General features: G+C 37.2%; 10 protein-coding genes, 3 long non-coding RNA genes and 1 pseudogene across 27 annotated transcripts; 4 read left to right on the top strand and 10 right to left on the bottom strand.

Moving 5' to 3' along the window:
* Positions 1-5,579: 5,579 nt before the first annotated feature.
* On the bottom strand, positions 5,580-6,380 carry LOC147488463 (protein FAR1-RELATED SEQUENCE 5-like). The gene has a single exon (XM_086574387.1). It carries the CDS (start codon positions 6,378-6,380, stop codon positions 5,580-5,582), a length of 801 nt encoding a protein of 266 aa, XP_086430513.1.
* Positions 6,381-7,500: 1,120 nt separating this feature from the next.
* LOC147488462 (uncharacterized) lies at positions 7,501-11,613 on the bottom strand. Its single transcript, XR_015202143.1, has 6 exons — positions 10,356-11,613; positions 10,176-10,282; positions 9,924-10,061; positions 9,560-9,699; positions 8,536-8,616; positions 7,501-8,328 (listed from the first exon to the last, which is right to left on the bottom strand). It is a non-coding gene; the product is annotated as an uncharacterized LOC147488462 (long non-coding RNA).
* Positions 11,614-13,590: 1,977 nt separating this feature from the next.
* On the bottom strand, positions 13,591-29,598 carry LOC147488461 (vacuolar ATP synthase subunit H family protein). Of its 2 annotated transcripts, none has more exons than XM_086575119.1 (12): positions 29,407-29,598; positions 28,804-28,865; positions 28,142-28,267; positions 27,545-27,647; positions 27,404-27,467; positions 23,076-23,141; positions 22,857-22,974; positions 22,035-22,196; positions 16,676-16,801; positions 16,317-16,442; positions 15,477-15,656; positions 13,591-14,035 (listed from the first exon to the last, which is right to left on the bottom strand). In XM_086575119.1, the coding sequence occupies exons 2-12, from the start codon at positions 28,837-28,839 to the stop codon at positions 13,787-13,789; spliced, it is 1,356 nt and encodes a 451-aa protein (XP_086431245.1). In that variant the 5' UTR covers positions 28,840-28,865; positions 29,407-29,598; the 3' UTR covers positions 13,591-13,786. The 2 variants fall into 2 exon arrangements, with proteins under 2 accessions (XP_086431245.1, XP_086431244.1); XM_086575118.1 differs by lacking the exon at positions 29,407-29,598 and adding an exon at positions 28,974-29,069.
* On the top strand, positions 29,073-35,572 carry LOC147488459 (uncharacterized). Of its 5 annotated transcripts, none has more exons than XM_086575121.1 (2): positions 29,073-29,184; positions 35,062-35,572. In XM_086575121.1, exon 2 carries the CDS (start codon positions 35,081-35,083, stop codon positions 35,336-35,338), a length of 258 nt encoding a protein of 85 aa, XP_086431247.1. In that variant the 5' UTR covers positions 29,073-29,184; positions 35,062-35,080; the 3' UTR covers positions 35,339-35,572. The 5 variants fall into 5 exon arrangements, with proteins under 5 accessions (XP_086431247.1, XP_086431248.1, XP_086431250.1 ...); XM_086575122.1 differs by lacking the exon at positions 29,073-29,184 and adding an exon at positions 31,852-31,959; XM_086575124.1 differs by lacking the exon at positions 29,073-29,184 and adding an exon at positions 32,025-32,584.
* Positions 29,744-31,852, bottom strand: LOC147488460 (uncharacterized; annotated as a pseudogene).
* LOC147488458 (uncharacterized) lies at positions 35,135-38,396 on the bottom strand. The gene is made up of 2 exons (XR_015203238.1): positions 38,284-38,396; positions 35,135-35,954 (listed from the first exon to the last, which is right to left on the bottom strand). It is a non-coding gene; the product is annotated as an uncharacterized LOC147488458 (long non-coding RNA).
* A 21,830-nt stretch (positions 38,397-60,226) lies between these two features.
* On the top strand, positions 60,227-64,897 carry LOC147488457 (uncharacterized). The gene is made up of 5 exons (XM_086570540.1): positions 60,227-60,534; positions 60,607-60,674; positions 60,757-62,682; positions 63,716-63,905; positions 63,996-64,897. Exons 1-5 carry the CDS (start codon positions 60,480-60,482, stop codon positions 64,625-64,627), a joined length of 2,871 nt encoding a protein of 956 aa, XP_086426666.1. The 5' UTR covers positions 60,227-60,479; the 3' UTR covers positions 64,628-64,897.
* A 264-nt stretch (positions 64,898-65,161) lies between these two features.
* LOC147488456 (Tetratricopeptide repeat (TPR)-like superfamily protein) lies at positions 65,162-67,463 on the top strand. The gene has a single exon (XM_086570541.1). It carries the CDS (start codon positions 65,189-65,191, stop codon positions 66,581-66,583), a length of 1,395 nt encoding a protein of 464 aa, XP_086426667.1. The 5' UTR covers positions 65,162-65,188; the 3' UTR covers positions 66,584-67,463.
* Positions 67,464-69,255, top strand: LOC147488455 (dirigent protein 25-like). Its single transcript, XM_086570543.1, has 2 exons — positions 67,464-67,603; positions 67,705-69,255. Exon 2 carries the CDS (start codon positions 68,022-68,024, stop codon positions 69,096-69,098), a length of 1,077 nt encoding a protein of 358 aa, XP_086426669.1. The 5' UTR covers positions 67,464-67,603; positions 67,705-68,021; the 3' UTR covers positions 69,099-69,255.
* A 1,500-nt stretch (positions 69,256-70,755) lies between these two features.
* Positions 70,756-72,590, bottom strand: LOC147488454 (dirigent protein 24-like). The gene has a single exon (XM_086571537.1). It carries the CDS (start codon positions 71,851-71,853, stop codon positions 70,888-70,890), a length of 966 nt encoding a protein of 321 aa, XP_086427663.1. The 5' UTR covers positions 71,854-72,590; the 3' UTR covers positions 70,756-70,887.
* Positions 72,591-94,167: 21,577 nt separating this feature from the next.
* On the bottom strand, positions 94,168-98,678 carry LOC147488453 (uncharacterized). Its single transcript, XR_015200916.1, has 3 exons — positions 98,451-98,678; positions 98,158-98,207; positions 94,168-94,365 (listed from the first exon to the last, which is right to left on the bottom strand). It is a non-coding gene; the product is annotated as an uncharacterized LOC147488453 (long non-coding RNA).
* A 5,762-nt stretch (positions 98,679-104,440) lies between these two features.
* On the bottom strand, positions 104,441-105,088 carry LOC147488452 (uncharacterized). The gene has a single exon (XM_086574386.1). The coding sequence runs from the start codon at positions 105,086-105,088 to the stop codon at positions 104,441-104,443; it is 648 nt and encodes a 215-aa protein (XP_086430512.1).
* A 1,796-nt stretch (positions 105,089-106,884) lies between these two features.
* LOC147488451 (uncharacterized) lies at positions 106,885-107,538 on the bottom strand. The gene has a single exon (XM_086574385.1). It carries the CDS (start codon positions 107,536-107,538, stop codon positions 106,885-106,887), a length of 654 nt encoding a protein of 217 aa, XP_086430511.1.
* Positions 107,539-136,838: 29,300 nt separating this feature from the next.
* Positions 136,839-142,900, bottom strand: LOC147488450 (serine/threonine-protein kinase prp4-like). 10 transcript variants are annotated; one of them, XM_086571593.1, is made up of 13 exons: positions 142,748-142,889; positions 142,284-142,359; positions 142,133-142,216; positions 141,934-141,991; positions 141,744-141,848; positions 140,400-140,472; positions 140,197-140,310; positions 139,935-140,126; positions 138,107-139,010; positions 137,899-138,013; positions 137,606-137,769; positions 137,268-137,304; positions 136,839-137,162 (listed from the first exon to the last, which is right to left on the bottom strand). In XM_086571593.1, the coding sequence occupies exons 9-13, from the start codon at positions 138,257-138,259 to the stop codon at positions 137,113-137,115; spliced, it is 519 nt and encodes a 172-aa protein (XP_086427719.1). In that variant the 5' UTR covers positions 138,260-139,010; positions 139,935-140,126; positions 140,197-140,310; positions 140,400-140,472; positions 141,744-141,848; positions 141,934-141,991; positions 142,133-142,216; positions 142,284-142,359; positions 142,748-142,889; the 3' UTR covers positions 136,839-137,112. The 10 variants fall into 10 exon arrangements, with proteins under 10 accessions (XP_086427719.1, XP_086427716.1, XP_086427717.1 ...); XM_086571590.1 differs by having other exon boundaries at positions 141,744-141,824; XM_086571591.1 differs by lacking the exon at positions 140,400-140,472.
* Positions 142,901-144,179: the final 1,279 nt, after the last annotated feature.

Genomic DNA, 144,179 nt, shown 5'->3' with positions numbered 1-144,179 from the left:
GATTTTACTTTTGTTGGTTCACGGTAGTACATCTTCATTCAGCACATAAGGTTTTGATGTATCACTTTTGGCCAGGATACTTCATTCATTATTTTTACACTCTCTAAGTACTTCAAAAACCACCACTGTGTTCTTGATGGTGTTGGAAAGAGAAGAGTGATGATAATGTATAATGAAATAAGTTTGATGAAGTCATCTTCATCCTGCTTGCCATTCCATGAATTCACCACTTTATAAATAGCATTTACAATCAATTCCTTGGACAAGTTCTTTTCTCTGCCAAAGTGACGAGTCACAAACCCCATTTTATTCAACTCGTCCGCATCTACGTTTGTAGTCACATGACTCCCATTCATTGGCATACCAAACACTCTAGAAACATCTTCAGCTGTTAATTTGACAAACACCTCTCCTAACTTGAATGCTTCTTCCCTTTCATCGTAAGTTTTAATAATATCCACTATGATGCTTTTTTTTTTACCAACATTTGTTTGTCCAACAAATCATCAAAGAACACTCTAAAAATGTGACCAAATGGTGTTCTACCCATTAAATCATTGAAATCAACACCAACTTTTGACTCAAGGAGTTTATTGGCAAGATAAAAAATTAGTAACAAGCTTGAGTGAAAAGGATAAGATTTCATTTCTTTCTTATCTTCATCCACTACCTTCTCTTCCTTCTTGTTCTTGTTATCTTCATCAACTCTCTGAACTACCACTTCCTTCCCTTCCCTCTTCTTAGCTGCTAACTGTATTTCTTGTAGATTATGCATGGAAATAAGTAATAGAATAGAATTTATTCAGATTCAATCATTTAATAGCATTACATTCCTCTAAATAATCCAACCTCAAAAAACTCAAATGTTTATGCTTAAAAATCCATAAATTAACAACAAACTTAAAAATTGTCTTTGACCTTCTCTCCCGGGCATCGCTTTTTGCTCCCCCTCCCTATTGACTCTAAATGCACATTTTCCTCGTTTTTTCTCTTCTTTGCTGTATCAACTGCTTTCATAGGTGTTGCTTTCGTCCTTGATGGTTTTTTACTGTTGGTCGTTTTCTTCTTCATCTTCTGTAGTGGATTTGCAAGCTCTGTACTTTTAGGTTGTTTGAAGTTTGGAGTTTGGAGTTTGGTTCTACCATTTAACTGTTGTCGGAAGTTTGGAGTTTGCTTTTTTTACTGTTGATAGAGAAGAAAGAAAGAGAAAAGAACAAGGCTAAATGGGGTTTGACATTCGAATTGTGGGCTTTAGACCCAAACTCAACTTTAACATACTGAGATATGCCACATAAAGTATCATACTGAGAACCGCTTTCATAATAGTTAACACTGAAATATGTCATATAGAGTATCATATTCCAAATTATACCACATAAAGTGTGATATGAAGACATTTAATCATTTCAAAAGACTCATGGACTGACAAGTTCCAACATCAGTGAACTTCTTCCTGAACTGCAAAATCACAATATCTATCTGATTCCTGAAGCCAAAATAAATACTATTGTAACAATTGCTCTAACTATTACAACAATCACCAAATCTTCTGAGAATCTTAGGAACAACTGCTTCTAACAACAAAAATACTCTACATTGTTCAATTGTAGATCTTTTTCCCTTACATCAAATATCTGTCTTGCAGAAAAACACCAGCCCATCCTCACTACAAAAATTCTCAACATTGAATTTTTCTGGAGTGTTGTACCCAATATCATAACCTGGAACATCACCACTAGGAACATGACCAATAACTTCACCATTAGGAACATCACCACCACTTCTTCATGTAAGTTCAACAAAAAATCAAAATAAAAGAGTTGCGGGAACCATACAATCTAAGTTTACACTATAACGTCATCCCCATCTAAGTTAAACAAGTGTGAAACCAAAACATGTGTCGTACCTTGCTCACCATTGTGTTTATGCGGATGTGGACACCTAGGCTTTGTGTGCTTCATAGATTGGCAGTTGCTACACTTGTACCTTTGAGATCCTGGTGTTCCTTTATCCAATCTCACTAAGGCCACGAAACAAAAAACATTTACTTACTTATAACCCAAAGAAATAAAATGGCATGTGCTCCAAAAGGAAATTTCTAAAACTAAAAGTGAGATGTACATGCATGCATGTTATTATGACTTCCCACACCTTGTAGCAATATATTTTGATGTAGGTAAAAGATAAACGGACACTCTTATCAATGCCAACTGTTATCCACAGGTCTATATGATAAGTGCTCAAAAGTAATGATTTATAACCCCAATTATGTGTATGCTAGTCTCCATTTTATATTTAAATATTCTAATATGATGCAATTTGAGTTTTTACAGGTCAAAGAACCTAAATATGAAATATGGAGGGAAAAGAAGTCAAACAAGTCAAAAAGGAGTCACTGGGAATTACAGCTAAAGGCCTAGGGCAAAAATGTCATATTTGTCTCTATAAGTGCCAAGCCTAATGGGACTCTAAAAGAGGATAATAATTGAGTTAGAACAGTCTTCAATCTGATCTCAAAGCCTTAATTTCGACTTCATAGGAAGATGAGATCAACATGGAAAAGAAGTCAGAGTTTCACAAGAATTAGAAACCGAAAAGTCTGAAGTCTGCGACTTAGGAAATAGCCTGTAGGGCAAAGTGGGCCACGTCCAACTTTGGTCCAACCGAATTTAACTTTTTCAGGATTGCTTCTAGAAAGATTACAGAGAGTTTGACACCAAATAAACATAGGATTAGGATCTCTATCCGCACGAGCATGTAAAGCCCAATATATAAGGCACAAAAACCTCAGTTTACATGATCTAGGAAATTTAGTGTTTGCATCTTAGATCTAGAATTAAGAGAGAAGAAAGTTCATACCTTTTCACCATTAATAGCTATAAAGATTATTCATTTTCATATTGTGTTCATAGCATAGTATGAGGGGCTAATCTCCCTTCTCTTGGGAGGGGAGATGAAGCATGATAGAATTAGTTCTTCTTCTATCATGTTTTAGTTTAAATCCCTCATTGAGTTTCTTCTTATTCGTCCATTGATCTAACACTCCTGTGGAGGTTAGGAGGTCTTAGGGTAATTCAAGATTGTGTAGAGCCAAATACCACAAACCCTAGATTCTTTTCTTCTAGTTTTTAGTGTTCTAGTGTGATGATTGGATTCTTTATGGCACCTCAATTAGTTGTATGGTTAATACCACATGTGGATTTTCCATGGCACCTAGAGTTGTATATTGAATGCCACTTAAAGCACAATTTGGTTAGATAGAAGATATCATTGGAGATTGAAGAAGTATTTGATGGAAAGATAGAAAGCACATTGAAAGCCACATATTATCATCATGGTTATGAGCATAAGGTTTATAGGTATGGTGAGTTTCTATTGGTGATTTATATTAAGCATGATAGATAGATCTATTAGACTAATTCTATGATTTTGGTGGATTCATCTCTCCCAAGATATTCTTTCTCTTGATTCATATTCATATATTTAATTTAGTTTAGTTTATGCATAGTTTACATCTCAAATCAAATTAATTATATATTCATCATTACTTAGCCACATCTTTTACTTGCATCCATTAGAGTAACTTAGATTAGGAATTTCTATTATCATCAACTAGTTATTTAGAGTAGGATTGATACCTTGCTAGCCACTATACTAATCAATATTTAATAGGCTAAGTAAGATTTGCAAAAGATACGTAACACAAACAACGACACAAATAATTACGTGTTGCGAGCTTTTTCAATGGCAAATACGGACATGAATTTTATAACATCAAACTTTCAACTTACACCCTGTATCTCTGTTCAACTCGTCATCTTCCTCACATAGGTCGGCAACTCGAGCAGTGCGTTCAACATAGTTGCGGTTAATACTTGGACCTGTAAAATAGTGAAACACAACGAAAATGTTGCCGAAATAAAGTAGAATCAACAACTAATCAAAAGATACAATTGGAAATATAGACATTACAAAGTTGGGACCATACTAAAGAAAAAATCGCAAAGGTAAATAAAACTTACCTCCGTCCTTCGGATGCAAGAGTGGGCATGTGGGTTTTGTGTGACCTGTCTCACCACAATGGCCACACTTATTCTTATTCGTCTCATTGTGACCTTAAAGTCTGCTAGGATTTTGCGGTCGGCCTTTGGATTTTACATGTGGGGGATCATTAACCGATTGCCGATGTGTGGTTTTAGGCAGAGTAAAAGGCATCTCAAAAGGAACACGTGGGCTACCTTCATAAGCTGGTGAAGTCTCATCGGTTATTGGATTTTCCATTGGACTGTTAGGCATCTTAAAAGGAGCATGTCGACTGCCTTCAGAAGCAGATGGAGTTCGGTTCTTTGTAGAAAAAGAAGCTAAAAAAACTTTGAAAGCTTCAGTGATTTCCACTGTTTGGGAGGCCCACGAACATATCTCCCTACATTTGGTTGTAAGATTACTGAAACGTACAACAGAGGCCGCTCGGTCAGAAAAGTTGGGTTCTCCTAATCGAACAACCGATTTAGCATCCCGTGTCCATCTCCTTAAAAAGCAGCCCTGAGGTATCACACCAACGTCCTCATGTTTGTAAACTGAAATGATATGTCTACATGGAAATCCAGACGACTCAAATAGCCCACATGAACAACTAGCATCCTGCAATACAACATTGTATCTCACAGTCGACTTTTTTTGCCTATTCAAATGGCAACTCATGGTGTACACACGAAAATTGTCACCCACATCTTTTTTACCATCTGTAGTGTACATCACTTCGTCCTTTAATTGCTTCTTAAAACAATCAAAAGCAGCTCCCATATATATAGATGCAGCCTGATTTGCATAATCGTTCAAGTGGGTATGAAGGAATGGTTTGGTTACTTTCGTCATCACCTCTTCCTCATGCTCTCGGTGCCGGATATTTGCAACTACCACTTCCATTTTTCCAAACAGCTCAAACAACTGCATTCTAACTTTCACATGAAGCCGGATTACGGAGTTTATACTCTCACAACGTTGGGTGCTTCTGCAACCGGCAAAGAACTTACCATGGAGATATGATTCTGCCCACATCTCTTTTTTCTTGTATATCATGTTCACCCATTTGTTATTACTGACTTGGAATTTCTTCACGAGTGTTTCCCACCTTTCTTCAAACTCATTGGACGAGCACTTCATAAACATAATAGAGTAGAAATCTTTTGAAAATCCAAAGATGTGGATATTTTTTAGGCAATTTTTCATAATGTACCAACAGCACAAGCGGTGTTTTGAATTTGGGAGAGTAGATCTCATAGTCTCGCGCATCGCCGGGTCACCATCAGTGATCACTGACTTAGGGTATTTGCCATACATCTCACCAACTAAAGATTTCAATACCCACTCATAAGACTCCACACACTCACTCGTCAACAATGCAAAACCAAACACTACTGTTTGTCGATGGTTGTTCACTCTAGCAAACACAACAATCGGCATCATGTACGGGTTGCTCTTGTATGTTGAATCAAACAACAATACATCTCCAAAGCAACTGTAGTCCGCACATGAGGTAGAATCTGCCCAAAACAGTCTAACCAGCTACCCACCCTCATTTAAGTTATAATTGTAATGAAAAAGGGATCTCCCTTCACCTTGTTATCCATGAAAGCCAGGAGTATGTTGGCGTCACCATCAATACATCGATTTCTCCTATCAAGCCCCATATGATTATACAAGTCTTTCTTCAAAAAACCAACACTTAAGAAACCTCCAGTCCTATGTACAAAAACATCCATCACCTTGCATTTACGAATACCAACATCAACTAGGCTCGTAGCAAATTGTAGATCTTCTTCACTTACATTTCTATGTGATCTTAAGAACATCGAGCTCAGATTTGGTACAAGTGCATGTGTGTGATCCCCAATAAAATCCTTCACAACCCACAAATTTGATTCAAAATCATAACCAACTTCAAAGCGGGCTTTACATTTAAACCTACTGATGGCCTTCGACTCTCTGGATTCGATGTCGCATTTTCTGGGTGTCACCCTGTTTAAATTTTGTTCACCAGCAACTGAGCATAGAAATCTCCGCTTAACACGAACACCATCTGTACGCATTCTATAAGTATCTTTATGAACACTTAAACCGACTAACTTTGCATATTGATTGTAAATTGTGAGAGCCTCCTCAGTCGTCTTGAACTGCATAGAATAGAATGTTGCTTTGTCTGCTTCGAAAACTCTACTAGCCTCACACCCGTCACTGTCTCTATCACTGTTCTCATGAATTTCAATATTTTCACCCTCCCCTATAGATGTGACATCCACAAAATCACTATCCTCATACGTAAAGCTATCAAAACATGAATTTCGAAGCCAATCTTCTTCATCATCAGAGAAGTGATTCATCATCGGATTGCTACATGAAACAAGTGCACTTTTAGCGCATATTCACTCGTTTTCTTACTCTACGAAGTAATCACAGTGGTAATAGTAAAAAAAACACACATAAATGTTTGAACAGTATAATGGTCATAACCAAATAACTATGGTGCTCAAACCATATACCACTTTGGAAAATTTTAATGTCAACTTCATTTGATTCAATGTCAACTTCATTTGACATTAAATCATACACCATTCAATTGTGAAATTTTACCTAGACATGAAAAAGAGAAGGAGCCAAAAGAGAAATCAACTAACCTCATACTTATAATTGTTGAAGAACAAAGTACACTACGAGAAATGAAGGCAAGAGTTCTCAAGTTGAACGGATTTTAGTGAGAGGGAAAAGTTTAGTTCACGCCATTCTAAATGTTAGAGGGAGATAAGATGTGTTGTTACTTTCTTACCCTTAACTATTCCTTTTGCTTATAGCATACTCCTATTAAACTACTAGATGTAGCATACGCCTATTAAATTACTAGATATAGCATAATGCTATTAAACTTCTAGATATAGCATACTACGATTAAATTACTATATGTAGCATACTACTACTAAACTACTAGATATAACATATAATTAAGTATCCAACAACAAATAACATTGTAGTCTACTTGCCATTAGATATATCATCCAATCTCATATATCATACTATTTTTATTTTATTTTTATAAGTGAATTCAGTTTATTGAAACCCTCTTATTGAAATATGATCCGACCTCAAATTGGGGCAAATATATAGTAGGAAAATAATTTCCCACAAAAAAATTTGCCAGGAATATATCTAGTGGGAAAATTTTATTCCTCAATTTTATTTTGCCACTACTTGTTTGCACAACTGGCAAATGCTGGCAAATGACATTTGCCAGATTTGCTGGTGCTTGATAACACAAAATTTTCTACCGACAAATAATTTTTAAAATTTATTTTGTATTTAAAATGGTTCATGCTTATTAAAAAGTTAATTCATGTTATTTACAAAGGAGTGTCTTAATTGGAGTAAAGAAATATGAAATGTATCAAAAACACCAACAACAACATTGACAAAAATGTAGAAAACAAAAGTTGAATAGAAAGGATTGACTAGAGCATTACTGCCCACTATCATACGTCTTGATATCTAGGATCGTACTAGTTGTTAACTTGCTATCCATTAATCCGACTTCCTTATTTCTCTTGGAAGGACGTCTTCTGATTACAAAGGAGCTTGTTTGTGGTCAATGAGAAGATGAATAGCAGAAGCATTGAAGTTTTATTTTCACCATTTCTTCTTTTTTTTTAAAAATCATATATAAATTTCGACAATGTAAAATGACTACAATTATCTTCAGAAACCAATGACCCAAGTCCAACTTGTTTTCCGCCAAATTCGAGTTTAGTAGAGCAAGAAGAAAGGCATGACACTCAAACGCCACCCACTCTACTTCACTCTCTGCTCCCTCCTTTCATTTTCCTCACTTCCCCCAACTCTAGAAAATCTTTCCACCTGCACCACACTACACCAGCACACATGAGCAGGCATCACACCACCTGCAGAACACCAAACCAACCCGCACCACACCACCTGCACCACACCACACCTGCACCAGCACACACGAGCAGGCATCACACCACCTGCACCACACCAAACCCCAGCACAGCCACACCACACCACCCCACCTGCACCAGTACATGTGCACACCACACCACTAGCAGCATGCACCACACCTCACCAGCATACACACACACCACTTGCACCACACACACCTACAACACACACATCCCACCAGCACCACCACACAGCAACAAATCTACGGAAGCTTCCTCTTCTGGCCATTTGAGTTATCGATTCCAATGCGACAAATATGAAACGGCAAGTATCACATTTAAAAGTAGCCCCACCGCCTGCACTCTCACATTCTAGGATGTGTACCTATTTTTACAACAAAAAAAATCATGTTAGTCTCAAACTTCAAAAACATGATATATAAGAAATTGGATATAAATGAGCCGAGTTCATAAGTAAAATTTCCACAACCTCAACTCAAGACATAAGCATAAACAAAACATTAATCTAATTCTATTTGGCGTCATTCTAAATGAACATGCAACATAAGCAATAAACAGGTTCACCAAGTACCTAAAGCCTCATGAGGAGATCTGAAATATGTTTCATCTCAAACCGACATGTAGAGCTCTTGGATGCAATTGCTAATTGCTTCTGCTGAACATAAAAGAAAGGACAGAGTAAACTAAACTAATATGAAAAGAATTCATGGGCCAAAGAAGCAAGAACAAGATATGTTAACACAACTGTAGATCTAAAGAAAACATTTTAATCCCCCAACAAGGTCAGTGGCCATCAATTTCTAAGCAAACCCAAGAACCATGCATTTGTCTTTCGCAAAAATAAAACCTATTTAAGACTTTCCAACCACTAATCTTTCAACAAATACATAAGTGGACTGCTTGCAATTTCAAGAACAATTCAACACATATTATGTCATTACGACGCATCACTTGAAAGAGCACTTCTTCATATCTGAAAATACTTTTGTTTTCGCCCTATAAAGATGGCCAAAAGTACCAAGCATACATTGATTTTCTACAAGAACTACTCATACTAGAAAACTAAAATCGAAAAAAAAAAAAATAGCTTCAATTTCAGCTGATTCACTCAATTTACGAACATGAAACCTTGGTGTTGTACTGATGTCCAATCTAATGCCAAAAATCCGAGAGGAAGACAGACCAAACTTGTAAATATGATTCACTACAAATACAAATACTGCCTACTATCTAAAAAATATGGCACAAATATTAAGAGGGTTGGAATTTGGAAGATCAACTCTTAATTGGTGTGCAAAGAACAAACCAAATATCAGTAATGCAATTATTCTCCAGTAACATACACATCACTATGCCATAGATAATTATGCAGAAAAAGAAATAAAAGATGTATCTATGCCATCAACAATGAATTGAACTGTGTGTTTGAACTCCTTAGAGCAATCATAAAGGCGTGGGCACCGTATTATAGTTAAGAAAAACTATGTTGAAACCTTCAAAGTTTTGAAGCAGAACATAGACTGATGAAGCTTTATTTGCATGTTAAAGTGAGTATCCCATTACTATATAGTAAAACTGAAACTGCAATGTCTCACCTTATGGTTTCTAGGGAACCAAGAACAACTTTAGTCATAGCACCAGCTAAGGCTCCAGTGAAAAACTCTCTAACCTCTCTGCTTCTAAAAAATTCTTGCATCCACATACAACAATCTCTATTCTTCAGCTACTAATCAATCTGGTCCACAAGAAGAAAACTGGTATAACCCATTGAAGCAGAAAAGAAAAAAAAAATGAAAAAGGCACAGCATTTTTCAGTTCTATAATCAAGGGTGTGTTTGGATACCCCTTACTATTCCAAATTCCATTCAAGCATCAACATAAAAGATTCTTCTTTTTCCAATGACATCTCTAAAACATTAATCCAAACAAGCACTAAAAATAACGTAAAAAAAAACTCACTTTGGTAGCTTTCCCAACATTGGGTAGTTGAAATTTAAGGTCAGCAGCAATAAATGAAGTATCTTTTTCAAGTTCAAGTTCAAGTTCTTTAGGCACAAGTAATACTCCATAAACATCCCCCATCACACAATAGTTCTTCTTCTGCATTTCCAAACCAAATGCCATTAATAAATAAATAAATAAAACCCAACACTTTGTTTTATATAATGAGGTATAAACAGAAAAGGATGTTGAGGTCACATACAATGGTACCTATGAGAGAGAGACACATAGAGATACCAATTGGTAAGTGCTCTGTTATGAGGCTTACGACCACTATCAATTATCTTCTCTATCTCTCGAGAATACCAATGTAATACCTGCATAGTGCATCCCTAAAGTAAGTCAATTTTCATCGATAATATTTGAGAAAAAATTGTGTGCATAGCTTACCTGGCCATTAACAAATCTGTTAAGCATCAATTTTTGCAGCTGTTTACCGACCGTGCAGTTGAATTGTGTCTCCATCCCAAGCAACCGTTTTGCAATGAAACATATACATTACGTACATCAGTTAATACAATAACATATACATAATTGCCATTGCGAATACATATGACTACTCATTCTTTATAGTCAAATGAACAGTAGGCATCATAAAAGGTTTTCAGATTGACTTACATTTTACATACTTTACATATGCAAACTTGAAAACCCTCCCAACCACTAGCTCCTTTCGGGAATCAAGACATTGAAACGTTGCTGAATATTCTACTGAAAGTAGCTTTTCACCAAGCTTTGTTGTAGTCGGACAGTCGTCAACACATATTACCATAACCACTTTCTGTTTTCCCTCTCTCTCATTCTTTTTGTTCACTTTTTGTGTAAGCCGGCTTTCTCGTCCTTTTCCCACATTATTTTTGTCACACTTAACCTTTGTGTATGTGATGTAGTACTATGACTTTGTTTATCCATGTCTATGAAACGACTCTTAACCTAAAATATAAAGAAATATTTGAGAAGCTAGACATGATAACGTTAGATACCCCAGGAGGCTGTCAAGTTATAATGATCTATCCTCTCAAATTGAAAGTTTTTTTCAATTTGAGAAGATAGATCATTATAACTTGACAGCCACCGGGATAGCCAACTCTATCATAACCTTTTTTTCTTATATGAGGTTCCTATATTTCCATACCTATTAGGTCGTGCTTTGAATATGAATTCAAATAATAGGGAAATGACATAGTGAAACCCTCATACCTTTAGGTTAATTGTTCAGTAATAGAAAAGTTAGAGATAAAAATTGTCATAGTATTTACATCACATAAACGAGTAGAGGTTAATGACACGCCACTAGCAGTACCCAAATCCCCCATGTCATAGGCTCCATCTAGTAGATGATGATTACCGTAACCACTTTCTGTTTTCCCTCTCTCTCTCTCTCTCATTCTTCTTGTTCACTTTTTGTATAGGCCGGCTTTCTCGTCCTTTTCCCACATTATTTTTGTCACACTTAACCTTTGTGTATGTGATGTAGTACTATGACATTGTTTATCTATGTCTATGGAACAACTCTTAACCTAAAATACAAAGAAATATTTGAGAAGCTGGACATAATAGAGTTAGCTACCCCGGGAGGATGTCCGGTTGTAATGATTTTCTCTCGAATTGAAAGTTATTTTCAATTTGAGAAGACATCATTATAACCTTACTACCACCGGGATAGCCAACTCTATCATAACCTTCTTTTCTTATATCAGAAGAGGACGTCTAGTGTGCGCAGGGTGTATGGGTGCGCTGGCAGAAGAGACACTCATCAGGCAGGAGTGAGGGTTTATTGCACCAAAAAGTACTGCAATCAATGTCTCTTATGCCAACACACCCATACACCCTGCACACACTAGACGTCCTTTTCTTATATAATCTCCTCCCAAATTGTGTTGACCACTAAAAGCTCTGGGACTAAAACCCTTAGAATATGGCCTCTAGGTACGTGAAGAAGACAAATCAAGTAAAAGACACCTTTTTCCTTTTTTTAATCCATGAAAGTTAATCTAAAAAAAAATTACATTAATATTTAAGTTGTTAGCCAACAGCTAATTAAACAAGACCAAGACCCCCACCTAAACCCCTAATACAGTCATCCCACCAGGGAAGATCATACCACCCCATGCGACCCCATCAAAATACAGAGACCCCCAAAGACCATCCAAGTTAAGTAAACGACACAAGATTACCTATCATACCACCCATGACAGTTTTATCACCATGCAATCCAAGTTAAAGATATTAGGTATTAGCTTTGTACAGTTAATATATTGAAGAACATGTAGAGTCAACTTAGCTAAAGGACTAACGAAGCAACAACTTATTACCTGAAAAGCATGTGCTAGAAGTAGTTGGGCTACGTCTGCGCTGATCTTTTTGATAATGGCTTTGGTGCTTGTTTCACTTGAACAGGACCTCAAGACATCAGTCAGTGTTGCATCCTCTGTGGACTCGCTTGATCTTTGAGTGTGAATGGATGGCTACAAGGAAAATAAAGAGATTAAGTTCAAGATACTCAAACTCGATATCTTGATCCAGGAATTAAAAAATTTCCCATCAACTACCACTTTAAAATATCACGATTGCTCAAAGTAAGATGCAATACTTATGACATAACACAAAGAATAAACCTAAACTGGCTTTGGTATTCTTAAACACTTGTGCATTGAATGAACTTTTATTTCCCCATAATTATAGCAATAGCAATCAGCTTTTCGATTATTAGTTCTCTCAACACTCATACCCACATCAATATTTGAAATCTACAAGCAATGACATGAGAATCCTGAAATGTATCCTCAAAGATGCCTAGGGTTCTTTCAAGCCACAAGTTCCGACTTCCGACGCAACGCCTGCTATGGATCCTCCACATTACCCTACTGGTTAGGGATAAACTCGGGCTCCTTAACTTGATCATTGTTTTGCATCCATGAGGACTTACTATCAATTTCTGATTAATTAGATTAGTTTGCAGTTCTTACAATATTTTGTACTTCAAAAACTGCAAGCTAATACATTGTAACCAAGGTTGTGAAAACAAAATATAAAGGGGTTTCTCATGGTGATGACTGATGACCCTGGGGCCACATTCAATCCTGAAAAGGTGTGTTACTGTCTACCATTAACCAACCCATGACAATTTTAACAGTCATTTCTCAACCAACCCATGACAATTTTAACAGTCATTTCTCAGGCAATCAGGTGTCACAGTGGAAAAATTTATTAATCGAAAAGCTATTACAATTGGCTAACCTTTTTTAAGTACTTGAGAAAAATTGTCAAATTACTTCCAGTTTTCACTTTGGATTAGAAAAAACCTACAAAATCACGGTTCAAACACAACTCTTTTTTGTCTCTTTTCCGACTTTTTGGTTCCAGACATTAAAGCACAACTCTTTTTTGTTTAGAGAAGAAAGAGCATTTACATTTTTACCCTCACTGTTCACTGTTCCTTTTCTTCAAAACTTAAACACCCGGTCACAAATTTAAAAATGTGTGGTTGGGGGCCCTGCGCACCCTAGCTTTCCGGATCAAATTATCCCTTGTGCTAGCCAAAGTTAATTGGGGTTAATTAAGACGGACTGTAATCTCTTGTCAAATTATGCAAATAAATATAAGGATATAACATTCTGTAATCTCTTGTCAAATTATGCAAATAAATATACATTATTACTTTGATAATACAAAAAGATGACAGTAGCATCAGACAATTCTTCATTATCTGGTCACCTAGAATATCTGAAGATGCTTCTACAAAAACTTAACAACCAACATCTGGGTATCTGACTTAATTAACAGCATGAGAGAACACCACAAAATTATATAATTCAAACTCAGGCCTGCAAGAAGCTTGCATACTTTGCACCAAGAAAAAGCCTTTGAATACAGAGAAGAGCATTCTTTGTAACCTCCACATTCTCGTGATTCATCAACTGCATCACCCGCTCCTTAACCTTAAGATCAGTCGCAATGATTCGCCCAGCAGGATGGTACTGGATGAACTGTGAGAGATCATAGCAAGCAACAGCAAGGACCCTAGGTTCAGTTGAGGTCTCCAGGATGGTGACGAGGACGCGCAAAATCTATTATTGACACCAAAATGAGTATTAATAACAAAAAATTCACACTACTAGTGAGTTTGGATGAACTTATGATAATTACAAAAATGCTAAGCAACCACTGACGGGGGTAGCCGGCATGACAAGGTTTAAGTGGATAACCATGTCTTGAAAATCTCGAAGTAGAATGTTATCTTCGCAACCACAAATTGCTGTATTTTAGAGGGAAATCTCCGTTCTTCTGCACAAAGCTCCTTAACAAACCTCCTACTGTTTGTGGGAGTAATCATCGACAAAGACAGTGATGGTCTACAAAGACAGTGCTAGACAAGGGACAGAACCAGGATTCAACGTGTGGGGGTGCAAGAGTATATGCAACTCAGTAATTGAAATAGGGGGTGCAGTACTTGGAACTTCTGTAAAAATCTTGGGGGTGCAAATCTTTATAGTCTGTTCATTTTTCTAGCAAATTATTAATACATTATGTAACTATTTCAAATCTTTGGGGGCACATACATATGGTTCTAGGAATAAGCAGGTGGTATACATAAAGGGTACTAATAATCTAGTCTCAGTCTACTTTCATATGGATCAATGTCTTTTGTCACTACGACCAACAACTTACATATACAACCTCCACACGGAAAATCCCGCATATTTTCGCAATATCATATCTATGGTACTACATATATCACTGTTATTGGAATTCATTGACATACACATCAACGTCTAAATCATGGGGTAAAAACAAGTCGAGTGATGTTTGGGCTTAATATAAAGATAGCTATGATAAGCTGGTCTTGAGAACTAAACAAATCACATGTAGAAATGGATAAGTAGTTCAGAATTTCAGATCAGCTATTCTGAAACAGGGTATCCATGTGCTCAGCATGTCAAGTAAGACGATTGACACCCTTGTTGTACACCGAGAAACGTACACATGTCAATGTCGCCTGAGGAAATTCTTGGATTAAGGCATCTTGTTGGATGGAGGTATTTGCAGATATTTTCTACATGAAAATTCTATGATTCTAAGCTAAAATATTTGTGTCCAAATATACCCCTTTAATTTTATAGTTTATCAGTAGACTAAAGATAGATATAATTATCCCAACGAGCCTTCAACAACCACGTAAATCTCAAAAGGGAATAAGACCACCTATTTTTTGGGCATCTAGCACGGGTACCAAAATCCAGAAACAACTAAACCTAATTACCTTTTCCTCTCTGGTTGTTGTTGACATCTTGTTGTTGGTTATTATTATTACTATTATTTTTATTATTAAAATTATTAATATGATTTGTTATTATTATTATTTGTTACTATCATTATTATTATTATTATTATCATTATTGTTATGTTCCAATTTTTCCAACATTGGTTTCTAGGATGTTATTGCATGGTTTTATTACAAAGACACTGTAAAAGCATAATAATGTATAATTTCTTTATAAATCAAGTTACCTGGAAATCATTCTCTTCAAAGTTTGAAATATTTTCACGCCAGAAATTTGGGTCTTTATGAATGGGTGACCAGTCAAGATGGCCGAGAAGGACTTCCTGCTTGTATTTATCAAACGAACTCAGTTTCTTGACATTATCTCTCATCACCTCCTCCAATTGATTAAGAGCCTCCAACAGGTCCTGTTGACATATTGCAACAAGGATATTAGCAATCGGGTAGTGAGTATAAATTACACCAAGCAGACTGACATTCGAGGGTATTATTGACTTATTAGTAATAAGCCCAAGCCATGAGTTAGGTGCACATTGATTAGTGGAAAAACTTGATTGAGTTGTGATGAGCACAATAGCACATATGATATGTGCTGTTAGAAAGACACATATGATATGTGCTGTTAGAAAGATGTCAGCCACAGACTCCCTCCCTTTTAATAAGCCAGACATTTCTTTTCTTTTTTTCATATATTCCAGATTCCAGATTACGTCAGCACCCAAAAACTAACTACTGTTAGTTCCGAGGACCACATTAGCCTACCCCAAAACACTCGCACAAAAACACACACAAAAAAAAAAAAAAAAAAAAAGCAAGAGAAGCCGAAGAACCAACACCTGGCTTGCTCTCTCAAAATAAAACAACAGATACCCTTCTGCCGCCAACAACCACCATCCACCCTTCCTGTTTGGCTCGGGCACTCCATATCCGTGCTGATAGGGATACACATTCCCGTGTCAACATAACTTAGAATGACACCCTTCAGCCGCCAACCACAACACCCACCCTTGAAAGCTATAAACGGCTCCAAAAAATAAAACATTAGCTACTAGAAAAGTTCTTCTAACCTCATCAGTCCATGCCTGAGCCTTCAAATTCTGAATAATTTGTGGCAATCCAACGTCCACCATTTGTGCGCCAAATGTCCCTTTGGGAAGCAAGTTCTTTAAGGTTAAGACAACCACCCTCACAACCTGGGAGAATTGATGATTTATTTAGAATTCGAAAGGAAAAAGTCTGTGGATAGAGTGTAAAACATGTGGAGATGCACAAGACAAAAGCTTAGAATGTTTCGCTGAGATTGAGCTTTTTAAAATTTGAGATTAAATTATGCAAAAATAAACATTTAGCAATAAGACTTACAGAGTGCACATGTGTTCTATTCAATATATTTATAAAGTATAATGACTATAGGCCCGCAGCTTACCTTTTCCTTGGTGGAACCCTTAACAACCTCAACTAGCCGTGGAAGGGTCCTAGAAGTAGCAAGGTATTCAATTGCAGGCTCGTAGTATGACAGGAGCCATATACTGAGACATGTTTCATAAAGAAGCTGAAATAAAGAAACATATTAGGTACAATCCATATTAGCATGTAAAAATGGTATTAAGAGAAACAATAAGAATATTAAACTGCATATCCTACGACACCGTCGATTTCACTAACAATTATGGAATTACAAAATGATATTCATTAAGCATAAACTGTGTAGCATATATTTCAGCTAGAAGTAAATAAGAAAGAAACTCAAGAGTCAAAATAAAACTGTAACCCTGAATTTCATCCTCAAATAGCCAAATGACTACCATCAACCTCTTGGATAAGGTTTTCCATAATGGAAAGTGATAATTTTGAACTATGTACCAGTGCAATTTATAATTGCCATAACATAATTACGCTCAAGATCGTGTTCTCCTGATGAGGTTCAAATGTTAAGTAGGCTCAAATGTTAAAAAAAGCCCACTTGAGAATAGTCCAAATAGGCCCAAGAGCTAGTGTACTTAGTGCCCATGCCTCTATCTAACATAATTATATGGGAAGGGATCGGTTTACTCTCCCATTTATATTCACTTTTCTACTCGTGATATAAGTCGTTGCATTCACAGATCTAATGTCTACCAATTTGCTAACATGACAAGCTATAAGCTAACTTATACACCTAAAAGTTAGAAAATACTGCTTGGCTCCAGACAAGCCCTGCCTCTATGTACTACACCAGACAAGAGACAGTGACACCTGGCCCTCCTAAAATGAAACGAAACCCTTTGTTTCTCTCTCTCCGTGCTCTTCTTTCTAGTTCTCTCTCCATGGCCATTAAAAACACAATTTTTCTCTCTACATGGCCGTTACAAACAAGTACCAAAGAAATATGAAGACAACTACACCAAATCAAAATCAAAAAGACTTGCCAGTAATGTTGACAAGGTGAAGGTGAATCAAACGATCTGCTTTTGGAGTTGTTTTCAATTTCATCTTCTTTAATTCAAGTAATGTGAATCTTCTTGCTTAGTAGCAAAATTGAAACAGTATAACTTTCACCAATTTATCTTGTATGGGGATACTAATTGAAAAAGGAAAAAGAAGAAAATAAATGGATAAGGATGGGTATTGGAGATTTCGGGTGAAAACACATGGAGCAGATAATGTGGGTTGGCCATAATAAGGGTGTATTTACAGTGGCAAATAGATGATATATTCTCAAGAAGTGTTTTAGCAAAAAAATTACTGAAGATGAAGTTACAACTTAATTAAATAAAATGAAATATTCTGTTATTAAGGAGATTCTTCGGAAATGGCAAACTCGGGTGTTATTGTGTTAATTGAGAAAAATCAAGGATTTGAGGGAGAAAGGGTTTTGAGAAGAGAGAGAGTATTGCCTTTGTTCAAAAGGGGTGGACTGGTAAAATCTAAAATGCAAGACATGTCGCATCACGGCTTGCTTCAGTTGCTTGAGCAAGCCTAATACTTTACTTTTAATTACGCTGCCACATCAACTAAATTTGGAACATTGGATCTCGAATTTGGACGGTCCATAACATGAGTAGAGAAGTGAGTATAGGCAGGTGAGTAAACCAATCCCTTCCCTAATTATATAGTTATTTGTAAGAGTATATAGTTCCTTTAGGCTATATGGGACTAAAGAAACTTATTTCTCAAACTAAAGCCTTTGTCTATACTTCATATTTTTTTTCCGTGACTTAACATCATTAGCTTTAGCATTTCAACTTGTTTCTCAGCACTTCTTACACCACTTATTAGGTATTCAATTGCATAGTTTTGGTTTGAGTTAAAACCCCCCAACACATATCATTAATTTCACACATCCAAATCAAAACTACACAAATATGTACTCATAAACTCCCATGATCCCATGAATACCCATTCTAAACCTCATGGATTGAGTAAAAATCCCAAAACACATCATTACATTCATAGATCCAAACCAAACTTAACCAATTGATACTCATAAACATCACCTTAACTCCCACGAATACCCAATCTAAACCACTTGAATTGATTAAACGTACAATACATTTCCTTAGATTTATTGACCCAAGCCAAAACTATGCATATGAAATCAATTGAATACCTAATAAGTGGGGTAAGAAGTGTTGAGAAACAAGTTGAAATGCTAACACCAAAACGAACAATAGACAAAAGTTTTACTTTGAGAAATAGCTTTTCTTTAGTCCCACATATCCTAAAGAAACTATATACTCTTACAAATAACTGTATAAATTATAAATATGTTAGCTAGACATGGACTCCAAACTCATTAGCTCTTGGGCTTATTCGGTCTGTCCTCAAGTGGGCTTTTGAACATTTGAGCCTATTGTTTAAAGACATTTACTATTTTGGAACTGAACCGAAACTAACGGTTTGGTATAACCCAGTTTTAATAATGTGCCGGTTCAGTTTCGGCTCAAATTCTTAAGAACCGATCACTTCGGCTCGGTCCATGATTTTGGGTGAAACCGACTCGAACCGAACCGTGGACAGCCCTAGTTTAAGTTATATGATTGATTGGATGTAAATTGATGCTCATGGTTGACGTAGACGAGTCATTAAGATTTTAGGCATAGTTATTAAATTGGCAGTTGCCTCTTATCTCTTTCATTTGGCAAAAATTCTTCAACCTGAAATAGATAAATCGGTTGAAAAAGGAAGATTAGACTGAAATTCAATCCCTTCCTTGCATATTATATCAACAATTCATTTGTATTCTATTGCATCTAAGACATTGAGGACAGTGTTGAGTCTAGGTTTGGGAGGGGGAGAGGGGCAGTAGATAAGGTATATGAGTATTCTAATATTTATTTTCTTTACAGAAAAAATAAAAAATTTGACAATTCATTCTCCCCTGAAAAATTAAATCCAAGCTTGCAAGTCAATACCGAGTCCCTTCTATATGATGAGCATAGTTGTCAAGTCTTGAATCATATCGTGAATCGTTTTTACATCTTAGTGAATTGTGAATTGTTATCATATTTTAGTGAATCGTGACCGTATTGAGTCGTGGTTCGTAAGTTTCAAGAAATTGGTTTTATATAGATAACAAAAATATTAATTTTACATAATATTTCACAACTTGACATGAGTTGAGAAATTTCAAGAACTCTAAGTAATTATTACAAAATAAGTGGTTTGGAACCTTCAAATGGGCCAGCTTTTAACATAACAAGTAGGTCTGATTACATGAGCTAGTGATATAGTATTTAGTTTGGTTTCACAAGATGGGCCATATTCCTTTGTAAAGTCTGCCTTTCAAATAGGCTGTTACTAGTTAAAACTTAACTCCGCCTTTAGATGGACCTTGCAACCTAAGTCTGCCTATAGATGGGCCTTATAACTTAAGTCTGCCCGTATTCCCCAGTTAATAGAAAGCAAAAAAGTGAAACCCAAAAGCCATCGCACCATTTAGTTCTGGAGAATACCATAGAACAAGAAGAGAGAGTCAGAGAATGATAAAAAGGAAATACAGATTAATACTGCAGCAGAGATCAAAGGAACTCAAAGGAAACGATGTAACTTTTGCTTTCTATACAAATCTCTCACTCGGATTTCAGAAGATTCCTTTGTTATTTTGAATCGTCGAATCATGAATATAGTCTGATTCATACGATTCCGGCGATTTAACTTGCAAATGTAGCGATTCCAGAAACCTCCGACTCAATCTAACGATTTAGATCTTTGTGTTTTCGACTCGACTCAGATCTACAATTTTAGCAACGCTGAGTACAAAAATGTTTTCATAATATGAGATCAATCATGAAATTTCAATTTGCAAGGTTGACAAACTATTATGAGCAAATTTCAATTCTTAAAAATCATTATTAAAATCTTGGCCACATGGTACAGCGTTGAATTTTCTGTCAGCACCCCTTACATCTTTAAGAAACCATAATTGGTAGAAATTGAAAGGAAAGGAACTTGAGGGTCTTTGAGCTAAGGGACGAGGAGTTGCATAAGTTGGAGGGGGGGAGTCAAGGATTCAGCATGTGCTAATCCAATCGTTTATGGGAGTAAAATTTGCATGCTTTATGTGTAATTGGGAAGCTTGTAAGATGAGAGCACTTTTGTAATTTATGGAGCTTGAGTGGGGTCGAGTAGCTCCTCGCTACTTTAACATTAGAACCTTGTAATCTTCGTAATACTTATTAATAATTATAGTACCGTTGATCTTGCTTTCTATAACCAAAGTACACATTTACAAAATTGACAACAATCTCACTCTCTATGGAAATGAATCTGAATCAGAAACTAGTCAGGAATCTGTATGAACAAAGTTCAACGGGAGTTGAAACTTTTGGAATTAAACAACAATACAGGTAGAAGCAATAAGATCTTGATGTGATTTGTGTGACCAGATTACCATAATTGGTAGAAATTGAAAGGAAAGGAACTTGAGGGTCTTTGAGCTAAGGGACGAGGAGTTGCATAAGTTGGAGGGGGGGAGTCAAGGATTCAGCATGTGCTAATCCAATCGTTTATGGGAGTAAAATTTGCATGCTTTATGTGTAATTGGGAAGCTTGTAAGATGAGAGCACTTTTGTAATTTATGGAGCTTGAGTAATGAAAGTAGCTCCTCGCTACTTTAACATTAGAACCTTGTAATCTTCGTAATACTTATTAATAATTATAGTACCGTTGATCTTGCTTTCTATAACCAAAGTACACATTTACAAAATTGACAACAATCTCACTCTCTATGGAAATGAATCTGAATCAGAAACTAGTCAGGAATCTGTATGAACAAAGTTCAACGGGAGTTGAAACTTTTGGAATTAAACAACAATACAGGTAGAAGCAATAAGATCTTGATGTGATTTGTGTGACCAGATTGGTCCAGTCTAGGTGTCCATTAATTATGGCGTCATATCTTTACTTTCTATTTTCGTTTTATTTTATTTTACTAGGATTTTGATTTATTTGGAAAGTTTATTATGGTTTTCTTTTGCTTGGAGATTAAGAAACTTATGTGCTAAGGCCACTAAAGCCTCCTTTTTTCAGTAGTTGTATTTGAATCATAAAGAGTTGTTCTTAGTTAGCCTTTTTCATGGCTTTGTTATTAATTAAATTGCTTCCGCATCTATGATTTCTATCAGATCTGTTAATGGAATTTTAACATCATACCTTAAGTATGATGCAACACACTATTGCCTTAGGTTACAAGATATATAAGTTCACCTATATCATAGAGTTCCATTCTTGTTTGCCTTAGTCACCACATTTTGTTTATCAAATTTATAAATCCACAATGAAAGAACTTAGAGTGGAGATATTACCTGGATGGATTGCTGGTTGGACGCCGGTAAAATCAATGGAACAAGCATCTTCACTCCATCTGCTTTAACAAACAGAGATCTGACCTTGGGTTCCTTCAGCAAAGTTGCTAGGCAACTAATAGCTGTTGGAATGCCACGAGTAGGATGAGAAGGTTTATTCAACTGCAAAAACATTGAAAGATACAAGCTAAAAGCTATTATTATGATGATACATCCTGGGTATGATAGGAAGTCGAAACTAAGCTACACAATTAACTGTCATACTGTTAATTCCTACATGAGAAAACTCAAAAACTGGTGTCGCAAGTATAGGTAAAATGCTAAATGTCTTTGTATATTGGCAAATTTTGCCTGGTCGGGGTCTAGTAGGAGATCTTTGTCAATACTTTAGAAGCAAAAAATTCAAGCAACTTTCCAAAGTTCTTAAAAGACATCGTAAGTTTCCAATATTCCAAAAAGAATCTCTGTTTCTTCATTCTTCGTCTCAAATCACATATTTTATTTTATTCTTTTCTTTTGCTAAATCGTAAGCATTTGAGAATTTAATAAGTCAGAATTTAGAAATATCCGTTTCACTGCTTGACATTATCCAAAATAGGCAAAGACAAAAAGGGCACCTGAACCCATTCCCTTCTCTAGTACTTATTGCGTTTTGGAGGCGCTTACTTGTGTCTATAACATGTTAACATGGGAGACTTGTTTAGTTTGTGGTGATAGGTACACAGATATTTTCTAAATACGTGACACGGATGTTACATAGGATGATGACCAATAGTGAATGGCCCAACAAAATATAAGATTATAAGCTATCAACATACTAACCTGAGAACAAATCCACCCAACCAGTCCACTCAGTACATCATCAACAGTTGTGAGTTTGTTATTCGAATGTGAGGCTTCTCCATTCACACTATTTCTATCCTTGGCTTTTGGCCTGGCACTATATTACACCAGAATAATATTTCATAAAGATAACATAAAATGAAATGTAACGGCACTAATGTTAAATTTTTCCAATAAAGAAATTTAATTCCAATGTACCTTACAATTAACGACAATATCTTACAGCTCCTCTCTTGTATGAACCAATTGTCTTTCCACAACAATCTGTAAGTTACCAAGAAAAACATATGTTGAAATGAATCCAAATTCAAAGGGGTACAAGGCATATTATAAGCTCTAAATGGATATGTGGAGGAAAAAATAGAGGAACTAGTGATGAAATAATGAAGAGAATCCAAAGGTAATCATAGGAACTCATCTTCAGATTATCGTTACAAGATGTTTAAAATTGGATTACCAGATTGAAAAGTACAGTAATAAATTCATATTGGGCAAGTAGGTAGGCGATAGATGTCAACAAAGCCCATAAATTGCAATACTCATGCTTAAAAGCTGCCTACCTTTACTTTCAGGAAAACAAAGCCCAAAACTCAATCTTAAAGTAATTGTAGACTCTTTCCTATTGCTTATTTTGTCAGGCACAAATGCACAATATCAACTGTCTCTATGTTAAATCGAAATAAGCAGAATAATTTCTGCTTTCCTTTAGATGCTATTGAAAACTTCCAATTTCTTCCGTTTGATTAACAAACTGATTCTAGTTTAGCATTGCCCCCAGGATAAATATCAAAATACCCTTAATGTGAATAATGAATGATAAAACTATAAAAGTAGTCAAGATTCCAACTAGATTTTTGCCTAAACCATCCCATATGAGGATCAGTGAACCACCACAAATTCCTCTAACATGTCTTGAAGGCTTGATATCATCTTTCCTTACATTCTAAGAACTTGAACCCATACAAGTTAAAAGTGTGGCGCTGCTGTGGAGTTGCAGTCCAGACAATCAAGTTTTCAGCATATACTACCATTCTTTTTTTTTTTTTATCAGTAAATAGATATTTCATTGATATAAACATATAAAATACATAGAATTAGTAGGATGAGATATCTTTACAACGAAAACAACTGAAAGAAAAAACAACATCAAATGTACACAAGAAATAGAACAGAACGTTCTCAAGTCAAAATGTCTTCCCATCTACACACAAAGTGCTCAAAAGGAATGTTACTAGTTTCCTCATGAACTTTGGCCCAGAAGAATCAGAGGCCTTTAATTGACATGATTACTTCCGCCAAAGAAGCCACAACCCCCTCAAAAGTACTTCTATTCCGTTCCATTCATAGGCCCCACAAAACCGCAAAAGGAATCATACTCCATATACGTCTTCCCCTTTGAGATTGCAAATTCGAAGACCACGAGACTAATACACCTTTCACTGATCCTAGACTGACCCATGGACTACCTGACTCCTAAATGAGAAAACACCAAACTCGCCAAGAAAAATGACTCCGAAGGAGGACATGATTCACTGACTCACCATCTTTCAAACACAAATGACAGAAATTAACTAAGGCTTCCTTGAAATGTCTCTTTCTAAGATTATCATTTGTTAAGATTTTACCTAAGGTTGTACACCATACAAAGAAAGTGGCCTTCAAGGAACTTTGGACCCCCAAATAACACGGCTAGGAAACAAGTTCTCTGAAAGCATGAGGTCTGTTATGAGACCTCAAGGCATAATACCAAAATCTGATGGAAAATTTCCCCTTATTATTGATTGACCAAAGACGTTTATCTTTGTCCGGTCTCATAGGTGGGATGGAATCCAGCAGGTCTGTAAGAGTTGCCACACTCACTATATCCCTGTCAGAGAGCCATATCAATTCCCATGTTCCAAGCAGTATTACCATTATCAATCCTCATGAACGAGCGAACTGGCTGATTTTTCAAAACAGACAAAGCATATAATCTCGGGAAAATCCTAAACAAGGGTCTATCGCTGATCCAAACATCCTCCCAAAACCTGAAACTCTCTCCATTTCCTAAGACATATCTAATGTTCTTATGAAACTCATCCCAAACTTTTAAACCCCACACCCATAAGGACTCGTAATAGGGCCACTCCGCCACCAAAGATGGCTCTCCCCAAACCTCGATACAATAATCTTTCTCCAAAGACTATCCCTCTCTTCCCCGAATCTCCACAACCACTTACCTAACAACGCCACATTAAACTCATGTAAGCTCCTGATACCTAGGCCACCATTCCTTTTAGATTGGCACACTAAATTCCAAGCCACAAAATGATATCTATGCCTCTCTTCAGTATCATCCCATAGAAAATCTCTATTGATTGTCTCCATTCTATGTGATATACTGAGAGGCATGTGAAAGAGAGACATAATAAACAGGAAGGCTAGACAACGTGCTCTTGATTAGAATGATCCTATCACCATAAGACAACAAGCGCCCCATCCACCCTGCTAGTTTATTACTAAATCTCTCAATCACATTATCTCAAATGGCTTTAGACCTAGACTTTGCTCCCAAGGGAAGACCCAGGTACCTAGAAGGCAAGGTGCCCACCACAGAATCAACAGAGAAAGAAAGATGATTCAGATTGTCCCTCGGACCAACACCATAAATCGTGCTCTTACCCATGTTAACCTTAAGACCAGACACAACTTCAAAATAACACAAAAGACCCGTAAGAAATCTAAGCTGATCCAAATCGGGCCCTAGAAAAACCACAGTATCATCCACAAACTAGAGATGAGAAACTAAAACCTGCCCTTGACCAACTCTATAACCCCCAACTGATTCTCTTTGTCGATCATCTTACCAAAAACTTCCACGACCTGAAGGAACAGGAGAGGAGATAAGGGATCTCTTTGTCTGATACCTCTAGAGCTCTTGAAAAAACCAGCCGGAGACCCATTAATGAGAATAGAAAAGGAAGTCGACGAGACGCCCCTTCTCACCCAACTCCTCCAACGCACTCCAAAACTCATGTGTTTCAAGATATAATCAAGAAAGTCCCAATTAACATGATCATATGCCTTGGTCAAATCGATCTTGCACACAACCCCAGGAGCTTTTTTCGTAATCCTATCATCAATGGCCTCATTTGCTATCAACACTCCATCCAAAATCTGTCACCCAAACACAAATGCCCCTTGTTCTTGAGCAATCACCCGATACACCACTTTCTTTAGCCGAATAGAAAGAACCTTTAGATATTATCTTATAGGCATTCCCAATAAGATTAATGGGACACAAATCACCAATATTTTCGACGCCTTTCTTTTTAGAGATGAGTTTCACAAAAGTGTTATTAAGACTATAAGCTAAAAAGCTAGTATCATGAAAATATTTTACTATCTCCATAAAGTCAATATGCACCACATCCCAAACTATTCTAAAGAATTCAATGGGAAAGCCATCCGGGCCTGGAGATCTATCACTTTTCAGACTTTCTATAACTTTCCAAACCTCCTCTTGCATGCTATCCTCTAAAGAATCTCTTTCCACATCCGAAATACGAACCACATCAAGATTATCAACAAGCAGTCTAACGGGGTATGGTTCGGTATACAATTTTGAATAATAATCAACAACCTTATCTCTGAGATTCTTTGCTCCGCTCACCTCCTCTTCCTCTATAACCAATCTATCAAAATAATTCTCTCTGTCTAGCTTTGGCACAAAGATGAAAATATTTAGTGTTAGATTGTCCCTCTTTAATCCATCAAACCGGCAACTTGCGTCTCCAAGACATTTCCTCTAGATAGGTAACCTTCTCAAATTTCCCTTTCAACTCCTGACGGATAAACCTATCCTCCCTTGCAAGAATGCCCTCCTCTTCCTTCAAATCTAGAGTTCTTATCTCACTCAAAAACTTTTCTTTTTGCCTTTCAAGCTTGCCAAATTCATTTTTATTCCAATCTTTGATTCTATCTTTCAAGAACCATAACTTTTTGGCGAAACGAATACTCACCCTATCACCAACCTGCTCCACCTCCCACCATTCTCTGATTTTTCCAACTAGCTTAGGGTCCGAGAACCACATAAGCTCAAACCTAAATGGTGTGGGTCTGCCCCTACCCATCTCTTTCACCAAGCGAATAGGATGGTGATCTGAACTCGAACTCGTAACCACAGATTGAATTAAGGCCGGCCATTCCTCTTCCCACTCACTGTTAACTAAAAACCTGTCCAGCTTAGAAAGAGTCGGAACCTCTTTTTTGCTAGACCAAGTGAACCTACCCAGTCAAATATATAAATAAATGTTTTCTATAGTGAGAAAATAATTTGTAAAAGTGATTTTTCTTTACTTCCCCGCCCCCACCCCCCTCCTCCCACACAAAAGAGAGGAGAATTTGAACAGAAAAGAACCCTATCATTGAACAGCAAACATGCACAAGCACGAGAAGAAAAAATAAAACATGACAGAGACTCGGGGAAAAATAACTAAAATCATGAGAAGATCAAACAAAGGAAAAGGCTATGATAAACTACTTACCTCAAGAAAGGTTCATAAATATCTTCATCTATTTCATGAAATAGTCTGGCCCGTTTTGGATTCGCTGACACAGAAAATGATGCATATGTCAAACAACTGCAATTGCATAAGTACCTCTGAAAGATGAAGATTTTCATTTACCTGTGAGCATTTCATCGATAAGAGCAAGAACATATTCGACTGTTTCTTCTTTAAATATATCACGCAAGATCTTAACAAACACACGAACATAGGCCGCACCATCCTGTCACAATTATAGATGCATCGTTATTATTATGACTTATAAAATTAAAATCTAGAACCCCAACTTCCACCCAAATTGGACTAACAGGGTTCAGAATGTGAAGCAGGGTATTCTAATCACTATTGTTCCTCAGATAGTCAGAGGTCAGACAACCAATGAGAGTGTTTGACAAAAATTACATCTCCTTATTAGTCGAGCTAATGAGTAATTCCATATAACAGGTGAATCTGACCGTCAAACACAGTATAGTCCATAGATTCACTCAAACTGTCACTTTGCTATGGAAACACTCAATTCACGCCAATCGGCTACTTATGTTATGGTTATAGAACATTAGCCATGAACAATTCACTTACATAGATGATAAAATTCATTGTCACTTTTTCTTGTGGAATATCATCTCTACAGAGACCCCTAAAAGGTGATGCAGAGAAGTTAAAAGCAAACATGTCCCTGCTAAGAATTAAGAGTGCAAAAATTAAAAAATAACTTACTTCATCAAGCAGTGCTACCCGATAGCTCTCAGACTTATTATCATAACGCCTTAGTAGCTGAAGGCATGTCCCATCAATTAACTTGGTTGACATGTATGTCTCCCATGGGATCTCCCTCTTGAGAACCTGGAAGAATAGGACAATGTGTTGATCAAAATACAGGTGCTGGTTACTAGCTTTTTATCGAACATCATGAATTATATTATGACAAATAAGAATGCGTGTATTCTATTCTTTTAACATTTCTTCACGCTCCGCCTGATAAGCTTCATAAGCATGAGAGTAAAAAAACCGCAGATAATCATATTTGTTGATGTGTTTTCTCATTAGTACGTACAGTAATAAAAATACAAGAAATCACCTTACAGCAAAAGAAACAAATGAACTTGTACAGAGTAAACACAAAATCTAGAGTGCACTTCACTTCCTGACATCAAATTTTTTCTCTGTAATATTGTACATATACTAGGTGTCAAATCTCATTTTTCATATACCTCTCGAATACATCCAAGCTATACATCTTGGTTTCCTAAATGCAATAACGTCAAGTGACCATAATCCTGTTGACCAATTACTAAACTTACATTTTAATTATTTGTGACAATTAACCAAATACTGACAGCTTCTAGATTTAAAAATCCAAGTTTAATAGTAATACGGACCTGCTCCGTCTTTAACTCTGCATTATCCTTAGACATGGATGAACCCTTTTTACCAAATTAACCTGCAACATGAATTCATGTAATCCCAAAACAATATAATAATTTCAATACAAAATACCGGTAAGTGAAATTTCAATCTAAATTATTTCAATTGATAAAAAAAAAAATACCAGATCAAAGAATCCACCGATTGAGAGATAATAATAATTTCCACGTTTACAGATTTAGGAATATTTATATGTTTAATATTTGAAAAAGACAATTCTACCCCTACTAGTATCCTCCGAGGTTAGTTTTAGTAATTTATTTGGTTATTTATATATAAATATAAATACAAGTGTAGAAGAATCTCCAGCACCACTTCACTCTTATTCCAGCTAGGTATGACTCTCTTTTCTGTTTCTCCCAATTTCGAAGGTGTTATTAATAATTTAATTAGTATGATTGTTTAGGGTGACATAAATTTCTTAAGTTCGGGTGTTCTAGACATTTATATGGCAACATATAAGATATTTCTTAAGTTTATATAATCATAAGATAGGATCTTTTAATCACATGCATAATCACTTTTTTCATTTAAATCTCATAAAATTAAACGTGTACCCTTATCGTATACTTAGTGCCAGTTGAATGAGAAGAACTTTAGTGAGGGAAACGGGTTGTGTGTTCTTCTCTCCATTAGCCTATCAACTTGAGTTGTGTGTTTCAAAGGTGTGGAAATCAGTCACCTATTTATACCTAGAGAGAGGACATTAGTTTCCTAATTCAATTAGATCTCCATTATCCATCATCAATGTTGCAAACACGGCGACTCGACTGTAACTCAAAAATATAGAATGCGGAGGCAAACTGGACGCAGAAATTAAATAATATATGTAATTTTATTTTATTTTAATAATTGAACATTATAATTTATAAACTAATTCATATGTATCATAAAATTCATGATTACTCAAAATAAACATCCACAAAATTAAGCAAACATATTAATATAGTATTTAATCAAATTTCTCATAAGTCTTAACTCTCAAGTCTTAACAAAACAAGAACCAAAATAAAATCCACAAGGCCACAAGAAACATAGTAATTACTAATTAGTAAAGAAAGAGCCCTAGAATTCCACGAGACAACATGATCAATTTTTTTCTCCATCTTCCGTTTCCTCTCCAATTTGATTGAGCTCATCTTCAATACTAGTTGTCTCGTTTGTAAAAAGCATTGCCTCCATTTCCGATTCATCCAGTGAAAGGTCGGCTATTTCAAGTACGCCAACACCCTCTAAGCTATCAAATGTATCTCCCCCAAAGTCCCACATAGTAGTCACTCCTTTGTTTTCCTTAGATTTTCTTGATAAGAGGCGAAGATTAGAATGAACAAATACCAAGTCTTCGCCACTTTGTGGTGTTATCTTGTTCCTCTTCAAAAGAGTTTATGAAAGAGTAAGTACTCCAATTCCTCTCACAACATGAAGAGGAACATGGTTGTCCAACTAGTTTTAAGGCTAAGCTTTGGAGCAAGGGTGTAGTAGCGCCATAACTAACCCACCACACATTCAGTTCCATATATCCTCTATTCTCAATAGATTCACCATTTCCAAACTCCTTCAAAGCCTCAGAAAAATAAGCAAACTCCGTATTCACTGTTTTTCGCTCATCTTCATTACGGAAGTATCTTGCAAAACACTTTAATCTCTCGGCATAAATCCCCACGTCTTTGTGTGGTGCAACGCAAGTAGGACACTCATTGAGCCATTTAGCACTATAGTACCTATATGAGTATAGTGTTTTTTATTAGTAAAAAGAACATATATTAAATAACAAATATTGAAATGAGAAGAAATTACTGTACTTGGGATTCAATGAGTGAGCCAAACAGTGAAGCGGTGTGTTGCTTTTGGTCCATCGAGCCACTAGTATCCGGTGGACAACTATATAAAAATCTGAGATCTCGTAATCAAGTTCTTTCTCATGGCTATAGATAGCAATCTTTACCTTCTGTATCATTGAATCCCGCATATCATACACCAAATGAAGACAAGGTTGATCTGTGTCGCCTTTCCTTAGCATCTCATACATCGGCTCAGTGAAGGCAAGTATGTAATCAATATCATCCCACCACAAATCATCTAATATCTTCTCTTTGACAAAAGCAGTTTTACCAACATCATCCTCCCTATAGTTTACCCAATTGGGACTAATCACCATATTCAACAAGCCTTGCTTTATGACTTTAAATCTTCTAAGCATAATAATGCTAGAAGCAAAGCGTGTCTCTGCAACTGAAAGCAACTTTAAATATAAGTACTCATTAAACATAGAGAACCGCATCGAGTGGTTCATAATGAAGTTCTTAACCACCATCACATCTCCAACAACTTTAGTAATCCACTTACACTCCGAATACGTTTCTGAGTTTGCTTCGGTATTCTTTGTTGCACATATGTTTTTTAGCGCAAGATTCAAGCTGCACTACACAAGGAGTCCAAAAAATATGTGGATATACTTCCTCCACTAACAAGCCACTCCACTAACAAGCCAGCACCCCTATACACGGGGGCATTGTCTGTAATCACTTGGACCACATTTAGAAGTCCAATGGATTGAATCATCCCTTTGATCAAGTTAGCTATGAAATGCTTGTCTTTAAATACACCTTGGCAATTGACTGCTTTCAAAAACATCGGACCAATTTCAGAAGCCGCCATGAAGTTGATAATTGGTCTCTTTTGAGCATCCGTCCACCCATCACTAACAACACTGACACCCTTATCATTCCAAGTAGATTTAATATGCTCTACCAACCTCTCAATATTTGCTCTCTCCCTTTGCAGAAGTGTAGTTCTCAATGCATTATACCCGGGAGGAATATAACTCGAAAGATTTTTACTTTGAGCAGTCGCCATAGAAAATGCAAGATAATAGTAAGGATTTTTTGCAAGATTAAATGGTAAACCGCCTAAGTAGACCATCCTCGCAATAACACTAGTTAATTCATCCCGAGTTTTCATATTATAGGCTTTCTCAATAGGTAATTCACATGTTCTCCTCTTTCATTTTGATATAGAAGCCTCAAATACACCCATAGTACTTGCAGTCAAGGCTGAGGAGGAAGAACTTCGAGTTCTACTGGCAGATGGTGGTAACGGAACTTGCTTGGGTAATGAATTCCTTAGCTTTAGCTTATACTCTTCAATGCTCGTTTTCATCTCAGCCAAGTGCTCAGCAGTGACTTTGGTACATGATTTACTTCCACTACCAGTAACTTTCATTAGATGACCCCTCATTCTTGGATACGACCTGACAATTACTACTAAACAAAAATTACATTGGAAATGGACATTGCCTCCTCCTGGAATTTTTTCCAAAACAGTAACATACATCCAAAGAGGAGGTTTTTCTTGTGTACTCATTTTAGTGGAATGGAAACAACTGCCCTTACTAGAAGTCGTAGCGCTAACAGTGCCGACAAGTTAAATAAATTCAAAATTAACAGTATTCCACATGAGAGTAGAGAACCAATTGAGTTAACTCAAAAAATCTGGTTATTAGAACAAAAGGACGATAACTAAATTAAAGCAACAAAAGAACTAACAAAAAAAAAACATACCTAACCTCACCTTTTCTAACCCAACAATTCTGAGCAGCAACCTCAATCTTCAACAAACAGTACTTACAAACGGAATATTCAATCCATCAAAATCTCAAAACAAATATTAATTGGCTTCGTTACTTGTTCACACCATTTCCAATGGAAGAGAGCCAGAGAGAACACTAGAAGCGAGGTGAGAATGAGAATTATAGTTGTAGGTCTTGGGTTTAATTTTTTTCCTTTTTCTTACTTTGTCTTTATTTTTTATTTGTTTTTAAAGTGTTTATATGTGACTCGCATCTTGACATTGGTTTGACCGCGTCCCAAACCCATCCTGACTTGCGTCCAATGTGATTGACTACGTGTTGACCGTGTCAGACAAGCGTCCGAGCAGTGTCCGTCCCCGTGTCCGTGTCCGACGCGGACACAACTCTTTAACATGTCCGTCCGTGTATTAGAGTCCATCATAGTAGGAATTTTTTAATTAAGGAAAGACTTCTATTATTAAACCGCTATTATCAGCAATATCCAATTAAACACATATTCCCTATAGACCATAATCAAAGGTTTCCATTATAATGAATCCTTGTATTTAGAAATTTCCAACAATCTAAGGCTATAAATAATTATGTAGCCATGTAGGACATTGGCCAAGTTAGTTTTAGTATAAGAGCAGGCTATTTCTATGGCCCAAAAGGCCCATGTACTCCACGCAACCCATTTAAAAAATTGTCCACGTGTTTTGCTCAATATGGACCATACGAGAAGGGGTGTGTTTAGTTTTATTATCCTATGTCGGGTATCTAAAGACTTGCATTAAAAGAGATAAGTCATGAGACCTCTCAACTCATTTGCCAATTGGTTTTGAGTTGGATGTCCAAATTTAATACCAAGTGATTGAGAACTGTCGGTTGGAAGGACAAATGCTTATACAAGGGTTTTAGTAGTGTAAACACACAAGAGTTGACTGATAAGTCTATCTTTTGTCCTTTCAAATTTTCATTTGACTAATGCAATTACTTTTTGCTTTGACTATGATTTGTACAAACACTTGATGGAGTTGCGCGTGACTTTTGTTAAGATCATTATTTCCTTGTACCATCAGAGACCTCAACCTGGATGTTTTTCCTTTAACTCGCGGCCTATATATTTGTAAGAAAAAAAAAACCAAATCTCTATTAGTTGTAAAAGACACAATTAGCTGTAAACCTATATTTTCATGTTTGCTGATGTTTTGTTCATTGTACAAAAGTAGAATTAGGGTGTAAGGATTTTCAAAAATGATATACAATCTCCAGCTCCTGGGATTGCACCTGAGACCCGAATACTTTAGTAATGGTATATGAAATATGACACTTTTCTCCTAGCGTGAAATAAGGTGAAGGTGGTATGTCTTCCCAAGTTCACATGGTTACAGCTGGTGACTATGCTAGCTGCTTTCCGTTTCGTCGGTTTTGTTCTACGAGCCACTGCCGTCCCCCCACCTTTTGCTACTGAACAAACATTGCAGAGCAACGCATCTTTCGTTGTATGTTCTCCCACCCCAATTTGTATGATAGATTTCATCAGTTGCAAATGAGTGTTAAATTTGGGACTTCTAACCTTTGACTATACTACATTGGTGAGGGTTCCATTTGGATCATAGTGTGGCTTGAGTTCCACTTGGAGTTTGAGATTTTGGGGTTTGGCGTGGAGTCAGTAGTTCTGCCATTGACTGGCATTTGAGTTTCGTTATGAAGTTAGATTGAATCCCAAAGTTTATGTCAGTTGGTTTTTAATTTTCTTAGCCTTTTCAAAATAAAGCGAAAAAAGAAAATTAAAATGAAGAAAAACCACAACAGTAATATTAGCATCTTGCTAAATCTGTATGTCTTGAATCTGATTTTTTTTTTCTTGTGTGTGTGTGTGTGTAAGTTTTGGCTTCCAGTGTTTGCTTTGGTTTTGGAAATTCAACAGGGCCAATTTCACGAAGGTCAATGATTTTCAGTTTCCTTTGCTTTGTTGCTGGTCATCAATGATTACATTTGCCCTGGCCATTTTTGCAACTTGTTACGTTGAGTTTTGTTTTTATTTTTTATTTTTTCTATTCTAGTGTGAAACTAGGAAAAGAAACATGAGATTGTTTTGTATTAATTAAGTCCATAAGTTGCAGCATCTATGGTCACCAATCCATTTGAAAAGCCAAAAGTAAAGGTTATGCTAAAAGCCTTTGTGAGTCGTACTGTTAGTCAGTTGGCAAAGCATACGACTCAGTGCATGGTATGTGGTCACGGGTTTGATTCTTATTATGAATGTTTTCGTGAGCCAAGTCCTTTATTTTTCTTTCTTTTTTCCTTTTTTTTGTCAGCCAAGTCTTTGTTATAGCAGTGAAATGTGTTATAGCATCTACAATTTTGAAATCAGCTTCTAGCTGGCAAGAAATCAGTTGACATTTGAGTCTTAGACTAATCTAGGATGTTTAGACTTTAGACAAATTTGTTTTGATTCGGCACTGGTGGCATAACATCTTAGTCTCCTCACCCCTTTGCTAAAGGTCAATAATAATAGTTCACTTTGTAAAGCTACAATAACCAAGCAGAGGCTTGAACTCTTGAACTTTCTATTTTTGTTGAAGTGAATAATCTGTTGCCTTATTGGTAGTCATATGTATCTGAATTAGTTTTCCTACAGGCTCTTTCTGTATACGTACATGGAGAATGAAACTAATATTGTTGGCCCTCCTAGATCGCATGTTAAGGCGACATTCTGCCTTAATTCAGAAGTTTATTCTGTCAACGCAAGCAGTGGCACAATATCTGAGCAGCTCGTTTCAGTTAAGGAGGAAAGTGTGTGCATACTCAAGGACTTCATCACCAAACACAATGTTCCCAATGATGTCCCAGATGAACTTGTTGAAGCCTCTGAAGACGATGAAGTGCCCGAGAAGCCTCCGAAGAAGCAAAAGTAACTCAAAATTGTTGACACTCTTTAAGTACTTAAGAAGGTTTGAACTTTGAACTCAATGTGAAATTTAGTTTCCTGTTTGTAGGTAGTAAAGAATGATGATCATTTTTTAAAGTATTCAGTTGCAAACTATCCTCCCCAATGGGTACCGGCTTTCTTGCCTGTAATGTACTGATTCAAAATACAGAGCATTAATGGGTTTAATGTTGGGGCCATGAAAAGGTTCTTATTATTATCATTTGAGGAATCTTAATGCTGGAATACATATGCTTCACTTTGTTTGTCCAGGACCAAATAGCTTATCCATGGTTTTGTACACTTGCAACTATGCTGATGAACTAGCGAAATGGATTAATGGCTGGTTTCTTGGTGGAGATGTTCTTCACTTCTTTGAGTTCTTTCACACTATGGAGTTTCCCCTACAAAACCTAAACTTGGGATTTTCTGAAATTCAAGACTTTAGATGGCAGAATGAGCTGTTTTGGGGAAAAATAGTCACCATGGTGGGAAAGTAGTTTCCGTTGGAAAATTAGCTGCCCTTACCTCATCTAGAAGGTTCCATGAACCAAAACCGTGTATGCGCATTGATGTCAGATTCCCTTATGCTGCTTTTGGTACACCTAGACCAAAACATGAAAATACATAATAAACATTTTGGGGATAAATTCCTTTGCAGAGAGACATTCAGACATCTATAGAACCAACAGCCGATATGGACCAAAATAATTATTTTTTATATTTCAGGATATATCAATATCAACAGCGTAATTACCGAAATTGAATATAAGGAGATAACACTAAAACTAAAAAACCAAAAAAATTTACTGTGCGCAGGAGATAAACGGAGTGGACCCGAACCCAATATATTCAATCAAGGCCACTCATCACAGTAAAAAGTGCTAAATGTGTATTTATTATTATTGCAAATTCTTTAACATTTTGATTAGGTGTGTTTTGTAATTTAACTGTGAGCAACAAACAAAATGGCCCAAGATTCATGGGTAGCTAACGGTGCCTTCTTTAAAGTATTTTAGATATTTCAGGATATATCAATATCGTAATTACATAGAAAACTGCTATTAGGTAAATATGTGTTTGTTCCTTACACACATAGAACATAACATTATCGTGCGATCTTGTATCTACTGGCTGGTCAGAGGGGAAATGTATGTATGTAATTGCAAGGCCCAAAATTTTGATATCGATGAATATATCGGTGTACTCAAAAACCGATATATATCGAATATATCTAATTTTTGATGACCAGTCCAAACCATTTAAAATATCAAAAATATCAGATATATTGGAAATATAATATCAAAAATATCAAAAATATATCGGAAATATATTAGAAATATCGGATTTATATTAAAAAATGGTCAAAAAGTCAATCGATATATATCGTAAATATCGGATATATCGATTTTATCGGTGATATAAAGTTTTATATTGGAAATTTCGATATATATCGGGAAAAAAAAATTCAATATTCGGTGAATATATATTGAAAATATCGATATTGGTGTACCAATTTACCAAAATATATTGGCGATATATCAGATATATCGGTGATATTTTGGGCCTTGTGTAATTGCCCCTGAAGGTGAGATGTATGTGAACTTGTGAAGGGAGGAGTGAAAAATACGGAGGAGAAATGAGTCAAAACGTAACTGGGCATTGTAGGATTTGTAGGTTGTAGGGGACTGTTAAAATAAATGATTCCTTTTGACTGGTGATCGATGTGATGTTTATGGTTTTATAGTGAGTCCGTAAGTCCCGTGACGTTGCAAGTTGCAGCCAACAGCCCAACAACATTCTTGATCAAAATGCCATAAAATTTTACTGATGTGAAGGTAGATACGCCTGATTGCCTAAGAAGAAGACAGACTTGTCTGAGTGGAGAAGATTTAGACATGTCAATCTTAAAATAAGACAACATGCATATCTGTTTCGTTTTGTTCTCTTTTGGTTTTTCTATCTCGTCGTGACTTGGTGTATCCTTTTAGAGACCTCATCCTTAGTAGTGCTGGTCATCGAGCTATCCGAGTCGAGTTTTGCTATATTCGAGTTCGACTCGCACATGTAGAAGCTCAATTCGAACTCGCATTCGAGCTTAATATTGAAGCTCAAGCTCGACTTATCTAGTTCTACTAATAGCTCGAGCTCAGGTTCGAGCTTGAGTTCAATTATGCTCGTTTGAACTCGAACTCGAGCTCAAACTCAAAAAAAATATACATAAAATATTAAAACTAGTATAAATTGTAAATTATAGTTGGATATAAAATATAAAATGACGTATAAATTATAAATTATATGTACGTATGGGTTTATAAAACGAGTAGCTCGCGAACTACTCAAACTCGAGCTCGACTCGAATAACTCATGAGTAGCTCGCAAGCTACTCGAACTCAAACTACTCGCTATCTAGAATGAGCTTTAAATTAAGTTTAAACTCGACTCATACTTTTGTGCGGACGAATTTGAATCGAGCCTTCGACGAGCCGAGCTCGAATTACTCACGAATAGCTGAACTCGATAACCAGCACTAATCCTTGGTGTGTCTAGAGTTCAAGACTCAAATAATATTTACTACAGTTCTACAGTTAACTCGATTTCTTTCGCAACTAATACAATAGAATCTTGAATGGATAAAGAAATTTATTTGAACTAGGTACCCGCGTCAAAAATCTGAACAAACCATACCGCCCCCTGAGACACGCCTAGTTGAAACACAAAGAACCTCAATATACATTTTTAACTTTGTATTAGATTTTGCCTCAATAAAATTTGCTTATAAATCGAAATTTATGGACTTTTATCCATTCTATTATACACTGTTCAATATTTGTAGTCGACAACTCGACACCAATTTTAGTCAAGAGTCGAGACAACTATTAGAAAAACAATAAGGAAATTAACTTAATTACCGAATCTGGTGTGAATATGTACCTCTTTTGCATTGAATAGAAGACGATAAGATTCGCCTGTACTCCTGTAGTAACCTTGTCCAGTTGGTACAAGTGTACTGTGTACAACTGTAGAAGACTAGAAGTTTAGAAAACTGTAGCTTTGTGCTTACGTACCCAACATTCTAACGTTACATGTCTTGTTTTCTTGCAGCATCCATTTAGTGAGGTTGGGTATATTTAGTTTGCCCTGATTTAGGTTGATTTTGCTGTTGGTTGTTTTAATTGGACATTCTTTTTCCTTTTTTTTGTTTTTTCTTTCTATAAAAGTAGTCTGTGACTCTGTGTGATGGCCACTAGCTCTCATTCTAAGGACTCTCATAGCTACTTTTAATTATTAAACTAGATTTTGGACCTGGACATACTTTCAGAATCTATTAAATATTTTGTGTGTTGAAAAAGTTTTACAAAATATCTCACACAAATTTTAGAATCAGAATATATTTTTATTGAAAATAAACCAAAATACGTTAATGAGCAGCGATTATAGTGCATAAGTACTTGGAAACTAAGGGATCAAATTGAGATAGTGTCTTAACTTTGTGGTTTAGGATATTAATCCGTAATTTTCAAATAGAATTATCTTAAACTCAATCTAGCTTGTCTGATATTTTTCTTAGATTTATGGTGATTTAGCGGCAAATTTTTGAATCAGAATATATTTTTATTGAAAATAAACTGAAATACGTTAATGAGCAGCAATTATGGTGCATAAGTACTTGGAAGCTAAGGGATCAAATTGAGATAGTCTCTTCATTTTGTGGTTTAGAATATTAATCCATCCGTAATTTTCAAATGGAATTATCTTAAACTTGATCTAACTTGTATAATAGTTTTATTAGATTTATGGTGATTTAGCGGTAAATCATCACCGCTCGGCTTACGTACTAATGTGTGATTGTTTCCATATCCTCAAATAATACACTACTCCCACTTGAAAAGATTTCTCACATGAACGTGTCCTACGAACGGGTGTCATTATATTAAATTATTAAAAAAAAATATTAGTAACTATGCATAGCTATGAGATATGAAAATTATATTAATTACTCATTTAAATTTCTTGCACCACTTTCTATAAAATGGAAGCATCAAACCTTGATAAAACTCATCGATTTCTTTTTATTGTTAAGTTTAACAATAGAAGTTTGATTGAAGTTTTGTGAGAATGCCCAATGTGGTGAAGATAATATTGAAGCTACTTGAATAGCAAAGCATTCACAATCACAATAAAAGAATTATGATAAACACTACTTAAAATACAAAACTATATTTGTCGAGACATTTATTCCCCCTACATATAATACAAATATGTTTTAAGGTTATTAGTTTAATACATTTGCATCAAGTTTTTGATTTTCCATTAACTATTCTTTGAGGTTAGTTTAATATAGTACATTGCATCCAGTTTCCAATTTCCAATTTCTCATTATTTATTCTTTGAGGTTAGTTAAATGCAGTTACATCAAGTTTCCAAGATTTCCCATTAATTATTATTTAAGGTTAATTCAGTGCAATTACATCCATTTTATGATTTTCCGTTAGTTATTCATTAAGGTTAATTCAGTACAATTGCATCCAGTTTCCGATGTTTCGTTCATTAGTATTTGAGATTAGTTTATTACATTTGCATCCAGATTCCAATCTCCCGTTAATTACTCTTTGAGGTTAGTTCAATACATCTATATCCAGTTTCTGATTTTCTAAGTTAGTTCGATAGTTTACAATTTCTATATAGTTTGCATACATATAAGAGTCTATTTTTATAAACTCACTTTCGTTTTGGGTTCCTAATTACTCAGTGCGATACAGTTACATCCGACTTCCGATTTCCAGTTAACTATTATATTTTTTGAGGTTATTTCAATGCATTTGAATCCAATTTTTTATTTTCCATTAGTTAATTTCTTATTTTAGTTTAATACAGTTGCATCTAGTTTTTGGTTTTCTGTTAATTACTCTTTGAGGTTAGTTCAATATAGTTGCATCCAATTTTTGATTTTATATTAATTGTTTTTTGAGTTAGTTCAATGCATTTGCATCAAGTTTCCGATTTCCCATTAATTATTTTTTTAGATTAGTTCAATGCAGTTACATCAAATTTATAATTTCCTGTTAATTATTCATTTAGGTTAGTTCAGTGCAGTTTCATCCATTTTTCAATGTTTCGATAATTAGTCTTTGAGATTAGTTCATTGCATTTGGATCTAGTTTTCGATTTCCCGTTAATAACTCTTTAAGGTTAGTTCAATACATCTGCATCTAGTTTCAGATTATTTATTCTTTGAGGTTAGTTCGATGCAATTATATCCGGTTCTTGATTTTTCGTTAATTATTTTTTGAGATTATTTCAATGCATTTGCATTTAGTTTCCGATTTCCCACCAATTATTCTATGAAGTTAGTTCAATGAAGTTGCATTCAGTTTTTTATTTTCTGTTAATCATTTTTTGAGTTTAGTTTAATGCATTTGCATCCAGTTTCCGGTTTCCCATTAATTATTATATGAGGTTTGTTTGATGTATTTGCATACTATTTCCGATTTCCCGATAAATATTTTTCAAGGATTTGCATCCAATTTCTAATTTTTCGTTAGTTATTATCTGACGTAAATTTAAAGCAATTGCATCTAGTTTCCGATTTCTAGTTAATTTCTTTTTGAGTTTAGTTTATTGCATTTGCATAAAGTTTCTGATTTCCCGTTAGTTATTCTTTGAGCTCAGTTATGTATTTGAATCTAGTTTTCGATTTCCTTTTAATTATCCAATGTGGTGTGTAATACCAACTTCTATTGATCCATCTGCAGTATCCTTGCAAACATGACATAAAAAGTAAATTATGTTTGATTTACTATGTGAGATTATCCAGTTCCGATTTCCCATTAATTATTCTTTAAATTATGCATGACTCACTATGTGGAATCTTCAAAAATTATCTACGAACGGGTGTTATTATATTAATTATTCTGAAAATATTTGTAGATATGCAGAACTATTATATATTAATATTATATTGATCACTCAACCAAATTTCTTATAATGTGAAAGTCTCACTCTCCTTTTAAAAAAAAAAAAAAACTCACCTTTGATAAAACCCTTCAACTTCATTTTGTTGTTTAATAAAAAAAGTTTGATTGAAGTTTTGTGAGATTGCCTAATAAGGTGAAGTTCATATATATTGAAGTTACTTGAATAGCAAGGAGTTCCCAATCACACGGAAAGAGATAAGATAAACACTATTTTAAATACAAAACTATACTTATCGAGACATTCCCACAACATATAACCCAACTATGTTTTGAGGTTAGTTCAATGCATTTGCATCCAGTTTCTGATTTTCTGTTATTTATATTTTGAGGTTAGTTCAATGCACAGATCGTTGCATCCTGTAACGCCCGTATTTTTAAAATACATATTTAATTATTTATTAATTAATTTAATTATTTATTTTCAAAATTCGGCCGGATTGGACTTCGGGATACGTGGCCCTGGGTTTTGGGCCGAAGTCGTGTTAGGCTTGGGGTTTGGACCCAAGTATATAAACACATTGTTCGGAAAATAGGGTTCGAGAGAATAAAAAATAATGAAAATGGAAATGATTTCGCGTTTGTTTTTCTTCGGTGGGTGGAAATACGATGGTTCGGACTACGGAGGATTCGTCGGGTTTTAATTCAGGTGAGTAGCTATTTTGCTATATCACCGGATTTATCGTTTTCGAATATCGGTATACTGTCTAATGTTTCTGTTTTTTTATACTGTTCATTATATTGTTTTTATTCGACGTCGTGTTCGTCGAGTTGTTAAAACTCTAGTCAAACACTGTTGAACTGTTGAAATCCTGTGTTATTGAGCTGTTAGACTGTCGAAATGGGATAATGAAGTGGTGTGGATATTGGTTTTAGTGAACTGTGGGAACGGTTCCAAACTCGGGAGGGCGTCGTCGCGAGCCCAAGATAAGGGAATGGTCCTGCAGTACTGCCTTATTGTTTCTTTGAACTTTTTTGTTGTGCGTGGGCTGTTTTTGGTTGGGTTGATTGGTTGTTGGCTGGAGGCAGATGGATCGGGGTTGGATTAAGTTGTTGGTGATGGGGGTCGTGTAAGGGTGTGGGGGCGGTAGATGGGAGCTGTCGAAGCTCTGTTAATGGCGGACGAAATGTCAATCTAGTGTGGAGGAAGGGTTAAATGAAATTTATAAGGTAGTCGTGTTGGTTGTCGATGGAAGGGGGTGTGTTGGAGTACGGTGGTTGGGCTGTTGGGAGCCTTGAACAGGCGTCAATGGCGGTCGGGTTGAGTTTTTACAGTATGAGGGAATCGGGTTTTGTGGGTATGAGAAGATGGGGTTTTTCTAGGGGATCAAAACCGAACCATTTCGGTTAGTTTGGAGGGCCGCTGGTGGCTGGTGGTGGAGGAGAGAGCAGCAGGTGAGCTGAGGGAGAGGAGGAAGAAGACCTGTTGGTCGGCTGGGCTTGGACTTGGGCCGAGTTCAGTCTTTGGGCCAAAAAGCTAATTAGTTCATTTGGGCCGAAATGTTTTAAGTTCTTGGGCCCTAGCTTGTTTTGTTTGGGCCCGGATTCTATTTTAAGTTTTGGGCCCGATTTTGGTTGTTTTGTTTGGGCCAGTTTCTTTTGGTTTTGTTTGGGCCCGGATTCTATTTTAAGTTGTTGGGCTCGGTTTAGATTAAGTGGTTGGGCCAAAATCTAACTAGTTTTCTTGGACCAGTTTAATTTAAAGATTTTCAGGCCGAATCCAATTATGTTTCGAGCCAGTTCAGTATAAGTTTTTGGGCCTAAACACTAGTTAGTTATTGGGCCGGATTAATCCGTTGTTTCGGACCAGTTCCATATTAATTTGTGGACCAGTTTAATATAAGGTTTTGGGGCTGGCGGTTGGGTCCGAACCTTTTACCTTGGTCATGAGCCCATGAACATGGACCTTTGGACCTTTGCCTTAACCATGAATGGCCATTTATGACCTGATTGAACATTGAGCACGGAAACGACAGTTTGACTTTGACCATGACATGTTGACTTTGATTTTGACCATGATATGTTGACTTTGACTTTGACCATGATGTGTTGACCATTGACGGTTGACTTTGGTATTGACCATTGACGGTTGACTTTGACCTTTGACCGATTGACTATGAAATATTGACTTTTCCAGAGTTTTCACCTATTTGATTTGTATGGACAAATATAGTAATAAAATATTATCGATATTATATAACTTGGTTGGTCATTATCTAATTAAGATTTGACGTTGATATTGTGACATTATATAATATGTTGGGATATATGTATATATATAATGCAATATGTTTGGGATAAATAAATGTATAAACACTCCATTATTATATATATGTGAGATCTTCTTATGAGGTAGTATATGATTGGTGAATATTTGCCTACGGATTGTGGCTTAGTGCAATAATATATTGTACGTGAAAGAATGAAAATGGTTATGAGGTATATTTGACACATTTCTAAATATTGTGGCTTAGTGCAATAATGTATTTGACATGCATTGATATAGTGAACGCGTTTATGAGTCATAAAATGTATGACACCTAAATAAATTACGTAACGAAAATCGCAGAACCCCGACTACCACAACTCATGTGATCCGCCTGTGTGGTATTTGATATATAAGATGTTGTATATATATGAGATGTTGATTGACCCATGGGTTGGGCAATCAGAAGCGAATAGTGCTTAATATATAAGATGTTGATATATAAGATGTTGTATATATATGAGATGTTGATTGACCCATGTGTTGGGCAATCATAGCCGAATAGTGGCTTGATATATAAGATGTTGATATATAAGATGTGATATATAAGATGTTGTATATATATAAGATGTTGATTGACCCATGTGTTGGGCAATCGTAGCCGAATAGTGGCTTGATTATTCCGTTCGCAAATATTGGAACGAGACGCGCGATATTTTATGCCGAATAGGGGCATTACTTATATAATTGCTTCCGTGTGAGGATTTACGGTGTCTTGACATCCATTTCGAGGTGGTTATTCGATGGAGTGGTTCATTATATAAGGGGAGGCATGTGGATGTACATGTTGGCATTGGGTAGCGATTGTGGTAGTAGCTAGGAAACTAGGTAAGACATAGATCTGACGTGAATTTTAGGGACACGCAAGGAAAGCCTTAAATAATCTAATTATGGTAATATGTTTGGTTGGTTATATGTTTAGTTAGAACCTAAAAAGGCTCGATGGAGGAACTACATGCCTTATTTATGATGCATTATAGTATGTTGTATTAGTTGTTGAAAGTTAAAGGCCTCGGTGGAGGAACTAAGCTGCCGTATGGATTATGTATATATTTGTATAGGTATATGTTGTTTTTAGAGCTACTCACACCAAGCATTTTTATAATCTTTGGCCCGATTTGCATGTTTCTTTATCGGGTGTGTTCATTCAATGAACATAGTTGATAAGTTTTGATGAGGTTTAGTGTTGAAGAAGAGTGGTTCTTTGCTTGTGGTTTTGCGTTATCGTTGCATCTCTCGGATTTGTTTTGTTTTCCCGAGGTGATATAGAATTTCGGTCTAGACAATGATAATGTATTTTCATTTGTAAATTTTATTAAAGAGTTATTGAAATGAGAGTTGTAACCTAATCTTATTTGTGAATCTTTGTCATGAAGAAGACTTTTGTTTAAGTTAAAAATTTTATTGGTTTTATTATCGCAGATATTTAAACTGTTTATGGGTTTTGGGAGTTGAGAGTCGTCACACACCTCGGAGATCGAAGAGTCGGAAACAAATAATGTTTTTCCGAATTCTGTCGAAATTCGGGGTGTGACACATCCAATTTCCAATTCTCGTCATTTATTTTTTGAGATCAGTTCAATGCAGTTGCATCCAGTTTCTGATTTCTCGTTAATTATTCTTTTCGGTTAGTTCAATACATTTGCATCCAATTTCCAATTTCCTATTAATTGTTCTTTGAGGTCAGTTCAATGCATTTGCACATAGTTTCTGATTTCCCGTTAATTATTCTATGAGATTAGTTTAATGCATCTGCTTCCAGTTTCCGATTTCTCGTTTATTATTTGATAAAGTTGTATTTGCATCTAGTTTCCAATTTCTTGTTAATTATTGTTTAAGGTTAGTTCAATGAATTTGCATCCAGTTTCTGATTTCCCGTTAATTATTTCTTGAGATTAGTTAAATACATTTGCATCAAGTTTATTTTTTGAGATTAGTTCAGTGTAGTTGCATCCGGTTTCCAATTTTCTGTTAATTATTTTTTAAGATTAGTTCCACGCATTTGCATCATGTTCCCAATTTATAATTATTTTTTCTTTGAGGTTAGTTTAATGCAGTTGCATTCAGTTTCCGATTTCCCGTTAATTTAATCTTTGAGGGTTAGCTCAATGCATTTGCATCCAATTTCCGATTTTCCGACAATTATTTTTTTATGTTAGTTTGATGTATTTGCATCCAAATTTTGATTTTCCGTTAATTATTCTTTAAAGTTAGTTTAATGCAGTTGTATCCATATTCCAGTTTTCTATTAATTACTTTTTAGGATTAGTTTAATGTTTGTATTTGCATCCAGTTTCTGATTTTCCGTTAAATATTATTTGAGGTTAGTTCGATGTATTTGCATCCAGTTTTCGGCTCCCCATTAATTGTTTTTTGACGTTAATTTCATTCAGTATTATATATTTTTTTAAATATTTGTCATTATTGCTTTGCAGTTATTTTTTTTTTATTTTTTATTATATATTTTGTGATGTTATCTTTTATATAATTGTTTTTAACTATATTTTAAGGCCGTGTTAAGGATATATTCGAAATAAGTCAGTATTTTATCATAGACACTAAAATTGTATGCTTTGTAATAAGGAATTAGTTTATACAAATCACCTATTTTTTTAGCAATATTTTTATTTGATCAAATATATAAGAATTGAAATACTAAAAGTGTTTGATTCGTAATAGGAAATTATCTTTTACAAATCACATATTTTTTAGCAATTTTTTTTATTTGACCAAATATATAAAAATTAGAAATACACTCAAACTCTCCAAAGAGTTTCCATGTACATGAGATTGTAGTCTATTAGAAAAGAATGTCTTTCATATTAGAGTGCCACATAGGAGAGAGAAAATCCTCCATTAGAGGTCTCTGCTTTAGTATATAAATAGTAGATTTTTTTATTTTCGCTACAAATTACCATATAGCATCTCCAATGATAGCAACATTATTTTTTTTCACTAAACACGTACTTACCCATTCATTAAAACTTAAATGAAACAATGTTCAGAGCTTGCATATCATACACTTTGGAAGATGACCCATTAATCCTTGATTATGGCTAGCCCATCTATTAACCCAACTAAACTTACAAAAGACAACTTTAAAGAAATTTTCCTACTATTATAGCATTATTTCTACCTATGGAGGCCTATAGCCTAATGTAAAAGGTTCAGTTAACTAGGCCCAAGAGAAGTCCACGAACCTAGGGAGTACACCACGTGGCACACCTTGGAAAGTACACCACGTAGAAGAACAACGATGGAAGGATAGGTGGAGAGATCAAGGTTTGAGAAAAAACTGCAGAGCAGAGATATAAAATGGGAAGAGAAAAGAGAAAGAGGGAGGTTTTTAGGTCATAGAGACAGAGATTTAGGTCAAAGAAATATAGGTCATAACAATTGGCGTCATCTGACGGGGATCGAAGGTTAGAAGGTCACAGTGGTAGAGAAGAGATTGCACCTCCAAGAAAAAAAGCAAGAGATGAAAATGAGATGGAGATCACAGTGGCGGAGGCAAGAAAGGAGACAAATTGGACCGATGTAATAGAATGTGCGGTAGATCTGACAGTGGGGGAAAAGATGAAGGAGATGGAGGTTGAGTTGGGTCGGTTAAGAGAAGAAAATGAAAGACTTAGAAGAGAAAAGGAATCAACGGTGGTGAGAATAGCGGAAAAAGAGCTGGGTGAGGGGTTAGAAGAGGAAGATTTAGAAGAAGTAGAACTGCTAGCTACAGCTAGTGGCTGAGAAAGAGCCAGATCTACAAGCAGAAGGTGGTGACATGCAGATGGGGTGACCTTGCAGCAAATACAGAGCATGCTAGAGAAAGAAAGAGAAGTTTTACGACCAATACAACAAGAGAACAGAGGAGCAACGAGCCAAATAATAAGTGGACTAAATCATAACCCACTGGCGGCAGCGATAAGGTCAATAGAAGTCCTAAGAAGGTTCACACAACCTCGTTTTGATAGATTTGATGGAAGTCCACCATCTACAGCACTTTTGTCAACAGTTAGCTTTATGGCAAGAAGATAAGTTTGATGGCTTATGGTGTATGCTTTTGCGAGTTTGAAAGAGGGAGCTTCAGATTGATTTTATCAGTTGTCAACTGGAAATATAAAGAGGTTCAGTGATCTGGAAAAGGCATTTGTCACCCAGTATATTCATCAGAAGAGGAGAGCGGTGGACGTGTCCGCGTTGTTCTATCTAAAACAAGATCGAAGAGGGAGAAACGCTAAGGAAATTGGTTTCAAGATTTAATGCAAAGGCAATGAAAGTAGAAAAGTTAGATGAGAAGACCGCGGTGATAGCATTCAGAAATGGAGTTTGTCAAGGAAGTGAGGTTCATATGTCAATTGTTAGAAATGAAGAAAGAATATCCGGTTTGGCAGAGTTGTATCTGAAGCTAGAGAAATACATCAGATGTGAAGATTATGTGCCGCAGACTTCAAAGAAGAACGGAAAAGCAGTTAGCGGTAAAAAGGGAGGATGAGAGAAAAGGTAAAGTGGAATATAAAAACAAAGGGTATACGACGGAGCACCCAAGAGAAAGGGAAATAAGGGAAGAAAGAAACAGAAGGCCATATTAGGATAGAGTTTTCACACGGTTGAATAAACCCCTGGAGAACATTTTCTGAGCGATAAAAAATCGCTAGGATTACATACCATCGCGGAGTTATCCAAAGTAGAGGGCGGATAAGCCCTATTATCATCATCACCAACTACGGAATCACATCACGAACGAATGTTATGCGCTGAAATGGTTGATTCAAAAAATGGTTGATGAAGGTCACTCGAAAGAGTTCATCACAGATGACAGAGAAGTGGGAAGGATGCTCGAAGAGCGTAGAATTCTGAGAACTATCAATGTTATTTACAACGGAGAGATACCGGCGAGGAATGGCCAGAGAGACAAGATAAGGCAAACTACACTGTTGTAACAGGTATGTGAGGTGAACATACTGCCAAGGGCTATACCGCTGAGTATAACTGGGTACAACAACATAACATTCACTGAGGAAGATAGGGATAAGGTCAGTCTGCCCCATGATGACCCTTTGGTGGCAACACTCATAGTAGGTAACTATCTTACCAAGAGAATTTTAATTGATTGTGGCAGCTCAGTAGATTTATTGTTTCGTTCTGCCTTAGATGAAATGCATATAGAGACCACTGCACTGAAACCAACTAGAAATAACTTATTTGGTTTTAATGGAAGTATGACTGAACCTTTAGGTGAAATAAAATTGCTCGTATCTGCAGGACCAGTTACAATTATGACCTCATTCGTAGTAGTGGAGTCTACGTACGTCCCAGTATAATATGATTCTGGGATGCAAATGGATTCATGCAATGAAAGTTGTCCCGTCTACTTACTACCAAGTGGTGAGATTTCCCACGTCATAGGGCACTTATGAGATTAAGGGTGATCATATCAGTCTGCGGCACAGTCAAGTTATTTTGCAACTGTCAAAGATATGGTGAAAGATAGCGGAGGGCAGAAAGGCTAAAAATCCCGAGAAAAAGCATAGCAGTTATAGATAAAGCTCTCCGCGGACTTACCTCATCCACAGAAGGAGTCCAAGACCATGGAGGAGGTAGAAATTATCAACTTGGCGGAAGGGGAGGAAGAAAAACTCACTGGTATAGGATCATCGTTACCATAGATGTGGAAGGAGTTAATAAGGTTTCTGAGTATAAACAAAGATGTGTTCGCTTGGACAGTGGAAGAAACATCCAGAATAGACCCGACGTTTGTTTGTGATTGGTTAAATATGAATAAATATGCAAAGCCGGTGAAGCAGAGCATAGTACAAAATATCAGGATATAGGTATTTATCGATATTCAATTTTGGATATGTATCGTAGATATATCCTCCTCTTTGGGGATATTTGACATTGTTTCACATGCAAATATCAATGTCAAATATCGTGGATATATCCAAAATATCGACAAATATCATGGATATTGTGGATATTTATTGATATATCATGATACATTATTTATATTTATTTGAAATATAATGGTAAATATTAAATAAAATTGTTATATACACAAAATATCGCCAAATATCCCCAAATATCGCAAAATATCCTCAAATATCACAAATATCGAAAGATCGTCAAAATATCACCGATATTTACAGTCGTATATATCTTTAAACATATCGTGATATTTATATATCTTTCTCTGAAATCTGGATAGATATCCCCAAATATCGCGATATATCGGGATATTTTGTACTATGAAGCAGAAACCACGGAGTGTTCGTCTGCAGTATGTGGATAGTATTAAGGAAGAGATAGAGAAATTATTAAGGGCTAGCATTATAAAAGATAACATGTACCCCACTTGGCTCTCGAACATTGTGGTGGCAGTGCCTAAAAAGAATGGGAAGGTACGTATGTGTGTAGACTTCACGGATGTCAATAAAGAATGCCCTAAAGATAGCTATTTGATGCCTAGAGTGAATGATTTAGTGGACAGGACAACAAGATTCAAGATATTTTCCTTTATGGACGCATCCATGGGATATTACCAGGTGGAGATCTATGAACCGGATCAGATGAGGACATGTTTTGTTCGTGGTCAACGGGGGAACATATTGTTATGCGTAGATGCCTTTTGGTTTAAAAAATACAGGGGCAACATTTCAAAGGTTAGAATAGAAGATGTTCACAGGCAAGATAAGGAAGAAAATGGAAATTTACATCGATGATATGGTTGAGAAAAGCAGGACGACAGAGGAAGAACACTTGTAGGGTTTAGAAGAAACTTTTGGGATTTTGAGAAAGCACATAATGAAGTTAAATCCAGAAAAATGTACCTTCGGAGTGTCGTCGGGGAAATTTTTAGGTTATATAGTAACTCAGAGGGGAATTGAGGCCAATCCGGAGGAGATAAGATCATTAGACAAAATGCCTTCGCCGCAAACTATAAAGGACGTGCAAGTTTTAGCTAGAAGGATTACAACACTTAATATATTCATTTCGAAATCTTCTGACAAATGTAAACCTTTGGTCCTCTGTAACCATTCATTGCTCAAGGAAACAATGAATTTTGAATGGATAGACGACTGTGAAAAGGCTTTCCAAGAACTCAAAATATACATGGGCCAAGCTCAAAATCCACAAGAGATCAGTGCAAAACAAGATAAATTAGATAACGCAAAACACGTCCAATCATTCTTTAGTAGAAGCAGAAGCCTCATTATTGGTCGTGGTGTTCGATTGCACGGTATTACGGGGTAAATAGAACCAAAGTCTGAATGACAAGTAAAGCAAAAGGGGAGACATGGCTGGAGTACCAATAAATCCACAAGATATCAGTACAAAACAAGATAAATGAGACATCACAAAACATGTCCAATCATTTTTCAGTAGAAGCAGAAGCCTTAATATTGGGTGTGGTGTTCGAGTGCACTGTATGATTGATCTTGGCAGTGTCAAGCCGGATTGCAACAGAGGTTTCAGGAACAAAAAGGGTTCCAAAGGTGCCCACAACAACATCTGATGGCGCTTGATCGAGAGGGTAAGTGGGAACTTCAGCAGTGAGGGGAGTTTCGCTCGCAGTAGTCTCAGGGGCTTTTTCTAACTTAGCCAATTCCTTTCGAACTTGTTTGGTGACAAGTTTATTCACTCGCTCGTCAAATTTGCGTTGATAATCTTTGCAAAAACAATTCAACCTATCAATAAATTGGCTACTCATTTCAACTTCATTCTCAGTCAGTTGTCTCGATAAGTCCTCGACATGCATAAGATTTCTCCATGGCTTTACGGTCAGCTTTCAAAGCTTTAATTTCGGCTTGAACATCTTCTAGTGTGATACGGAGTCCAGGTCGACCATTAATACCATTGAAAACATGGTGAAAAAAGGTTAGCGAAAGAACATAGAGACGAAATATTGGAAGCAAGAGCCTCTGAACTACATAATCAGGTGAAAATACACAACAGGTGCTAATATTAGAAGAACTAATCCTTTTGGAATGCTACCAGCTTCAATGAGAATAAGCATATAGTAAGATATGGAGCCGCATGACTAATATGCTTGCAAGCAATGTGCCACAAATCCATAGTATAGCCACTCCATGCAATCCTTGCTAGCATGGCAGCATGCACACTATAATTTTGATATTGTCAGGGTTCATATCAAATTTCTAGTTTCATTGATAACTGCTTTTGTCATCACAACATTAATGACGCTAAATTTCTCCAACTTAAAGTAAACATTGGGAGCTCCTTGCTCACGCTTTTGCCAACAAATCGATCTAGCGAGACTTTTGACTCCATTGGAAAAGTATACGAAAACATTGTCATTCTATACACATTCCTGCTCAAGAGTATTAGCAACTTTCTCGATTAATACCATGCTAGCCAAAAATACTATGATGCCTCGAATCTATAATCTATAGGCATTGGGGCTATGTCTAGAAGACGAATACAACAAACAGAAGTGTGAGAAAGAAATTACCCGCTCCAAGCTTTGGAAAAAGGAGTCGCGGTGTGCAGTAAGGGTACCACCGATTGCATAAGAAAAATCAAGGGGCATATGAGCACCATGGAATACATCGGAAGCCACAGAAGGATCCTTTAAAGTAGAGTCTGCAGCGGTAAGGGATTGGCCTTTAACCTTAACGGAAAATAGGGGCTGACCAGGATTTTTTGCAACAAATTGTCCACTACAACGTTCGGCAGTAGCAAAGTTAAGGGGTGGAGCTAGGGTTGGAGCCAAAGGAGAGCCACTTTCGGTTCGGGGTTTTTTGGCAGGACCCTGTGAGACCTGGGCCACTTGGATTTCACTATCAGATGAATCAGAGTTAGAGTCAAGAATCAATTCGGGGGCTGGGGTAAATTTCATCGTATTGATAGCAAGAGGTGGATCTTCTTCCCAATCACAGACATATAACAACTTGGAGTCAATGAGGGGATTATAAGGAGGTGAAGGACCTAGGGAACAGGGGATGGGGTTCTCTTATGAGAGGGAGATGGGGAAGCTTTGGATTTCACCTTAGGGGCAAAGGGCTTGCGGTACAGGGGGTGCTTGTGTTCTTTAATAGTAGACTGTGAAAGGTCCAGAAGGAGGGGGTAACCCGTTTCAAAGTCAAGACCAAGGACTTGGTTTTGTTGCTCCCCAATATTATAGATATCAGCGAGCTGAGAATGGGCGAAATACTCCCTGTATGACTTTTCGAGTCTGTGAACCAGCCTAAAATCAAACATGGAAAGATAAAAAAATAAGCTATCAAATGAAAATAACGAATAATGGCACGAAACTCACCGTGCCTTCGAAATTTAAAGTATCTCAAAGGAACAAAAGGTTGAGCTTCTGCGAACATCCAATTCCCCGACAAATACACCGCGAAGAATTCCCAATTTTTATCAGATTTAAGGAGAGACACTAGAAATGACTTCTTGCCGGGACGATCGCAAAAGTAATGGTACCCAACCTTTTTAGCCTTAGCGGACCTTTTTAGATGATAATTTGTCGCAAGGTCGTGAATTCCTATTTTATCCGAGTGAGTTCAATTGTAATAGTTTAATGCATAAAGGATTCGCCAAAAATTACCGGTTCCCTAGAATAGAGCAATGCGGTAGTAATTGCAAACCTCGCGGTCTAGGTCTGTTAGAGGAACACAGAGACCAACCACAATTTGTCCAACAGTGGCAACTAGTTTGTCTGTGTAGAATGGAGCCAAGTGCGGAAATTGGCTTAGATTGGGAACTAATTCCATATCCACATCTGTTGGGATGTCAAAGGAGAATCTTACAAAATCCAAATTGGGCAATCTAGGGAGGATAGCCGGCCTTTTGACATTTGTTGAGACAAGCGTTGGTCGGGAACGAGAAGAAGAGGGAACCGAATCATTTAGGGGTCTTAAAATTGGTTTACTTGGTCTAGTGGACATCATCAGGATGGGGAGGGTGAACAACTAGAAGTAGAATAAGTTGGGAAACTTAGATCGGTGGATCTAAAATAACCACAACTAAAAAGGGAAAGAATTTATCAAAACAGTAAAGGAAAGAGGGAGAGATAAAAACTGACCTAGAGAATAGAATAGCTACACAAGGGGTCTAAGTGGAGCTCCAAGGTGGCGAGTGATAAGCGAAGGTCAAGGGGGTGCCGGCGCATTAGGAGGGGGAGTAAAAGAGAGATGGGTTTGTCGGCCATGGAAGAAGAAAAATGAGAGTAAAGAAAGGTTTAATGAGAGATTGCTTTTGGTCTTGATATTGCTGATATCGAGGAACTCTTCCTAAAACACAATGGACTGAAGGGTGTAACCATAATGAGTTGCACAGTGGACTAAAGATAGAAAGCGGAGGGTTGAAGGTGGACGAGATTCCAACAATCTAGGGAGAGTGTAAGAATGCAATGGATTGTTTCTTGGCACCGTAAACTAGCCTAGATCCACAATACCAAGAGGGGGCAACTGTTATAACATTATTTCTACCTATGGAGGCCCATAGCCCAATGTAAAGGGTTAAGGTAACTAGGCCCAAGAGAAGTTTGATAAGTGCTCAAAAAGTGCTATTCAACCCTCGATTATGCCTCTTGTTTAGCCATCTTAGTGGACTAATAGTGTTTATAAGTTGTGTTTTAAGATTCTACAGGTGAAAAAGAGAGTTTTGTAGAATATTAGAGAAAATGGGGTAAAACGAAGCAATTCGGAGCATTAAGGATCACATGGGAGGCCCGTGGACAATCATGGAGAAGGCCAAGGAATTGGAGCTGTTAAAGATGCGACTTGGACCTATTTTAAAGTCTATTTGGAAGCCCAAGGCCAAATGATTCGTTGTTTGGACCAAAGCCCAAAAAGAGGATAGAAGGGAGAGGAGAAGAGAAAATCGGCTTATGCGCCCGGGACGATGTATCGATCGCCCGTGACGCATTGATTTGCGTCGGGGACGATAAATCGAGCGCCCCGACGCATTGATTAAGTCCGGGACGCATGAATAATGCATCCGGATGCGAATGAATCGACATCAGTAGCCAATTCCTTCCGGTTTTGAAATTAAGTCGGACTCTGGAAGAAGTCTATTTGTATTAGGAAACAAATGACGGTTTGGAATGCTTCTAGAGCTCATTGTAACCCCTATAAATAGAGGACCTAAGTGCCTCATGTAATGGGCCAATTCACTTATATTCTTGTCTCCTTTAACTTGAGGCGAGAGAGATTAATAATAAAAGATCGGTTTTAACTAGTCGAGTCTTAATAAATTAGTCTTTCTAGTCTTATGTTCTTCAACTCTTCTTCTTCTTGTTCTTCCTTCTTTATGGAAGGCTAATCTTCTCCTTCAAGGGAGAAGATGAAGCCCGCTTAAGGTTTAATGATTCTTCCGGTTCATGGTGTTCTTCAATCGGGTTAGTTCTTTATGTTTTAGTTATTAGTTCCATTGCCCACACCAGGGGATGGAAGTGTAGAATAGGGTTTATGTTTTGCAATATTAATATCATGCTAGTGTTCTTTACTTTTCTTTTAGTAGTATAGTTCTTTAGAGTTAGGGAAGTATTCTTTGTGTTGCCTTAGAAGGGGTAGCTCAGGGAGTGGCTGCCTAGGGGAAGTATTCTTTGTGTTTGCTTTAAGTGGTGATTCATTGAATGGCCGCCCTATTAGGAAGTACTCCTTGATGTTGCTCTTGGTAATACATTGAATGGCTGCCCGAGCTTACATAAAAGGAAAGAAGATATTAATAGCATAAACATAGGAACAACCTTAAGTAGAGTTAATTGTTAACGATGTTTTAGATTCAAGAGGGCATCGACACTCGCATTTCGATTGCCTAATTGTAGTCTACTTGTAAGAACAACCATGAAGCAGAAGGTCATAGATCAAAAGTATTGGTGGATTCTAATCTCTTGAATTCCCTCTCTTATAAATTCTCAATAGTTTAGTTAGTTTATCTTAGTTTAGTATTTAAAATCTCTACAATCATAGTTTTTAATCCCTCAAACCCCTTTCCAAATTCGTCCTTCACATAACATACACTTAAAAGTGGAACGATACCCTACTCATCCTTTACTTATTGAGGGATAATTAGGTTTTGATACGCTTCTATTTGTTCAACGACCATCATACATCTACATCATCCATACACATCTGCACACACAAAAAAGAGGAAGTGTCAAAGTTCACGGACCTAGGGAGTACACCACGTGGCAGACTTTGGGAAGTGCACCACATCGAAGAGGCCTATATATAGTCTAATGTAAAGTGTTCAGATAACTAGGCTCAAGAGAAGTCCACGGACCTAGGGAGTACACCACGTGGTGGACCTTGGGAAGTACACCACGTGGAAGAACAACGATGGAAGGATAGGTGGAGAGATCAAGCTAGGGTTGAGGAGAGACTATGGAGTAGAGATATAAAAGGGGAAGAGAAAAGAGAAAGAGGGAGGTTTTTAGGTCATAGAGACAAATATTTAAGTCTGAGAAATATAGGTCATAACACCTACTGATCAAATCTCTGACACGTTGAAGGTTCCAATCACATTTGGCATTGGTACTGGATAGAGCTTCCATAACTTTTTTACAATCCCCTTTGAAGATATAGTCTGCTCCTCCCAATCTTGTTACCAACTAAACTGCTACCTCTGCTGCCAAGAACTCAGCTTCTATTGGACTCCTAGCTTTGAACCTCTTCTCTACTACTCCTAATGCCAAGCCATCATGGTCCCAGGCAATCGCTCCAACACTTGCCCATCCTGATTCCCTGTCATAGGCAGTATCGAAATTAATACAAGCAGTAAGAGGATTAACAATTGGAAAGATATCATCAAAATTTGATTGGTTCTTATAAGCCTAAGAATTGGATGACGAGGGCAAAATTATAAGTCTTCCACATGAACATTTGAATGTTTGCTGGTATTTTAGTCCTTCATAGCTTCTTTACAACTTGTGTATTAAAACTTGAAGATTGTTCAACCCAATTTTGTTGACAAAGTAGATGTAAGCTGACTTAACATTCATTTTACCATCATTGCTATGCATCCAAATAATATTGTCAGCTCTTACATTTAAATGTCTGATCAAGACCTCTAAAATCAAATTGCTTATGAAATGTGGGAGGTGGTTGGTAATGATATCAACATTTCATCCCTCCCCTCCTTCATTAAACAATTTCTTAACTTTCCAACCTTCCAAATCAGTACTATAGTGCCCCATCTCTTTAATACATTGTGGTTGTCCATTGTAGACAAGCCAAGGATCAGTTAACACATTGGTATCTATACCATTTCCAATAGACTTTAAAAACCCATCTTTGAAGGGGTAGTTGGTTCTATGGACACCTTTACATAACCAAGATGCATATGGAGGTGGCTCCGATCCTCTTTATGATCAAACTAGTTCTTACCATAAATGCTTGAAAACACTCTAGTCCACATATACTGAGGTTTGTTCTTGGCTTTCCATGCCAATTTGGCTAATATAGCCAAGTTCATGTCATGAGCTTTCCTGAAGCCCAACCCACCCCAAGCTTTTAGGGTGCAGATGTAATCCCATGTACCCTATGGTGTGAACACTTTTAGAATCTTTGGCATCATTCCACCATAATAACTCTCTACATACTTTGTCTATCTTGTCACATATAGAAATGAGTAACATGTAAGTAAACATAACATATAGAGGTATGTGTGGCTTGTGCCGCAATTTGAATCATAATTGATCTTCCAGCTAGTGAGAGAACCTTAACCTTGTCCACCAAATAGTAAAAGTCCTTAGTGTTTTTCCTAGAAAGAATTATAGGAACACCAAGATCTACTTTCCTTTTTGTCAAAGATTCTCATCTTCCAAAATCTTTTCAAAATCATATTATGCCTATGGTAAACATTCTTGCTATAAAAATACTTGACTTTTCATAATTGATTTTTTTGCCATAAGCCTCATAATACTCAGCAATAATCTTTTTGAGATGTTCCCCCTTTTTGTAAGTTTGTTTTGGTAAAAATAATCAAGCCATCTGCATAATGTAGATATGGTATTGAAGGATAATTCTTTTTTTATTTTAATGCCATAGATTTCTCCAATGTTTTTAGCTCTGACTATCATTCTAGACAGAGCTTCTGAGACTATAATGAACAGGCAGAGGTAAAACTTCTGAGACTATCATTCTCCCTGCCTTAAGCCTCTGTCAGAGGTAAAACTTTCTAAATGTGTTCCATTTAGGAGCACTTTAAAGAAACAGTTAAGAAACATTGTAAGATAAATGCCCTCTATTTTTCACAGAAGCCAAGTTTGTCAAAGATATTGTCTATGAAAGACCACTCCACTCTATCATATCATATGCCTTTGTCATGTCCATTTTTAAGGCCATCCACCCTTGCTTTTTAGTTTTCATGTTCTTCGTGTTGTAAAAGATTTCACATGCCAAACTAATGTTGTCACCAATGCTCCTCCTTTTAATGAAAGCCCCTTGAAAAGAGGAAACAATTTTATGGGGATGTGACTTCAGCCTAGCTATTTGCCAACAACTTAGAGATACCCTTATAGCTAAAGTTACAAAGGCTTTATATGCCTAAACTTAGCCATATGGTTAGAGTTGCTGATCTAGGGCATAAGAGTGATGAATATTTCATTGATTCACAACTATATGTTTGGAGTGGGATTATCAGATGTAAAATATATTGGAAATATTGATTCTCAGTCTCTCATATGTAAAATATATTCATGTTCCCTCCTTTCCCTCCTTCCTTCTTTTATACACTGTGGAAAGGTGAAAAAAAAATTAGTATTCTCTACCCTCCCCCCTTAATGTAATGAATAGTGGATTTTTGCTTCCAAAGACTTTCTTCCTTCTCAAGCCAATCAAGAAGCTGGGCTTTGAGAAACCTGGTGCTCTTTTGGTTCTCTTTTGAAGGGGTTCTCAATAGAACTCTCTCAAGTTCTCTTTGAGTTTTATTAATATTATGGAAAACATTGCCAACCACAGTATTATTCTAATGAACAAGAGATGCATGAGTGGACTCAAACTTATTTAGCAACATTTTTATGCAATACTTTGGTAGCACGCAAGTAGGGATGTCAATGGATCGGTTTGGGTCGGATTCTAGAAAATCCTAACCTAGAATGATAAGAAAATTTGGAAGCTGAAATCAAAGTAAACCAATAAGAAAATTGAGAACCCGAAACTGAACTGAACCGAACTGATAAGATATATTACAAACCAAAACCGAACCAATCCGAATCGAAAACTATAAAATAAATTAACTCCTAAATTAAATCAATTTTACCACACAATTGATAAACATATATAAAATTAATCATAAATATTACTAAAATGTCATATTATCAGTTTGGGTTAATATTAGTTCGGTGGAAAATAAACTCAAAATTAAACTAATATCTTATCAGTTCGGTTTGGTTTCGAGTTGGTAGAAGACAAATCAAATTATCAAAACCCAAACCATTTTTTTTCGGTTTAATTCGGTTCGATTATGGTGATCGAAACCCATTGACAGCTCTATATACGCAAGTAGCTGCATTGTTTAGCTAAAATTTAGTTTTCACTCGGCACTGCCAATGGTAAACGCAATACCTATAGGCTAGTCGAGCCCCAAATATCAGTAATTAAACAATTCGAAAGACCAGGTACAATGTGCTTTATTGGTTGGTTTAAGTGGCTATCGATCAATTAATAAAAGTCTAGAAGTCAAGATTCACACGAGCAATGCTCCCTTTTTCTTACCATAGAAAATGATTGGTAAGATTGGTGTAGAAGTCAAGGTTTTGTCAAGATAAGTGTAGAAGCTCTTCCTTCTTTTTGGCCAATTTAACGTTAAAGTTCCATTATCTACTGCGGAAGCAAGTGATATTGTGACACTTAGAACCTACATGGCTACATGGTGTATTGTTTGCTTTTTCTCCTTTCTGGGAGGGTTAAGATTCTAATCTTTGTCTAACTTGAGCTATAATTGAGGTAAATTGGTCAATATCGTGATGAACTATTTTTTAACCAAGTTCAAAAGCACCATGAGTCCACCGTCCACGAGCATGCCAATAATTAGATGAAGAAATGCAGTTTACCCTTTATATAATGAATATATCACCTTATTTATTATAGTGTGTGTGTGTTTTCTATTTAATAATTGGATGCATAACATTTCGTGTACGATTACGACCAACTTATAAGAAACAAAGGTCTGCGTCAACTTCACCCATAAACCAATCCATGATTTATGCTTCTCTCTTTAAATTAAAGCTCAAAAACACAATGTCAGTTCCATGGAGACCCGTCGTTATTACTTTTTAACCTGACAAGTTAAAAAACGACATTGGATTCATCGTGTCCAAAAAATGTTCCCTGTATATTATAACAAACAAATTGTTCTATTACATGCCAACTTTTGAATCATTATTCAAATCTCCAATTTCATTTTCCTCTTTATTTGTTTATAAGTCAGAGCAGTCCACTAATTAGATATGTGAAATATTGAAATTGGTTGATCTTCATTATATTGTCCGTGACTCAGTTCATGTGTCCAATTTTTAAAGTTAGTATGGTACCCATAATCATTTGACCGATCAGTTAAAATTCAGGATTACAACAACGTGTCAAATTCCTGAATGGACACGTGAATATAGGGACGGTGGGGACAAATAGACGGGACCAGATATGTAAGACGGGACCAGATATCAGGTTTCAACCTTGTGGTCAGAAATGTATTTGAAAGTTCAAAATCACTCCCTTTCGAGAGCTATAGGAGCCAAGAAATAGTGTCACACAACTGTTTGTACACGAGAAACATTAATGATACTGTCTCTCCCCTATTCACTCATCACTCCCTCAATTTCAAATCTCTCTCTCTTTTATAAAATAAAATTAAAACCCACGCTCTCGAAATCTTGACATTTCAAAAAATCGATATTTAAAATCATTTATTTATGTTTGAAAAAAACAAAAATGGAATTGTCTTCTTTTAAAGTCAGAAGTAATTCTCGTCGGGAAGAAAGAGAGGGTAATTATTATTTTTTAAGCTGTAATGAGTTTTTGAAAAAGGTTTTGACTATTTTTATCGAATTAATTTCAGGAAACGTGCAAGTTCGAAAGCGGGTAGAGCGTTTTGAGATTGTATCTGATACTAGTTCTTGTGATTTAGTAAGTTATTTTGTCTTGTTCATTCTTACATTATGGCTTCTATGTACCAAATTTAAGTCTTATACTGTTTGTTGTTTATTAGATTGGATATAAGTTGAGAAGTAGTGGCCCGATTAAGAAGCTATTAGCTGAAGAAATGGAATCTAGACGGCGTCCGCCAAGTGTTATTGCGAGATTGATGGGTCTTGATGTGTTGCCACCTCAGCAGCCTGTTAAGAAACAACAGAAAAAGTTTTCAGATGATTATGTGAAGAGAAATGCGTCTATAGGGTACCCAAGTAAGAGATCATCGTCTTATTATGATGGGCGGTCATATAGAAAGTGTGATGATGAAGAGCAGCAAGAATTTAAGGATGTCTATGAAGTGCAACAAACACCAGTGTCAGATTTGTTGATTCCAACTGAGAGGTGTAGTGAGTCTAAAAAGATGGAATTTGTACGGCAGAAGTTCATGGATGTCAAACGTCTCTCAACTGATGAGAGGCTTCGGCAATCAAAGGAATTTAATGATGCATTGGATGTTTTGGATTCTAATAAGGACCTTCTACTCAAGTTTCTCCAAGAACCAGATTCATTGTTCACCAAGCATCTCCGTGATTTGCACGATGATCCACCTCCTACTCATTCGGGTCATATAACAGTTCTTCAATCATCAGGCGCACATGGAAAGTTAAGCAGAAAACCAGATAGAAATACAGGAGAAAACAATGCTGCAAATTCTTTTCATAAACATGAACAGAGTGTTGCTAGTCACTCCCACCGTAAAAATGTTTACATTCCTAGCAAAGTTTCAAAACCTCGAGTTCACGAGAGTGACGCCACCTGCCACCTTCCTACGAGGATTGTGGTACTGAAGCCAAACCTCAGAAGGGTTCAGAACACCGTGAGACTGGTTTCGTCACCAAGTTCTTTAGAAGAATATATCTCTGGGCATAAGAAGACTAAAGAGTTTGGTAGTTCTCGGAATTTGGAGTCGTTCGAAGAAGTACGATGTCGAAGAGATTCGTCCTTAGAGTTGGAACATGTGACCCATACAACTCGGAAATCCAGAGAAATTGCCAAGGAAATCACCAGACAGATGCGGCACAGTGTAAGTAGCAGTTCTACGATGGTAACAAGCTCAAGACTGAGGGGGTATGCTGGGGATGAGAGCTCACTGTCAGGAAATGACTCGGTAAATGAGTCTGAGGTGAAGAGACCAACTTCCAGACACTTGTATGACGGCAAAAGCAGATACAGCCCGTCATCATCCTACTCAACCGAGTCATCTGTTTCCAGGGAAGCCAAAAAGCGATTGTCAGAGCGGTGGAAGATGACTCACAGATTTCAAGAAGAGGGGAAAGTTAGTAGGGGGAATACCCTCGGGGAAATGCTCTGTATGCCTGATAAAGAAATAAGGTTGACAAATTTCGATTCCATAGGTAGCTCGGATGATTTCAGTGACAGATTGTCAAGAACTGGTGGTGTTACCAGGTGTAATAGCCCTTTCGGTATTAGTAGTAGGGATGGTTGGAAGGATGAGTGTGCCAGAAGCTTACCCAGGTCCAGATCTCTTCCTGCTTCCTATACTTCATTTAACAGTCCGAAAAGAAGCATCAGGTCAGGATCTCTTGGAAAGGATAAGTGCTCTATGCCAAAAGAAACTGTTAGATGGCGCTCAAATAATTCAAGGAAGGTAGATTCTGAACAAAGAAATGGATTTCTCTCCAAAAGTAACACTGAATCAAGTCGTATGAATTCTCCTTCACCTTTTTCTGCGGGTGGTGAGAGAGGTCATCTCATACAGTATGTGGATCTGAATCCTGATAAACAGAGGTTTGAAGGTGGAGGGAAAAATCACACTGGACAGGATGCTGAGCTGGAACCCATTGAACAGAGGAGAAGTTATGGAAAAATAGATTTGTTTGAATATGAACCCAGCACTTTTGACAGCCCTGATGAAAAGACTACGGTGACTACCAAATCAGTGAACCACGGCGAATCATCTGCTGTTAATTCAAATCCAGAGGTTTGTTTTTCTCTTCATTGTAATGCTTTTTTCCCATTATACAGGAAATAATTACTGTCATGTATTAATCAGGAATTGCTTGCCTTCACCTTTTGTTCTTGTCTAGAATAACTAATATAGTGTATATGCATTGACCAGATAAGTATTTTGTTGATTAACAATGTATTCCTATTCATCATCAATCATAAACATCAAGAATTACGATACTTTTTTTTGCTCTCGTTGATCAGTAAAGGCTACTATTTGATGTTTCCAATATTGGTGAGATGCTTTTCGTGTTCTTTCTAGGTGATAATTATATCCTCAGTGTTGCAGTCATCTTAAAATCAGCTCTTGAACATTTTTTTGGTATAAAAAAGTGCAAGAATATTGCCTATGTGATCATATCTTGTCAATTTTGAACTGATGTTGACTGTTCTTTAGGAGTTTCCTAGAGAACTTATATACGTTAGGACAAGCTCCTGTGGTGAGCAGATAATTGCACCTAAAATAAGTGCCTAATCTCAAGGAGGTGTCCACAATTTAATTTTCTTTTTGGGCTATGTTACATAACACACCATATTTTAAAAATATTCCTTGTCGGACACGACATATTCTATGTGATATACCTCAATTTTTGGTATCTCGCCGTGTCGGACACTTCATTTCTGTGTCAAATACGGACACACGTATCTGTGTCAACGGTAACTTAGTTCTTTAGTTTAATAAACATTGTACTATGTATCTTTTTATTGTCAAATGTTATTCTGAAGTTCTTTAGTGTTGTTTGTTGTGTTTGTTAATATTCATTCTTAAGTTGCTTTCTACATCATTTTTTTTCTTCTTCTTGTATGTCTTGTAATCTTGTAATTGTGTTTTAGACTGTGTTCTGTGGTGTTCTGGTCATTTATCTGTTTTTTTACTCCATTTTAGGTCCTATTTGTGCTATTATCCTGCTGAAAAAGTTAGCTTGGTTTTCTACTTATCTGCTTTCAATTTGTAAAAATTTCCTTATTGTTCACTTCAATTAAATAACTGTACTTTTCCTTCCCAGAATATGCCTATAGGTCCTAGCGGAGAAAGTTCATTTTCGTCACGCTGCACTATAGTGGAAGGGGAATCTCCTGCAAGCTCCAAGGAGGCTGGACAACCTAGTCCTGTTTCTGTCCTAGAACCTCCTTTTGTAGAAGAATTTTCACCATTGGCATCTGATTCCTTTGAGAAAATCAGTGCTGACCTCCATGGTTAGTAATTAGTAAACTAGTTTAGCATTTTGCATTGTGCCATACTTTATCTTCTTGGATATTAACATACTTAGGCATTTTTTGTGCTAGGACTTCGTATGCAACTTCAACTTCTGAAGTTGGAATCATCAGATGCATATTCAGAAGGATCTGAAATGATTGTTTCAAGCGATGAAGACATCAGAGAAGTATCCAGGGGTATTCACGGAGACAATAAAGGATTGGATGTAATGATCAGAGGCAAAGTGAGCAGAGAATACTCCTATGTACTTGACCTGTTAGTTGATTCGGGGTTCCATGATGCGAACCTGAATGTGCTTCTAGAAACATGGTATTCTCCAGAATGTCCCATTGGCCCTTCTGTTTTTGACAAGTTAGAGAAGAAATATGGAGAGCAATTGTTATGGCAGCGATCAGATCGGAGATTGCTCTTTGACAGAATCAACATGGGATTGATGGAGATGCTCCAGCCTCATATGGACCAGCATCTCTGGGTGAGGTTGGGAAGAAAAATCAGGCTTCCATGGAAAGAAGAGTCTCTTGTGGAAGAGTTGTGGACTTTACTGGTTGGACAAGTTAAGGAAGTAGAAAAGGACCCGTTGGAGAAGGCGTTGTTGGCAGAGATGGACTGGTTGGATTTGGGGGATGATGTTGATAATGTAGGCAATGTGATAGAGCGATTATTGTTTGACGAACTAGTAACTGAGGTTGTGAGCTTTTGAATAGCAATTCTCGCTCATTTTGAGAGGGAGATACTTGCACTTAACATGTACTTAGACTTGAGCTGTTCTGAAGTAAAGAAAGTCTCCAATTGAGCCTTTTGAGGTTACAGATCGAATGCAGAGGAGCAAATGGCAGTCTTATGTCTTAGGCCGTAGTTAGAGAATAATTAATCGAATGAGAAGAGCTTTGTAATACAATTTGTAAATGGCAGTCTTAGTGGCTGATGGGAAAAGAAACAAATCAATTGAGGACGAGTTTGTTATACACTAGCCATAGTCTTATGATGCAACTAGTTGTATCGGCCGGAGATGAATGTCTCTTCCATTTCACATTTTCACCAAATCAAGTTGCAATTTTTCTATTTCTGTATTATTAAAAAATCGCCGGTATGATGAGTTTCCAATGCTAGGGTAAAATTCGTAAGATTTCAGTGCCGTTTTACTGAAAAGCTGGCAGATTTCTCGATATGTCACGAAATTCCTAGGCATTTCGGAATATTCTACCACTATAAATACATTCACAGTCCGCCAACTTTTTTCATTTCAAAAAAATTCTTCCCCATGATCATATCAACAGCGAAAAAAGCTCTATCCTCAAAAAACCCAATCAAACAAACTCAAAAACAATTCCACTCATTCAAAACACACCCTTCCTCAAAACCCAAATCTTCAAAACCTCGAAAAAAACCACTTCCAACTCTCAAAACCCCAATTCCATTCATCTCAGAACTCAAAGAAACAGAATCCCCACACGACGCTTTACGCCTTTTTAATGAATACCAAAAGATAGGATACACCCATGACTACCCATCTTACGCTGCTTTAGTTTATAAACTAGCTCGTTTTCGCGACTTTGAAAGTATAGAAAATATTTTAAATTATATTAAAGATAATGATATTAAATGTGGGGAGAATTTATTTATTGGTTTAATTCGACATTATGGGAAAGCTCATTTGTGTGATAAGGCTATTGATTTGTTTAATAGAATGGGGAATTTTAATTGCACGCGTACATTACAGTCTTTTAATTTTTTGCTTAATACTTTAGTTGAGAATAATTGTTTTGAGGATGCGAAAGATGTGTTTGAGAGGGCTGCGAAGATGAGGTTTAGGCTGAATATGGTTTCGTTTAATATAATGATAAAAGGGTATGTTGAGAAGGGAGAATGGGATGAAGCTTGTAGTTTGTTTGAAGAAATGCTTGAGAGAAAAGTACAACCGACCGTTGTGACTTATAATAGTTTGATTGGGTATTTATGTAGAAAAGGGGAGGTTGATAAGGGGATGGAATTGCTTAAGGACATGTCGCGGAAAGGGAAGTTTCCGAATGCTGTTACTTATGCTCTGATAATGGAGGGTCTTTGTTTTTTAGGAAAGTTTAGTGAAGCGAAGAAGATAATGTTTGATATGGAGTATCGAGGGTGTAAACCACGGCTTGTGAATTATGGGGTTTTGATGAGTGATCTTGGGAAAAGAGGGGAAATTGAGGAGGCTAGAGGTTTGTTTGTTGAGATGAAGAAAAGGAGGTTTAAACCGGATGTTGTCACGTACAATATTTTGATAAATTATTTGTGTAAGGAAGGAAGAGTGTCCGATGCGTATAAAGTTTTGGTGGAAATGCAAGTTGAAGGCTGTGAACCGAATTCGGCAACATACAGGATGGTGGTTGATGGGTTATGCGCGGTTGGAGAGTTTGAGAGAGGATTGAAAGTTTTTAATGCAATGTTAACGAGCAGACATTGCCCTCGGCCAGGTACCTTTTGCTGTTTGATAAAGGGACTTTGTGAGAAAGGGAAATTGAGTGAAGCGTGCTTTGTCTTTGAGGAGATGGGGAAGAGGAACATGAGCTTCCATTCAGAGGGCTGGGAAGCTTTGACTGGAGCTGCTTGTGGTGAAGGTAGAGTTGTTAGTGAACTTCTTACGGAGTTAGTCACCACGGGTTCATCAGTTGTATAGTGGCAATGGATTTTGTATGATGGTGTTTTGTACTGGTTTGCAATATTATGATACAATGACTTCATATTTATTTGTTTTAGAAGTGAAATAGCACAGAACTGACAGAAGAGTTCTGGCTGACTGGTCCTTCTAGATATTATGGACCAAAAATAGTGATGATGACAATCTCTGGTAAAAGTCAAGATATGCCAAGAATTTAATCAGTGTGTTGCTAGATTCGGTACCTGGGCCAGACGACAACTTTTGATTGATTAGAAATAAATGGTTTGGCTTTGAAAGTTGAACCTACCATCAAGTCACTTTTGTATCTTCTCCGTTTGGTTGATCAGTTGTTCAATCGTCTACTTAAAACTGTGAGATGAATTGTCAGTTTGCTTGGCAATGCATGAACTTGGCACCCATTTAATCTGAAAAGCGATGTTGTGATCATCATCTGTATGTACTATCTTGTAGACCTCTAGTAGAGCCCAAATGTAGTTAGTCACAAGAGGTGGGGAAGATTGCATAGAAATGATTTGCTAGTGCAGTCCACTGTGGTGCAGGAAAGGAAGGAAGTGTGTGGAAGAAAAATGCTTACTCAGCCTTATCAACACCTTGTATCAGTCACCTGCATAACCAAGGAAAACATGTAACCGTCCCAGATTCTCACATAGAACCATATTGTCAGTTCTATATCCATGAGATTTTTTATTTTATTTTAGGTGACTGTTGTGATGCGGCGGATTTTGTCGCGTAATACTTGAGGAAATGAGGGATCTGTGGGAGATTGTAAATACATGTACTCTAGCTTTAAGATGGCAAGATACATATTATTGTCTTCAACAGACGGGCCCCCTAATAAAGTACGTTGATCTATTGAAATGTATAGTTATATGCTCGACATTTTTCGTCCTAAATAACGTGTAGGAAATTGGTACATATATCTTATTCTCTTTTCACACTGAATTTACCAACTGTGCACTATGATCCACGCTCCTTGCAGGCGTGCATGGTGTACCTGCTACATAGCCTTTAAACAAGGTTAGTTATTATAAGGTTTCATCGGAATTGGTGTACTATTGCATACTAATGTTGGGCATTGACTGTAGCTAACCAACCCATTATTTGTCTACCTGTTTCAGTGTTTTGGAGAAAGAACATGCTGTTGTCATCTACGAATCCTCAATTTGAAAGTAATCCTCTGAAAACAGAAATGTTTAGTTTTCCTTTTTCGAACCAAACACACTACAGATGGAACCAAATGACATACACCAACTCCATCCATTCCAAAATCCAAACTTCTACTCCACAGTTATATTACCAACTCCTAACACAATATTTATAGCACAAAATTCTTCACATCTATTTATAGCACAAAATCCTTACCCCCATTTAGACCAGAAGAAAAACTTCTCGAATCACCATATTCAGTTCAAGTTCTCCTCACAACTCTCTTCAAATGGCAGCACACAAACCCATTTCATCTACACTTAAGACCTTAATCTGTTTGCTTCTGCTAGCCCTCACTATCTCATGTGCAACCTCAGCTCGAATCCTTGATGAAGTACCAACAGCACCATCCGTAGCCTCTGTGGTATCTGATCCTGTTGAAGATGTTGTGATTCCTGTTACTGCACCTACTGTGATTCAACCAAATGTTGTCCCTGGGGTCACCCCAGTCAGCAAACCTATGACTGGTATAGCTCCGGTTGCAACACCTGCTGTCGCCCAACCCATTGCCACCCCAGTCAGCAATCCTGCGACTGTTGTAGCTCCAGTTGCAACGCCTTCTGTAACCCAACCAAGTGCCACCCCAGCTGCAGCTACTACTGGTACCGTGGCTACTGCAGATCCTCACCACACACTATCATTCTTCATGCATGATATTCTTGGAGGATCGAACCCCTCAGCCAAAGCTGTAACAGGAATAGTTACCAACCCAGCGGTCAATGGTCAGCTTCCCTTCTCAAGACCCAATGGAGCTGTCCTCCCAGTGAACAATGGTATTCCCCTTAATAATGGTAACAATGGAATCATCAACAACAACAATCTACCTTTCCTTACTGGACTTGGTGGCAGTACAAACACATTAGTTCAGAACAATGGCAACAACTTCATGAATGGTGGATTTGGACTTCCCTCAGTTAATGGGGCCCAACTTCCAGGAGGAACCACTGTGCAGAAGCTTATGTTTGGAACAATGACTGTGATCGATGATGAGCTGACTGAAGGACACGAGCTTGGATCTGGTCTTGTTGGTAAAGCACAGGGTTTCTACGTTGTAAGCTCTGAGGATGGTAGTAGCCAGACCATGGCTTTTACAGCAATGTTTGAGAGTGGCAGCTATGTTGACAGCATCAGCTTCTTTGGGGTACATCTCACGGCAGTCTCAGAATCTCAGATAGGCATTATGGGAGGTACAGGTAAGTATGTCAATGCCAAGGGATTTGCAACCGTGAAGACTATTCCTTCTACTAACCAGCATGATACTGATGGCGTGGAAACTCTGCTGGAGTTTACAGTCTACCTTGCTTAATGGTGTTATTAGAATGTGATTTTGGATTTCAACCATGTTGGAGATTTATGTGATGAAAAACTCTTCGTGTTCAGTCTTTTTAATGTATTTATGGATTTCAAGCCTTTTACTTCCAAATGAATCAATTCAAGTTATATGATATATAATTGGAACACGATATATGATATATGATATATGGTACATATTTAATTGGAATGTGAAACTGAGAGTGCATAGCTGAAAAGCTACTCCATCTTAAGGGAAAACTAGAACATATTAGGCTTCCCAATGTTGTATCAAAAGTTCAACTTTGACTCTTGATGAAATTATAACTTCTGTCACTACGACAAATTTTTTGAAAAAAAAAGGAGGCACTTGATAAGTTTATGAAACAGACACAAAAAGCAGATAATAATTGAATAATTCCTCTTTGTGAAATGCCTATTCATTAATTGGCAAGATTTCTATCTCAATACAAAGCAGAAAACGAAAATAAATCCTGAGCAATTCAAATGGTCTCAATGGTGCTTGGTGTCGTGAGAAAAAGTACTGTACGTTCAACCACAGAAAAACTCTAACAGGTTTATTGAAAAAGTACTGTACGTTCACTACAGCAAATCATGCCTTTGGATTTGGATGGACTAAATTACTTCAATGCACCATTTTACATGCTTGATGGTTGGTTATGCCACCTTTAGGAGTGGGAAGAAAGAGTGGTCATTCTTCCGACTAAAAGTTGTTTTGGCAATTTTTTGTATTATTCTCTCTCAAGTTTTTTTTTATTAGTTTCTTTTGAGTAAGTTACTTCAGAATAGAATTTGCTTCAGAAATTTGAATGTGCCTTTGTTTATGCAACTTTCGTTTATTTTCTCCCCCAGTATTTTATATGCCTCTTAGCTGGATGGACTATACTGTAATACTGAAGAATTTAGCCTATAGATATATAGGCCATTGTAATAGGTCGAAGAATTATCAAAAAAATAAAAATAAAAAGGTCTAAGAGAATTGAAATTTATTCCAGTAAGGTTATTTACTAGCTAGCTTGTAGATTTAAGATCGAAGTTTCTCTTTGGTAAAAAGATGTTGATCGTCTCCCCTGTTAATCCTGTTACACACACTGTTAAAAAGTTGTTAACTAATTAATTTGAGATTCATCTCTAGAAGCAAAATCAGTTTCCCAAATTGGATCGTTTCGAGCCATTTTTCAAAGTGCTAACAAGAAATGGCATTGCACAGATCCAATGCCTGGAAAAGAAAAAGGATACTTAGGAAACAGATAACAAGAATTCTATATGAGATCCGATAAGGAGAGATCATTCTCTCTAAATTTTGGAGAGATCAAGGCAAATAGCCGTTGGATGAAGAATTTTTTTTTCGAGATCGAGGTTGTTGCATGGCCACAACTGACAAACCACACCAAACCGTATGATCATGTCATCCAACGGCCGATATGAAATGCGTACTAAATTTAGAGAGAATGATCTCTTCTTATTATTTGCCATTCTATATTAAGTTGGCCCTTAGATAAAAAACAAATAACATGATTACATTGTGCTTTAGCCAGCAAGTAAATGTCTAATCATTTTGTGCATGTTATACTTTCTGGTCATTCTTAAGGGTGGATTTGGAATTGTAGTTTTGAACTTCAAAATGAAAAACTATACTGAACACTGAAGTATATTCACAAAAGAGTTCTCCTTCATTCAATAAAAGAAACTTCCAGATACATAAAGCAAATACATTACAACAGCAGCCTTTTGATAAACGAAATCCAACAACATAAACGAAATCACAATAAGCTGGAAACACTCTAGGGAGTGAGGTAGACACTGATTTGAAGGACTGTCTCTACACCATCAGTTGTATGTTGATCATCTTGATGAAGTGTCTCTATTGTAGCGTAGCCTTTGGAATTCTCATACTTTCCAGTTCCTCCCACAATGGCAATGTGAGAAACAGGTGCTGCGGTTCTATGTATGCCAAAGAAACTGATTGTGTCAAACTCATGATCAGCATGATCACCATCGGTACCATGGAGCAACGCGGTAAGTACCATTGTCTGGCTACTACCATCTTGTGAACTTGCTAGATAAAGCCCTTGCACCTTCCCCACTACAGATGAACCTAACTCATGGCCTTCTGTCAATTCGTCGTCAATCACAGTGATGGACCCAAACATAAGCTTCTGAAGGGTAGCCCCTGCTGGAAGTTGTCCCCCTGTAACGAATGGAAGATTGTTCCCGCCATTGACAACGTTGTTGTTCCCACTGTTTTGAATTAAGGTGTTCCGATTGGCGTTGTTTCCAAGTCCTGTGATGAATGGAATGTTGTTGTTGTTGATAATACCATTATTGCCGTTAAGAAGGGGTACTCCACCACTGACTGGGAAAACTCCACCGTTGGGCTTAGAGAATGGGAGTTGACCGTTTACGCCAGAGTTGGCTGCAATCCCAGTCACCATCCTAGTTGAGGGAGTTGATCCACCAACTATGTCATGCATAAAGAATGTTAATGGAGCACTTACGTGATCAGCATTTGCCACTGGGGCACTACCGGCAGCTCCCACAGCAGCAGGACCAGCTGCTGGTGTTACTGCTCCTACAGGTGTAGTCACCAGATTGGGTGCGAGAGGAGCAATGACAGGAGCATTCGGTTCAATGTCAGTGGCTTCGTCAAGAATACGGGATGAGTTGACACATTTAAGGCTGATAGACAACAGGAAGAGGTAGACTGCAACCTTGAGTGTTGTAGAGGTGACTGAAAAACGTTTGGCCATTTGGCTTTGTGGAGAAAGAAACACAGCTAATGAAGAGTAGCAAGAGGAGCTGATTGTTGTGACTTGTGAGTGAGATAGAATGGGAGGATGGATTATATATAGTAGGCTTTCATATATTATTCAAATTGGAGCGGATGAGATAAATGGAGTTGTTGTTAAGTACATCCTTTGTGTGTTTGGTATGGTAGTATTAACCCTTTGTTTACTTCCTACAATTAGCATGAGGGTTGGTTGAATACCAAATTAGATCCTTTATACTCTAATCGGAAAACAACATACATGGAAGTATGGAACAGATGAAAATTATCGGTACGTTCCATCATACATTTTTCTCACTTGGCACTGCACTCAGGCACTTAATACAAGGCAATTCGATATATCTCGGCTTTGTAGTGCCAACATGTCGAAATACACGCACTTGATCCGGATACTTCGAAACTATATTCGTGCACTTGCAATTTGCAAAGTTATTTTTGAATCACATCACTTCCATTAGCATATAGCAAAAAGTTGATACAATTCAGTCTGGACACGATGAAAACTGGACTTAACAAGAGAGCTTACCATGGGACTTGCAGCCGAGATGGAGGAATAGCTGTACCAAAATTCAGGCTATTTTTTTCACTTCGATTTTCAGAGAGGGCAACTTTTCTGCAGACGTCATCGCCAAAACTGGAGTAACCCTCCAGTTGAATTAATCCCAAATTTATGAGGGAAGACCACCTTGGCTACTACATTGGGAAGCTCCTTTCTAGATTTTTTTTAGATATTAGTTGTGAAGTGAGATATGAAATCATGTAAAAGTCGTTTCAATGTACCTAGCTCGATCATGGTTGGACTATGTGTCCAAACCACACAATTTTGTAATCGTTCTTTTTTTTAATATAATTTCTACTTACCAAGCAAAAAAAAAGACATAGGCACTTGCCCATTACAAACTAACTGAATATTAGGCTTTGTTGTATCAGCCAAAAGGTGGGCATGGTGAATCAGCCGTCTAGGACAGAAGACACATTTACAAAAACTGAAAGATTGCTTAAGAGCCATAGTTTCCAGCAAAAGACTCGATAGACTCCAAGAGACATTTGACGACATTCCATTAAACGCATTGATGATAGTCTTGTTGTCGGAGCAAACAACAACCTTGCTAATATTAAACTGAGAGGCCTGTTGCAATCCAAGCCTTAGAGCCTGCATGCAACTCTAAATCCTCGGCTGAATCTGCTGCGACGTGCTTGCTTCCTGCAAGGAGAATTTCACCATTCCAAGAGATTTTAGAATAATAGGAGGCTTAACAGATAAGATAGATCCACAGGCTTGATTAAGGATATGGTTAGTATTTAGTTTCTTATAAGTGGAAACAAAGACAAAATTATTTCTATCTATCCATATAGTATTATAGTGTAAGCTATAGTAGCAAGAATCGTAATGTTATAATTCTATTAAAAACATCATTAATGTTGAAGTTCCTAGGCCAATTACTGAAGTTAAGAGCAAGAGGAGATGCAAACCAGATTCTTTCAAGGCATGAACAACTAAAGAGAGCATGTTCAATTGTTTCAGGTTCGATAGGGGTGACTTCGGATTGGATTAAACTCATTCGGAAATTTTTTCGAATTTTTTCAGAATCTAATATACTAGCCAAATCCGATCCAATTTTTTTTTTTCAAATTCAAAATATATTTTCAATTTCGGAAATTTTGGAATACTTGGTAAATTTTCAGTTTTTCACATATCTCTTTACTTTCAATTATTTTTGGAAAAGAAAATTTGATATCACTAAATTTCAAAATATACCGTAAAACACTTTGGAACTTAAAAAAAACAAGACTTTACATGTAAGGAACTAACAAAAGCCTAATACATGTCAGAGAGGGAGTTAAGTAGCGGCTAGGTTATGTTGTTTGTTTTGTTTTTGGAAGTACAAAAACTAGAAAATGAATAAACGGTCGAGATCTAATCAAGTGGACAGTGGAGATTTATTAGTTTATAAGTACATATTTTCGGAATAAATCGGCAATAATATTGGAACTTTTGGATTGGATATCGGATCGGATCGGATTGGTTTTTAAAGTTATATCGAATCCAATCCAATTTTTTTTTTGGAATTTTCGGAAATCAGAAAATCGGATATTGGACTATGAAAACTACACCCAGAGCCAGACCAATTTTGGGTTGGATTTCAGCAAAATTGGAAATTGGGCAAAAAGAGACACCCCTAGGTTAAGATAAACACCTAGGGCAAACATCTGAATCACAATTGTGCCTATCAAACTAAACTTTTTTAGTTGGCAGAATACCCTTCATGACTTTCCAAACAAACAATTTGATTCTATGGCAACTGCCAGATTAAATTCCAAGCATTTTTTACAAAACTCAAAGAGAAGGCACAACACATTTAGGCAGTTGATTATAAAACCAGTTGTAAGCTGATTGACTTGACTATAAACATACCATATTTTTTTATCCATGTTAGTAGGCCAAGTGAATCTTACTTTTTAAAATCTCATCTTGAATATTCTCAGTAAACATGGATTTTAACTTATCAATATTCCATGAGTGAGATCAGAGACATACCTGATGTTTTGATGCATCAATGGTCGAGGACTAAATGGCCTTTTACAAGGAATGGAGGGAATCCAATTATCCTCCCAAATGTCTATCCCACAATCATTAGTAATGATCTAGCAAGGTATAAAAGAAATCTCATTTCTAATACTAATGATATTTTTCCATCATGAAGATGAAGCTGATTTTGAAGATTTAGCTTTAAGAAAATGTACATTTTAAAAATATTTAGCTTTTATAATTTTTACCCATATAGTGTCAGTCTCAGTAATAAGCTTCCAACAAAGCTTTGCTAGAAGAGCTTTATTTTGAGAAAAAGTGTGTTTAAAGCCTATTCCCCCACCCCACACTTTTTTTTGGCACAACAAACATTCAAATTTAACAGGTGCATTTTGTGATTCCCTTTCTCATTTAAACCCCACCAGAAATTAGAATTTAACATATCTAATTGATAACAAAAAGATTTGTTAAAAAAAAAATAGTTTGCATAGTATAGATAGGAATAGCAAAAGTAACACTTAACTAAAGTACTGCGTCCAGCCATGGAAAGAAACTTGCTATTCCAAGATTTGAACTTATCTAAAACTTTTTTCATGATTCTAGTAGTACTAATAAAACTGGGGACCAAACTAAGGTTAACAGCAAAGATGGGACCAACAATGGGGACCATTAGAGGGCGACCGAGAGTAACATAAGCTAGCCTGTTTCTCGATCTAGTGCTCCCACGAATTACTTTGTTTGGCAATTTTTGATCGGTAAGCTATCTTATCTCTTTGTTTCTGATCCGCTGTTCTTTCCCTGTTTAGGACATGAATAGGTTAAAAAGTCAAGAAATTTTCTTCGATTTCTCGTTTCTATGGCGAGTTCATCAAGTAATATGGCTAGTAGCTCGGGTACTGCCACTCACACTTCTTGGAGTTCTCTTTTCCAAGGATCTAGTGCGGCAACAACTCTTACAACTCTCAAAAGCTTTACACCTATTCTCTCTGATGGTGTTGCTTTGGTCCCATATGACTTGGTATACCAAGGAATCCAGCAATGGGATGATTATCTCGTAGGCTACTTCCTTGATAAGTGATTGTCTTTCCCTTTTGTTAAAGATTTCATGACCAAAACATGGAAGCTAAAGGCTAGCTTTGAGATAACAACAAACAAAGAGCTTTTTTACATAAGCTTTACTAGTAATGAGGATCGGCAAATGGTACTGGAAGCTGGGTCAGTCTTTATTGCAGGAAGGATTTTTGTGCTAAAACCATGGAGTGTGAATATTGAAGCACAGAGAAATAAGCTCACAACACCTCCAGTGTGGGTGAAACTAAATGATCTTCCGAAAGAACTGTGGATATTAGATGGTCTATCATATGTTGCCAGTTTCGTCGGAGGACCTATGTTCATGGATGATGCTATTGCAAAAAGAAAATGACTTTCATTTGCAAGAGTTTGTGTAGAGATCCCTGTGAATCATAAATATAAACCTACAGTTCGTCTCAAAGTGAAAGGGAAAGATGTGGTGGTTGGGGTGGAATATACATGGAAGCCTCTCTCATGTATGAAGTGCAATAAGTTTGGGGATTCTACGACAAAATGTGGCATTAGAAGTACAAGGAGATGGACTCCTCGACAAGGGGAAAGGGATGAAACTAGTGGCATTGCAAATATTGGAGTGCCCAATCCAGTAACAAATGAGACACCGATTACTGACATTGTTCCCTATGTGAATAGGGAACATGTTGAGGTACAAGTTGAGCAACATGAGAATGAGCCACTGCTTTTGAACTCTAGTGAAGCCTATTTAGAGGATGAGTCACATGCTAACATGCACACAATTGCAGGAGTGGCAAGTACAGATGAGAGTCATCGACATAGAGTTTTACCGGTAAGCCAACTGCCGAATAGTAGAGAATGAAATATGTATGAAGGGTTAGTTGCTGGATATGATGAGGACATAGAGGATGATCTCTCAGAGAATAAAATTGAGTTCTTTAGAGATAAAGTAGGCCCAACACTTGTTTCTCCTAAGAGCTCATCAAGGCATGTAGCGTCTTCTGAGGATCAAAATCAATGGACTACTGTGAAGCCAAAAAGAAGCAAAAGAATTCAAGAGTGTGCATCAAGAGAAAAAGAGCCTACACTTGCAATGATGAAGAAGGTAAAGTCGCTATCAAAAAACAAAAAGATGAGACGTCTTGAGGACTACACCAAAGAGTTTTGGGATGATGAAATGGGTATACCTTGGGACTTAATACTTATGTGTGTTGCGCTTGCGAAGGATTCTTCTGCAGCTACGAGAAAGCACAGAATCATCCTAAGGTTGTTAAGGAAATCATGACTAGAAAGTAAGACTACTATCTCTACTTTATTAGCTTCGAATGTAGCATGGTCAGTGTACTATCTTAAGTACGTTAAGGTTGAAGCCTGTAGTTATTGTTGTGTCTTTGTGTACCTCCTTTTAATGACCTAACTTTTAGGGAGGATTTGTAAGGTTTAACTTTTTGCAATATAACAGGTACGGTAGGGATGCTTATTTGGAAAAAATAAAATAAAAATAAAACTAGGTAATTGGCCCGGTCATTGCCGGGCTTGCTACATTAATAGTGGATGATCTTATGATTAAGTACATTGCATAATATATGGTATCACTTTAAGCCTTCAAAAACAACAAAATGACCAAGTTTCAAAGCTAACAAAGTAACAACACAATACAAAACAATGCAATTATCTACCAACTTCAGAAAGAAGAAGAAGAAGAAGAGAAGAAAAAAAATCTTATGCTTTACATTCCTAAAATCAAACAATACCTAAATCAATAAAACATCACTACTATTAAATAAATCATACATAAGCTACAAAGCCAAAAACGAAAACTTGCCAGGAAAAAAAAAAAAAAAAAAAAAAAAAAATTGAACCAAGAAGTTACACTGTTCCTTGCACGGATGAAAATGAGAACAAATAAATACACCCTCACATGGAATCACCTGCTCAAATATATACATGGTAGTGCACTGTTATTACATTGCAAACACATATTTTAACTGTTAAGAAACGAATATAGAACTATAACATTTTATTGGGAACATTTTATCCATATACGTACCTGCTCGAAAAAACTTCATTATAAAAGGAAATAAAAGATGGTTTACTTAAGACGGACTTGCTACATTGATTGATGAAAAATCCCATTAATTTTGACTTGCTTAAGCATCTTATTCATATGTATTGGGCTTTAAAATTATTTGGGCCCGTCAATACTTTTTTGTTGTAAAGCTCATTATTTGATAGTGATTTTCCAACAATTTTACTATATTTTGCATACGGCCAGATTTGCTACATGATTTTTTTTTTCCAGTTATACCGACAATTTGCTCTTTTTCATTTGTACTGATTCCTTTAAGGTGGAATAAGTATATAGAAATTGATCAATTTTTATTTTGGGCATCTCTTGAAAAACCCAAGTCCACTAATCTAATAGGCAAACAACAACTGTTGATGTCAAAACCACTTTCATTTCTCATGCTCCTCGTTTGGTATATAAGGAGATGAATCAAAGGTCAACTGATGGCAGTTAGCTACTAAGACCACATCACCAGGGAGACCATCCTAACAACAAAAAGTCCATTGGGGAGTTTTATCTCTTCATGCAAAGTCACTTTACTGAGCAAAAAATAACAAAGGAATATTGTTATTTTGTTCATAGAAAAACTGAGACATATTTTACGTAAGAGTTCATGCAATCCAATTACGCTTCTAAATAGCCATCCTTACGTTAGACCACTTCTATCAAAGCATTTCCTAAAGTCTCTGTTGCCACGTTCCCCAATTGCATGATTCTCTCTCTCTCTCATGAAATTCCATAAATAGGTGCTACTGTACTGCATTGTCTAATTACTGGAGCTCTATTGATCAGGTAATGGAATAATTCCCTTTCTCATTAAACTTCTTGTACTTATGAAGATATGTATCGTATGTCACGATAGTTGCGCATCCCCTAATCTCCCCATTTCTCTTGTGTTGGTAGGCCTACACAATAGATTCTATATGTTAAAAGTCATCAACAATGTGTGACCAGGAACATCTTTTTAAGGAAAAAAAAAGGAACATGGATAATTTGAACCATTCAGTTTCAGTCATTTAAAAGCTGCAACTAATAGAAGATAAGACACTTTACATACGTACCAAGTGTCCAAGTCCCACTTGACCCTTTTCCAATGGTTGTGGGCAATTTGGTTAGACATACTAAACCTTAAAAAAGAGAGTTCATCAGTGGAAATCACTTTCATTTTTATTCTACATTTTTCACAGTACTTTGCGAAAGAATTTGATCCAACAGTTAAAGGCAGCATGCAAAAACCAATCGTTACATAACATTGTATCCCAATGAGAACAATGATCATCTTCTCCCTTGAAAAACAACATTGTGTTAGACTTAAACCTATGGGTGTTTCTACCATCATAGTAAAGAGCTTGAGCTACATATGACCTGTGGCATCAGTAACCTTCACAATCAACAAATAGACAAACTACAAAACAAATCAAACCTATTCTAAATTTTATAACAAAAAAAGGTATTTTTGAAGTTCAAATTATACGTAAACATAGCGGATTACATGGCACCCTTAAAACCAATACTTACACAAATTGGTTTGGGCAATAATTGCAAGGCAAATGAACAAACATGAGTTTATTATGGTCTAACAACTCTGAAATTTCTTGAATTCCAATATATGTAAATTGACAAAGGGAATCCAATTTTAGAACAAAAACCACACATATAAGGAGTGTGTACAACCTCATTGGCTCATCGTCTTAGGGTCCTATAAACCAATAGTGTACAACCTTGAACTAAATTGAAATCTGACATAAGATACAACTTTGTAATTGACACACATGGTAAGAGGGTAAAGTCACCTTTTAACCAAGAATAACTAAGAAGTGTTGCAAATGATTAAAAGTTAGGGGAAACTTTTTTTGCTAAGTGGTAATTGATTAATAATAAAAGAATAAGAGTTACATGGTACTTAAAAGTAACAACTAATAGAAAGATAACAACAAATGTATGCCTTTCCTAGTGCATGAGAATCTAGTTGACAAATCTGAAGTAAGTAGTATAGTGGTTCTCTAATTTTTTCATGAAAGGAGGTCTGGAATCCCACCATTTACTTTCTCCTTGAAGAAGAGCAGCCCCATGTCTTGCACAACGGTCTGCTCCTAAGTTAGTCTCTCTCCATATTGGAGTGACATTGATCCATGCTGTTTCAGCCTTCATCGTTTGCCACATAGGTTTGAATCTCCAATGTAATGTATTATTCTGGAAAGCTTTAACCACCAAGGAGTCACATTCCACCCAAATATATCTCCAACCCATTTCCAATGCTTTTTTTATGGCTTGCACAACTGCCATTATTTCGGCCAGAAAGTTGGTAGAAATGCCCATGCCACCAGCTGCTGCTCCCAAAAAATCCCCCTTATAATTTCTGAAGACCAAACCCCGTCCTGACCTTCCTGGATTACCCCTCAAGCATCCATCTATGTTGATCTTTAGAATTCCCGGAGGAGGTAAAAGCCAAAAATATTCAAAGATTTTGGGGGATTTGCGAAGTTTGTGCTGAAGATTAAAGCATTTAAGTACCTTGAGATCGTGTACTGAGTTTTCCATGTGGCCTGATGACTTGTGATAGGCTCTTATTGTTGCTCTCCTGATAAAAAAGGTCACTTGTGTGTAGCTTGACTCTTTACTGTCATATAGCACCTTGTTCCTGTTCTTCCAAAGGCTTACCATGGTCATCGGTGTGGTGCGTGCTTTCCACATGTCCAGTATCAGTGAACTGAAGTGCTTACCCTGCTGTTGCACATCATTAAAGGTTTCCAGCTCATTATGTATGTTGAATATTTCCCTTACATATTTCCAAACTCTCTTTGCGAAAGAGCAAAGAAATAAGGCATGAGCCAGAGTTTCATCTTGTTTTCGGCAAATGCAACATCTTGAGGCGAGATGTATCTTTCTTTTCTATAGCTGGTCATCAGTTTGAGCTGCCCCATGTGCAAGCTTCCATGCAATTCCTTGTGTCTTGGGAATGACTTTACTGCTCCAGATGAAAGGACACCATGCTGGCTTTGCAAAATTTTTCCTGATTGCTTCATGTGCCGCTGACACTGTAAATTCTCCTATAGTGGAAGCTATCCAGACTTTTGAATCTTCTTGAGAGCTATCCGGTTGTGGTATTGTGGATATATCAATTCCCAACTGTTGTAGCACTTGCATCATTTTATTCGAGAATTGCCATATATCATCTTGTATATATTCATAGAGTCTAGATTCAAATTTAATGATCTCCTTTCTTTCCTCTTGAAAATACTCGCATATTGGTTTCTGCATCAACCAATTCTCCCTCCAAAGATTAATAGATTCTCCATTCCTAACCACCTAACCATGTAGGGGGGACATTTCGGTAAGAGCCCATTTGATTCATGTCCACACAGTAGAGGTTTTGTAGTTAGACCATCCACAAGCTCTATTTAAATATTTACCCCTCATGAAACGTGACCAATCTCCTTTTTCTGTGAGCAAACACCAAGCTTGCTTCATAAGCATTGAGAGGTTAATATCTTTGAGTCTTATGATCCCTAAGCCTCCTTCCTCTATTGGTTTACATGACTTCCCCCAAGAGACCGTGATTGCCTTCCTTTCCGCTAGATTGCCACTCCATATAAAGTTTCGGATAATGGATTCACATTCCTTTATCACTGAGCTTGGCCATTTGTAAATGGCCATGTAATGAACAGGAATACTATTAAGAACATGTCGTGGCAGCACCACCCTTCCTTGAAATGATAACAACTTGCCAACCCACCCTGAAGCTCTTTTTCTGATCTTATTTACCAGAGGAGTTAAAACCGCTTTAGTTACTTTCCCCATGATGAGTGGTACCCCAAGGTATTTTTCTGCTAGAGTACCTTCATTGATGTTCAAAGACTCTTAAATAAGAGCTTTTCTTCTATTGGTCATAGGACTGAGAAAGAGCTTGTATTTCTCTTTGTTGATGAGCTGCCTTGAGGAATCCTGATACCTGTTAAGAACCTTAACCAGTTGCTTGATACATTTCATGTTAGCATTACTGAATAGGAAAACATCATCGGTAAACATTAAATGTGAAGGGCTACAATATTTCGCATTTACCACCATGTGTAGTAGCTTCCTTTCATGAAGAAAGAGGGGATTGCCCTATTTAAACAATCCTCTGCCAGAGCAAATAACATGGGAAAGAGGGGATTGCCCTGTTTAAGACCTCTTTCTGCTGTAAAGTGACCCTGGGGACCTCCATTGAGCATGATAGACAATAAATTGATTTCAAGTGCTCCTTTAAGCCATTGGATCCATCTCTCGCAGAATCCCAACTAATGGAGTACTGCCCATAAGAATTCCCAGTCCAGAGTGTCAAAGGCTTGCGAGATGTCAATCTTTATGGCAATGCTACCCCCGTGTCTGGGAGTGTGAAGTTCATTGATTAGTTCCGAGGCTAAACCAATGGCTTGTTGTGAGTTCTTGTTTGGTATGAATCCATATTGCTCCTTGCTGATAATCCTTTCTACCAGCGAACTTAATATTGTGTCTAGAATCTTAGTGACCACCTTGTAAATGAAGTTAGAAAGGCATATAGGTCGATATTTATTCACATGATTTGCATTCTTTTCTTTTGGAATTAAAACTATTAAAGTTAGAATTAAATCCAAAAGGCAATCTAGATTTCATGAAAAAATAGCTTATAGCCCTTACTAGATCATGTTCCACTATGTCCCAGCTGTAGGAACCGTTATTTCAGAATGTAAATTTCTACAAACCGTGGAAACCATGTGCAACGGAATTAATGGGGTTCACGATTTTGATTGGAAAACATACCTGTAGATCAGCTGTGATAACTCTGAGAATTCAGAATCAGCAACCTCTTGATCTTCTGTTATATTCCTATGCACAGAGTGGACGTTGTGTGGGCAACGATCTTCCAATCTTTTCTTTCTCTCTTGGCCTCTCTCACTCACAAAGTTTGGAACCGATTTTTAGATCTACTTTTCTTGAGCAAAACCTTGAAAAAAAAATGGCCAGAGAAAGAGGTTTCTATTTATAGGCTACAATAGGGACCATGAGGAGAAATTAGGGTTGGGCCTCCTAACGGGCTTGGACTTCCTATGTTCGCCCAGAACACATGGCCCAAGTCAGTCAACAAATGACTTATTCCACTAAAGGCCATTGTTGCACTACCGCCCTAATCCCAAATTACGTGTTACGTTTATAGGCTCCATATTATATGCTCGTTGATCTCCCCGTGTTTAAGATATTGAATGCCCGTTGATTAAGTCAAGTTACTGACAACTAGATTAATCAACTTCTTATGTCCTTGAGTAGTACCACTCAACCTCATTGTCATGTCGGATCAAATCCACCTGCAGGGTTTACATGACAATCCTTATGAGCTCCTCAAGGGGACATCATTAGCCTGACTTCTTGCGGGACACAGATTCCTTCTATAATCAACAACACACCTTACATACAATGTCATTACCCAATCCATCGAGTTTGTTAATTCACAAATGAATCTCACTCATTGATGATTTAAAGCAATGTACAATGCACGTAAGTGCCCGATATTATATCCGGATTAAGAGGACAAGCATTCATAATAACAGAGGCGTTTGTTCTCTTATATAGTCAGTATAAAGAGAAACAACCTCACTTGGTCCTATTCAATACACACAAAGTGTACTAGTGTAATCTTGTAGTCAAGATAGACTAATACTAGATTATATTACAACCATACCAATGGTTTGCCCAAATCCATTTAGGTTGTGAATGTTTACTTATACTTTATAAGGTACTGATGATATGATCTTCTGTGTGTCACCACACACCATATCATCTACAACATAAAGTATTAGACACATGCATATAACTAATAACATATATAATATGCATAACATTTCCCCATATGATTCTCATTCAAAATATAAAGAATTAGAGTTAATACAAAAATAATGCTTTTAGTATATAACCCTATCACCAGCAGTGATGGAAGAAGAACCCAGTGAAGCCATCTGGCCCTGGAGAGCTATCTACATTAAGATGGAAGACTGCTGATTTGACTTCTTGTGCTGTTGGTAGTGCTGAGAGAGTTATATTGTCTATTTCAGAGATAAGCTGGGGCATTGTGTGAATAAGATCCCAGTCGATGTCATGCTCAACTTTTTAAAATTTTTTTGAGTAATGTTTGACCAGGAAGTCGCCAATATCTTTTTGAGAGTCCATAAGAAGCTCTTCATCATTCCTCATTTTGGTAATCAATGATTTACTTTTGTTGAGATAGGCTTGGGCATGGAAGAATTTGGTACTTCTGTCATTGTCATTATCCCATTTTGATCTTGATTTTTGCCTCCAAAATTTCTGTTCTTGTTCCAGCAAACCCTCCACTTTATTTTCTTGGTCCAACATTTGATTTGTGAAATCCTCAGAAATGTTTCCTTGATCAAAATGTTCCTGCATCTATTCTAGAATTTTTGATTCTTCTTCCACCTTAACTTTGATATTGCCATAGACTTCTTTGTTCCAGATCTTCAGCGTCCCTTTCAGTCTCTTCAACTTTTGCGCCAGGACAAAAATCGAGTGCCCCAGAATAGGAGCTGCCCAACTCTGTTCGACCAATTCTCTAAAGGAAGGGTGAGAGCACCACATGTTAAAGAATTTGAAGGGAATATTCTTGGGCTTCGAAATGTCGATGCTTCTCCCCATTAATGGAGAGTGATGAGAGTATATTATGTTGCAGATTTTGTAATTCCATCCTGGGTATTTGGAGCTCCATAGTACATTACAAAATATTCTATCCAGTTTACCACAATTTTAAATCTCCCCACTTGTTTATTCCACCATGTGTGATGAAATCCATTGCAAGGGACTTCTATCATTTGGGTGTTACTAACACATTCTCGAAAGTCATTCATGGCCACTGCTGATGGTCTGTTACCCCCCTATTTTTTAGTGTAGCTCAAATAAGCATTGAAATCCCCCATTAGGAGCCATGGTAGATTAGAAGTGCTGATGTGTTGTAGTTCCCTCCATAGCTGCCTCCTTTGTATATAAATATAATGGGAATGAATTATTGTAATATGAACACCCTCTACTTCCACTGTGAGTTGTTGCTGTGAGCAGTGCAGGAGGTTAGGAAGAGTGATATTTGCTTTCCAAAAGAGCCATAGATTAGGCTGACCATGACCTAAGTTATGATGAAAGGATGTACTCATGCCTTGTGATTGAAGAAAAGACATAGAAAAATCTTGAGGATTAATCTTCAGTTCCGCACTTCCCAGAATGTCAAGATCCCATTTATTGATCAGCTTCGACAAACGATTATGTGATTTGTCATTCTCGATACCTCTAATATTCCAAAAGATGCACCTCATTGTGAATATTGGAGATTTATTGGATAGGAAGGTTAAACACCTTTAAGTCTCCCTTCTTCTAGTCCTAGACCTTGATTTGAACCTGGTGGATAGGGGAGTTGTTTGATGCAACTTCCACTGTGGTTTATAGCCACTGTTGGTGTTATGGCCTTGTACCTCAAGATTAGCTTGCATTGGACTTTCTGCATTTTGGGCTTGTTCCTCTAGCACCTCTTCCTCTGTCATGTCTGCACATCTGCAATGTATTGAGAAAGCTGGGTCTGGGGGTCTCTCTTCCTCATTAGTGGATTGATGTGCCACTATAAAGTTAAGGATTTTGTCCACTTCTGAGTCTGCTAGTCTTTCCCGGGGAGACTTCTAGAGTCATTATGCTTGAACTACTACTATTGTCGGAGGAGTGAATAGTAGCATTTTGCTCTACTGAGAATAGAGGTATAATATTTTCAGCCCTTTGCAAATCTAAGTTGTCCCCCTGAGGTTCAATGTCTCTAATGATTTCAGTAACCAGAGTTGAGACTTCCCCATTGACTCCTTGCGACTCCTTTTCCTTCACTATTATAGCTTCCTCTTCTTGATTTGGTATTGTTTCTTGTCCTTGTTCATCAATGTTATGAACCTCTTCCACTTACAGACCCTCAAATCTATTTTGAACTTTCGTAAGCTTTGGCTATTATGTAGGTTTCCTCCTCCATTCTCCTTGTTTACTAGTTTCAGCTTGATTTTGTTTCCTGCCCCGATTCCTTCGTGCCTTATGCCCAATCAGTTCCTCATTTGAGGTTAAGTCCACAACCGTCTCTTTTCCTCTGGGTTCTCTTTGTCCTTTTGCATGTCTCATTTTAGTTTCCTGCATTTAGTGACAAGATGCCCTACTATTTTACAATGAGCGCACATCTTAGGTAAATTCCCAACCTCCACAGTTTGCCAGAACTGGACATTCTTTATCCTGACATAAATTTGATCGGGAATAGGTTCCGATAAATCCACGTCCATCAGTATTTTTGCATAATACCCATATTCTCTATTCAAGGTTTTCTCATCAATTTTCATAGGATATCCGACACCTCGAGTGATGGATCGAAGGGACTCGGGTTCCCAATATTCTTGCCCTAGTCTAGGTAGCTATAGTCTAATCCATACAAGAGCATGTGATTATCTTTGGCTGTCTGGATTGAAGTTAGGAGTCCACTGACTGATTCTCATGGGAATTTGATCGAACTCCCAAGAGCCTTTTGACCAGACTTTGTTGAGATCCCCTGAATTTGAAAATCTCAGGAAGATATATCCTTTACTAATAGGTGTGATGAGCCATTCACCTGTTGGGTTCCATATTTGTCTCGCTAGTACCCGAACTCTGTCGAAAGTCACCTTCTGTAAATCTATTCTGCCGACCAAACAATGTTTACAAAATTGTAAACCTTTTTCATAAGCTGGTTCAGGAATGGTGATAGCAGGATACTCGCCCATTTTTTTTGGGGAGAGAAGCTCTTGACATTCCATTGGCTATCGAACATGTTGAGTTGCAGCTTCCACATAAGAGCGTCTAGTTGTATCAACTGTTGGGGTAGCAGCAGTAATGGGCTCGGGAGGGATCACTTGTGATGGGGTCTCCTTGTTTTTGTTAAGCGTCTGTTCAAACTCATATAAATCCATTTTGGTATCTTCCTAACGAACTCTCACTTTCTAGAAGTGGAGGATTTTACCATTAAAGGAAACCAAAAGTGTTGATTGTCTTGAGTGAACTCGTAATGTAGCTCAGTGGAAAATTTTACCAACTGTAGACAGCTAAACAAAAAATAGTCTTTCCCGAACTCACACTCTCAGGCAGTGTAGGATTTCACCGAGAAAAGACCAAAAAGAAATGCAATCGATAAGGAGAAGAGCTTGGTTTCCTTGGCAATCTCAACACTGGTCACAATGGAGTTTTTGCCTGAAATGGAGGGAAATCAAGATGTCGAAAGGATAAGTTCTGTTCACCAACTAAATTTTGCTAAAGGCGGTAAAAAAATGGAGCATTTGATCACCAAATTAGGTTAGGTTATCTCATTCCGTTCACCCCTATTTTGGTCCCCATTGAAACAACTAAGCAAAACTGTTCAGGGAATCTTGTCATGTAAACTTATTATCATGTAAATAGTAAACTGTAAGCAAAACTGTTAGGGCATCTTATCATGTAAACTGTTAGGGGAAACTTATTATCATGTAAATAGTAAATACAATTCAGGGACTATGTTATAATGTGTAACTATGAAAACAAAATACAACAACCATGTTGTCAAACCCCGAATTTCGACAGAATTCGGAAAAACAATATTTGTTCTCGACTCTTCGATTTTCGAGGTGTGATGCACTCTCAACTCCCAAAAATCCATAATCAGTTTAAATACGTGGATAATTAAAAACCAATAAAAATTTAAGACAAAAAAAAGTCCTCTACATTTCCCAAGAACTCACAAATATGATTAAATTACAAATCTCCTTTCAACAACTCTTTAATTATAATTACAACTGAAAATACAAAACAACATTTGTCTCAACTAAAATCAATTACACCTTAAGGGAAAACAAAACATATCCTAAATGCGACGCTAATGCAAACCACAAGCAGCAACCAACCTTCTTCAACATTAAACCTGTCAAGATTTATCAACTATGTTCATTTAATGAACACACCCGATAAGCAAATATGCAAATCGGGTCAGCATTATAAACAATGCTGGTGTGAGTAGCCCTAAAATACAAATCATACTAATACATATATATACCCAATAAATAGGGCAGTTAGTTCCTCCACCGAGGCGCCTTAACATCCAACGAATAATACAATATTCTTAAGTACAATAATTAAGGCAGGTAGTTCCTTCATTGAGGCTCCTTAACTTCCCACTAACCACCCAACAAACCATACGCATAATAAATAAGGCATGTAGTTCCTCCATTGAGGCCCCTTAGCTTCCCAACCATAATACAAAGACATTTAGTTCCTCCACCGAGGCACCTTAGGTTCTAAGTAAACTAAAAACCAGCCAAACATATTCTATACTTACCGTATTTCATGCTCAATTACAGAGTGGGTTGTCTCTGCACAAGTAATTAGTTTGACCCACCTTTATGCAAAACTATATACAATCATATATCTAAAGATATATTATTAACTAACATATTACCATAATTATATTATTTAAGGCTTTCTTTGCGTGTCCCTAAAATCACGTCGTATCTATGTCTTACCTAGTTTCCCTGGCTACCACAATCGCTATCCAACGCCAAACATGTACATCCATATGCCTCCCCTCACATAATGAACCACTCCATGCATAGCTACCCTAAGCGGGATATCGCATACCAGGTAACCCTCACACGAAAGCCATTATGTGAGTACTGCCACTATTCTACATAAAATATCGCGCGTCTCGTTCTAATTTGGCAAACGGAATAATCAAGCCACTATTCGGCTACGCCAGAAGGGTCATTCAGATTCACTAAAATGCCAGAAGGGCCAATCAAATTACTTACGCCAGAAGGGCCATTCAAATTCACTGAAACGCCAGAAAGGCCAATCATATCACATACGCCCATCACAAGGGCCAAATCACATGAGTTGTGATAGCTAGGTTCTAGGATTTTCATTACGTAATTTATTTAGGTGTCATACATTCATGTCTCATAATAATTCTTGTTCTATCTCATGCCAGTATACTTAATTGTACTGCAGCTCAACGTTTCTCGTTATAATAAAATCCACATTATCACGTGCCAATACTATTCATTGCACAATATCCAAGCATCTCTATTCCAAATCTCAAAACTTATTATTTCACATGCCAATCATATATTGTACTACACCATATGGAATATCTCAAGCCTTCATAAATACTACAATTCATTTAAGTAGCAACTCATAATAGTAATTAATCAGGTAATGTATTCGTTCAATACATTTATGTGAACTCCATTTTTTTTTTTTTTGAAAGGCAAGCAGGGTTTTTGAGAGGTCCCTTACCCCTATTTTATTAGAAATAATCATATGTCTTGGTTACATTCTTACATCTTGTTTGCCAGTGGCATCTTCATCTCGGGTACTATCTCTATGTAACTAATGTGGGAATAGTAGCTGCTAATGCATCGGCTAGTCTATTTGTCTCTCTATATACATGGCAAACTGAAAAACATCTAATCTCCCTATCAACTCCCCGGATTTAGATCCATCGGATGCTTTGCCGCCATGGTTGGTTTGTTCTCTCCTCCTTAAGTATGCGAAATCGTTTGTGCGTTAATTCTCCTTAAGCCTTTTTGAAGTGCTAACTCGAGCCCATGGGCCAGGCCCTCTAATTCTATTAAGTCTATCGACTTTTGCTACCTTTATATTTTGTGATGATGACGGTCCCAAGTTAAACGATGACTGGCGCCCAACCTCCATGGTTCCTCCGCACTCACCCATGCTTCAACTGTTTGTGCTTTTACATCCAACGTAATATTCCACGGTGCATGAATCTATTTCTCTCCGGCCCTTCCTCCACTTTCACTTTAATTGATTGTAGCTTGCATCGACATCTCTTACGATCTTACCCACCGGTTGTTGTCTTTGTTTTACTTGTGTGTTCAAGATTCTTCTATTTCTCTCCCCGCCAAATATTTTAAATGAATCCATTAAACATGAGTTTCAATGCATCCTGTTTGTATCCTTTGCCTTTTCTTTGTTTGAATAATCCATGAGATTTCTTCCGGCCAAGTTGTTCCACTTGGTACATTATATCCAAAGATGCACAAGTATGTATTCGCCATATGAGAACAAGCATTCATAAAGCGGATGCTCTTCCGTCTCTCTTTCTTTTAGAACACCGCGTATCATCTTGCACTTTCTTCCACTCCTTCAACTTCACCAACGTCTTTAGACCTTCTTTGAGTGTTAACCACATAAATAAACGCGTGTCGGTATTCTGTTTTGAAACCAAACAATGCTATACCACGATATTGGAACTTTTGTCTCTCGACCGCGATTGAAATGTATCTTTGAGGTTGCTTGTAATGTCCACACAACTCGGTCATCACCCCTACCCACTCTGACTTCTTCTTCCATGTACAACTCCATTCCCCATCAAAGGTACGCATTATTTCCATTTGTGCACAATATAAATAGTATATAAATAACCAAAATATAGGTCCATTCTACCAATGTCAAAATGAAACGACTTTAAAAAGAAAGAACAACTCAAGTCCAAATATCACACATAATTATTCGAGTCCAAATCACAAGTTAAGTCAAACTGATCAACCGTCAAAAGCCCAATACTAAAGTCCATGAATCTAAGTCCGTATGTATTTTAATTATCATAAAAACGTATATATCTAAGTCTTATAAGAATTCCCCTCTTGTTACATGCCAAATTTATATGCTTTACACTCTACTCACGTCAAATCTTAATGAGATAATGACAACCAAATTTATACAAGCTTCCATAGCATTTCAGCATTTGATTTGTCCATACAATTTACAACATAAAATGTAGCACAATTAAACAGTCAAAATTCCACAGTCAAAGCCCAAAACCAAAACCCAAAAGTCTAAATATTTAAAGACCCCATTGGATCTATTTCAATTATATGGATCGACCCAAAACCAAATTAGAAACTGGCTCAAAACACAAATAGGTTGGCCCCAAAGAATTAAACTAAACTGGTTCGAAACTTAAATTAAATTAGTCCGGCCTAACAACAAAATTAACCCAAATTGGCCCAAGGAAACTAATCTAAACTGGCCTAAAACAAAGGATTAATTTCGGCCCAACAACTAACAAAAATAGAACTGGCCCAACCAAAACAAAAGAAACTGGCCCATAGAACTAAACCTAACTGGTCCGGTCCAACAACTAACAAAGGCTTAGGCCCAAGCCCAACCGAATTAGAGTTAGAATAGGTGAGACTGGGAGCACCGGATCCAAATCTCGGTCATCCCTCCACCATACCAGCTCGCATCCGACCACCGCAAATTCTAATCGCCACCCCTCCAAACATAATCGAAAATGATGAGGGGAAAAACCCCCACTATTTTAACAAAATCGAAAACCTCAATACTTGAATTCAAAATTCTTCAACCGAACTAGATCTGGAAATTTCTCGCCGCCATTAACGCTCCTCCGGAGCTTCAGCCGCACCATTACAGCCCACACACACACACACTACAATCAACTATGAACCCATCGATTTTAATCTAGATAAAAGCCCTACAGCTCTAATTAAACCAACCAATCGAGTTTTCCCTAAACTCTCCCTCGACGCCATTGACGCCTTCTTCCACCTGCAACAACACCCACCCAAACACCAATTCAACATACCCAACACTCAATCGACCAAAAATCCACCCTTAATCAACCAACACAACAACAGTATAACCGTTCCAAATAATATACATGAGAAACATTGGTTTGGCTTGCGCCGCCATTACCGACCTCTTTCGAGTTCCAACAGTTCAGTAAAGAATTTCAATAGTTTCAATACAACTAAAAGATATCGAGAGACATAAATAAGTAGAACAAAAACTGATCGGAAGCACTCGACAGTAAAGGTTTTTATTCATAGACGTAAAACTCTAGTTTCGATGAAAAATAAAAATGTAACTACTCACCTAAATTAAAAGTTCCACGAATCCCTCCTAGTCCGAATCATCGCGCTCCAACGCTCTAGCAAATCAAGTTTCCTTATCTCCGCCTCCATTTTATTTTTTTTTTTTTCTCAAAACCCTATTCTTTGGAAAAATATGAATATATACCTAGGTTTGAAACCTAAGCCCAACACAGACTCGGACCCAGAAATCAGGCCCACCTATCCTAAATCCAATCCAACAAATTTAAAATAAAATAAAAAAAATAAATTAATAAATAAATGCATATTACAAATACGGGCGTTACAGTTATACACATCTCAAAAGAATCTCGTCCCGAGATTCGGAAAGAAAGTAAGCTATACGAACAAATAACGTTTGTTATTAACTTAGAACCTACACAAGAATGTACAGATATTAAACTTAAGCAAGATAACGTTGATACTAATTATTTTTAAATAATTCCATAATATATGTCCTCATGCCACTACAAAATCTATTATAGTTTAACTGTCTATATTAAAACAAATTATTACTGTCACTTAAACGCAAGACAAATATATTGTTTCTCATTAGCATGCAGTTTCTTGACACGTAGCAACCTCTACGAAAAATAATATTCTACTTAAACTAATCAATAATATGGGGGTAAGTCTATCCCTGCATAAAATATTATGGAGTTTTTCATTATCATGCATAAAAGAAAATTAGTGTCCTAACACACTTAAAACAAAAGGTCACTCATGTCAATGAAACTATAATAAAAAAATCTCAAATGTATTAATTAAGCGTACTCCTATTTTTTTCTTATTAAACAAACAAATCAAGTTCTCTTATTATCATGGATGACAATCTAAGCAACGGACATACTACGTATTTCAGAAGAAAAAATTGAAATAACAAAATGCATATAATTTGTAGTTTGTTTCATGACTACTCACTATGGTAAACTATGGATCTAAAAGTGTAAGAAAACTTCGACACATTAACACATTTTAATCACACAAGAATAAAATTAATTAGTTGGCAAAAGTTATAGAGAATGGATGGATTACACTAATTATTATGCAAGTGAAATGTCACAGGATAGTAACAACATCAAACAATAAAACTTTATATTTACTTTAGTCATATATGTTCTCAGAATTTTATTTCATTATTTTATTGTGTTTACAAATATTATTTCTTTGTATTATCAAACAAAATATTAAGGAACCCTAACTCAACTTCATGCAACTATAATCCATCAACATGAGAGGAAGATAAACAATCAAACATATACTACTCTTATTTAAGGAAGCAAAAATGAGTCATTTAAAACTATATAAATCATAAACCTGAAAACAACCATCAAATCCTAATTCAGGAATGCAACTGGATCAAATATAACACGTATTCAAAAAAATAATTTTTCATATTCAACTATCAAAATCATATAGACTGAAACAAAACAATTAAGAATAAATACTCAACGTTTATTGTTGTTATTATTTTAAACAGTGAAAAGGTTCAAAAAATTAATCTCCATATACAATGACAATTAAAATAAGACTTGCTACCGTATAACACGAATTTTAAAATTTTTAGGATAATATAAACCCACTTCTAATATATCACCAACAACAAATTATATCGGCATGAACAAAGTTCAATGTATTAATTAAGAATAATTAATCCAATTATGGTTTATGACTACCAATTATCATGACTATTTTAATCAATCATTAATAACACAACACTAAGAAAACAACCTACACATGCCTGTCTTATTGGTGAAACAATATTATCTTCACATACCCACGGTAATAGTTAATCTATATACAATAGTATAAGAGAGCGTGTATACGCAAGTATACACATCTCAAAAGAAATACACATATATTTTATTTTATTTTATTTTTCTATTTCTAACTAATCCTATCTAACAAATTAAGCTCTTATACTTTACAACATTATTCCTCCATTAAAGTATACGAGTGAGGGGAGATAGTTCCTCCAACACCGAGGCAATTAGTTCCTTACTTAGTACGTCACAAAGTCATCAGTTAATGCATCTCATTCAATATAGATTAAAATATATCTTGTTTCTTGAATAAATAACATAATACTCAAATATAAAGTTCACAGACATGTTGTCGTACTTAATCCATACTCCATGTGAAAATGAACACCAACAATAAAACAATATTATAGCAACACACATCATTTTGATCAAATCCATTAATAATTAACATATTACACATATAACCACTCCTCATATGATAAGGAAAAATAAAAGCATTTCATATGCACTCCACAAGAGTAACTAATATAAATATACAAATTACACATACAAACAAATCAAGAAAAATATTGACTCTTTATTTTATTTCTCTTTTTTTTTTTTTTTTTTTTTTTTGTAAAAATAAAACGACTACTGAAAATAGTTTTGAAAATAATACTTCCTAAACACTACCCATAAACCACGATCCGAGAATCACTTAGACTCACCTAAGTCTAAGCTAACCAAATGCTCTGATACCAAACTGTCACACCCTGAATTTCGATAGAATTCGGAAAAACAATATTTGTTCCCGACTCTTCGATTTTCGAGGTGTGATGCACTCTTAACTCCCAAAAACCTATAATCAGTTTAAATACGCTGATAATTAAAAACCAATAAAAATTTAAGATAAACAAAAGTCCTTTTCATTTCCCAAGAACTCACAAATATGATTAAATTATAAATCTCCTTTCAACAACTCTTTAATTATAATTACAACTGAAAATACAAAACAATATTTGTCTCAACTAAAATCTATTACACCTTAAGGGAAAACAAAACATATCCTGAATGCGACGCTAATGCAAACCAAAAGCAACAACCAACCTTCTTCAACATTAAACCTGTCAAGGCTTATCAACTATGTTCATTTAATGAACACACCCGATAAGAAAATATGAAAATCGGGTCAGCATTATAAACAATGCTGGTGTGAGTAGCCCTAAAATACAAATCATACTAATACATATATATACCCAATAAATAAGGTAGTTAGTTCCTCCACCGAGGAACCTTAACATCCAACGAATAATACAATATTCTTAAGTACAGTAATTAAGGCAGGTAGTTCCTCCACTGAGGCGCCTTAACTTCCCACTAACCACCCAACAAACCATACGCATAATAAATAAGGCATGTAGTTCCTCCATTGAGACGCCTTAGCTTCCCAACCATAATACAAAGGCATTTAGTTCCTCCACCGAGGCGCCTTAGGTTCTAACTAAACTAAAAACCAGCCAAACATATTCTATACTTACCGCATTTCATGCTCAATTACAGAGTGGGTCATCTCTGCACAAGTAATTAGTTTGACCCACCCTTCTGTAAAACTATATACAATCATATATCTAAAGATATATTATTAACCAACATATTACCATAATTATATTATTTAAGGCTTTCTTTGCGTGTCCCTAAAATCACGTCGTATCTATGTCTTACCTAGTTTCCCTGGCTACCACAATCGCTACCCAACGCCGAACATGTACATCCACATGCCGCCCCTCACATAATGAATCACTCCATGCATAGCTACCCTAAGCGCGATATCGCATACCAGGTAACCCTCATACGAAAACCATTATATGAGTACTGCCACTATTCGGCATAAAATATTGTGCGTCTCGTTCTAATTTTGCGAACGGAATAATCAAGCCACTATTTGGCTACGCCAGAAGGGCCATTCAGATTCATTGAAACGCCAGAAGGGCCAATCAAATTACTTACGCTAGAAGAGCCATTCAGATTCACTGAAATGCCAGAAGGGCCAATCATATCACATACGCCCATCACAAGTGCCAAATCACATGAGTTGTGGTAGCTAGGTTCTAGGATTTTCGTTACGTAATTTATTTAGGTGTCATACATTCATGTCTCATAATAATTCTTGTTCTATCTCATGCCAGTATACTTAATTGTACTGCAGCTCAACATTTCTCGTTATAATAAAATCCACATTATTACGTGCCAATACTATTCATTGTATGATATCCAAGCATCTTTTTTTCAAATCTCAAAACTTATTATTTCACGTGCCAATCATATATTGCACTATACCATATGGAATATCTCAAGCCTTCATAAATACTACAATTCATTTAAGTAGCAACTCATAATAGTAATCAATCAGGTAATGTATTCGTTCAATACATTTATGTGAACTCCATTCCCCATCAAAGGCACGCATTATTTCCATTTGTGCACAATATAAATAGTATATAAATAACCAAAATATAGGTCCATTCTACCAATGTCAAAATGAAACGACTTTAAAAAGAAAGAACAACTCAAGTCCAAATATCACACATAATTATTCGAGTCCAAATCACAAGTTAAGTCAAACTAATCAACCGTCAAAAGCCCAATACTAAAGTCCATGAATCTAAGTCCATATGTATTTTAATTCTCATAAAAAAGTATATATCTAAGTCTTATAAGAATTCCCCTCCTGTTACATGTCAAATTTATATGCTTCACTCTCTACTCACGTCAAATCTTAATGAGATAATGACAACCAAATTTATACAAGCATCCACAGCATTTTAGTATTTGATTTGTCCATACAATTTACAACATAAAATGTAGCACAATTAAACAGTCAAAAGTCCACAGTCAAAGCCCAAAACCAAAACCCAAAAGTTTAAATATTTAAAGACCCTATTGGATCTATTTCAATTATATGGACTGACCCAAAACCAAATTAGAAACTGGCTCAAAACACAAATGGGTCGCCCCAAAGAATTAAACTAAACTGGTCCGAAACTTAAACTAAACTGGTATGGCTTAAGAACAAAATTAACCCAAATTGGCCCAAGGAAACTAATCTAAACTGGCCCAAAACAAAGGATTAATTTCGGCCCAACAACTAACAAAAATAGAACTGGCCCAACCAAAACAAAAGAAATTGGCCCATAGAACTAAACCTAACTGGTTCGGCCCAACAACTAACAAAGGCTTAGGCCCAAGCCCAACCAAATTAGAGTTAGAATAGGTGAAATTGGGAGCACCGGATCCAAATCTCGATCATCCCCTCCACCAGACCAGCTGGCATCCGGCCACCACAAATTCTAATCGCCACCCCTCCAAATATAATCGAAAATGATGAGGGGAAAAACCCCCACTACTTTAACAAAATCGAAAACCTCAATACTTGAATTCAAAATTCTTCAACCAAACTAGATCTGGAAATTTCTCGCCGCCATTAACGCTCCTCTGGAGCTTCAGCCGCACCATTACAGCCCACACACACACACACTACAATCAACTATGAACCCATCGATTTTAATCTAGATAAAAGCCCTACAGCTCTAATTAAACCAAAAACAACCCAATCGAGTTTTCCCAAAACTCTCCCTCGATGCCATTAACGCTTTCTTCCACCTACAACAACACCCACCCAAACACCAATTCAACATACCCACCACTCAATCGACCAAACATCCACCTTTAATCAACCAACACAACAACAGTATAACTATTCCAAACAATATACAGGACAAACGTTGGTTTGGCTCGTGCCGCCATTACCGACCTCTTCCGAGTTCCAACAGTTCAGTAAAGAATTTCAACAGTTTCAATAAAACTAAAAGATATCGAGAGACATAAATAAGTAGAACAAAAACTGATCGGAAGCACTCGGCAATAAAGGTTTTTATTCATAGATGTAAAACTCTAGTTTCGATGAAAAAGAAAAACGTAACTACTCACCTAAATTAAAAGCTTCACGAATCCCTCCTAGTTCGAATCCTCACGCTCCAACGCTCTAGAAAATCAAGTTTCCTTATCTCCGCTTCCATTTTATTTTATTTTTTTCTCAAAACCCTATTCTGTGGAATAATATGAATATATACCTGGGTTTGAAACCTAAGCCCAACACAGACTCGGGCCCAGAAATTAGGCCCACCTATCCCAAATCCAATCCAACAAATTTAAAATTAAAAAAATAAATAAATTAATAAATAAATACATATTACATATACGGGTGTTACACATGTATTGCACATTATTAGTTAAGAGCCATGGTATGTAGAACAACATGGAGAGAAGGAGAAGAGAAGAGCAAAATGTGTGAGAGAGAAAGCCCCTAGGGCTACATAACAATAACATCTTTGACATTATTAACCTAGAACAACCTACTCAAGGAGACTGATTATTCCACTAAGGCAACAAAAACAATGTAGTTTATAGATCAATAATACAGTAATACACCGGATTGTAGCCATAAGATATAAACACCCCCAAGATCACCTCAACCAAGTAAAAAGCCTATCATGAATCAGACTTTAGCTCAGTTAGATACAAATCAATATTAACACTGGGGAATGAGGTTTCTTTGTATACGAACAGGACCCATGCTTCCATTTTTTCTAAAAAAAAAAATGTGGAAGAACTCGGTATTACTTGGCCATCAGCACAATCCATATAAAATAGTAAAATACAGAAGAGCAACTCTGATTGAGCCTAATATTATTAACACAGTAAGCCACTATTTGATCCAAAATATAAAGATATAATAAAACAGAATCATAATATGCCACCACTAAATTAGTCGTTTTTGCACAATTACTAAAATGTAAAAGTTCCACAATAACTGAGGAATTCAATCGGTCTTACGCCACATTCATCTAGATTGAATAATGATGAAGAAACTAACCTTTCAAGTGCAAATATGGAAAATTTAGGCTTCCTCACAATCGTTAATGCCTGAAATGGATTCAAACATATTCGTATCAAAGAAAAAATTGGTTTCAGGTTGTAGAACTAAAGCACACAACCCAAAACTCTTCAAAAGAAATCAAAAGAATGATAATTGTAGTTGCAAATTTGCAATGCTAACAAAAAAATACTTAAAAAAAGCAAAGAAAAAAAGCAATATTGTTTTATCGTAAACCCACTGCCATTGAATCAATGGAAAATGCATATTAATTTATGTAAATAATTAATTACCTATACCAAATAATAGAGAGGTGCTGTTATGGAATGTGGAATTGGACTCTACCACCTCCCACATCTTTCTCATGTAATTTCACCCAACTCTATGCAAATAAGTGGAGTTGATGTAGTTGTTGGGTACCTGCGGCTACATTGGTTGGATTTTATCATAGAAAGGCAAGAGGGAATGTAGTTGGAGGATGCAGCCGATGGCTACAGTTTCTCCAGTATTAACAATTAATTATCAGCCCTATTGCTTATATAAGAATATTTTTTTATGTGAAAAATATCACATCATTAATAATAAGATATTATGCAATGAGGGGTTGGGGGTTGCATAGGTGACAATTATCCCAAAAAGAAAGAAACTATGAGGGGGGGCATAAACTGTAGTTGCTTTTAAATTGTGTTTAGAAACCATGAAACTTGCTAGAATTCTTGCCTAATTGGATTTAGTTGCTATGAAACTATGGAACTTGCTTATATAAGAATATTTTTTTATGTGAAAAATATCACATCATTAACAATAAGATCTTATGCAATGAGGGGTTGGGGCTGCGTAGGTGACAATTATTCCAAAAAAAAACACTATGAAACTGGGGGGGGGGGCATAGACTGTAGTTACTCTTAAATGGTGTTTAGAAACCATGAAACTTGCTAGAATTATTGTCTAATTGGATTTAGTTGCTATGAAACTATGGAACTTGCTAAATTATAGAGCCTTATCGAGTATCTTAAGTGGCTTTAGTGTTATTAAATAGAATCCTTCACATTTCGGAGACAGTGTTCCATACCATATGTCCGTATACATCTTAAGTTGCACCATTAGAAATGTCTATGTAAATGACTAACTAACCTGTTCATCGACAACTCCAGTTTGATTCTTAGCATCACTTGTGGCCAGAGGCGTCACTGGAGCCAATTATGTCCATCCCATGGCTGTCAGCGTCTTACACAATCTCCTTTTTTTCTCTTTTCTTCCTCTCTCTCTCACTGTTCTCTCCCTCTCTTTCCCCTAGTGGCCCCTTTTTTTCTCCTCATCTTCTCCTTTTTATATTCTCCCCCCTCATCTGGACCGCCCATCTGTCTTGTTATCCTACGACCCTTCTGCCGACCGTATGCCTGCCACATCCGTAGACTAGGGTTCTGCGATCTTGATTCACTGCTCCTCCGTGTCCTTACTTATGTTGCCTCCTATCCCCTGTAATGTGGACTTAGTCCACTCTTTCTACATTGTGCCACTACAAATGCCCCTTCTCGACTCCGCGGTCTCGTTAAGGGATCCGGGGTCGAGAACCCTCATTGTTATTCTCTTTCCACCGCCCTACTCTTTTTTCTTGATTTGCGTGCAAATTGGACTGCAATCATCACGTGCATTTTCAGCCGTCCCTAGTTCCTTTCGCTTCCATGTGTCTCACACTGGCTGGGCTACCCAACTGACTCCTCGAGCTCCACAAACCCCCAGTAATTATATTTTTACTCCTTCCCTATTTAAACCCCCCTCCCTCTCCCTCCTCCTCATTTCGTTTCCTCTTTCCCTTTGCTTTCCACTACTCTCCTCTTCACTCTCTTCCGATCAACCTACGGTTTGCACCCGCTCTATTGGCTTCTTGGCGGTTCTTTCCTCCTTTCGGACCTCTACTCAGGCATAACCACTCTCCTTGCTTCCTTCGGTACGTTTTCTAGGCTTGATTTATTTTTGTTCACACTATATAGTAGGTTCTTTCCATATTCTACGTCTGTCCCTATGTTTTTCTGATGTCGGGCTCTAACTCCGGTGATTCTTCCACTTCCCGTTCACCCCAAGTAGAGTCTCCGCCTCCTATTGCCCCTATAACGGCCCCCTCCACCTCCGGGCGCCCAGTCTCTTTGCTACCTCCACCCTCACGATGCCGCCACCCTAATTTGGACGCAATTAGGGCAGCTTATGGCATCCCAGCCAACATAACTTTAGAACACGTGCCATCCATCACACACTACCCTCACCTGCTTCCCCATCATCCTGGGCACCTTGTGATCACGGTGGGTCAAATTGTTGTCGGTCTACAGCTGCCCCTCACTCTCTTGGATGTCGAGGTGTGCAATCACTTCAACATCCCCCCTTGCCAAGGTATAGAAAACTTTTGGAGGACTATGTATGCCGTGTATGCATATAATAGAACCGGTAAGCCCAAAATCACCAGCCGTGACATCTTCTCCCACTACTTCATCAAGAAAAGTACCAAAGACGTCGGTGTGGGATACCAGTGTTTTTGTGTACGCCCTCAGAAGCTACCCCTCTTGCTCAGTACTACATCCTCAGACAAAGTGTGACACCATTACCCTTTATATGTATCAGGACAATTTCTGTCCGCGGACCTTCCTTCAGATTTAAATCTTAACCATCTCGCCTTCATCACCCGTGGTGAGTATCCTTGTCCTCCCCTTCTTTTTTATTGCATTGTTACCGTTATGCTCTAACTCGATGTTCTTCTCTGTTCTATAGGTTGGCGGCCAGACTCCAAATCCCAACTCTACTCCGGCGTATCTTGTCCCATTTTTCAAAGACTTTGTGATCTCGGACCCGCTCAAGCCAGTCACTTAGGCATCCACCCTACCACCGCCACCCCACTATTGCAAATCCCCAGTCTACAAACTTTCTGTAGCTTCTCAGCTCCCTTTTACCGCCCTCCCCCTCCCAAAGAGCGGAAACCCAGAGCCTCTCCGCCTACCAGAAAAAGATCCCACATTTCGTCCTCCCACCACCATCATCCTCGCACCTCCTCTCAATTCCCTGGATCCTGTGACTCTCCCACACCCTCCACGCCCGAAGACATCCCCTCCTACTGCTCCATTTCCAACTGGGACGACCAATATACCTCTCCCAACTCCCCCACTGATGAAATGGACGTTCGCAAACAAAAGCTTTTTGACAGCGACTCTGAGGATGATGATGTGACAGAAGTTTCCCTAACCGAGGTGAGGGCTCCTGCCGAAATGCCCCCGTCCAAGAGGCAGTGGACATCAACCTCCGAAGGGTCAGTCCCTGTAGTTCTGCAGACCTCTATGTCTGAAGCACCTGCCCCCATCACCTCGTCACATCAACCCGCAGTCTCTTCCCTATGGGCGTGGCAAATAACCGATTCCACCGGCAGCTCCAATTTCTGAATCACCCCCTGCAGAAGACTTCTGCACCATTTTCAACGTGCGCAACCACCGAGTATCCACAGCTGATTCCACCCTAGACAATGCGGCAGTAGCCTTTTCCCTATTCTACAACGCCCATCTACCCAGGGACATCGCCTATGCCGATGGGGGTTCGTTTGATCAGCACCGCACCTCTTTGTATACTAACTGGGAACAGGTATGTTCCTCGCTCTTTTTATTTTTTATATTTTTTCACCTCTCTATTTCTATCTCTAGTTAAGCTTGGACATTTCTTTCATGATCTGCGATCTTCTCAGCGCCAAGAACAAGTTGGCTGCCTTGGAGAAAGAAGTCAATGGCCCTTCTGGTCTAAAGGCTACCTAAGCAGGGCTTCAATCCGATCTAGCCGCTGCCAACTTGGCTAAACTCAAAGCCTAGGACGAACTGCAGTCCACATAATCATCTCATCAGAACTACATGGACACGGTCAACGACCGCCTGAGTCGTCAGCGGGAAATGCTCCTTGAACAACATCAGCTCAACCTATCTGCTTTAGTTCAACAACACCAAGCTGCCATCGACACCCTCAATCAAGAGCAGAAAGATGCTACCGCCACCCTACTTCTGCAACATCAAGATGACATGGCTGTCCTTCATGAATGCTTCAAGCTTCTCGCTGAAAAAGGGTAACCAAGAAGATACAGGAGGAGCTCGCCCAACTCACACAGGAAGGACGGCTTCTACCTGCCATGCCTACCATCCTAGTGGCCACCTCCAGAGAAGATGCCAGGGAAGAGGCGGAGGCCGCCGAGACCCTTCCCCACTCGCTGGTGCGTGAAGAAATCCCCAACCCTGCCGCGGCTATGGAAGAGACCCCTGCCGCAACCTTGGAGAGCATTACTGCCGCGACCACCACTGTACCCTCCGAAGAGGTTCCTGATGCACTAGTTGCTACCAACACTCCCTCTGAGATGCCCTAGACCTACTCTTTTTGTACTTTTTTGTAATAAGTCACTTTTACCCCATCTCGCCACTGATTGCAGTACACTTGTTTTGTTTATATGTTTATATCTGGATATTACTCTCTTGCATATGATGTTTGCTTTTGTCTGGAATGTTAGTTATCTCCTTTTCTCTTGACTTTGCTGCTTGTTTAAATCATACTGTATCTCTGTCTACACTTTTTCCCCCCTTCCTCTGTGATCTAGTCTCTTGGTCTTAATCAAACGTAGCCCTTGTCCTGCCCTCTTCCTTTAGTTTGGGCCATTCAATCAACTATAAGCCGGTCCCTATGCCCCGCGTATTATTAGTATCTCTAATCCACAAAGGGTTCATCCTACTCCGTGGGCTCCCAAGATTCAGTAGGTCGCTTGAGGCAACTTATCTTGCCTGCGACTCCCTCCAACCTCCTATCAGCAAAGCGCTCCTCACCTCCCCTGTCTCTCTTCACGCTTGGATTTCATGCCCCCTGTGTGCTTTACATCTCTCCTCCGTGAATGGCTCATCCCCCTCCGCAGGCTCTACAGTTTCTTTTAGTTCCGTGGGGCAACTCATCTTGCCCCAGGCTCCTCTCTAGCCTTGTATCAGCGAAGAGCTCATCCCCTCCGCTGTCTCTCTCCACACTACAAACCTATGCCCCATGTGTAATTTGCGCCTCTCATCTGCGGAGGGCTCATCCCACTCCGTGGTTCTATAGCTTCCGAAAGTAGGGCAACTCGTCTTGCCCCAGGTCCAATTCGACCTTGCATCAGCGGAGGGTTCATCCCCTCCGCAGCCTCATTGGTATTCCATGTCCCATGTTTATTTTGGATTCTTGCCCTTACAAATGATAATCTCTTCTCAAAAGTGATGTCATATTATATATTTACATAAAACTATAGATTCCAGTCTTAGCTTTTCATTACATTTAAGTGTGAATTTTTTTTCAACATTCTCACGTTCCACGGCTTTTCTATCACTTTGCCTTCCTGCGTCCTCAATTTGTATGTGCCAGCCCCTCCGACATCCACCACCGTATATGGTCCCTCCCAGTTCGGACCCAGCTTTCCATCTTTCTCCTTCTTGGTACTAGGTGTCACTCGGCGGAGCACCAGGTCACCTATTCGGAACTGCCTTGGCTTGACCCTCCTGTTGTACTGTCTTTGCAATCTCTGGTGGTACTCTTCCAGCTTTATACATGCAATGTCTTTTCTCTCCTCTGCTAAATTCAGATCTGCTGCTAGAAATCTCCAGTTTGAGCCCTCCTCCACGGCCTTTGTTCGCGTTGTAGCTGCCACCATCTCTGATGGGATCACGACCTCCACCCCGTAGGCCAATGAGAATGGGGTCTCTTGGGTGGACCCCTGAGGTGTGGTTCGGTAAGCCCATAGTACATGATTCAGCTTGTCGGCCCAAGCCCCTTTCTTATCTTCCAATTTCCTCTTAAGATTGTTCATGATTGTCTTGTTGGATGACTCTGCTTGTCCGTTGCTCTCGGGATTGTAAGGGGACGAGAACCCTTGTCTCACTTTATATGCATGTAAGAACCTGGCCACCTTCGCTCCCGTAAACTGAGTCCCATTGTCTGCTATGATGGTGTATGACAACCCAAACCTGCAGATAATATTCTCCCATAAAAACTTGATGATTTGCACTTCCTTCACTTGTTGCAGGGGCATGGCTTCAATGCATTTTGTGAAATAATCCATGGCCGTGAGCATGAACCTCCTTTTGCCACTGGCCATGGGCAGCGGTCCCACTATATCCATTGGCCACATAGCAAATGGCCATGGACTTAAGACATTATGGAGAGGTTCAGCAGGGGCGAATATCAATTGGGCAAATCTCTGACATTTGTCACATCTCTTAGCAAATTCCACGGTATCCCTTTTCATGTGGGGCTAGAAATACCCCTGTGTCAGTAGTCGATGTGCTGTTGTTCTCCCTGCTGAATGGCTCCCGCAATCCCCCTCATGTAATTTTGTCAACACCTCATGGGATAGTCGCGGACTCAAGCATTTTAATAGTGGTCCATTGAAGTTTTTCCGGTACAGCTCTCCTTCCAGTAGAACGTATCTCCGAGAAGTTTGCTCCCATCTCCTTATTTCCTTCTTATCCGTCACTTCCTTTCCTGCCAAAAAGTCCTTAATTGGCTCCATCCAACCCTCCTTTTCCTCCGCGACCTGACAAATCTCTATCACATCCTCGGTGCTCGGTTTCTCTAACCTTCCCACTCGTATCATTCTTTCTTCCAATTCGGGAATTACGGTTGCTACATACGCCAGGGCATCGGCGTGTCTATTCTCTCCACGACCCAAATGAAGGAAACGGATTTTTGTGAACTTTGCAGATTGTTTACACACCACATCCAAATATCTTGCCATCTTGGGGCATCGTGCGGCGAACCTTCCATTCGCTTGACACACCACTAAGTTTGAATCAGAATATACTGTCAACTCCTTCACTCCCAAATCTTCAGCCATTCTCAATCCTGCTATCACCGCTTCGTACTCTGCTTCATTACTGGACGTCGCGAACCCTAGTTTCATGGTTTACTCTATTCTTCCATTATCAGGTGTAACTAACACGACTCCTATGCCGCTGCATACATCGGTAGCCGATCTATCCACGAATACCCTCCACCTATTCTTCTTATCCCACGAGTCTAGGAGGTTTGGTTCACCCTCCCTTTCTGGTTCCATAACCATTTCTTCTCCCCATGTGGGATCCTCTGCGGGAAACTCTTCCAAAAACTCTGCCATCACCTGTGCCTTTTCTGCGGTCCTTATATGATATTGTATCTCATAGGAACTCAGAATCACTGCCCACTTTAACATTCTACTAGATTTTTCTGTCTTCAGTGCTTGTCTCAGAGGCAAATTCGTTACCACCACCACCACATGCGCTTTAAAGTAGGGTTTTAGCTTCAAGGTTGAGAAAACTAATGCCAAGGCATACCTCTCAATCCTACTGTATCGCGTTTCTGCATCTAACAAAGTCTTGCTCTAAAAATATACCGACTTCTCCATCTTGTCTACCACCCGAACTAGAACTGAGCTGACTGCATACTCCATGGCCCCCAAGTACAAATACAACTTCTCTCCAATCTCAGGCCATGACAGCAAAGGCGCTTTGCCCAAATATTTTTTTCAACTCCTGGAATGCCTCCTCACACTCCGCGGTCCATATGAAATCCAGTGTGCTCCTTAACAGATGGTACAATGGTCTGCATTTATCGGATGACTTGGAAATGAATCTATTCAGTGTCGCGACCCTTCCTACTAACCGTTGTACTTCTTTTACATTCTACGGAGATGGCATCTCTACAAGGGACCTTATCTGTTCAGGATTAGCCTCGATCCCTCTATGTAAAATGATATAACCCAAAAACTTTCCCGTAGTCACCCTGAAAGTACACTTCTCAGGGTTCAGCTTCAAGTTATATTTACGCAGTATCCCAAAGGTCTCTCTCAACCCGTCTATATGTTCCTCTTTCGACATACTTTTCTCTACCATGTCGTCTATATAAATCTCAATTCCCTTCCGAATCTTGCTTTCGAACATTTTCTCCCCCAACCGCTGGAATGTTGCCCCTGTATTTTTCTAACCAAACGGCATCCTCGTATAGCAGTAAGTACCGCCCTCCACCACAAACGATGTCTTCTCCTGATCTGGCCCATACATCGCGACCTGATTATACCCCATCGACGCATCCATGAAAGAAAATATCTTGAATCCGGCCGTCCTGTCCACCAACTCATCTACCCACGACATGGGATAACTGTCCTTCGGGCACTCTAGATTTACATCAGTAAAATCCACGCACATACGTACTTTTCCATTCTTTTTTGGTACCGCGAACTATGTTAGATAACCAGTCTGTGAACTCCACCTCTCGGATTATTCCCGCCCCCTTCAATCTAGCGACCTCTTCCCGGATCCCCTCAGCGTATTTTAGCCTAATGTTGTGCATTTTTTGCCTCACAGGTTTGGCGTCCTCTTTCATATGTAAGTGGTGACATGCGAACTCTGGGTCTAACCCAGTAACATCCTTTATAGTCCAAGCGAAGACATCTTTATTATCTGACAAGAACTGTATCAACTTACCCCTCCATTCCTCAGGCAAACTGGATCCTATCGACGTGGACTTCTCCTCCTCCCCTATCCCAATATTCACCAATTCTATCTCATCGATCGTCTTTGGATCTGCCGATGTCCCCTCCTCTCTCTCCTTGGAGGTGCACTGTAATTGCTATGCCAGCCTCTTCCTAGGGTTGGAAGTCTTTCCTTCCGATCTGTTGATCAACCGCTTCACGGTTCCCCGATGACTGTTCTTGGCAGTCACCTAATCACCGTAAACCTCGTACATGCCGGTAGGGGTGGGGAACCGTATTACCTGATAATATGTTGATGGGACCGCCTTCATCTCGTGAATCCACCGCCTTCCCAAGATTGCACTATATTGCAAAGCCAAATCTATCATCATGAACCGAGTGAAGACTGTCACCGGCCCTATTGTCACGGGCAATAAGAGTTCCCCCATGGGCTCTGTCATACTCCCGTTAAATCCATACAAATTAGTTCGCGAAAGACGCAGCTGCTTAGGATCGACTCCCATTTCCTCCGAAGCACCTCTGACCAACAGATCTACTACACTTCCACAATCAATCAACACCCTTTTCACCATGTAGTTTTCCATTGCCACTGTAATGACCAATGCTTCTTCATGTGGTGAGTCCACTGCCCGTAGGTCCGCGCTGCTAAACACGATTCTATCCTTTTTTGCCGCTGCCACCTCTCTCTGCCATGGTCTATCCATTCTTTCATTAATTTGCTGGATGCTCGCGGTCCGCCGTATCTTGTCTTTATGAGCGTTATGACTCAGAACCTCCCCGCTGTAAATCACATTGATGGTTTCTAGTATTCTTCCTTGTGGCGGAATGCATTCCTCATTCCGGGCGTCTCTCACAAATTCTCCCATCCTCCCTTTCTTCACCATTCTCTGAACCAACCATTTTAGGGCATAATAGTCATTCGTCTCATGATTCCTTATTTGATGATATGCAGAAGGGCTTTTTAGGTATCTCTATTGTCATGCTTCGCGGTCCTTCATACCCCAGCAGATTCTTTATTAAGGGCAAGATCTCACTGAGCGGTTTGTTCAACGGAGTCTGTTCCATCTCGCGGTATGGCTTCCTCTCCCTGTACTCCCTTTGTATGCCTTCCGGCTTCCCTCTGCTTGCGCCTCGTACCCGCGGTATCTCCCACTTTCTTTTTCTGATGCCCCCGCTTTCCGGTGTTCCCATTCCTTCTCCAAAGACAACACCACCTTCCCTGACCTCTTGGAATCCTTCTGCATAGAGTCTTCATATCTTATATACTTTTCCACTCGCAGATACAGCTCGTGTAGCGCCGCGATCTCATTCTTGGCTACGGATTGGTGCACTCTTGTCCCCGGGTGCAAGCCTCTCTCAAAGGCTATCACCGTTGTCCTCTCATCCAGATTTTCAACTTTCAGCGTCTCTGCCTTGAACCGACATAGAAACTCCATAACTGATTCCACGGACCTTTGTCGCACATTGAATAGGACCGCGATGTCCACCACCCGCTTTTTTTGGTGTATGAAGTGATCTATGAATGCCTGCTCCAACTCCTGGAAATTCTTGATGCTCCCCACTGGAAATCTGTAGTACCAATCCGACACCCCTCCTTTAAGGCTAGCCGGGAACATCATACATCGCAGACCATCATACCGAGACTCCTACCAGAGCGGCATCTGTTGCCAAAAATGATGGATGTGATCCGCTGGATCTCCTTTGTCGTCATATCTCTCGAACCTCAGCTGGGCGAACCGCTTTGGAACCTCTAAAGCCCATATGTTATCTGCTAACGGGTTGCAATTCAACCCAACCACCACCTGACTGGCCGTTCCCCCGTGCTCCTTCGTCTGCCGCCGGCTTGCCTCCCTATCATTGTCTATCATTTCTTGGACTTGTTCCATTGTCAATCCTGCCACCGGGTTTTCCATCAGATTCGGTTCGGGCTCCTCCTCGTCTTCAGATCCCTCATTTTTGGACCCCTCGCTTAGCTCTTCCCCGGCCTCTTCCTCCATTTTCTCTCTCTCTCTCTCTCTTTCTCATCGTTTTCCTCTCTCAGCCTCTCAATCTCTTCTCACATTAGGCGCGTTTCTTCCGCCGCTCGCCCTTCTTCCAGTTCTTCCCCCTCCTCAATCACCGCTTCCGGCGTCGACTCTTGAACCATAATCTTCTTTGGCCTACCTGCTGCTCTATTCGGTGCCATTTCTAAGTTGCTTTTCTCTAGTTCCCCACAGACGGCGCCAAATGTATGGACCCTAAATCTCTCTCTTACACAATCTCCTCTTTTTCTCTTTTCTTCCTCTCTCTCTCACTGTTCTCTCCCTCTCTTTCCCCTAGCGGCCCCCTTTTTTCTCCTTATTTTCTTATTTTTATATTCTCCCCCCCTCATCTGGATCGCCCATCTGTCTTGTTATCCTATGACCCTTCTACCGACCGTACGCCTGCCATATCCGTGGACTAGGGTTTCACGGTCTTGATTCGCTGCTCCTCCGTGTCCTTACTTATGTTGCCTCCTATCCCCTGTAACGCGGACTTAGTCCACTCTTTCTACATTGTGCCACTACACGTAGTATACACTTGTTTACTACACACACACACACACACACACACACACACACACACATATATATATATATATATATATACAAAAGATAAATTTGAATCTTAAATATGAGAAGGTCCCATACAATATGAATTCTTGTTAGCTTATATGCAGTAAACTTATACAATGTAAGATACAAATGTTAGGTTTCAGTAAACAAATCCATTCCATACAACTAAGTCCAATATGAAGCTATTTTGCTAAATTGTCGAATTGCGCAAACAATATAACCAATTTTGAAAGTAAATACTTCTAAAATCGTAAGATAATTTGTTGTTTAATGAATTCAAAGGATCGGCATACAATTCAAAAATTAATGTAAGATAATTATACTTAGTTTACAATCATGCTTACCACCAAAAGATAGAGTATTATTGGAATTATTAAAATCCTTACCAATTATTGATGATTTTTCATCTGCTTCTTCAGTACCATGTTTGCACTTGCATGTATCTCGGAAAAGTTGAATGTGAGCTCTCCCATTTGACTATGACAAAAGCTTGAACATAAAGGTCTCATAAGGTTTGCACGAAAAAAACCAGTACTTCCATTGTTAAGCATGGAGACTCGAGGTCACTGAAATGCAATATGAGATAGAAGCTAAAACAAATTCATTGGGATAGTATTTGCACTCATACACTAAAAAATTGTAAACAACGCAATCAAGAAAATGGTGATGGTGCAAATCAAATTACTTAGGGTATTACTTGCAATCATGCAGAGCATAAATGACAATAATGGTATTTAAAAAAATGGTATAAATGGCTTCATATTTGGGGTTTTGGCCAGGTGCCCAGGTCTTTTTTTGTCAAGAATTCGTGCTCAACGTTTCAATCGATTAGTTCTCAGTGCGTTAAGCACCTGCTTAGCCAGTTCATTTATAGCTTGAGCCTGAAATACTCATCACATGTTTTCCTAATGAAGTTAAGCATGTATTTTAGGCAACGTTCTCTATTGGAAAGGACTGGGAACTGTCAAGACTATAAAGTAGATCAAGTAGTGATGATTTGTAAGAGCTCGCCTGTCTATAATAGATGGTATTTTGAGCATTGAAAAACATTACATTTTCGAATATCAAGAAAACTTCATGTTGTAAGTATCCAAATAATGTATCGATTACAGTCCAACTATGCTCCCATAATCACAAATATGGAAATTAACTTACGCTTCACTAATTAGATATCAGAAGATTGGACTATAATAATTGAAGCATACAGTAAAGATCTTGGTCATTTATGTTAATCACGCCAAGTGGGCTACTAAGACATAGATTGTAGAAAATCATATATTTGAAAAGAACAGAAATGATAATGAACAAACCTCAAACTATTCCAGAGATTTGTAAGCTCCTTGCGCATTTTTTTCTTTCATAGTCGTCAGGAAATCTATTGGCTCTTTAATAATCTCATAGTATCCCTCAACCTTCCAAAGCAAGAAATCTACGATAAATATTATTGAACTTTGACATTGAGGAAAAATAAAGTACAAACCTCTACAGGGTCAACCATACAACAAAGATCTCACGTTTATCTTTCCTGAAATTGAGCCCATTAATGTTAACACTTTTAAGTATCTTATGAAATTAGATTTTCAAAACCTACTACGTGCTAAAACTCAAGTTTTCCTTACTGATAAAACATAAAATGAATAGTTTACCTACGAAAGTCTATTGATAATTCTCAAAACGTAAGTAAACTAAAACTAGATTATGTGTCTATATTTATCAAAGTTTCTACTCTCAAATCTATCGAAATAGAGTGGAGTAACAAATTCGTTCCACTCCTAGTTCTCTAGCATGGAATGTTTCCTAGTCTAATTAGTCGGTCTTAAGTCTAATGAGAGTTTTACGAGGGGGAATTATATTACGATGCAATATGAAATTGATTATTTGAATTTAAACTACGAATGCTATGGAAATACGATTGTTTTTGAATCTAGATAAAGGATTAGAGGGGAATTGAATCCACCTTGAATCCAACTTAATAACCTAGTATAGATTCTTGTATCTCGATTCTCACGTTCTTACGGCAAGAATTCGAGTTCTAATCTCTAGTGTTCATGGCATTTCTACCGAATACTAACTAGCATGTGAGGTCGTCCACCTATTCTCATGGCGAATCACGACCTTCTAGATTAGAATAGATTCTACAATGCTTCTACACTATACCACTAAGTTTTCATCAAGGCTTCATCAACCCCTCTAATGGAGGTTTTAGTCTTGAATCATTCCGCAATCATTCCCATATGAATCTAAACTAAACATATTATCAAAATTCTAACTTTACTAATCTAAATTAAACAATAATTGAAATCTAATTAATTAACTAAGAATGAAATAAGAACAAGAATTTAAACTAGATCTATAAATGCAAATGACAAAAATCGAAATTGAATAATAATAACTATTTTATTTATCTAATTAAATGACGAACAATCATTCAAGGAATTAAATAAAAATAAGATATGAAACTAATTAAATTAAACTAATTAAATCTAAGGAAAACTAGATCTAGAATTAATTAATGGAGGCTACTAATCTAATCTTTAATCTAGGTCTAACTATCTACCATTAACAAAGAGTGAAGCTTTGGTTTTTATACATTCAGATCCAAAAATCGTGCATGGGCTTGGAGCCATGTTTTGGGCCAGAGAATCAGGCCCAAAACCCAATTCTTTCAGTCCAAAAAGGCCTCTTCAGCTGCAGTTGGCTTCAACAGACTTTTCGTCTACTTCTACTCTTCTGATTGGGTCAAGGCTTGGACCATTGGAAAGCTCTTTCCGAGCCGGTCGTTTTGACATAAGGTAGGCCCCATTCTGAGGTCTGAGTCCAAAGATACGGCCTTCGGAAGTTCTGCTGACTTGTGTGTTGTTTCTGCCCGCGTCGACTTTTCAGCTTTTGACTGGGCTTTAGAAAGGCTTTATCTTCTTGAATCTTGGCCTTTAATCACGGAACTCCTTAGTAACCGATCTTTGCTCCTTTATCTCGCTAAAGTGTCACATTTCTGAACATAATGGACTTTGAAGCCTGAAATGCATAAAACACGAATCGGTGTTAACTCTTAATTATTACTCACATAATTGGTCTAAAAGTATGATTATTAATGGGTTAAAACTACAGTTTTGGGCTCTTATCAAACCACCCCCAAACAGCATTTTGCTTGTCCTAAAGCAAAGATGAGAAATTAGAATAAGTGACCAAAAATGGAGTTCTATCTACTTACCGTTTTATTTGAAAGTGCGATTGCATTGACCATATCAACAAGGCCTTAAACCACTAGGAATTCCCTAGTGGACGAAGTTATAGTCTCGTGAGAGTTTTCCAGTGAAGGTACTCACAAACTTCATCTATACTACAACGACTAAGAAATAAAACTATTGTTTCCTTATTCATGCTTTAAATTAACTATACCTCTCACTAGCAATGCATATAGAGTAATCAAGTCTAAAACCTAAGCTAATATATGTATAATAATCAATCATCTACTTAATAAACATATATACAATGAGTAATGCTATGAAATGCAGAATGTGAGTCGTTTATGAAACTTTGGAATAAGCGTCCTTAAGTAGGTTCTCACATAAAAGTCAAGACAAAAATCACTCGATTTTTCCACTCAAGTTTTGCTACTCAAAGGTGTGCAGTGGGCATACTTTACCTTACAATCTCAATGACACACAAGGAAGCCGAAGTTGATCAAACACATCCGCCACTTACTATCCCACTAACCTATTCCTAACTGAGCTAGAGGTCTTTATTAGGTGTCAAGGGATTAGGAGATGGTTTAAGAAGGAAGGAAATGGATATTCAAAAGGGACAAGTCTGAGATAATAGAGTCTTCATATTATGTAACTAGAGAAAACCTTTTTATTTACTTTTGCTTCTACACTTTGTTTCCATCCTTAGCCATTTTTTTTTTTCCTTTTCTTTGGCTTTTGACTCCTTTTTTTCTATTTTTTTGGAGTTTTTATTTTATTTCTATTTTTATTTTTCTTTTCTTTGGATGGAAACTTCTTTTCTTTATTTTTTGAAGCAATTAACTAACTTTTGTTTACACAGGTTTTTCTTTTCTTCTTTCTTCCTTATTCTATTCTCAGACTTATCTAAATTGGGTAGGTTGATTTTTTTTTTATTATTTATTATTTATTTATTATTTTGTTTTGTTTTGTAACAGGGTAAAGGATTTGTGGTTTATGAAAGGGCTAATAAAAGGCTCAGTGGGGCGACTAGCGGAAAATATACTTAGATCGGAATTTCTAGCTATATCGATCCAAAAAGGGCCTAAATTCTCTCTTAGGACATGTTATAGTGGTCAAGCAAGTGGATGTGTGATTTCTCTATTCGGAATATACTTCTCCCTTGTGTCATTTCTCAAATGTTTCACTCATATAAAGCTTTAGGCTATATTCTCACAGGATGTGTAGAATAAGTACTCTAGCCTAGATTTCAGAAACTTACTGCCAAACAATCATAGATACTCATGTAATGTATTTATAGATAGATGCAAAGATTATTACCTACATATTAACCTAAGTTTCTAAAAACTATTCTAATGCAAAAGCTACGTGAGACTTCTAGATTATTAAGAGCATAGAGAAAGAAACAATACCAATATTCCTAAGTGTATAGCATAAACTTTTTATTTTTATTTTTATTTTTATTTTTATTTTTTTAAGACAAATAATACGTAATATACAACCTAATATGTGCTTAACATTTACATCGTGTTTCTATACCACCCCCAAACAATTTGGGAGAAGGGGGTTCATGAAACAATTCAATAGCACAATTAAATTATGTAACTAACTAATTTTTATAATTTTTAATATTTTATAAATAAAAGTGCGTAATTTACATCCAAAAAGTGTCTAATTTTTGCAAATATTTCTATCCCACCCCCAAACAATCGAACGCTTTGTCCTCAAAGTGTAAAGATATAAGGAAAGAATTTACCATAGAAACGTGGCAAACATTGGCGCATGCACAATGTAAATATTGTAAAGATGATATGATAATATGAAGCACAATTAAACCGGGTATCGCACTAACTAACACAAACTCTCTTGGAGTAAACATGACAGGCTTAGGGTGGCAACATGATTTGAAATGAATACCAAAATCGCCACCCCAAACAAAATTGGAAAACTCTTTTAAGTTTGAAATTTTTGTTTGGCCTATACTCCAAAAAGTTGGTATTGTACAAAAAACTTGGGTCTTTTAAGGTCGATTCGAGACTTGCTAGATTACTATTTTTATAGCTTTAAACTTTTTTACTTTTTATGAATTAGGTTTAATATAAAAGAAAACAATAAGCAGTAAAGACATAATTCACACCATAGAGAAACATGACTCAAAAACCAAGAAAACATGCAAGAGTGGAAAACGTGAATTATGTGAACCGTGGACTTAGGATCCGGTACTTACAACCACACACTCCATAGGGAGGGCCCGGTTATCTGAATGGTGCATTCACCAATATATGGAAATGAAAGGAAATGCACCAAACACAAAAATTGAGTCGTTTATAGTCAGATACTCGAGACTTTATCTAAATATATGTATGAATATGCAGTTTATCAGATATCAACAACCGAAATAGTTGTGGATCCTTCCATAAATAAATATCACAGAAAACATATCCAAACACAATCAAGCACCAAGATTTCCTACGACGCTTGACCTAGTGGAATGAAAGCTAAGTCGGATAGACCTATAACATAACCGAGCATGCACCTTATGTTTCATCTTTGAACGAGAGGGTGTCCTAGTGAATAAGTGTGGAAAAGTGAATGGTTGTGGAAGATATGGTGGATTGGGATAAGTTTTAGAGAAAAAGCATGGAAAAAATGAGGATGTGGGTTTAGCACAAAACTCATTCATGGTGTAGTTAGGGACTGTCTCAAGTCTGAAAATGAAGGTGTCAAGTGGTTTATCCTTGGGAAGTATTTGTTTACTAGGTGGATTTAAAAATTCATGAAGCACAGGTTTCGAGTGCAAACTCGAGGTTCCTTTGAAAAGGTGGAGGGTGGGGAATATTGGTGATGGAAGGTGAATGATTCTCAGCTAGAGCTCTCAAGTCCATATCATCAGAAATCTTGATATATGCAAGACATTCCTCAATAGGTGGGTCAAAAGGATCATTGGGATAGAGATTGAAAAATTCATCTTCCGTCATAGCATCAAGGGATGAATGGTTGTTTGCAAGGGGGACTCGTGAAGTGGTAAAGAAGCGGTGCAAAAAGAGTTGCGCAGGAATTCTTCTTCGATTTAAATCTCTACTACCGGGGAGTCATTGTTAAAGTCGGTATTTCGAAGGAAAGGAATTTGTTAATCTGTTTCTCCGGAAACATGTTTTGAAGTAATCTTGAGCTAAGCTCTCGATCATGCTAACCTCTCCATTTGTAGATGAATCGGGATATCGCGGTCCTCGTTTTGAAAACATTTACCTCAAAGAAAGATGGCCAAAGGACAAGGACATCGAACCATCATGGCGGTTTATGGCGTGTTGGCAGAGCCAAGAAGGGACGCCCTAAAATGATAGGTACAGAGTCGTTAGTGACTTCGTGTTGAGGATAACGAAGTCTATTTGGGTAGTAAAAATTTTGGACTTTTAAAGACGCGTTTTCAACCACACCCTTAGGATACTTAATAGACCGATCAGCTAATTGTAATGTCATTTTAGTAGGTTGCATCTCCTCTAGACCTATTTGTTTATACAAATAAAACAGGAGTAAGTTAACACTAGCCCCTAGGTCTAGTAGCGCGGTCGTCGTGTGAGAATCTCCTAAGGTGCATTGTACAGTAGGACAACCAGGGTCCTTGTACTTAACAATTCCATTATTTTCGGATAAAGTTGGGAACTGTTCAGTTAAAAAGGCGTCTTTAGGTATGTTGGTCTTACGCCTAGTAGTGCACAACTCCTTAAGAAACTTAGCATGGTTAGGTAGCTTTTTTATATCTTCGAGAAAAGGAAGGTTTATCGTTAGATTTTTAAAAACGTTCCTAATCTCCTCAAAGTTAGTATCCCTGGTTAGTGGCTAATTTCTGAGGGAACGGTGGTTTCGCTCTATATTTAGCGTATGGCTCGACTTGATGTGTAACCTTGGCTTTCTGTTTCTTAGGTTGTGGTTTAACTGGTACCTCTACAAGTGGTAGGTTCTTCAGTTTCTATTTCGTATCTAGTTCGATATCCGGTGTGGAGAATCTTGATGGGGTAACTATAGGCATAGTTACTTTGTTATCAACCACTCTTCCGTAATCGGAGAGTGGTGATGGCATTTAGCTAACCTACGAATGTAGTTTCCGTACTAGTATTACCCGTTTACCTCAAAGGCCGTGTTCTTCGTTCTAGGGTTAGGTATCGCTTGGCACCGAAACACGCCTTTTAGTTGGGCTTTCTCTTGGGCTAACCGTTGGTTTAAATTATTAACGGATTGTAGAATGTGTTGGTTAGATTGAGCCATGGTTTGGAAAAGTTGTTGGCTCACTTGTATGAAGGTGTCAAGACGATCGGTTGTGTGGGTGTAGTAGTCACGGGTGGTGTGGATTGGAACTATCTCGCGTTGATTATTTTATGGGGATTGTGATAGTTATTATTTACCGGAACGATACCTCTATTAGCATTATAATTATTATAACTACATTGACCTTGTGCTTGACTTTGTCGAGGTTGTGCTTGGTTGTTATAATTATTATAATTACCCTGATCCTGTCGTTGTTGTGGTGGAGCTTGGTTATAACTGTGCGTTGGCCTAACATATTGATTATTGTACCCTGTAGGTGTGACTTGTTGGTTATTTCTCTAACCGAAGTTGGGATTTTGTCTCCAAGGATTTTGGGCGTTAGGTTCACTATTAATGGAACAAGAATGTTCATAAGCTATAGGATAGTGGGAGTCGGGATGCTCAGGACTCCAACAGAAACTACATGGATTTGAATTTACATTCATGACGGGGATAAGCTTTTGTTGTATTTAAAATGGCCTCTATATTTTTGTGAGGGATTCAATTAGAGTTTTAAGCTCGGGATCTGATTTAACCTCAAACATCTTGGTAGCCTTAACTATTGAAGAAGAACTAGCGGAGGGGAGTAATCGCCACTACCCCCAATTATTATTACGCTTTAGTCCGATCTTCCAAAAATTTATATGCCCTCGAGGCTCCTTTACTTAGGAAACTACCCCATTCATTATGTCTAGGACTTCTTTATGGTGGTGTAGAAGTCCTTCAAAAAGGCAACCTTTAACTAACATGTCTTTTGCTAGGTGATGGTGTGGACACTCTATAAGGAGATCGGTGAAACGATTCCAAGCCTCGAAAATGATTCATGAGAATTTGGCCGAAAGAAGTGAATCTTGGAAAGCATTTCATCCGTCTTAAGGGGTGGGTAAAAATGTTCCATAAACGGTGAACAAGTTTGGCCCACGAGTCCATTGAGAATTGGGCTTTGGGCAGTTAACCAAGACGCCGCCTTTATCAGCTAAGGTGAAAGGGAATACCCTCAATTTAATTTGTTCCGCACCAACCATAGGATGGTGGAATGTTGTAAGGACTTGTTCAATCCTACGATAAGCCGATAAGGTTTTTCATAGTCTAAACCATGAAAACGGGTAACAAATTAAATATGTTTGGGGAATTCGAAAATCCCCAATCGGGGTGCAAAAGAACGATGCAAGATTTAGGGCTATCGCCAAGGCTTTGTAAACGCGTCGGAGAGAGAGTCTCTCTTTCTTCAGCCATTGTGGTCGAGGTGTGGTTGGTGGGATAGTAGTTAGAGGTGGAGTGATTGGTATACTCGATAGATTTGTTTGTTGACGCTGACGGTTAATTACGCTCGGTGTTTTTCTCCGACTGGACCTTAATCTCATGCAAGTCTAAGTCTAAACACAACAACAATCCAAACAATCTTGATATATTAGTATGAACCTCTAACCGGAGATGTGAGGTATGGAAGAAAGGAATACCGATAAGCGTCCTTGCTTCGCTTTTATGAATAGCGTCTTGTTTTACGTGTTGATTGTAATTAACAAGTTAGAACACTGAAAAACTTAAAAAATCGAAGTTCGAAACAAACCTATAGAAATCCGGAAAATTTTGCTTAGGCGAGATGCGCGCATAGAAGCGTGATCGCGCTCCGTGTTCGATAAGTTGGTCGCGGGTCGCGCTTCGGTATGGCGAAGGTCTGGTCGAAATCGATAAAATCAGAGCGGGTCGCGCTCGTGTTCCAGGCTATAGGGCGCAGGTGCGCTCCAAATAGGCACGGTCGCGCTCAGTGTAATTTTTTGCGGAATTTTTCAATGCTGAAACGGATAACGACATTATGAATCAAACAAGGGTGGGTGGGTTTAATGGGACTTAAAAATGACTAATTATACTATGAAAACAATGCTAAAGTGCAACTAAGATGGCAGCGGCGCCATTTGATAAAACATAAAATGAATAGTTTACCTACGAAAGTCTAATGATAATTCTCAAAACGTAAGTAAACTAAAACTTTCTTATGAGCCTATATTTATCAAAGTTTCTACTATCAAATCTATCGAAATAGAGTGGAGTAACAAATTCGTTCCACTCCTAGTTCTCTAGCATGGAATGTTTCCTAGTCTAATTAGTCAGTCTTAAGTCTAATGAGAGTTTTACGAGGGGGAATTATATTACGATGCAATATGAAATTGATTATTTGAATTTAAACTACGAATGCTATGGAAATACGATTGTTTTTGAATCTAGATAAAGGATTAGAGGGGAATTGAATCCACCTCGAATCCAACTTAATAACCTAGTATAGATTCTTGTATCTCGATTCTCACGTTCTTACGGCAAGAATTCGAGTTCTAATCCCTAGTGTTCATGGCATTTCTACCGAATACTAACTAGCATGTGAGGTCGTCCACCCATTCTCATGGCGAATCACGACCTTCTAGATTAGAATAGATTCTACAATGCTTCTACACTATACCACTAAGTTTTCATCAAGGCTTCATCAACCCCTCTAATGGAGGTTTTAGCCTTGAATCATTCCGCAATCATTCCCATATGAATCTAAACTAAACATATTATCAAAATTCTAACTTTACTAATCTAAATTAAACAATAATTGAAATATAATTAATTAACTAAGAATGAAATAAGAACAAGAATTTAAACTAGATCTATAAATGCAAATGACAAAAATCGAAATTGAATAATAATAACTATTTTATTTATCTAATTAAATGACGAACAATCATTCAAGGAATTAAATAAAAACAAGATATGAAACTAATTAAATTAAACTAATTAAATCTAAGGAAAACTAGATCTAGAATTAATTAATGGAGGCTACTAATCTAATCTTTAATCTAGGTCTAACTATCTACCATTAACAAAGAGTGAAGCTTTGGTTTTTATACATTCAAATCCAAAAATCATGCATGGGCTTGGAGCCATATTTTGGGCCAGAGAATCAAGCCCAAAACCCAATTCTTTCAGTCCAAAAAGGCCTCTTCAGTTGCAGTTGGCTTCAATGAACTTTTCGTCCACTTCTGCTCCTCTGATTGGGTCAAGGCTTGAACCATTGGAAAGCTCTTTCCGAGCCGGTCGTTTTGACATAAGATAGGCCCCATTCCAAGGTCTGAGTCCAAAGATACGGCCTTCGGAAGTTCTGCTAACTTGTGTGCTGTTTCTGCCCGCGTCGACTTTTCAGCTTTTGACCGGGCTTTAGAAAGGCTTTATCTTCTTGAATCTTGGCCTTTAATCAAGGAACTCCTTAGTAACCGACCTTTGCTCTTTTATCTCACTAAAGTGGCACATTTCTGCACATAATGGACTTTGAAGCCTGAAATGCATAAAAACACGTAATCAGTGTTAACTCTTAATTATTACTCACATAATTGGTCTAAAAGTATGATTATTAAGGGGTTAAAACTATAGTTTTGGGCTCTTATCACTTACTCACATGTTTTCGTTGGTATGTTTAGAGTAAGAGTTTCGTTCCAACTTTAAGACAAGAATGATATCACAACTGAAATTTAGCACCTTAGAGAACTAAGTGAGAAAGATTTTTTTTTTGGTATTTTGAAGATTTCTTTTTTCTAACAATTACTTACTACAGAAGTTATCTAAAATTTGCAAGTTGTTTCTTAAATAAATAGAGAGAGAAAGATAAGGAAATGATTAACCTACTCATGTAAGATTAACTACATAGCTTTTTAGGGAATAAAATCACCTCTTCTCTAATCAATCTCAGGTTCATAGACAAACCCGAAACTGATTCGAGTATCAATCCCTAGCAATAGGTACTCATCTCTGAGTACATCTTGCTAGCATGCCGAGTTGTCAAGATATTTCATCTCTGAAATGGCTCTTCAACTCCTGGTTTCATTTCACGCCATCCAGAAAAAGAAAAAAAATCTAGATTCTCCAGAACTCGCGCGCGCGAGTGATCATAGTGTCAATGGGTCGCGTGAGCTAGCTTTTATAAAGTTCCAGGCTCCAAATTTTTTCGATCTCAGTTATTTTGTAACTGGGTGTCAAAGAAAACCTAAGCCTCTAATCAGTGATTCTAGAACTCTAAAATGTGCACTGATCCTCACATGAGCATCATTAACCCTCCCCTTGGGAGGGTTTTAACTCATGATCCTAGGAAATAGATGCAAAGATATGTTGGATGTATGCAGAATTCAAAAAGAAGAAAAAGAAGAAGAATGCAAGAGATGAATTTTTAAGCTATAAGGGAAGAAATTTTATTTAGAAAACTATCTTAGCTTCCATTAACACTATTACACTTAACTTAGAAAAATAACATACATGAACATGGAATGAATGGAGTGAGTCCAAAATCAAATACAAATCAGCCCATTTCAAGCTTTCTCTCCTTTCACCCACGTGAACCAACTCCTACCATTAATCACATTAACTCATATCTTATCTCCAAATCAAAACAAATTGACACCTTGCATTTTTTTACACTATTAGCACCTAAATCTAGTCAAATTAATTAATGTCATGCAAGGTGTCAATTTGTGCCAATAATTTGCACATTTTGTCTTGACTTGCTTGATGACTCATCCAATTTTGTGGGCTCGCAGAGTGGGTCCATATACTGCGTCTAGTGACAGGCCGGTCTTTTGGTATTTTTACAACTTCCTGCATTTGCGTAGAGTTTGTCGCATTGATCGTCTGAGCAGCTCACTTGCTGAAATTAGAGTCCCGGTTAAAGAGATATGAGCTTCGGAAGTCTGATGTTTCTGTGCACGTAATCCCTTTCTGACTTGGAATCGTCCTGTTAGAGTTCCTAGGCTTTAGGCGGGTTTTGTTGAGCTTTGCATGAGCTAACTCGGAAGGCTTGATGTAGACACACTATTCCGTGCTTAAATACTGGCTTTATCCTCATTTTTACGTTGGTTGTGCAAACTTGAAAAAGCATGAAAATACGATTATTTCATGATTATTAAACACATAATTAACCGAAATGTTATGTCTCTACGGGGTTTTATAATACAGTTTTGGGTGCTTATCACACCACCCCCAAACAACACTTTGCTTGTCCTCAAGCAAGGAATAGACATTTAACAAATAAGTGGCCAAAAAATGTGTAATCCTAAGCTAGTTCTCGTTTCCCAGAGTGTGGTTGCATTGACCGTATGTAACAAGGCCTTAAACCACTATGAAATTCCCTAGTGGACGAGTTATAACCTCGTTAGAGTTTTTCAGAGAAGATACTCACAAACTTCATCTATACTACAATGACTCAGTAACAAAAACTTGTTTCCTAAATTAATCTCAGATATCTATACATCTTCTTAGCGGGGAACGAGGATTAATTCTTTTGAAACTCAAGTTAATATGCATACAATAATTAAAACATCTATGTATGAACATGCATATAGTGAATTTTACATGGAAATGTACAAACAGAGCCGTTTTTGGATCCTTTGGAGAGCATCCCTAAATAGGTTCTCACAGGTATGTGTCGAAACACAAATTCACTCTTAATTTTTCCACTCAGATTTTGCTAACTCCTGTGTGCAGTAGCACACGTTTCCTCACATCTCAATGACAAACAGAGGAGCCGAGGTCGATAAATCACATCTACTACTTATTATCACACCATCCTACTCCTAATTGAGCTGGATGTCTTTATTAGGTATTATGGGGGCTTAGGTGGTGGTGTAGAAGAAAATAGAAATGGAAAATAAAAAATGACAAGTATAAGAGAATAAGGTCTTCAAGATATTTACACTAGAGAAATCCTTGTTTTCTTTTCCTGCTTCTATATGAGTTTCCATACTTTACTCTTAAGCTTTTGGAGTTCTAATTAACTTTTTTTTTTCAAAAGTTTAAGAAAAAATAATTCTAACTTTCTTATCTTTTTCTTTCCTGAGGCAAGTAACTGATTTGGGACAAGTCTTTCTCTTTATTTTTCTATATTTCATCCTATTTCTCATACTCATCATTTAGGTAGGTTTATTTTATTTGGGGTTAATAGATGGGTAAGGATTTTTTGGTGAAAGTGAAAAGTTTGATGAAAGGTTCTGTGGGGTGACTAGCGGTAAAATTTGTAACAGGTATGAATTTTTGGCTATGTCGATCCAAAGACGGCCTAAATTCTTGCCTAGGGTTCGGATGGTGATCAAGTAAGTAGACGCGTGATTTTCTCTATTTGGAAAAAATACTCGTCTGTGACATTACTCACATATCACACATATCGAGGCTTTTTGGTTAGATTCTCACAGGATTGATAATTTAAGTAGACTAACCGTGGGTTCTAGAAACTTATTGTTATGTACAATCGATGATACTCAATGCATGAATACTCATGAAAAGATGTAAAAACTATTGCGTATGTATTATCTTAAGTTTCTTAAAAACAAATCCTAATTCGAATGCTAATGTGAGATTTCTAGACGATTTTCATCATAATAAAGGAAACAAGACTTTGTCACTAAGTACATTCACTAAAACGAAACTAGAAATTATATACAATCTATAAGTTGCATAATTTTTGCTACAGGTTTAAAGCACCCCCAAACTGAATAATGCTTAGTCCTCGAAGTATCAATAGATAAAGAAAGAAATTACCTGAGAACCGTGAGCAAAATTAGGGTTGGATTGCTGTAATAGAAAGTTATTATAACATAATATATTATACAGAAATAACAAAGAACAACAATAACATAGGAAAGACCAATATAGACAATTATATATATATACACACACACATTAGCCATCATCAAATTTACCATCTAGTAGGTCTTGATGTTCTTGTGTCATCTCACGTGAAATGCATTTTGATAATAGTAAAAATAATAGTTTTACCTACGAATAAGCGATGAAACTCAAATATAAGTAAAACTAAAACTAAAACTATTTTCTTGCTTATATATCAAAGTTATCTACTCTCGTTTCAATGCAATATGTTTAGAGTAGAGAATTCATTCCACTCCTAGTTTGTTTAGGTGTAACGTTTCCTAATTCGTGTAAGCTAACAAAATCGCGAGAGTAATGGAATTGAAATTAACTACGATGGTAATTCAATTAATCAAGATGCGATAAATGTAATGACAACAACATAATACTAAATTGACAATATGAGGAGGAATTAGGGGAATTTGATTCTACCTTGATTCGACTCAATAAACTAACGAAGAATTTGTTGTAATCCGAATTGAAATGTTTTCGCATAACAATTGGGTCTATCTAATCCCTAATCATTCATGGTAATCTCTACCAACTAACAATCAACATGTGAAGTAATCAAATCCATTCTCATGGAGAACTAATTACTTTCTAGAATGGAATAGATTACTACGACAATTTCTACGCTAATAAAATCAAGTTTTATCAAGGCTTCCTCAAACCACCCCTCTAAGGGAGGTTTTAGCCTTGAATCATTACACTATCATTTTTAACACAAGAACAATAAGAGCAAGTCATTTGATATGAGTAATTTAAACTTGATAATTCTAATTGAACAATAGTCTAAGATTCAAAATGAATTAAAAATGAATTTAAAATTAATTTAGAACTAAAATTATGAATAACTAATTATCAATTTAAGACAAACTAAATCTATGAATCAAATATTGAATTAGAAATAAAATATTGAAATATAACTAAGTATTTTATTCTAAAACTCAAATCTTGTTCTAACAACTAATTAGATTAATCTATATAAACTAATTTAATGCGATAACTAAGTATTTTTTATCATTTACCAAGTAAAAACTAAGCAACTTAAGAGCTAAGCTTTTGTCTCTTGATATAGAAGAGACCAGATCCACAAATTCGTGCATGGGCTGAGGAGCCATGTTTTGGGTCGAAAAAATCGAGCCCAAAACCTTATTACTTTAGTCCACAAAGGGATTTTTAGCTAGATTTGACTTCAACAGCCTTTTTGTCCACTTTTGCTCCTCTGATTGGGTCAATCATTGGACCATTAGAAAGCTCTTTCCGAGCTGGTCATTTTGTCATAAGGTAGGCCCAATTCCGAGGTCAAAGTCCAAAGATACGGCCATCGGAAGTTCAGCTGACTTTTGTGTGCTATTTCTGCCTGCGTTGACTTTGACTTTTCAACTTTGACCGGGCTTAAAAAAGGCTTTTATCTTTAAATCTTGGCCTTTAATCATAGAACTTCTTAGCAACCAACCTTTGCTCCTTTATCTCGCAAAAGGGACGCATTTCTACACATATTCGACTCCAATGCTTGAAATACATAAGAACACGATAACAATACTAACTCTTACTTACTAATCACATAATTGGTCTAAAAGTAATATTGTTAAGGGGTTAAAACTACAGTTTTGTGCTCTTATCAAACCACCCCCAAATAGCATTTTGCTTGTCCTCAAGCAAATATGAAAAATTAGAATAAGTGACCAAAAATGGAGTTCTAACTAATCTCGTTTCGCCGAGTGTGATTGCATTGACCATATGCAACAAGGCTTTAAACCACTAGGAATTCCCTAGTGGACGAGTTATAACCTTGAGAGAGTTTTCCAGTGAAGGTACTAACAAACTTCATCTATACTACAACGACTAAGAAATAAAACTATTGTTTCTTATTTATTCTCAAATATCTATACCTCTCACTAGCAATGAACACCGAATAATCAAGTGGAAACCTAAGCTAATATATGCATAATAATCAATCATCTACGAATAAACATATATACAATGAGCAATACTATGAAATGCACTAACAGGTCCGTTTCTGAAACTTTGGAATAACGTTCTTAAGTAGGTCCTCACATAAAAGTCAAGACAAAAACACTCTGATTTTTCCACTCAAGTTTCGCTACTCCAGTGTGCAGTGGGCACACTTTACCTTACAATCTTAATAACACACAAGGAAGCCGAAGTCGATCAAACACATCTGCCACTTACTATCACACTAACTGAGCTAGAGGTCTTTATGAGGTGTTGCGGGGATTAGGTGATGGTTTAAGAATGAAGGAAATGGATATTCAAAAAGAACCAGTCTGAGATAATAGAGTCTTCATATTATGTAACTAGAGAAAACCATGTTCTTACTTTGATTCTACACTTTGTTTCCATCCTTAGCCATTTGTTTTTCTTTTTCTTTGGCTTTTGACTCATTTGATTTTGTTTTTGGAGTTCTAATTCTTTATATATATATATATATTTGGATGGAAACTTTCTTTTCTTATTTGAAGCAACTAACAAATTCTTGATTTCAAATGTCTTTCTCTTTTCTATTCTTTATCTCTATTCTCAGACTTATTCAAAGAATGAGTAGACTGCTTTTTATTTTTATTTTGTTTTGTAAAAGGGTAAAGGATTTGCAGGTTATGAAAGGCTAAAGAAGGGCTCAGAGGGGCAACTAGAGGAAAATAATTTCATAAGGTTTGAATTTCTGGCTATATCGATCTAAAGAGGGCCTAAATTCTCGTTTAGGATATGGTATAGTGATAAAGCAAGTGGACGTGTGATTTCTCTACCCGGAATTTACTTCTCCCTTATGTCATTTCTCAAATATTTTACTCATATATGGCTTTAGGCTATATTCTCACAGGATTTGTAGAATAAGTACTCTAGCCTAGATATCATAAACTTACTGCCAATATAACATAGATACTCATACAATATATTTATAGAAAGATGCAAAGATTATTACCTACATATTAACCTAAATTTCTAAAAACTATTCTAATGCAAAAGCTAGCGTGAAACTTCTAGATTATTAAGAGTATAGAGAAAGAAACAATACCAATATTCCCAAGTGTATAACATAAATTTTTTGTTTATATTTTTTTTTTGAATTTTTGAATTTTTTACTAGAAAACAAGTGCATATTATACATATCTATATTCTAACAGATACCTTAAATTACGCGTGTTTCTATGCCACCCCCAAACAAAAAATCATGCTTTGTCCTCAAAGTATTGAAATAAAAAGGGTAGAAAAATACTATGGAAACGCGTGAAATTTTGGAACATCTGCAAAACAGAGTTAAAACATACAAATATAGATAAATAAAAACATACACAACTTTATATGAGTTCCACCCGTTACGGGGTTACAAGAAGTAAACTGCTTGGGACATAAGCAGACACGAACAAAAATAAAAACTTACCTTATCTCTAGCGTTTAAACGTCATCATCCTCCTCTTCATAGGAGCGAGGTTCTTTTGCGTCCTGCCAAGCTATGATAACTTGCCAAGCCCTTCGCCATGTATCATCAACCCGTGCTAACTTGTCAAGTGTTACTCGGTCTGATGGGGTGTAAGGAGTAACCAAATGAGGTTTCACTTGCCATCCCGGCCAAGTCATAATTCGAAATGAACGAACAAGCAATTGGTGGGTCTCATGATTTCAACCCGAACCCAATCCGTAAACTGGGTACAAAATTCAAGTAAACAATGGCACATGATGCGGCAAACCAAAACAGGCATAAGAATATACTTATGCCTTATGCTATGGGCTCTCGCTAGACTAGCCACTAAAACTCTGGGAATGTCGTATAAGAAATGTCCCTCGGCTAAAGCAAGGAAAACGTCACCAGCTACATTATTTGCAGAAGTAAACCATCACTCCCCTAAAATATTCATCAGGATAAATAACATGGTGGTGCATACGTTTAGGGACAGGCTACCAAGGGATATGTTATATTGCCTTTGGTCCATTACACGAAACACCCCTCCCCCATAATACTTGTGAAAATAAGCATAGTTTTAGAGGTATGCATTATTAGTCATATAACCCCACATGTTTGTAGGATCAGGCATAAGTATTCTTACAACCAACGCTACCAAAGACTTACTGAATTCCATTGTCGTGTCATTAACTACGACAGAGAATTTTTATTCTCCATCAGGTTGACAAAAGAATTTAGCATTATTATAGAAATATGTAGTATGTTAAGGTGAATACAAGTCGTTAGGACTTACCAGTAGATGCCGCCATCCTAACTGCACAATCCTCTCGCGGAACGATCCTCCATAGGTCTCACTTCCCAACAAGTCTTCGAAAGACTGCTCAGGTATGAATGTAGGAGATGTCATCACAATAAATACTCTCTAAAAATGTTGCAAACAACCCTGGAAAAACTCACAAAAAATCAGAAAATTAAAGTGGCTGTGAAGGTCAGGGCGTGGGGTGCGCTCCTGTCTTGGGCGAGGTCCAGAGAAGAGAGCGTAGGGTGCGCTCTGAATTGGCCTTGGTAGGGCGCAGGGCGCACTCTGGTCTTGCTTGAGTTCCAGAGGCTTCAGCGTAGGGCGTGCTTTGGAATGGTGTGTGTAGGGCGTAGGGCGCACTCCGTGTACTCTGAGCAGGATGAAGTGAAAAACAAAAGGAAAAATTTAGAGGTTCAAGGTGAGAGATGCAAGTGAGGGGTGTGGGTTGTGAGTTTAGAGTGAATCAAGTATATATATGGTTTTAGTTTCTAAAACGAATATCAAAAAGTTGCCAAAAATTTTTAAGGCAATTACCGGAAACAAAATATTCTAAAACCAAAACGGAAACAAGTTAGGTGCATATTCAGAATATAAACCAATAGCTTTTTGGTTAATTTCAAAATAGCAACTTCCTAATTCTATTCATTAAAATTCCATTCTACAACAATATCTAATCTTAGCCACACCCATATCGGCAACATTCCCAACAACTCATATTTCCACGATTTGCAAGATTTAACTGTTAAAATGGTGGACAAGATAAAAACAATGCGAAAAACAATAATACCACCCCCAAACACTTCGGGAAGGTGGGATTCATTCAAAAATCATCACATGCTTAGACAAGAACCAAATTAAATTAAAATAGAAATTCAAATAACAATTAATTACAGAATTCAAATTTAATTACTAAATTTAACAACTCAATATCCAATCTACTAAAAACAATAAAAATAACAAATTTCCTAAACCACTAGCCACGAGATGAAAATGGGCCCGCATCATCGGTCCTTCGGCGACGATGCTCATGCCTTAGAGACTCCTCTGAGGAAGAACCCCCCACGGGTGGCATGCATTCTAGAATTTCCACTCGGAACCGGCGCTGTGCCTCCATAAATGCCCCCATCTCTTCCCAATGCTCATCCTAGCACTGGACATTTGTTTCCACAGTCTTCTGCAGGTTCACATTTTCATCGTGAATGGCAACCTGCCTAGTCTGCAGGTCTTCAAAAATATGGTTCAGAGAACACAAACCACGATGTAGCACTGACATGCGTTCCATATCTGAATTACAATTCTCCAAGGTATTGACATCAAAACATGTCGTGTCCTCATTCTCATCATCTGAATCACCCTCTTCCACAACCCTTTCTCCAGGCAACCTCCAAACCTTCTGAATACAGTCCGCATAAGCAATTACATTTGTATGCAACTTCAACATAGTCCGCTTAGTTCTTGGTTTCTCACCCAAAGACAACATTATCTTCATAGTTAAAGCAGGAAATGGTGCGGTACTTACTCCAACTCCTCTAATCATAGTTAACAAGAAGTCGACGATACAAAAATCATACCTATGTTGTTGTAGTACCCAGAGTATGCGCAAACAGTTCAGACCGATGTCACTGAACTTCTCTTTCCCTATCACATTCTTACCAACCCACTGAGCTACAGCCAGCTGGTTGGTCCTCAACGACGACTGTCAGACGCAATGCGATTTCGGATTGTACTTTCCTTCCAACACAGTGTCTTTCATCAATGCCTCTACCCCCCCCATACTGGGTTTCTTGTACGGTGGCTACAAGCTGGCGTTTTGGCATAATGCCCAGAATATGAGTCATCTCCAAAGCACGCACTTCTCTCCTCACACCATTCGACTTCATAAAAATTTTCCTCCCCTCGATTTCCCGGTTTTTATAAAAATTTAAAACCAAATCCTCTTGGTAAAAATTATCCTCCGTATACCACAACCATTGCCAATCCCTACGTTTCATCTCGTCATCTTAAAACGGTGCGAAATATTCCGTTTTGAAAACTTGTTCCAGAAGGATTTTGCATTTTTGGGCTATTGAGTATTGGAATTCGAAATGTGGGTTTGAATAAGGTGGGGGAGAGGTGTTGAAACTAGATATCAAACTTTGGTTTTGAATGGTCGTTTGATTTAGGCAAAATTTTTGAATTTTTTTTTTGTTTTCGAACTGTTGGAGAGAGAATGAACTGGAGGGGGCGAAATTCGGTGTGGGTGGGTTGTTTTGAGGTGGTTAAAATCGGTGGTGGTGAAAAGCGGTGGTGATTTTCTTTTTCTTTTTTTTTCTAGGTTTTGGTTTGTTAATGGAGGTGGAAGGATGAGGAAGAAGAAGAACACGATGCGTTCTTGGGTTTTACTGTTTACTTGGGCCTAAGCTCAAACAAATTCGGAAATACCCATTTTATCCCTACGCGTGCAAAATTAAAATTGAAATTCCCGACTCGTTACCTATCCGATTTTTGCAAATGAGATATGAAAACGATCAGGAGAGAATTTCCAATCCAATGATCCATAAAACACTCTATTCTAACCATGGTTGACATGTAAAAAGGTGAAAAATGCCTCAAAGTGTGTGAATGACGTAAGTTATGCGAACAAATGAAATCTAAATTCATAGATAATGTCTACACGAATCAAAATACGATTTAACGACATAAGCAACGAAAATGAAAAGTTGAGCAATCAAGGATGGGAAGACCAACATCCCACCCCTAAACAAATTTTATAGAACAGAGTTTAGAAAATTTGTTTTAAACGTGGGCCTTTTAAAGTCAGATTCCCGAGACTTCTAGATTACTATTTTTATGGTTTTGATATTTTTATGAACACAATAAGTAGTAAAGACATAAATCACTTCATAGATAAACATGACTCAAAAACTGAGAAAACATGCGAAAGTGAAAAGCGTGAATTACGTTAAACGTAGACTTAGGGTCCGGTACTTACAGCCACACACTCCATAGGGAGGGCCCGGTTACCTGAATGGTTGATAAAAGTAAAACGATAGTTTTACCTACGAATAAGTAACGAGACTCAAACGTAAGTAAACCTAAAACTGATTTACGCTTAGTTATCAAAGTTTTCTACTCTCGATGCTATTGCAATATAGTTGGAATAGAAGATTCGTTCCATTCTTAGTTCTTTAGAATTCTAAGTTAACTACGATTATCAGTCTATCAAAATCAATGAGAAAGTAACGACAGAAATATACTACGATGGGAAACTACTAATTAATATGTGAATAACGAAATGACGGAATTCAAATACTAACTTGACAATAGAGAATGAATTAGGGGAATTCGATTCCACCTTGATTCAACTTAATCAACTAACAAAGAAATGTCGTAATCCAATTTTCAATGCTTTCGCATAACAAACTGGTATTTCTAATCCCTAGTTATTCATGGAAATCTCTACAAAATAATAACTAGCATGTGAAGCAATAAAACCCATTCTCATGGTGAACTAATTACTTTCTAGAATTGAATAAATTGTCATGACAATTTCTAAGCTAACAAAAATCAAGTTTTCATCAATGCTTTCTCAAACCCTTGTAATGGAGGTTTTAGCCTCGAGTCATTGAACTATCATTTCTATATAAGTTTAAGCAAGACATGATATAAAGATTATAAATTTACTATATTGATCTAACCAAGAATTCAAAACTAAATTAACAACTAAGAAATGATTAATAACTAAACGATCGAAATTAGATCTAAGTGATTTAATAATTAAAACTAGGTTATGAGTAACAATCTAACTTTATTGATCTAATGAAATAAAAGAGTATTGATTCAACAACTGAATTAAAAACAAGTAAATAAAACTAATTAATGGAGTCTAAGCTAATTTATTTTCTAATCTAGGTCTAGCTCCTTAGTCTCCTCCTTTCTTCTTTTCAACAAGCAAAAGAGATCCCTAATTTCGTGCATGGGCCTAGAGCCATATTTTGGGCCGAAAAATAGAGCATAAAACCCAATTTCTTAAGTCTACAGAGGCCTTTTCAGCTGGATTTGATTTCAGAAGCCTTTTCATCCACTTTTGCTCCTCTGATTGGGTCAAGGCTTGGACCATTGGAAAGCTCTTTCCAAGATGGTCGTTTTAACATAAGGTAGGCCCAATTCTGAGGTTGGAGTTCAAAGATACGATCTTCAGAAGTTCTGCTAACTTTTACTTTTCAGCTTTGACCGGGCTTTAAAAAGGCTTTTTCTCCTTGAATTTTGGCCTCTAGTCACAGAATTTCTTAGCAACCAACCCTTGCTCCTTTATCTCGCAAAAGTGACACATTTCTGCACATAATTGACTCCAATGCCTGAAATACATAAAAGCACGTAATCAACATTAACTCTTATTTTTTAATCGCATAATTAGTCTAAAAGTATTATTGTTATGGGGTTAAAACTACAATTTTGGGCTCTTATCAAACCACCCCAAACAGTATTTTGGTTGTCCTCAAGCAAATATGAGAAATTAGAATAAGTGACCAAAAATGGAGTTCTAACTAATCTCGTTTAGCCGAGTGCGATTGCATTGACTTTATGCAACAAGGCCTTAAACCATTAGGAATTCCCTAGTGGATGAGTTATAGCCTCGTGAGAGTTTTCCAGTGAAGGTACTCACAAACTTCATCTATACTACAACGACTAAGAAATAGAACTATTATTTCCTTATTTATGTCTCAATTATCTATACATCTCACTAGCAATGAATACAGAATAATCAAGTCGAAACCTAAATTAATATATGCATAATAATCAATCATCTACGAATAAACATATATACAATGAGTAATACTATGAAATGCACTAGCAGGCCCGTTTATGAAACTTTGGAATAGCATCCTTAAGTAGGTCCTCACATAAATGTCAAGACCATAACATTCTGATTTTTCCACTCAAGTTTTGCTACTCCAGTGCGCAGTGGGCACACTTTACCCTACAATCTCAATGACACACAAGGAAGCCGAAGTCGATCAAACACATCTATTCCTAATTAAGTTTAGGTGTTGCGGGGATTAGGAGATGGTTTAAGAGTGAAGGAAATAGATACTCAAAAAGAACCAGTCTGAGATAATAGAGTCTTCGTATTATGTAACTAGAGAAAACCTTGTTCTTTACTTTTGCTTCTATACTTTTGTTCCATCCTTAGCCATTTTTTCTTTTTCTTTGGCTTTTGACTCATTTGATTATGTTTTTGGAGTTCTATCTTTTTATTTTCTTTTATTTATTTATTTTTATTTGGATGGAAACTTTCTTTTCTTATTTGAAACGACTAACAAATTCTTGATTTCAATGGTTTTTCCCTTTTCTATTATTCATCTCTATTCTCATACTCGTTCTAAAATGGGTAGGTTATTTTTTTATTTTGTTTTGTTTTTGTAAAAGGATAAAGGATTTGTGGCTTATGAAAGGCTAAAGAAAGGCTCAGAGGGGTGACTAGTGGAAAATAATTCATAGGTTTGAATTTTTGGCTATATCGATCCAAAGAGGGCCTAAATTCTCGCTTTTGATATGGTATAGTGATCAAGAGAGTGGACGTATGATTTATCTATCTGGATTTTACTTCTCCCTTGTGTCATTTCTCAATTGTTTCACTCATATAAGGCTTTAGGCTATATTCTCACAGGATTTATAGAATAAGTACTCTAGCCTAGATTTCAGAAACTTACTGCCAAACAATCATAGATACTCATGCAATATATTTATAGAAAGATGTAAAGATTATTATCTACATATTAACCTAAGTTTCTAAAAACTATTCTAATGCAAAAGCTACGTGAGACTTCTAGATTATTAAGAGCATAGAGAAAGAAAACAATACCAATATTCCTAAGTGTATATCATAACTGTTTATTTATATTTTTGAAATTTTTAAATTTTTACTAGAAAACAAGTGCATATTGTACATATCTATATCTTAATAGATGCCTTAATTACACGTGTTTCTATGCCACCCCCAAACAAGAAGCATGCTTTGTCCTCAAAGTATTGAAATAAAAAGGGTAGAAAAATACCATAGAAACGTGTGAAATTTTGGAGCATCTGCAAAACAGAGTTAAAACATACTAATATAGATAAAGAAAAACAGATGCAACTTTATTTGAGTTCCACCCGTTATGGGGTTACAAAGAATGAAATTGCTTGGGACATAAGCAGACACTAAACTGAAACTAAAAACTTACCTTATATCCCGCGTTTAAACATCATCCTCATCCTCTTCATAGGACCAAGGCTCTTTTGCGTCCTGCTACGCTATAATAACTTGCCAAGCCTTTTGCCGTGTGTCATTAACTCGTGCTAACCTGTCGAGTGTTACTCGGTCTGATGGGGTGTAAGGAGCAACCAAATGAGGTTGCACCTGCCATCCTAGCCAAGTCATAACTCGAAATGAACGAACCACGCAATTGGTGGGTCTCATGACTTCAACCCTTTTCTAATCAGTGAACTGGGTACAGAATTCAGGTAAACAACCGCACATGATGCAACAAACCAAAACAGGCATAAGAAGATACTTATGCCGCATGCTATGGGCTCTCTTAATACTAGCCACTAAAACTCTAGGAATGTCATATAGGCGATGTCCCTCAGCTAAAGCAAGGAAAACGTCACCAGCGGTACTATTTGCAGAAGTAAACTGCCACTCCCCTAAAATATTCATCAGGATGAATAACATGGTGGTGCCTACATTCAGGGATAGGCTACCAATTGATATGTTATATTGCCCTTGGTCCATTATACGAAATACCCCTCCCCTATAATACTCGTGGAAATATGCATAGTCATAGAGGTATGCATTATCAGTCATATATCCCCACGTGTGTGTAGGATTAGGCAAAGACAATCCCGAAACCAAAGCTAACAAATTCTTACTGAATTCCATTGTCGTGTCATTAATTGCAAGGGAAAATTTTTGTTCTCCATCATGGTTACAATAGAAATTAATATTATTGTAGAAATATGAGTCGTCATCACTTACCAGTAGATGCCTCCATCCTAACTGCAAGATCCTGTCGCGGAACCAACCTCTATAGGTTTTGCTTCCCAACAAGTCTTCGAAAGACTGCTAAGGTATGACTATAGGAGATGTCATCACAAAACTACTATCTAGAAAAGCTGCAAACGATCCTGGAACAACCCACAAATAATTGGAATTTTTCATGCCTACAAAGGTCAGGGTGCGGGTGGCGCTCAAATTTAGCCTTGGATGCGGCTCATTTCGAGTGTAAATGGAGTAATAAGTGTCGGTAGGCTAGAGGCACTCACAATTTATCTTGGGAGGGCACGGGTCGCGCTCCATGTGTTATGAGTAGGGTGAAGTGAAAAATAAAAGGAAAAATTAGAGGTTTAAGGTGAAAGATGAAAGTGAGATGTGTGGGTTTTGTGTGGAGAATGAAGGAAGTTTATATAGGGTTTTAGTTTCTAAAACGAATCGACAAGTTGCCAAAAAGCTTTAAGGCAATTGCCGGAAACAAAATATTTCCAAAACCGAAAATGGAAACAACCCATATTCCTTATTCCAAAACAAACCTAATATCTTTTAGGTTGAATTTAGAATAACAACTTCCTAACTCATTGAAATTTCATCCTACCACAATATCTAATCATAGCCATGCCAATATCGGCAACATTTCCAACACTCATTGCAAAATTACTTCTAAATTTGTGGATTATAGAAAAACAATGCTAAAAGAAATAATACCACCCCAAACAATTTGGGAAGGTGGGATTAATGTTAAAATTATCGCATACGTAGAAAAGAACCACATTAAATTAAAATCGAAATTCAAAATACAATTAACTGTCGAACTCAAATTTAACTACTGAATTTAACAACTGAACATCCGAACTAATAAAAAACAATAAAAAATAACATCAAAACAACAAATTTTCCTAAACAACTAGCCACGCGATGAAGATGGACCCTGAGACGAAGAAGGGCCAGAGTCAGTCGTCCTTCTTCGATGACGCTCATGCCTCACAGACGCCTCCTCAGAAGAAGAACCCCCGAGGTGGCAAGTGTTCTAGCATTTCTACTCGGAACTTGCACTGTACCTCCATAAATGCTTTCATCTCTTCCCAACGCTCATCCTCACGCTGGGCACGAGTCTCATAATTCTGATGTATGGTAGTCTGCTGAGTCCGGAGATCTTCACAAATAGTATTAAGAGAATTCATGCCACGATGAAGCACTGACATGCATTCTACATCAGAAGTACACTTCTCCAAGGCATCGGCCTCAAAACATCCCATGTCCTCCTCCTCATCATCACTACACCATAACAAACTATTTGCAAAGGCAAAAAAGAGTTGTAAATAATTTTTGCAACGCTTTTTAAGCGTTGCAAATATGGAGTGGGTAAAGTGTTGGAAATATTTGCAACGGTTAATAAGTGTTGCAAATAGAAATTTCAAATGGTTATTAACCGTTGCAGAGTGACAATTACTAACAATTAAAAAGCGTTACAAACCAAATTTTCCAACGGTTATTAACCGTTGCAAAGTGACAATTACTAATGGTTAAAAAGCGTTGCGTAGTTTGATTTGTAATGATTATTGATGAATGGTTTAATTTTTTTTGCTTTGCAATGGTTTACAACTGTTACTAGTGTGTTGATATGGTATATATGGTTTACAACCGTTTACAACACTTTTTATACAACGTTTTATACAATATCCCCCACCGGACCCTTCAAGATGTTTTAAGGGCTAATATTTTGTAGATAAGATGTTCTCACCATAGATATGATCTCCACAAAAAATTGGGTCCTTTGAACATTTCTAAGTTTGCCATAAAAAAGTTACAAAATTGATATTTCTGAACCGTTGATAAAAATTCATAGGTTGAGAACAATATTTCTCATGATTAGGAATTTTCAAATGAGCTGAATTTTTGTAGAGATATGGTGTGGAGATCATATCTACAATGAATCAAGACTTAATTCATATTTTTAAGGGGTATTATATAAAACGTTGTATAAAAAGTGTTGTAAACGGAATCTACCCCTATATATATATATATTTCCTGCCCTAAACACCCTGAACGTGCAAAAATGACAAGTTGCAAATAGAAACAAATATATGAACTTATCCATTTTTCCTTTTCATGAACCTACACAAATGTCAATAACCGTCATTTTCCAACCAAAATATATTAAAAAATAATAATAATAAACAATTAAACAAATTGAACTTGAAACAATTCTGATTATAAAAGAATAAAAATTACATCCTTTCTCTAATAAGGAAATGAGTAACAATATATTCAATTGATCTTACGACAAATGATAATTCATATACAATCAAAACCTAACTAATTCTAAAAATATTTAGAACTGAACCGTATTTTTGTTCGCACTTTGTCTTCATGAAATGAAAGATAAATAATACAAACTAGAAAAATTCGTCACTGAACAAGTATACAACTCTTGGGCAAAAGTTCTGTCTTCATTCTTCCGCCATTATAAAATCATGTGAACTTCTCCAAGTGCTACAATGTTGATCCCCAAATCTATCACAGTTCAACACCGAAGCATAAGAACTTATTTAGCATGCCAAATACAAACACTGATGCAATGAAGACATTTAACTACGAAAAAAGTAAGTGTATGTTTACCTTGGTTGATAAAGATTTTGAAGGATCCTTTAGTAGACTAAATGATGAAATAAAAAATTTAGTCATCAAGTCTAAATGACTAAATAACAATAAAAAAGCATGTTTTTCACTCATCAAGTCTAGAGAATATGCTATAACCGGTCCGGACAGTGTGATTCATGAGCGAAATTAATGTTTAAAGCTTAAACCAACCAACCAACTCTTACTCGATTCCAACAAGCGGATAGTGCTTGGCATTAAAAAAACTGCCACTTAAACTCTCTACAAGATATGCTATCCTAAAAGCTCCAAAGAACACAAAGGCAACTTACCAAACTTCATGCCACAAAGAAACTGACCTTTCGGAGCATCTTCTTTGGAAAAGGACCCTTTAACTCCATATGGAGACGAAGCATGTCATTGTTTGATGACCCGGGAAATAAGACCTTCCCTGAATAGAGCTCATATAGACAGCAACCAACAGACCAAATATCCATGGGATGATCATAAGTCAAGTCAAGTACTGTGGTAACAAAAACACAAGTACGAGCTGATTTAATTAAAAATTAAGCACACAAGGCTGAGCAGTGAAAATCAATTCAAGTAAGACATTTATTTTCTAAAGATGTAAACAAAAAAGAGTGGGACATACTTATTTCAGGGGCAGTATAATATTGGCTCACGAGATAGGGTGTTATCTCATTCTTTCCAGCAAACATAGCATTTCGAAAGTCACAAAGTTTCAGCACATTTTTTGCCTCGTTAACCTGTTTAAATAAAAAAATAGTGAGAAGCCAGTGCAAAATTTGCAACAATATGCAAGCACCTATGAAACAATACAAAGAAAGGTGAAAGTCTACCAGCATATTGTCCGACTTTATATCATAGTGCAGAACACCACAGTTTCTAAGATGCTTCAATGCAATAAAAAGCTGCTTTGCATATGCCCTCACAGCAGTCAGCTTAAGGCCAATATTACGACCAAACTTTTTGAGAACCTTACGAAGATTCATATGAAGAGATAAATAATGACCAGAAGGGGATAAATAATGAAAATAAAATGAGGAATGCAGAGAGAGAGAGAGAGAGAGGAATCCGGCCTTGTACCTTTATGTTAGCACAGAAGTTAATTTTTATGTGACCAGAAGGGGATAAATAATGAAAATAAAATGAGGAATACAGAGAGAGAGAGAGGTAACTCACATAGTGTCATTATTACGGATAATCTTTATTGCTACTTCTTCAGGTTCACCCTTCCCGACCCTAAGATCTTTTGCATGAACTACAGTCAATAACCTCATATCTGCCATCAAGTACTTCTCCAAATCGATAGCTTGTGAGTACATATTGTAAATACCCCCATCAAGGAAAGATGATCAGAAGAAACTTACAACAATGCACAAGAAAAGGCAAAATGCACAAAATAATCATGAGGCTCTAATCAATCAATGCAAAAAGCAGTGAAGAGAAGTCACTTGAGAAATTGAGACAAACTCTGTGAACTATGCCACAAAGTAGAAGAAGACAGCAAAGAAGGAGCTCTTATGAAGCGAGCGTGTCCTTTTCTAGTTCAACCTAATAACAAATTTACTCTCTTGAACTCATTTATAGCAACATCTGAGGCAACTTCTCTATCCATTTCAGTTTCCACAGAAGTATTTGGGTGGTCTTGCAGTACTATCAAGTTGTCTGTACCCTGGTGTGTTGGTGATGTTGCTTCTTCGATTGTGTTTTCTTCCATGTTACTTGTAAATGCATCTTTTTCTGAAGCCATTGTAAGATCCACAGTCATGGTTGTTGCAACAGTATGAAAACACAAAAATAGAAGATTTACTTATAAAAGAATATTAACAACTTGAAGTATAACATATTAACATGCATTATAGAAAAAGACAAGTGAAATAATGAGTTATGTTTAAAATAATGAGCTATTTCAAACTTTTGAACACAGTTGATCAATGATATATCCACTTTTAGCTGCAACGTGCTCATTGAGAATGAGATTTTAGAAGTCAATGGTTGAATATGAAACTATTCCATCAGATCATGGTACACTTGATTTTACATTTGGGTTTCAAACTTAAAAAGCAAATCAAGTGGTTCTTTGTTTTTAATACATAGTTGACTTTTGAAGTTGTTAACAGTATTAGAGTTTCTTGTTTTCTGTTTTTCTTCTTTCCATGGGGCCATTTTATTAGAGCATACCAATCAACAAGTCCATATAACCCAACACAAATAGCTGCAAAAACAAGAAGATGGGCCTCAAACTGTAACAAACTCACATCTCAAACACCTCTGATGTGCTTAAATGCTACAATATAGTAAGTAATGATCAACCATTATTTATATATTGCTGAAAGAACTTATCCACTCAGAACAAGTAAGCTCCTAGTCCTAAATGATTCATTTTTAATGCCTTTTATAAATAGCCATCCAAATGATGAGTTGGAGTCCAGTACTATGAGTTGTACATTTATAAGCTTAGGACAAAGATATGAAAATCATATCGGTTATATTGTTGATTTAGTATCCACATGAGACAATTTGGAGTTAAACATATTAATTTGGTGACTGGATAGCAAAGTGATCATCCTTTTTTCTCTTCAAATTTCAAACACATTAACAAATAGCCAAAGTACAATACATGCACCATATAAGTAGTTAACAATCCAAGTAACAAACACTTACAGTAGTTGGCAATGTGCTATTAAAAATCCCAGATATAGCTTCCGGAGTCGACAAATCAACACCTCCCCAAACCAGTGAACCAATTCCTTCTTCATTAACTAACTGTTCTCCTAGCAAGTACACCATATTAGGCTTTAATGATTCCATAACTTGCCTGAACTCATCAATTGTCGGATTAATCAATGTCTGAACCTGTAACCACACATTACAATACTTAATCAATAATAAGAAACTAAAACTAAAACAAAAGCAAAATTAGTACCTCTAAACAACCCGAAGAAGTCAACTCGGGAAAAGGGTATCTCTTTACATCCTCTTGTTTGTCTTTAAGCCTATCATCTGCTTGCTTCAGCTGGTTAAGAGGTCCAAGTAGCATCTGCACATATATTAGTCAGTACTGAGTCCTATTGATGGAAATGTAACTTTTAAACTGAATAAAACAGGAAGAAAGGAAGCAGCACACACACTTTAGTGGTCTCCAGCTTAACAGCCGAGAGGTTGCTTTTGCATATAGTAGGAAAGGTACCAATCTTACAACCTATGAGATATGCAACAGTTGGGTCTTGAGAGTGAGTTACTAAGCACGTTTTGAGACCAGCATTTGCATAAAACTAGGCATCATATAATGAAAGAAAAAGACAAACTCGTTAAGAATTAAAATTCTCATTTGATGATCCAGATGGATGAATTTAGTTAATTTGATTGCCAAAGTCTTACTTCCCAGTCTTGCTTTGTGTTTTATCAATAAAGAAGTAGCCTACCTCAACACACCAGACTTGACATTGGTTTTTTGGATTAACGTAAAACTTCTCATATTAAAGGCATAACATGGGAAAACACAAGAAACTAGTGTCCATGTAAATATCCTAAAGCAGTGTCCATATCAACTGAATGATATTGTACTTCTAATACGAGCATAGTAATGGCAACGCTATCGCATACTCGTGTCCAAACTCTTTGAGTCTGACAACACTACATTCTCGGTAGACCACCATGATGATACCTCATCAAAGATAACATGTGGCGAGACGTATGCTGTATTGGTGGTGGGATCAACACATCTCCACCCTTTCTTCTGCTCATTGTACCTAGTACAGAAGAGTCGTATGGGAGTTTTTGTGAAAGTGTGGAGAGGTTTTTGGGTTGCAAATGTTTATAGTAATACTTCAAATATCAAGCACTGTGAATTGGCCTTCAGGAGCAATCTTAAAACTCAAATTGAGAGCGCTCATGAGATATGTCTTCCTTTTTCCGATAAGAGAAATACCTTGAATTAAGATATATCTGGAAAATATGAGACGGATTTCTGACCCTTTAAAAAGTTTAGCTAATGCATTTTCAGACCAGGTCCTAGGTATCAGCACTTGTAGAAACCAAAAAGTGACGCCAGATTCTAAGATGTGACAAACCACACTAGATAATATATGAGTCCCAATCACCTGAAATGTCACGACAAAAAGGATGTTTCGATACCTGAATCACTACTATATCATTTGGAAAGAAAAAATTCATTGTACCAAACTCGTTAATTCTCTTAGAACCTTATGATTAAATAACTCTCTTTAGACCTGACTTTTGAGCACAGCTACGACAAGGAAACAACATATTCTCTATGAGAATTAGCATTCTTATTCTCCTATCCTATTTATCTATACCACATGACATATAACAATAACCCTGAAAACTTTACCATACACTAACAAATCCAAAGTAGTTACAAACACTTAACACAATGCAATAAACCCTACCACTAAAAACAACAAATGCAACTAACATAACAAGTAAATTAGTTTAAGCTCAAAATCTAACCAGATAAATGGCTTAACACCGCAAGAAAGCAACCTTCTTTCCCGTTTCGTCACGAAGAACATGAGCAGCTCTTTTAAACTCCTTACAATTAAAAAAAGTTTTAGCCTGTTATAGATTTGTAGGGAGGTAATCTCTGCTCAAAATATGAGAAATTATCCTTGCATCCTAAGCTTCTAGTCAAGATGCTAACCTTTCATAATTAGTTGCTTCAGACTTCGTTCTTACGACAATTTGTCTCCCATCAGCTGCTAATCCAGCCACAGACAGCATAGGCAAATCAATTAAATAGTAAAATGTATGATAGTAGACTAAACTTTCCTTACAAAGAAACAAGTAACAACAGTTATAATAAATAGACGACTGTGAATTACTAGTTAGTTTGAACATACCATGCCAGAATGGCGATGAACGGAGTGAATTCTCCGATTAGAACCAGGTAACATCATCTAAGAAGCAATGAGCTTCTCCACACCCTAGAGAAAATGAATTAATAATAAAAAGACTTTATTTAGAAAAATAAAAGAAGAAAGTTCCACTGACCATAACAATCCCATCTTTGCATTTGATTCCAATAACAAGTTCCACTGTTGTCGATGGCTTTGGAAGCGTATTCGATCTGAAACACGCGCCCATCAGGGGAAAATGTTATGACCGATAAAATGTAAACTGGCAAAGGTTCAAGTTTATAAATAATGTAAAACAAAAGATTAATTAGTAAAGGTGAAACCCTAGTCCATCAATCATTCAAATACTATAGAAATCATTCACTACAATAAAAGACAGATTTTTTTTAATCGATTAAAAACAAATCACAATTTCAACAAAACAAAAAGTTAATCCCAGAATCAAAATCGACGGTTTTCTGGTGGTGGGCGATAACCTAAAAATCAAAATCCCAAACCGGAACCTAAAACCGAAATTAAAGCTTTGAAATTTAATATGAGGAAAAAAAAGAAATCAAAGCTTTGAACTTTATTTGGTTTTTTCTGTGGTAAAAGACTAACCTCAATTCGGTACTGGGGGAGGGTTGAGAGAAAAGAAGGGAGTGGAAGAGAGAGGGTAGCGGCAGCGAGAGGGAGAGGAAAGAAGAGAGGTTATGTTTTATGTTTCGACGAAATAATGAGCACGATTTTTCGTTTCCCTCTTTCGCACAAAATTTCAAGTTTCTAACACTTTTACCCTAAGGTTTGCTTAATTTGAAAGCGTTAGAAATTAATTCTTGAAATTTCTCCGAATTAAAACAACACTTATCAACATTCGCAATGCTTATATAACATAGGCAACTTACGAACGCTAAAATAGTGTTGCAAAGCAAAAAAGGTGCGTGTTGCAAATAACCTATTATGGTGTAGTGCATCTGAACTAACAACCCTATCAGCCAGCAACCTCCAAGTCTTCTGGATACATTGCGTGTAAATACTTGCATTTGAATGCGAGTTCAGCATAATCCGATTAGATTTTGCAGTAGCACTCAAACTCATCATGATATTTGTTATCAACACAGGGAGAGGTGCAATACTCTTCCCAACTCCTCTAATCATATTTATCAAAAACTCGAGGATACATAATTCATACTTCCTCTCCTGGAGTATCCATAGAACTTGAAGACAATTCAGACTGATGTCACTGACTTTCTCCTTTCCAATGACATTCCTACCAATCCACTGAGCTACAGCCAACTGGTTGGTTAGCAGAGACGACTGATGAACACAATGCGAACTCGCATTGTAGTTTCCCTCCAAAACCGTCTCTTTCATCAAAGGCTTGATCCCACCAATTTGGGATTCCTGCATTGTGGCTACTAGATTGCGTCCTTCCTCTATGCCGAAAATATGAGCCAACAAATTTCTATCAACTTTTCTCCTTATTTTATTCACCTTCACAAAATTTTTATTACCATCCAACTCCCCGTCTTATAGAATTTTTAGACCAAATCGTTGTCATAAAAGTCATCTGTCGAATACCACAACTTCATCTAATCCCTACGAATCATCTCGTCACTGTAAAACGGTGCAAAGTGGTCGGCAGTAAAAGCTTGTTCCGGCAAAATTCTCCGTCTTTGCGCCATTGAAGTTTTTGGAACGATTTGTGGAATGAAGCCAGTGTAGGGCAAGAGTTTGAAACAAACTCACTAAAAATTTGGGAGGTGGTGCGGTGGTGGCGGTGGTGGTTCAATTTTTTTTTTATAGTTTGGCAATTTTTTTTTGTATTTTCGGTGGTGCAAAATGTTGGAAATGGTGGTGGAGATGTTGTGGAGAAGATTTGGAGTGGGTGAAACTATTTTGGCGTGGTGGTGTTTTTTTTTTTTTTTTAAATTTTGGTCTAGGGTTTAAAATCGTTAATGGCAGAAGTGAGAAGATGAAGAAGAAGAACGCGATGCGTTCTTGGGTTGTACTGTTGACTTGGGCCCAAGCCCAATCAAATTTGGAAATGCCC

This window comes from Coptis chinensis, chromosome 7 (genome assembly GCF_015680905.1).
Source record: "Coptis chinensis isolate HL-2020 chromosome 7, ASM1568090v1, whole genome shotgun sequence".
Taxonomy (NCBI): domain Eukaryota; kingdom Viridiplantae; phylum Streptophyta; class Magnoliopsida; order Ranunculales; family Ranunculaceae; genus Coptis; species Coptis chinensis.
The sequence above is the reverse complement of the archived record's forward strand: the minus strand, read 5'-3'. Positions and strand labels throughout refer to the sequence as shown.

Coding starts and splice junctions, on each gene's coding strand:
- LOC147488459 (XM_086575120.1), top strand. CDS start 33,446: ATGGAGTTGCGCGTGACTTTTGTTAAGATCATTATTTCCTTGTACCAT. Junction 33,544..35,061: donor AACTCGCGGCCTATATATTT/GTAAGAAAAAAA, acceptor GTTTTCCTACAG/GCTCTTTCTGTATACGTACA.
- LOC147488463 (XM_086574387.1), bottom strand. CDS start 6,380: ATGAATCACTTCTCTGATGATGAAGAAGATTGGCTTCGAAATTCATGT.
- LOC147488461 (XM_086575119.1), bottom strand. CDS start 28,839: ATGTCTAAGGATAATGCAGAGTTAAAGACGGAGCAG. Junction 23,142..27,403: donor ATTTATGAACCTTTCTTGAG/GTAAGTAGTTTA, acceptor GGTAACTTACAG/ATTGTTGTGGAAAGACAATT. Junction 22,975..23,075: donor ATATTGTCGTTAATTGTAAG/GTACATTGGAAT, acceptor GGTGTAATATAG/TGCCAGGCCAAAAGCCAAGG.
- LOC147488456 (XM_086570541.1), top strand. CDS start 65,189: ATGATCATATCAACAGCGAAAAAAGCTCTATCCTCAAAAAACCCAATC.
- LOC147488451 (XM_086574385.1), bottom strand. CDS start 107,538: ATGGTGAAGAAAGGGAGGATGGGAGAATTTGTGAGAGACGCCCGGAAT.
- LOC147488450 (XM_086571585.1), bottom strand. CDS start 138,259: ATGAATCTTCGTAAGGTTCTCAAAAAGTTTGGTCGTAATATTGGCCTT. Junction 137,770..137,898: donor TTATACTGCCCCTGAAATAA/GTATGTCCCACT, acceptor TTGTTACCACAG/TACTTGACTTGACTTATGAT. Junction 137,163..137,267: donor CAAAATCTTTATCAACCAAG/GTAAACATACAC, acceptor GAACTGTGATAG/ATTTGGGGATCAACATTGTA.
- LOC147488454 (XM_086571537.1), bottom strand. CDS start 71,853: ATGGCCAAACGTTTTTCAGTCACCTCTACAACACTCAAGGTTGCAGTC.
- LOC147488457 (XM_086570540.1), top strand. CDS start 60,480: ATGGAATTGTCTTCTTTTAAAGTCAGAAGTAATTCTCGTCGGGAAGAA. Junction 60,675..60,756: donor ATACTAGTTCTTGTGATTTA/GTAAGTTATTTT, acceptor GTTGTTTATTAG/ATTGGATATAAGTTGAGAAG. Junction 62,683..63,715: donor CTGTTAATTCAAATCCAGAG/GTTTGTTTTTCT, acceptor TTTCCTTCCCAG/AATATGCCTATAGGTCCTAG.
- LOC147488455 (XM_086570543.1), top strand. CDS start 68,022: ATGGCAGCACACAAACCCATTTCATCTACACTTAAGACCTTAATCTGT.
- LOC147488452 (XM_086574386.1), bottom strand. CDS start 105,088: ATGAAACTAGGGTTCGCGACGTCCAGTAATGAAGCAGAGTACGAAGCG.